At 48.5% G+C, this 121896-nt stretch overlaps 3 protein-coding genes across 9 annotated transcripts; 2 read left to right on the top strand and 1 right to left on the bottom strand.

Moving 5' to 3' along the window:
- The first annotated feature begins 44837 nt into the window (after positions 1–44837).
- On the top strand, positions 44838–52190 carry RPS14 (ribosomal protein S14). Of its 2 annotated transcripts, none has more exons than XM_030571763.1 (5): positions 44838–44943; positions 47837–47987; positions 49432–49593; positions 50779–50855; positions 52080–52190. In XM_030571763.1, exons 2-5 carry the CDS (start codon positions 47839–47841, stop codon positions 52145–52147), a joined length of 456 nt encoding a protein of 151 aa, XP_030427623.1. In that variant the 5' UTR covers positions 44838–44943; positions 47837–47838; the 3' UTR covers positions 52148–52190. The 2 variants fall into 2 exon arrangements, with proteins under 2 accessions (XP_030427623.1, XP_030427624.1); XM_030571764.1 differs by lacking the exon at positions 44838–44943 and adding an exon at positions 45329–45473.
- An 8278-nt stretch (positions 52191–60468) lies between these two features.
- Positions 60469–71391, top strand: CD74 (CD74 molecule). The gene is made up of 9 exons (XM_030571756.1): positions 60469–60776; positions 64331–64506; positions 65292–65383; positions 66288–66350; positions 66700–66795; positions 67185–67275; positions 68611–68799; positions 70041–70115; positions 70708–71391. Exons 1-9 carry the CDS (start codon positions 60691–60693, stop codon positions 70719–70721), a joined length of 882 nt encoding a protein of 293 aa, XP_030427616.1. The 5' UTR covers positions 60469–60690; the 3' UTR covers positions 70722–71391.
- Positions 71392–74240: 2849 nt separating this feature from the next.
- Positions 74241–108331, bottom strand: TCOF1 (treacle ribosome biogenesis factor 1). 6 transcript variants are annotated; one of them, XM_030571729.1, is made up of 18 exons: positions 108108–108330; positions 106565–106620; positions 100941–101068; positions 98402–98505; positions 97225–97597; positions 96260–96354; positions 95360–95626; positions 94303–94581; positions 89301–89475; positions 87096–87241; positions 85385–85597; positions 84280–84559; positions 83869–83954; positions 82658–82877; positions 79494–80054; positions 77443–77570; positions 76599–76644; positions 74241–74829 (listed from the first exon to the last, which is right to left on the bottom strand). In XM_030571729.1, the coding sequence occupies exons 1-17, from the start codon at positions 108216–108218 to the stop codon at positions 76603–76605; spliced, it is 3264 nt and encodes a 1087-aa protein (XP_030427589.1). In that variant the 5' UTR covers positions 108219–108330; the 3' UTR covers positions 74241–74829; positions 76599–76602. The 6 variants fall into 6 exon arrangements, with proteins under 6 accessions (XP_030427589.1, XP_030427592.1, XP_030427590.1 ...); XM_030571732.1 differs by having other exon boundaries at positions 76599–76638; positions 87096–87244; XM_030571730.1 differs by having other exon boundaries at positions 76599–76641; positions 87096–87244.
- Positions 108332–121896: the final 13565 nt, after the last annotated feature.

Below are 121896 nucleotides of genomic sequence, written 5' to 3' on the forward strand. Positions count from 1 at the left end.
ATAACAAAGGGGACAGAAAGTATGAAACCAAATCCTTTGTCTGGCTGCAGGACTTCCCCTCCATCTTAATCCTGATGGTGCCCAGCTTTCAGGAAGGGATTAAATATAAACCAGGGTGTGCAGGGGGTTAAAGCTGGTGAATCTCACTGGAAGTCTGCAGCAGAATCCAACCATCTGGGGAAATATTTGATGGGGGGGGAGGGGGAAGCATAATTAACCAAAGTTACACGTGGAATCAGTGAGCTCGGAAGGTTTACAAGGATGGGACTGTAAATGAAGCCAACCCAAGGATCACCATGCCGGGGGTGGGACACGAATCCATGGGTGATGGCCGCAGATGTCTAGTCCCGGTTCTTTGGGCCAGGATTTTCAAAGCCATCTAGTCGAGCTGGAGGTCCAGTTCCATTCAGTTTAGGGAACTGGGTCTCCAAATCTTACTCAACTTCGAGGGGAAATCAGCATCTGTGCCCAGTTTTCATTCCATGGCAGCCACAGAACCACAAAATCTGTGCCATACAACTCAAGAGGCCACTTTTATGCCACTGATGCTCTTCCTCTGGAGGTAACCCCTAGCTGATTCAAGTGACCCTTTCTCCTCCTGTTTCCCATACTTCCCAGCTCCACCAGTGCCATCCCTCACACCCTGCAATCTCCCATTGCAACTTGGCTCTCACTGTACGGATTCCAATCCTGCTGGCTTGAAACTGGCATACGGGAAGTGAGGTGGTGATGGCCCCACTCCCCAAGGAAGGGGAAAGTAACGGTGACGACTCCTTCCCCCTCAAGAAGCGTGTCACTGTCAGACTCACCCAAATATGTTCCTCCCACATCTCCCTCCCTCCAAAATTCCTTCATCTCTCTCCTCCAAGGCTACAGCCCTCTTCGCTCCTTCTCATAAATGCCTTTTGCCTGTGGTTTTTTTAATAAGAAAAGAATTCCTCTCAAACTTGCAAGCTGCCCTTCATGTGTCCCTTCCTCCTCCCCCCGCCAGCTATAAATATGATCTAGGAGACAGCAGGGGAGTCTTGTCTGGGCTAGCACTCAGTGGGGGAGGGTGTCCCAAGAGAACCACATATTGACTCATTTTTAAAAAGATGAAGCTGAAGGTAGATGCTGAAATATGCTGAACCCCGGAGGTGTGACTGAGATGCTGGAAGCCAAAATGAATTCGCTTTTCTGGATGCAGTAGGGCAAGTGGAAAGCATAGGATTCCTTTGTTTCATCTCTTGGGATGGTGAAGACTTTTCTGATGCTTCCATTACACAGAAACAAACAGTAACTGGATCCTGATGAAGCAGAGAAGACAGTAACATGAATGATTGAAGATCTCAGGAACTAACGATGCAGGTCAGCAACTGCAGGTATATCGCTGCTCTACAGCCAAAATGCTTCTGAAATAAATGTAGTCCAACTTTACTAATTCTGGGTCACTGAGAACGAAAATGATGCTTAAAATTGTTGATTGGCTCTAGTTTTCAAGATATGCTGTTGGGTCAGTATATACAACCCGTGACTTGGGAATGGCGGAGGATACGTGAGTTAGAAAGGGAAGGGATCTCCATTTAAACCAGAAATGACTAAAATACATCTTTGACTGGATCTATGAATAAATCTATGACTGGGTTTGGACAGTACTTGCTTTTTAGGCAAAACAATGAATGATGCAATCTGAAGCTGGTATTGCATCATACATGATAGGAATTGCATCATGTTATTCCTAGAAGTCATAGATGATGCAATCATAACGAAGCTTACATCGTTGCCCTATATCAGCAACAAATTGCCCTATATCAGCTCTAGAAATCATACAGCGTCGTGCTCACTTATTTGTCAGTGTTTGATTTTGCAAAGGGACACATTCCTGTTTAGCCAAAGTGAGCAGAGATGCCTCATACTTGTGTGAACAGTGCAGATAACTTCTGCTATGTTTGTGGTGAAGTGACTTTTGCATCACAAAAGCGCAGTATAACCACTATGGTTAAGAAAGCCTATCACCATTATTTTGGCTGCAAAATGAGATCAGGACAAGAGGTGGGCCCCACACATATGCTGCAACACTTGTGCAATAAATCTTTGCCAGTGGTTGAACAGGAAAAGGAAATCTATGCCTTTTGCAGTGCCAATGATTTGGAGAGAGCCAACAGATCAGAGCAGCAATTGTTACTTCTGCATGGTGCCTCCAGTTGGGAAAGGTGTGTCAAAGAAGAAAAAGTGGACTGTGCATTAGCCAAACATTCCATCAGCTATACGCCCAGTACCCCACGGAGAAGGACTGCCGGTTCCTGATGCACCAGAATCGTTCTCACTTGAGTCAGACGAGGAAGAGGAAGAGGATGAAACTTCTGGTCCTGAACCATCAATGTCACAGGACCCACATTTTCTCCCATCCTCCTCCTCTGAACCACACCTCATAACACAAGGTGAACTGAATGACCTTGTCAGGGATTTGGAACTACCCAAGAGTAAGGCAGAGCTGTTGGGCTCCAGACTACAGCAGTGGAATCTCCTGGCAGGCTATCAGGGCAAATGGAGCCCATCAATGCTTGCAGACTATTGCTGGACAGTGACAAGAGATGCTCCATTTAATGAATACAAGAGACAAGCTAAGAAGCGCCGAGCAGACACTGAATAGGACTAAACTATGTACATAATAGTTTTTTGCCTTTTGTTTCATAATAAATTTTAGTTATATAATCCTTTTGCTGATCTTTAAAAAGTGTTACATAAACAGGACAGGTGAAATATTATCATGTAAAGCAACCAAAAACACATGAAAAGACTTAGGTTTACAATTTAGGATTAAAACTCTACTATCTACACAATATACATAGACATAAAATGTAAAAACTTAAATATCTTAGAAACAGTAGCCAATCAGTTGTTTTAATTGTCATATTTGAATTCAGCACATCAAAATACATAATAAATATCACATTTTATCTCTAAAGCAGACGACTTCTCAAAAATTGTAGACCAGTGTATTTAGTAGAAGAGGAGGGGATGCAAGATTGAGACGTGAGAGACATGTTTCATCATGGCTACACCTTGCCTTGTCTAGGATTTAGAGATGTGATGTTAGATTGTTAGCTCGCTTGAACTAACCAACATTTTCTAAAACTGCTATCAAGGCACCTGGGCTTTGGCACACGCTAAGATGGTCGAGTTAAAAGTACACACTCTACCTTGTCTTGACAAGGGCTTTAGAAGGTTCAACACGATTTGACACCACTCCTTTCATTCCTGGTGAAGATAAAGTCTTATCTAGAGTAGGATTTAAGGAGCGGTGTTAGTAAGCGTTAGCTAACAGGCCAGTTAACATGTTGGAAAACGCCGGTGCAAACACGACAGGGTCCACTTGAACATGCACTAAACTGGTTGAGTTAAAGACTAAGGTCCCCTCTACACCTTCACTCAACTAGCTTCGCATGTGTTTCAAACATGTTAGGACTTGGTAGCTACTACGTTCCAACAACGTTAGTCTAAGCAACGCTTTGGGAGAAGAATGACAAATTTTTAAGGACAGGAGGGAGCATTGTGAATATCTAGTCTGACCTTCTGCACAACACAGGCCAGAGAGCTTCCCCACAATAATCCCTAGAGCAGATCCTTTAGAAAAACATCCAACTGCCAGTTAAAAGTTGGTGCCACCGTATCACTCAAGAGAGAACCACAGGCTCAAAACCAAAGAGGCTTAAAAACTGAAGCTAAGAAAGGACCAAGCACTTAAGAGTCCAGAGAGAAACTTCTTTATGAAAAGGATAATGGATGTGTAGGACTAATGCTCAAAAGTTCTAATCGAAGTGGCAACTGGAAACATATTCAAAGAAAGTACAAGCATCTAAGAGGAAGCACCATTACAAAGTGCAAATGCTGGGCAGATGTGTGGATGGAGTGCATGACCTCCTATCACTACATTATCTCTGTTTTTTTGCTTTGCTCGTCAAGCAAAGCCATTGACGTAAGAAGAGTTCATTTGTTTTAGTGCATGTTTGTGGAGAAATTTCAAGACGCACAACACTGCTAAGAATTATTATTGGAACAAAACCCTGAAGTCTGAAGAGTGTGAGAGTCAATAGGTAATAAAGCATCACCGTCCTCATGATTACAGACAGCTTTTCCATATCCAAAGCATTCTTCAGACAATCGGTACATCCCCACAACTTCCCTGTGCAATCAGATATCATGGCAATGAAGGACAGCATAAAAACGTAGGCTGTAGTAATGCTCAAGGAATGCAGTGGAAACTGACAGTTACAGTGGGTGAAGAGTCATCAAAAGCTTTTTTAAGAGTCAAGATGGCCCCAACAGAGGTGGATGTGTGTGGGCCTCAGGCCTTTTCTACACTTTAAAAATTAAAAATCAACCTAGCTACTTTGCTCAGGGCTGGAGAAAATTTTGCACCTGGAGTGCTGAAGTTAGTTTGACCTAGCCCTCTGTAAAAGGATTCTTCCGTCGACCTAGCTACCGCCTCTTGGAGCGATGGATTAACGACACTGACGAAAAACCCTTCCATCGATGCAGGAAACATCTACACTACGGTGGCACAGCTGTAGCATCCACACACCTCCAGTCTGCATGGAAGTCTGTCCTGCTTAACCAGCCACCCTTTAGGAAGGAGCTGCCTCTCCTTCTGCAGAGCTGCTCATGGGAAGCTCCTAGATAAGGATTTCTCTAAGTCCTGAAGTGGAAGCTTTCATGAGTGCAACCCTGGGGCACAAACCACCCTTTAGTTAGCTGCAGTGGGGGGTACTCAGACCCTGCCCTATCCAGCAGGGGGGGTCGCCAAACACTGGTATCTTTGCACAGTACTTTGAAGAGGTCCTTTATTACGCTCCAGCCCCAAAGGGAGTCACAGCAAAGCCAAGTGCTCAGTTCCTAGTCCCTCGCCCACAGGCAGACCATGACAACAAGTGTTATAGCCATAAACACAAAAGAGCTTTGACCACAGCAGGCTGCACTTCCTGTATGTTTCAAATAAGCACTTCACAATGCTCCCACTGACACTAATCCATACCAGACAACATCCTCCACAGAGAGGGCAGGTACAAGTCCCTCATCCCCCGTTGTTCAGGGCGCTCTGCTGTTTGCCAACAGCTAGGCCATCACTCTGTACGTTGTTCTTAATAAATAATTCAGCAGCACCATCCCCGATTCCATTACATACCCTGGCGGCAGCTTGGAGCAGATTGCAGCCACCTCGCATCACAACACACAGCCCCATGACAACGAGGGAAAGTAGAAGAAAGCTGGGTTTTATCTGAAAAGCAAGAACCTGGAGGTGTTTTTTTTCCCCACTGCCAGGATAAAAACCAACTCCAGGTGAGATTTCAGAGCGGAGCCTTCCACGAGGCCAGACAGAATCTGGGCCATTATCGCTAGTGCTGCAGGAAATCAATCCAGAGATTTGTCTCTGCCTCAACACTGAGCTTATAATTCTCTGACTCTTTCCTCCTCCTCATGCCTCGAGTGCGTGCACAGTAGAAAGGAGCAAGAGAAAGAGCCAGAGCGGCAGGATTTCCTGGCATTAATGGGGTGCCTGTGTGCAAACAGGGTTTCTTGTTTGTAGTGTGAAGTGGACAACTCTGGTACAGAGCCTAGACCCAGATTTTCAAAAGCAGCTAGTGAGTTTGGGCGACCGACAGGACACACCTTAAAGGAGCCTGGTTTTTAGAAAGCGTCGAGCATTTGCCCTCTGAAAACCAAGCCCCTTTAAGGCATCCCTAGTCACTTTTGAAAAGGTGTAACGTGGTTCCTAACATGGTTCTATAACCAGGTTGTCTTTGGTTCAGCTGTAGATATCTGCATCGGCCATCGACTGTCGGCACAAATTCATCTCTGCCACCACTAGAACCCAACCCTTCAGTCAGTACGGATACCATGGAAGTTTCATTTTCCTTTCAGATAATAAGTTCCTTTGATGACTTTCAACAGTTTTGGGACTGTTTCTTGAATGGTATGAGTCCAGCAGCGTGGTATGTGTGTGGAAGACTGTCTCCTTGACTGGCTCTGTATGTTACACACCTTAGTCTGTTCACCTGTGTCTTGGACATCTTGCAAGAGACTCATTCTGCAGTCCACAGGGCTGTGTCTTTAGAAGGGAGACACACTCATTTTCCAGAGCCACGAACGTGAAGGCATATGGGCTATCTACCTACAAGGGAGATGCAGATTCTCCTGCGCACACTGGGTAGCTAGCCCTCTGTCCGCAGTGTCACTACCATGTCTACCCCGGGCTGGGAACACAGCTCAAGAGCCAGGTTTGAACACATGCCCAACTCAAACCGTTCTTATCACACTGAGGTTGGTCAGCGTGGTTATGGCCAAACCCGGTTGAAATCATACTGAAAAACAAGCCGATTTGTAAAGAATGGTCCTAATACATTCAATCATGGGCCAAGACTAGTAGGCCTGGGCCTTTTCAAATGTATATCTAGGCCTACATTATGCTACGGGAGCATTCGGAAACAAAGAGTATTAAATGATGGCACATTGAAACAAACCTCTGCTAATCCAGCTGTAGGCATTTGCAGTTACCTGGATGCTAGCACACACTGTTCCATAGCGGCAGATGCAGGCACCTGAGACAGTGACCCAATGTGCATTTATGTGCATGCATCCTCACACCAAAGCCGCCCCGCTTACGGCGAGTGTCCGAGTCCCCATCCTCCTAACACTTGTCTCGTTGACGAGTACTTTATGGTGCTGCCGAACAACTGGCTAGGAAATGCTGGGATTTTCCCCACCTTCTCCTCTCACCCCCAACACACATGCCTCTACAATGAGGGGCTGGGGGAAATCACTTGATAAAGCTGGTTCTCACCTTCACTGTGTCATTCAACCATGCTCTAGCCCCCAAGTGCCGGAGGAGAGGTTCCTAAGAGGGCTGGGAGCAAGACACTGTGGCTTTGGGAATGTGGAATGCTCAGAAAAACCATTTACCTAGAGGGAGTAAACCCTAGGGCGGGTGAAGAGCTATCTAAGAAACAGAACAAGGTTGGCACCAGAACAAACGGGGCTGAATGAATGCATGCATGCAGATTGCAAACCAGGAGGAGGGTGCTAACCATCAGAGGAGTGAGGTTCTGAAGCAGACTCCCAACAAGGGCAAACAACCTGACAGTTTTAAGATGCAGCCTGAGAAGTTTATGAAGAGGATGATATGAAGGGTTGTCTGATAGCAGGGGATGAGACCTGATGACCCAGGAGGTCCCTTCCAGTCCTATATCAAGAACTCTTAAGGCCATGTCTCAGCATGCTGATGGCCCGTTCCAGCCTCTTCCCCTCCCAGCCAGCAATCTCTGGGGAAGGAAGTGAAACCAGCAAATTGGAAGTTGTCAGCTACTCCCAGATGCAGATGGGCTGTGTGACATAGCCATTTGCCACCCGTAATTGCACAATCCACACATACAGCATCGGGAGCAACTCTCAGACCACCACCAATTCCATGGCTAGTTGCTACGTACAGACAGCTCAGAAGAGAAAAAGGCACCTTCAGAACAAACAATTTGCTCCAAATGCTGACCCCACTTCTTTCCCCCAAATGATACTTAATCTGGTTTCTGCTAGGTGTTTTGCTGTCAGCCAGCCTGGGAAAGATCTCCATCACAGAGTAGAAGTTGGCACGCTCGTCCAGCACGCACAGTGAAGCAAGGCTGATGCCAGCACTGCTCAGCACCTCCCATAGTCTGCCAGAACATAACCAAGGAGAAGTCTTTAGCCTCCATAAGCCCAGAGACCACTCGATAGACAAGGCTGGGTCCAATAGAGTTGGGTCTCCAGGCTAATTCACACAGGCCTTTAAATCCCCCATGTCACATTTTAGAGAGACATTTAAATTCTCGGTGGTGGCATGCAATCCCCAAGTGACATCCTCTCCTGGGCAGTATTATAATCAGTGCACACCACAGCTAATGTTTGGAAAGCCCCGGGAAGAGGAGAAGTGCTTTACTCGGCTACAGTTACATACCCGGTGCACTCGAAGGGGAAGGAAACATTAACAGCTAATTTCTGCCCTCCTCACCAGTAAACCTACCCTCTTGGGAACACTCACCAAGGCAACCGGACTGCCTGTTCCCCAATGGTGGGGAAGGAGCGTCTTAGCCAGAGATTACTTGGACTTCTTAATTGCTGAGCAAACACTAGCTATCCCAAGTCAAAGGATAAAACAAAACTGCTAGGGTGCTTTTATGAAGGATGGGAGGACAGTGGCACTGGAAGATTTTTAGTAATGGGGGTGCTGAAACTCAGATCCCTTAACCCTGTCTGTGCTCCTCCTGCGCCCCAGCTGAGGCTGGGAGTAGGGCTGTCTCTCTAGAGGTGCGGACCCGGACTGGGGTAAAGGGGTCGAGGCCACAGCTGGGGGTGGGCGTGGGAGCAGGAGAGGAGCCCCAGGCAGGGGCCAGCAGCCAGAACCCCACATGCTGGGGCCAAGGGCGGAGACCTGGGAGTGGGGCCCTGGGCACGGGCCCCAGGCCAGTGGCCAGGGAGTGGGGTCAGTGGCTGGGACCCGAGCCCGAGGTGAGGGGTTGGGAAGCAGAGTGTGGGCGGAGGGCTGGGGCAGGGCATAGGCGCGGGAAGCACCCCCTGGTCTTATGCACAGAACCAGTGGCTGGGGGGCAAGGCTGACCCCCAGCACCCAAAACAGAGAGTGGAGCCTTGGGCGTGGGACCAACAGCCCTGTATAAAACCTGGGGGTGCTGCAGCACACCCCCCCCCCCCGCAACCCTATTTCCCACGCCTCTGCAGGAGGGTGGTTTTCTGTGCCTGGTACCCAAAAGGCATAAAAGGAACATTAATGAATGTGTTTTCTTTGTGACCATAGGACGTGGAGTCAGGACCCATGACGTGACCAAGGGCAAGTTACTTAGGCTTTGTCTACATTTAAGACAGAGCTGGGTTGGTAAAGCTCTCCAGTGTAGCCCAGGCCTCAAACTCTCCAGCCACGACCCAAAGTCACTTTGAAAGCCTTGGCCTCCACACCACAGTTTATCGGGGATATCGTCTACCTGCATCACAGGCCTGTCGTGAGCACTATTTGATTAATGTGTGTAAAGTGCATTCCGATCCCTGGAGGGAAGACACCACGGAAGTGCCAGGTACTGTCGCATGGACTCTATGAGTTAGTAAAACATCCAACAGAAGCTGCAATCCACCTACATGTTTACCATCTCCTTGGCGGCTTCTCTCTGGAAAGGGATTTCCATTGCTGTCTGCTGAAGGGTATAAGATGCTGTATTTGACCCTCGTGCACATTTGCAGGAAAAAAATTCAGAGTTTCAATATCACAGCTAGTAGGGCCCTTTTCAAGGGTAGGTGGGGTCAAGTGTCTCCTTTTCTAACAACATTGTGACCTTAACGCTCGCTGCCTGTAATGTTGTGCCCATTCCAGCTGTGAACAAATCAAGTTGCAGCTGGAGCAGAAGAAGCCAGCTAGGAATACTGACAAAATCCATGCAGAATTTATTCAAAATCTACAGTATTTCATCCACTGGGGATTTTAGCAGAAATCTCCCCTGCATTTTTCAGCCTAGCAGACTATTTCCCCTCCATTTTAATACCAGATCCTATTGGTAAGGCACATTCAGAAGTTACTAATACGATTATTCACATGAAGTGCTGCTGCTGTACCAAGTTTTACAGAAATCCCACAGATTGCACGACAAGAGCTGAAGACACATTGTGCATCTCCTGGGCCACCAACTTCAAACAAAATATTTTATTTATTTCGAATAAAGCTGGTTAATATTCTTCACACAAAATGGGATTCTCAAAAAAGGTCTGTTTTGAAATGATTTTTCCCCTCACAATTGTTAACACTTGTTTTTTCATTAAAAAGTCTTTTTTAAAGGTGTTTTCCAAAAACAGTTATCAAAATTAGTGTGTGTATACGGGGAAGGGGGAGGATGAAAAGCAGATTATGGTAAAATGTAAAATTTCTATAGCCACTTTGCTAATTTTTCAACAACAAAAAAATCAAATATTTCGCTAAACATTAAAGAAATGGGTCCCATTTCAAACATTTCACAAGGAAAACAATGCTGACATTCCAAAAGGTTTTGTGAGACTGGTTTCCATTCATCAACCAGCTCTATTGCAGAGGATTCCCCAGCCACCACAACCATCCTGCTGCTGACGTTTCAGACTGCATTGCTCAATGAAGTACAGAGGCGGGGCGGTGGCACTAGTGACTTCTGGAACACAGCCTTGTGCTACGAGCCATGTCCCACCCTGCCGGATCCATTACTGGTAGAATTTACCAGGTTCGCCATTAAGGAGATCAGAACGTCAGCATACTCAGAGGCCTGAATGGGCCAATTGCTCAAGAAACCATGGTCTGACATTGACAATATGGCCAGTTATCTTGACTGAGAAGCGAGACAGCTCTCTCAGAAGCTAGCTGCATCTGATCACCTTGACCAGCGTTACATCTCTATCTTGACTGACCCAGTGGGAGCGAACCCTTGCCCAGTTTTGAAGGGCACAGAGGCAGGGACTGACCAAAATAAACCCAAGTTTATCAAATCACGGTTAGCCAGGCAACTTGTCCTTCTTAATGGTTCTTAAGAGTGAGCTGGAATGGTGCTGCAGCCACGTTGAAACCGCACCTGCAGGTATGTCTACACTGCCATTAAAAACCTGCAGTTGGACAGTGCCAGCTGACTTGGCCTAAGGGGCTGTTTAATTGCAGTGTAGGCATTCAGGCTCAAGCTGGTGCCCGGGGCCTAGGACCCTATGAGATGGGAATGTCCCAGAGCTCGGGCTGCAGCCCGAATGGTGAAACGCCTACACCACAATTAAACAGCCCCTTAGCCTGAGCACAGGCCAGCCGCAGGTGTCTAAGTGCAGCGTTGCCATCCCCTCAAGGTCTCAGCCACCAGAGTTTGCAGGGAGGGAGAGAGAGACGGATGGACACTCACACACACCCTCCCCTGAGGTCCCTACTGAGCCGAGGAGGCAGTTCCCAAATCCCATATAGCCCTGTCTATTCTGGGCAGCTCACCCCTACGAATGAGTTAGCTAGAACAGCTGCCTAACTCATGATTAAAGCCAGTTCAAGCTCTGTAGCATTTGTCCCAGTGCAGAGGGAACTTAGTTCTCCAGAAACAACAGGGAGACCCTAAACTCACAACATTCATGGAAATTCACCTGGCAACAGACATCTCGTGCCCCTGGCAGTAGCCCAGTCGTCCCAGTGGACTGTAAAAACAACAGTGGCAGTGTAGCTTCTCCATGGCCTCACCACCGGTCAGACACACGGGACTGCAGGCAGAAAGGCTGCCCGGTTTTTCTGCTGCTTCAGAAGGGGTAGCCCTGTCGCCATCGAGGCCTCCTTTTAAGGTAGGTCCATAGACTAATGAGAGCATGCTCTCAGCCGAGCTCCTTACTGGTCTTGTTCTGCTAGCATCTTCCTTTGGAAATGCAGGTCTCTCTCCTCTCTCCTGTCGACGCCTCTTTCTCTCTCATCTTCTGACATTCACATGAAAGGAATAGCGGAGGGGGAAGCAAAGCTGCAGCCTCAGATTCCATCTATCTAAAGTGAAGCTTTCTGCATAAAGTAGGCCAGCAATGGCTTTCAAATCATTAGCCTTCTAATGCTCCCTCTCCCCTCAGCTGATCCTGCCCTTCACCTCCTCCCTGGCCAGGAGACACATTCCTTCTACTAGATGTGAGCCATGGCGGCCTTGCTTACCTCGCAGCCACTAGCTGATCCAGCAGATTATACCACAATCCCGAGTGCCCAGCATAGACTCAACAGCAGTTTCAAGGGCCTGGCTGAGCACAACCCAAACCAAGTGCCTTCTTATTCAGCAGCGGTACTGCCGTTAACAAGAGGCCCCCTGTGCACCGGCATCCATGTACCTACAGAGAAAGGGCACATGTCCACACGAACACGTGGGCCGTGAACGCCGCACACAGCCCAAAACCTTCCTGATGCAACATCAGAGGAAGGTAAAAAGATAAACTCAGATCTAGGGCTCGTGCACTTTGAATTCTAATCACATCACAGACAGTCCCTCTCGCCATTCAAATGGTCTTTCAGGGAGAGCCTTTTAACAAGAGTCTACACTGCGTTTTAGCCCTCTGAGGTTAGAATCATTATTGCAATTTCTTGTATCAATTATTCATTGGCTTGGAAAAAAAATAACATACATCATATTGATCGTTTCCATTCTAGGACTGAGGTCGGAGCTTCCATTGCTCAGGTGAAACCAGCGCGAGCAGTCTGTGCTCGAAATTTAGTCTAACACCACAGAGACTCCCAGGTGGAGACCAACTGCTTCCTCTCCCCCTTTGAAAAATGACCTCCAGTTTTACAAGGCAAACAAAACGGTGGTTTGTGCCCTGTTAAACCATAAGAATAAATAACACGTATTTCTTCTACGGCACTTCCCTTCTGTCAATCTCAAAGCACTTTACAAGGTGGTCAGAGGGGGCACCGAAGTACAGAGGGGGGGTGCTCCAGCTTTTCCAGTAACTGAGTCTCTCAAGTCCCAGTCAAGCACGCTATCCAGAGGCCACACAGCCTATTCTTTAGCTTCTTTATGACATAAGGCAGCCTGAAAAGGCTGGGTTTGTTTTTAAGGTTTTGCCTTGCTTGGACTTCACCCCTCCCCCCATCCCCGTTTCTTGGGAAGAGCAGATCTGGATTCCTGAAATCCTCCAGCAAAAAAAGACGCAGGACTCGGAAATGAGTCTTGGGAGTTGTAGCCCACAGAGCTAGCTTAGCCTTTTCTTTTACTTAGCAGTAACACAGGGAACCAACAGGTCTGTAACCTGTAAGACCCTGGCTTAAGCAAGTTAGGATAAGTAAAGGGCACCTATGACTCTTGGCATAGATAAATGGCCTGACAGTTACCCTAGATTTTGGGGAACTGAGAATAACTTGCTCAAGAGCAGGAGCTGGTACATAACACCACCAGGCATCCGCAGGAACCCTGAACTGATACTAGGCCTGGATATTTTAGGATAGAATCACTGGGAGACGTTTAACCACAAACTTGCTTTAGCACGATAATGAGCTAACAGGCAATAAAGTGTTCATCTATAGGATAAGTGCACTCCAATGTTATGAGAGTGAGGAAGTTAGATTTACACACGGAAGGCTGGGCATCTGAATGAATATTCATGATAGTACCCAGGCCCTATAATAAGCCAAGCCACCACTTAGCGGGGGCTAGATGTCCATCACTGACCCTTCAGATCTTTATTGTCATCCATCACCAACTTTTAGACATTTGGGGAACCTGGACCATCGGACTCATGTGGCATGGCTGGTCCTTTGTCTCTCACCACCAGGTCCCTGAGGAAGGGTGTGAATATATAAGCATATGAGCATATGCAAGGGATGACACCAAAGACAGTAATAATACAGTATTAGGATTATTTGTTCATGTGGTTTGGAGTTTTCATGTCTTTACTGATTGTTTTAATAAACATGGCCAAGGCAGTGTTTGCCCTCAGTGTGAATGTCTTTGCCATACACCACAGGGTTCCCTACACAATCTTCATTCTGTGGAGCCTGATTCTGGGATGAGAAGCCTATTACCTCAGCTCACTAAATTAATAGCAATTGGCAATCAATACAATTATTATTAACCATTACAAAGAATCAGGCTACAGTTCTCAGTCCTTAATTCAAGCTGCTTTTGAATCCTTAATTAAGATAGAACTTATTTCATTTCACCGACAAAAGAAACCGACAAAATAACCCTGAACTGTTATTAACTAAAATCCCTTCCTCAATTAGGTTTCACTTTCTTGGAGTCTGCTATGTCATAATCCTAGCAGTTCCCTAGTGATCCATAGAGTGTCACAGGGTGATCATGGTCTGAATTTTAAGTGCTTAAAAAAGAAAGAGGCAGGAAATTATCCTCCCCAAAAAATAAAAAAAATCCCTTTAAAATCACAAAAGTAATCTAGGCCTTTTTTATACATCATGCAGAAGGTATAAGGCATGCAAACTCCTTTCCCACCCTCTGCACAACTTCTGAAATGAGGGAGGGATGGGAAGGGAAAATAAGGGTACATCTACACTACTTGCTGGATCGGCGGACAGCGATCAATCCAGCGGGGGTCGATCTATCAATAAATCAACCCCCAAGCACTCTCCCGTCGACTCCTGTACTCCAGGGCTGCGAGAGGCGCAAGCAGAGTCGACGGGGGAGCATCAGCAGTCGACTCACCGCAATGAAGACACCGTGGTGAGTAGATCTAAGTACGTCGACTTCTGCTATGTTATTCACGTAGCTGAAGTTGTGTAACTTAGATCCACACACACACACCGCCAAGTGTAGACCAGGGCTAAGACTAAATGGCAAACTGAGTATTGGAGAGCAAACAAGGAGCATGCTAAGCAGACCCTCAGCTGATGGTCAATGAGAGGAACCCCTTCCCTGCCATACACAAAAGATCAAGCTCACAGCTGAGCCGATACTTGCCACAAATGAGTGATTTGCTTCGCCAGATCATTCTTAACAATTTGCCAAGGCCCATCTGTAAAACAGAGATGCGTGAGCTGGCTGATTTCACAAAGGGCTTATGAGGGCTTAATACATTACAGTTTGCAGTGTGCTTTGAGATCCTGGAGCGAAAGGTGCCGTTGCATTGCAAGACTTTGTCAGAAATGGCAGCAACAGTAAATGCATTAAAACCATGAAGTGATCCCTGTGTTACCTGAGTTGTAGCCACCCCTTAAGGGAGACACGGGTCAAAAAGTGCCCACTGATTACTTCTTCCTGACTGATTTTTCTTGACAACTTCCCATGATGGGGATTTTTGAAAATGCATCAAAGTGGAAGTCCCAGTTAATCATATCTAAAAATAAGGACATTTTCCCCTCTCCTGTTCTGCAGTCACCCTCCCTCCCCTTGTCAATGTATGCACCACAGCATTGCTCTACAGCCAAAATACTTCTGAAATAAATGTAGTCCAACTTTACTAATTCTGGGTCACTGAGAACAAAAATGATGCTTAAAATTGTTGATTGGCTCTAGTTTTCAAGATATGCTGTTGGGTCAGTATATACGATCCGTGACTTGGGAATGGCAGAGGGTAAGTGAGTTATAAAGGGAAGGGATCTCCATTTAAACCAGAAATGACTAAAATACATCTTTGACTGGATCTATGAATAAATCTATAACTAGGTTTGGACAGTACTTGCTTATTAGGCAAAACAATGAATGATGCAATCTGAAGCTGGTATTGCGTCATACATGATAGGAATTGCACCATGTTATTCCTAGAAGTCATGGATGATGTAATCATAACGAAGCTTACATCACTCTGCTGAACAAATTGCCCTATATCAGCTCTAGAAATCATACAGTGTCGTGCTCTCTTATTTGTCAGTGTTTGATTTTGCAAAGGGGCACATTTCTGTTTAGTCAAAGTGAGCAGAGATGCCTCGTACTTGTGTGAACAGTGCAGATAACTTCTGCTATGTTTGTGGTGAAGTGACTTTTGCATCACAAAAGCGCAGTATAACCACTGTGGTTAAGAAAGCCTATCACCTTTATTTTGGCTGCAAAATTGAAGATCAGGACAAGAGGTGGGCCCCACACATACGCTGCAACACTTGTGCAATAAATCTTCGCCAGTGGTTGAACAGGAAAAGGAAATCTATGCCTTTTGCAGTGCCAATGATTTGGAGAGAGTCAACAGATCAGAGCAGCAATTGTTACTTCTGCATGGTGCCTCCAGTTGGGAAAGGTGTGTCAAAGAAGAAAAAGTGGACTGTGCATTAGCCAAACATTCCATCAGCTATACGCCCAGTACCCCACGGAGAAGGACTGCCGGTTCCTGATGCACCAGAATCATTCTCACTTGAGTCAGACGAGGAAGAGGAGGAGGATGAAACTTCTGGTCCTGAACCATCAATGTCACAGGACCCACATTTTCTCCCATCCTCCTCCTCTGAACCACATCTCATAACACAAGGTGAACTGAATGACCTTGTCAGGGATTTGGAACTACCCAAGAGTAAGGCAGAGCTGTTGGGCTCCAGACTACAGCAGTGGAATCTCCTGGCAGGCTATCAGGGCAAATGGAGCCCATCAATGCTTGCAGACTATTGCTGGACAGTGACAAGAGATGCTCCATTTAATAAATACAAGAGACAAGCTAAGAAGCGCCGAGTAGACACTGAATAGGACTAAACTATGTACATAATAGTTTATTGCCTTTTGTTTCATAATAAATTTTAGTTCTATAACCCTTTTGCTGATTTTTAAAGTGTTACATAAACAGGACAGGTGAAATATTATCATGTAAAGCAACCATAAACACATGAAAAGACCTAGGTTTACAATTTAGGATTAAAACTCTATCTACACAATATACATAGACATAAAATGTAAAAACTTAAATATCTTAGAAACAGTAGCCAATTAGTTGTTTTAATTGTCATATTTGAATTCAGCACATCAAAATACATAATAAATAAATATCACATTTTATCTCTGAAGCAGACGACTTCTCAAAAATTGTAGACCAGTGTTATCAGTATGAGATGGATAACGGAGCAGCCGTACACTGACTTCATTAACAAGAACTGTTCTATAAGCAGATGCTATCCAAGCTAACTAATTCCTAAATGTAGGTTTTGTAAACAAGCTTTCCCAAAACCGAAGCGTAGACCAACTCAGTGTGTCCCCTGAATTCCACTGCAAACAGTTTAAAAAAACAAAAAACAAAAAAAACCCAAACATTCCCTTTCAGAGGAATGCCCCACAATTGCTGCAGCATTAAGTCAGTTGCTAGGATTTTCCCTTCCAAGTTTTCACGCACTAGCTAGAAAACGCTCTAGCACGTCCCCTATCGGTCTCATCTACTCACTTAGTCTACAAGCTCTCCGGCGCAGGGACCAGCTGCATGCTAGGTCTCTCATGATCAGACTGTGAATAATAAATAAGAAAAACCGTAACAAACACCTCTCTCCAACCCAACCGAATTTAAAAAACAACCCTGAAGGGTAAACAACAGTGAAGACCAAAAGAGATTTGCAAAACTCTCTGCTTTTTTGATAACCTACAGTGTTACTAGGAACGTGGTGATTTTTAAGCCCTTTTAAATGCAGTTTCAGGGCCCCAAGTTCAAACTCTCTGCTTAGGTCGCTGGTCATCAGCCAGGTTTCTGAGCTCAGCCACACAAGTGGCATTTCCTTTTTAAGCATGCTGCTCTCTCTAATAGTCTATCTGCCCTGAGCCACGGGAGCGTCTGTCCACCTCATTGTCATTTGAGTAGCAACAGACAGAGTATGTGCCATAGGAGGTGACCTCCAGAGAGCATCTGCTGCTTCATTCTGACCTTTCTCGGTGATAGATACATTGATAAAACCATCCTTCCCAACATTAAAGTCACATGTCCTAGTTATTCAAGCCAGCCAGTTCTTTCATCCAATGTTCTTTGTAGCACATATTCTCCCTGCGTCCCACAGCTCAGACTGGTAACAACCCAATATTCCATTAAAAACGGCCAAGGGCTCAGACAGTTTATCAAACACACCCAGTAACCCAGCAGCACTGGCCTCACTGCACTGGGACATTCGTAATCTGTAACCCCATAAACAGCAAACCTTCCTGCAGAGCTAGAAAGAAAAGGGGATTTCCAGGGGCAGGTACCTGACATGGGGAGGAGGTGCACAACGACAGAGTTTTCTCAGCTCCAGCTACTTCGACTGCACATCATTCTCCTCCAATATAACCATGGAGTTTGCATCACAGCACAGCCCCTTGGGCAAATGCTAAGGTTCGATTTTCCTCTCACTGGGTGTAAATAGGATTAACTCTGCTGAAACCAATAGACCTACACAGGTATAAGATGAATCAGCCTCTAAAAGCTTTAAAGGTGACCAAACCATATATAACATTTCACTATCATTGTTCATTGTATCCAGAATCATTGCCCCTCGCCAGGCTGGGTAATACAGGAGACATGGCTGCACAACTACACTCGTATTCTACAACCCACCTTCCAAACTAGTCTGAACACACTGGCACTTTTTGGACAAGCACCTCATTAGCCCCCAGCCATTCACTACCCGACAGGAGCTAGCCTGTGTGCCCTGCGGTAGTCCAAAAAGGTGGGTTACAGCACCTCCCCTCGAGGGTACTGACCGTTTGGACAAGGCAGCATTATAGACCACACTACACCTCCCCATACCGGTGTCAGCTGTGCGATATTGAATCTCTCATTAGCCATTTGGCCGCTACTCATATGCCATCCATCCTTCTTACACAGACCTATAGAGCACAGCTGTTATAGAAGCCCTACGTAACGCATACAGTGCCCTTGCATTTGAATATCAGATGTCACAGTCTTATATAAAAGTCGCTATACGGCAGAAAGGACCCACTTAGCCCAGGATTGTTCCAAAGAGCACAAATGTGGACCACAGGCCACCTTACCTTCCTTTTATGAAAGGCAACACCACCAAGTGAGAGGTTGAGAGGGATTCCTGCCCTTCTCACATGATAAGCATTCGGCCTTATCCGCCTCTTACTTCCGAACTCAGGGAAGCACAGATGTTCTGATATAACCTGCGTTCCTTGTTAGCATAATCTTCTTCAATTACTGTGCTAAAGACTGCTCAAGGAGCACAGTCTGCAGGGCTGGCGCTAGACAGAGAGAGGACGTGCCTGGTACCGCACCTTATAAGGTGGTTGTGAAAAAAGCAGATGGCAGTTGGGGGCATAAGTGGAAAGCCTGCAAGTCTCCCACAGAAGCATCTGAAGGAATTCAGATTCTCTCATCATGAAAGGAAAACCGCAGTTAAGAGATAGTAAACGCTGCAGGGTGGCGGGCTGCTTCATGTGTGCTAAAAGGCGGCTATTTTTCCAATGAGGTTTATAATCATCTTTGATCAGAAGAAGAGCTGCCAGTCAGGCTGCAAGTCTGCCTTGGAGATGATGGAATTTAAAGAGAAGGGAGCCCATCAACCACGCAGATTAAGTAATTCTAGAAGTAGAGATCTGCCTGTCATTGACAAAACTGGGCACACCCACAATTACACTCCAGTGACAATAAACCTCCACACAAAATGAGCAGACTGATGAAACAAGAGAGTCTTTTGTCGCTAGGCGGGACTAGGCAAGGTCAGCTTCCAAAACACTTTAGGTTCCACTGGTGGACACACCTTAAAACGTGGTACTAAGGACAGATCAGATCCCCCGGCAGAGTCATCTCGGCAAGAAGACTTGTCTCTCCATGGCTTGTTTAATTGGCACTGGGCTTCTGCACGTGAGTGCCAGGGCCACAAGGCTCAAAACTGGGTGCCTAATTAAGAGCTGACCTGCTTTTCAGAAGTCTTGAGCACCTACAATTCCCACTGATCTCAGTGGGAGCAGATGGATGCTCATCACCTCTGAAAATCAGGTCAAACACATCCACTTTAGGTCCCTACACGAGGCTGTCATGTTAGAACTTGCCAGTACTGGGCAAAGTGTTCAACCATGCATTTGGGAGACATCTCTTCGCTGCGCAGAGGAGTGGGGAAAGGGACCTAGATTTCAGTCCTCCCCTACGTAGCGGACCGCGATCCAGGTAGGGTAGTTGTTTGGGAAGCCTTTGTCCTCTCTGGGCAGTTAGGCCCTGCTGTGATCTGAAGTGGGCTCTTCTTGCAGGGAAAACATAGCAGCTTCCCTGGAGTTCACAACCTAGAGCTAACCACCACCAGTCCCATAAAGCTGGGCAGCCTGCAGTCACGTGCAGGGTGCCGGGTTGACTCATTTTCTGAGGGCTCTTGCCCATGACTTTTGCAGAGCAACATGATTCATGAGAGACACTAAGCCCCCTCCCTGCAGCCGTGCTGCGTGTGACTCACACAAACTTCCCAGCTGTCCTAGAACTCCGGATTCTCCTGATCCCCAGCATCTGGGGACAAAGAGGGAACCAGAGTGGGGGTGGGGAGGAGGGTGTCTACCATTTTAGTCGTTTCTCCTCTCTCTGTGTCGATTCACACAGTTCTCTCTCATTGGCACCATGCTCAGGAACAAAGTCCTTTAACTCCTCTGGGGCTAGAGTTCATGTGAAAAGATTTCCACAGAAAGCAGCAGTGGCAAGTCCCGCCTCTTCCCCCACCCATTTACTGGTTTCAGGGAAAGGCATGGGGCAGTGTTCACCCTGACCCACGCCCCCCCCCCTCACCCAGCACAGCCTTGAGCTGCAGTTTAACATGGCTTTTTTAATGTAACTGTGTTTGTTTTGCTGTCGAAGCAAAGCAGTTCTTCGCCCAGCAAAACCTAGCAGATGTGGCCAAAAAAAAAACCAAGTTACCTGCCAGAGATTAAGATTTACCTTTCCCTAAAGGCCACTGCTTGCTACATTGTGTCCTGGAGCTGGGTCTACTACACACTGCTAAACAAAGGGCCCAAAAACAGTTTTAAGGTCCAAAATCTGTGAAGAAACTGGAATAGAAACATGTGTTTTATAGGCTGGAAACCCTAGCGCTCCGTGGGTATCAGGCAGTCATATCTATTCCTGGCAGATCCCAAGATATAGGACTTTAATAATCTTGCTGCCCTCTCCATCACCTCAATTTAGACATAATTTTAGCAGGTACTACATAAAGGAAAGCTATAGCTAGGCTTTATATCAGCTGGAAGCGTGAAATCTCATCTTTAAAACCTCAACAGTAGCTTCCCTACTGTAACCAGTGGACCATTAGTGGGCCCTGAGGCAATGCCTGGCGGACTGAGATTGCTAGCAGGTAAGACGGTGCATGTCTCCTCCTTGTTTTAGACACAGCTAAAAATACTACTTTCCCACGGATGCAATTTCTGTAGCTGTCATGGGGACATAAAGCAACTGGATATGGGACTGGGTCTGCCACCTCAAACAGGAAGGGATGGTCTTTACTAGACAGACTAACTATGGGTCGAACATGCCATGATAAAGTTTGAGGCTTCCTGGCCCAAAGCATTAATCTTGTAAACCGTTGGACTTCTAGATTGTCAGATGCGAAAATCATATCATGATATGAAGTAGTGGGAGAGGGAGGAAGCGAGATAGTAATCAGAGGAACCAGAATCTCATGACCTGCCAAAGCTAGTAGTCTTGTGAAAAATGAGCAGAAATGCTGTACAGCTGTGGTTTTCTATCCGTGGTCCACAGACCTCCTTAGACCAGGTCTAAGGGGGTCTGTGAATTCTTGTTGTTACCACAGAATAGTGGTTTTCAACCTGGGGTCCACAGATTATGCCTACAGTTGGAGGTGTGGACCCCTTTAGAATTTGCAATTTAGGTTTCCACAAATAAAAAATGGTTGAAACCCACTGCTTTAAAGACCAGCAATGTAAGCAATAAAGACAGCATCTGCACCATTCAACAAAATCATGAGAATCCCACCCTGCAAAGCATTGTAAGGAATTCTGCAGTTTTGTCCCCCATAAAAAACAGCCAAGCAAAAACTATCTAGTCTTCATCCAATTCTCTCTGTCTGTAGGAAATATTTGAAGAAACTGACTATATAGGCCCAAGCCTACAACTAATAGCATGCAGGTGAACTAATGAGGCTCCACACAGATGCAGCAGTCTGCCCAAGTACTGTCAGTTGCAGAATTGGGCCTCAGTCTTTGTACATATCTCTGCCTCCCTTGATAGCTCCATTGATATCTTACTATTTGGGATTTATTTTAATTCAGTAAAGAGTGAAAATCCCACTCCAGGCTGAAAATGCGTCCAAACTCACAAAGCAAACAAGCTGTAACTGACACAATATTTTATAATGATGTTCTGATGACTACAGCGAGAGTTAGTTTTGATATTCAAATGCTTCTGTCCATCTAGGTACTTATATGGCCCCTACGAATGTAGATTGGGCTCCTATGCCTGGTTGCATATTTTCTAGTTTGAAGGATGCTTCTAAGTGATTTACATCATTGCACTATTAAAGTTAGGTCAAAAGCACCTACAGCACGTGACGGATACCTCTCCCTCCCCAGTTTCACATATAAAATAAACAAGCAATCCAAAGAAGTGAGTTATATGCCCACGTCTAGAAGAGAACATAACTACCAGGCCTCAGGGCACATAAAGATTAATAGAAGTCAACATTCCATTAAGACGTGCGAGGACTGTCTCCCCATTCTTCTATTGGCGCTGCACTGTTTCTGTTGTGTGGCTACCAAGTAAATAATACAAATAGCCCACTGCTTTCCAGTGCAAGGATTATCTCCCTAAATATTACAGCTGCAGATCTCAGGCTCTGCAGAACAAAGCAAGACCAGCAAAGTGAACCTTAAATTGCCCCAACGGAGTTAGATTTTCTCTAACCAACAGAATTTGAAATGTTCCATTGTCCTACGTTTATACACACCAATAACATTGCGGCAGTCCCCCCAAGATAGATAGGACAGGCCTGGTCAAGCGCTGGAGACTGTCCCAAATGAGAAATACAATTTTAAAAAAGCCATATAGAGAATGGAGGAAGTGAAAAGAGCAAGAGTTTAGGGGGAAAGAGAATAAGATCCGCTGGCTTGGAAGGAAGAGATAGTTTTTTTTTTAAATCAGTAAACATTGATTTCCCCAAGCACAGCCAAACCAATGAACAAGATACTTCCATCAATAATCATCGAAACTTGCCTATAGGCAAAGTAAGAAAAATGTTGCTTGATAACTTTGATTTAAGGATATTTACTTTGTATAGTTTGTCATGTGGTGTTGACAGTTTGTTTTAATGGGCATAAAGCTTTAACTTTCTGAATCACAATGTCTACCATCAGTAAATTGCCTGACCCCCCCATTGTCTGACACCCTTGCCGCATTAATACCCTGCAACTGTGAAAACTGAAAAAATGCCTAAAAATAAGCATGAATATTAATCGTGAAATCATTAAAAAAACAAAAATCACATTCTGCCAAGCCTAAAGATACGCGACTGCTGTTTACGGTCTTGCCTCAATATGTTCGGGGTAAGCTCTGCTGAGTGAAAACAGAAGATATTTGTTCATAACATTTAATGGGAATAAAAACATTTGAGATTACATTCCAGCCTATTTTGGAAAGCAAAGTTTTTGGGCGGTTCCTCCCCTAAAAAAATCACCACAAAGTGGTAGTTTTCATATCAAACCATGCAAAATTTAAGTGTCAAATGTTTCGATGCAAAAAAAACCAAAAAAAAACCATCTTTAGTTAAATACCTTTCTAGATGCTGAAACTTTCTGTTTTCACTCAAAAATAGCCCAATTTGTAATTAAGAGAAAGAAAAAAAGCACCCATTTCCCCAAGTCAGATAATGCAAAAGACTTCCCATTTTGAGATTTTAAAATTTCGTTACAAAATCTCTTGCTGAATCACTGCCTTGGGATGCATGTAAGTCAATGGGTGATTCTGCAAGTCTGTGTGAAGCAACTTAGGGCCCTACGGAAGACATAGCAGACCCCAACAAGGAGAGGAAATGGGAGGAAACATCTTGGCTGTGGCCTGTAGGCAGGTGGTACCATTCCAGAATCATAGAACTACAGGGTTAGAAGTGGCCGCAGGAGTCACCTAGTCTAACCTCCTGCCAAGATTCAGGATTTGTTGTGTCTAAACCATCCAAGCCAGCTGGCTACCCAAATGCAAACAATAAATAATAAAAGGAAAGGTATATGTATCAGACAGACCAGAAACTACTTACAGTGAAATTCTACCTACTCTACACTGAAGTATGATAATGTCTCAGGTTGCTGTGCCATAGACTGCACAGCGGCTTAGAGACTTCTGTAAAGCAGGGCTCTACTCTATATATGGATGCTTTTAATGAATGCCACTCATTAAGAAACGTTTGCAGTCAAGTTACTTCTTATGTCATCTCCAAAGGGAAAAGAAAAGGGGGCTGAAGGTACATGACAATGCCTGCGTCTCCCCACTTTGGGGGATGTTATAACCACCATGCAGCACACCGAATTCAATTCTTCTGTGGCATAAAGGGGCCCTCGGACTTTCTTCATTTAATTTCCTTCTTCTCCACCCTTTGCAAGGTTCACTTAGAAGCCAGAAGCTAGTTTCCTATTTAATTCATCTTGGTTATTTTATCTGGAAAACAATGATTTCCTCTCCTTCTGTTCCCCGGGCAGCTGAAATGAACAGGGATGTTGTTGTTTATATCCTTGTTTATGCACCATCCTCAGTCAAGTCAACCCAGTTCCAAGAATAGCTATTGTAGCAATCGCTACTGTGACTTATCAGTCCTGCCAAGAGACTGCTTTGTTGTTGAATGTGTTGTTTTAAAGTTCTTAGCAATGAAGTGATGTTGCAGGTTGTTTTTGCAAGTAGATATTTCGTGTGAACAACATCCCTCACAATTCTAAGCTACTATTATTAAACATTTAGTAGCATCCAGAGGTCCCAAAGTGCTAGGCACAAATACACAGTCCCTGCGGCAAGGAGATCACAACTGGATCTGCATAGGAGGGCATTTGCAGGTGTATAGAGCTTCCTGGTGTCAACCTGGTTCTGAACAGGAACAAGGGCCTTCCCCTTATGTATCAAATAGTAGGATTGAAACCCTAGTGCAAGAAATGCAGAGTTTGCAGTTTACAATCTCTGGCACAATCTCTTATGTTCATTGGAAAGATTAACAAGCCCTTCCTGCTTAATAATCAGTCGCAATAAGAGGACTGGGATCTAGGTGCATGAGAAAGGAGGTGTGGCCAACTCCTCGCAGAGTTGCTGAGAATTAAAATGGGATTTTTTTTTTTCTTTTTTCTTCTGTTAAAACCCAATCTGGTCATTTGTTGTTGGTTAAATGCTATTGGGTATTGTCATTCCAAGGTGACAGGTGGGCCTCCCCGCAGAGACTGAAGCTGCTTTGTGAAGGCTCCAACTAGAACAACGTAAAGCTGTGCACTTGTAGGCGTGGAACATTAAAGCAATCCACAGCAGCAACTGCAGATTTCCTTTAATCCTGTTATTTTTAATTAACGGAGTTTACACTTCTCCAGAGCAGGGACATTCATGTAATTTAAGATCTCACACATGTCTCCCTTTCTACATGTATGTTGCAATAGTGCTTGGATTTCTGGAGAGGCAGTCTTTATTATTTATTACAAGCATTACAACAGTGCCCAAAGATTATGGTCACCCGTAGACCATCAGGCTAATTCAAAGTCAGTGACACAGAGATCTCTGAAGTTAACATATTCACATTTATTCCTGCATAAATATTTACTGCTGGATTCTTTCCTCCCATAATTCCTAGCACAGCACATTTGAAAAAGGGAAGGGTTGAAGGATATCAGGGGAGCTTGATACAGCCGAGACACCTCTGAACTAACTGGGGCCCCTTTCATCTTGCAAAGCTGGGAAGGGGGGATGGGGAGGGGAAGAAAGCATCTCCAGGCTTCAGCCATTTCAAGATCTTATTGCTGTTTATATCACAAAGTAGCATAGAAACATCACCTGCAGAATGTGCCTTGGCCTCCTGAGCAGCTCCCCCAGCCTTCATGGTTCACATGCTTTCTACGGGCTCTGCAATTCCACATCATCTCCTTCTAGGAGTGACACAGGGAGAGCTGCCAGCAACACCTGCAAGCAGCTGAACCACTCTGGGCATCTCAGAGATCCCAGGAGCAGCTGCAGGATTTTTGGTATGCCTCCTGCTCTGAATCTCATGCTCCCCTGTTGAAAGAAGGTAACTGGATGTTAATAAATCATCTTAACAGAAGTCCTATCTTTGTACCTCTGTCCTGCCCTATCCAGATACACCCCACCCACTCACTCCATTCTTACCCTCCCTCTCCCTGTCCCCTCCTCACCATTCTCCAGAGCCAGGACAGGAAGAATCATTCTTCTTCTGCCATCTCTCCTACACATGGAGTTACTTCCGCAACCCCTTCAAGTCCCACCTAACTGAGCACTTGGCCTGTAACCCTTACTTGTGCCAGCAGCTCCACAGAAATAAACGTGACCACTCCCATGAGTAGGGGGTTTGCAGGACTGGGCCAAACAACTGAAAATCCTTCAGGCCAGGGATCGGTCATTCTATAGCTTTGTGTATGACAGCACTTTTCAGGAAATTTCCTGCCATTGCACTATCGCCCACAGGGCACTAAAGTAGACAAGACCTCTGCACCTTCACCACCATCTCATGTAGGCCTAAAGTTGGATGACCTAGTGGCAACCACACCTCCCCCACGGCCTCTCCACACTAGTGCTGCCACCAAGAGAACTGCAACAGTGCTAATGCAAGAGTGGAAGGTTTTTATGTAGCCTGTGCATGTGCAGTACACAATGCATACCTATAACATCTGCCTTTCCCCCTTAGCTCAGTCAGCTCCTTCCTTGTGTAGGGCATCCTGCAATGCTCTGTACAAAGAACACCGCGTTCACGCGTAACAACCTCGCAGCCAATCAAATGACTCCACATGTCCCAAATACTAAAGGAATTTTGTCATTTTAATTGTTACATCTGTTCAAGAAGAGAACCTCCCCCCCCACACACACTCTCTTATTCATTATGTCAACACTACACATTTTTGTTACGAAGAGGCGGAAAAGAAACACTGAAAAGTGAGTAAGAGCACTGTCCATATTCTGTATCAATAGTTTCCTATTTCTCCTCCACTCCTCTGGGCTTCGGGGCCTTCCCATATTCTGAGCAGGCAAGAACAGCAGGTCCAGGGATCAAGTCCCTAAAGACATACAAAGCAGCGCTCAGGAAACACAAGGCAATATTTGGAAGTGCACCCTTTGCTATTTTGTAACTCCTCAGGCCTAGCTACCTTCCAGGAGAGGCTGGGAGGATCAGTTCATGTCTGGAAAAGAACTTTGAAGAGGAAGTGCAAGGTAAGCACCAAGCATTATGTCAAACTGATATTTATATATTACAGTATTAGTATTTTTAAACCGTGCCCTGGCAAGGACAGGGCTCTCACACAAACAGCAGGAACGGATTCGGTGCAATCAGCCCAGATGAAATAATTTGTTCTTTTATAAAACACAAACAGATCCAGTTGAAAAGCCGGTGTTTTTCAGAAAACATTCAAAAGCAGCCATCGAAAACTCCCCGTCTAGCCTTTAAAATGTTGGGCTAAAGGCAATTTAAACACGGAGAAGGAGCAGGGGAGAAAGAGTAGAAGTTACAAAGCGGGGAGGGGTGGAGGGAACAACATGCAATTGCAACAGGACACAACACAAACACCCCCCCACCCCCGGAGGCTTCTCTATCTGCCGGGAAGGCCGGACACATGGCTCGCCCGGCGCACCGAGGACAAAAGTTTTTCCTGTTCTCTGGAATGCGGGAGGGGGAGAGAATTCCCCGCAAGTGACCCGCTCGGCGTCCCTCCGGCCTCCCATCTGTTCATAACTTACATTTCGGACACAGAGACAGACAGACACACAGACCCCCACTGCCGCCTCTGGCTCGCTGCGCCCCCGGGGCTCCCCAATCACTGCAGGGAGAGAAGGGCCGCAGGCCCCCCCATCCCCGTTTGCAGGGGGTCTGAGCCCCCCAGCCCCCGCGCCCAGCTGCTGCCCGGGCCCGTTCCCGGGGAGAGCAGCCCAACTTTAGCCCCGTGCTTCCGCGCCGGTGCAGCGGGGCCTGCAGGCGGCTCTGCGGCACGCGCCGCCCATTCATCCCCGGGAGGAGACGGCCCGGCCCGCAGCCCCGTTACCTGCCGGCCGCATGGTCCCGAGCCGAGCCGGGCGCAGCCCCCGGGGAGCGGGCTACGGGGCTGGGGGCAGGCGGCGGCTCGCCCGAGCCCCCTTCCGCGCCGCCGGCTGCATGCAGCCCGTGGGGAGCCGGGCCGGCTCCTCTCCGCTCCCGCCGGCCGGGCAGGGAGGGGGCTGAAGGCGCTTCGCAAAGGCCACGATGCCCGCTCCGCAGGGAGCCTGGCGGCTGCCCGGGCTTAACCCTGCCGGCCCCAGCCTGCAGCCGGCTCCGCTGCCTTTCCCAGCCCCTCCGCTCGGATCCGCCCCTGCCCGCCGGGGCTCGCCGCGCCGCGCCGCCCCCGAGCTCCACCCACCTCGGCCAGGGGCCCGGTCCCCGCCAGCGTCTCCCGATGGGAACAGAGGCGCCCGCAGCTCCGGGCCGGCCGGGCAGATCTCAGGCTGTGGGGCAAGGGGGAAGCACTGCCCAGCTAGGCGCAGGGAGAAACAGCCACATGGCTCTTCTGCAGGCAGGGCCCCGGCCCCGCATCCCAACGTTACTGGCTTCCAGCACAAAGGCCCTTATGGCTGCAAACTGCTCCCCGCAGGCACAGCCAGCGTCCGGGGGGGCACGGGCAGGATCAGGCCCGGAGCTGGCAGTCAGCACTGGACAAAGTGGAGGAACGGTCTAATATTCAATCCATTCAGTTACTGGCTCCAACGCGGATGGTCCGTCCAAGGGGGTCGATTTCAGCCTTGAAAGGCTGACGGACACGTCCGCAAATGCATAAATGCCTCCCATTCCTGTTGACCCTGTGCCAGGGAGCGCACAGTCATAACAGAGCAAACAGTTTGCTCCAAAAGCAAATGAGTAGGAGAGAGCTTTTTCTCTAAGTTAAAGTTACTTGGACTGTAAGCTCTTTGGGGCATGGACTGTCTTTTTCGGCTCTGCTCCCTGAATGGACCCTTCAGTCTTCACTACATGACAAATAATTATTAACAAAAAGAGTTTAGCAAAACCGAGGGGAGAAGGTAGCAATATTTTTCAATCTTTGCCCAGGCCTGCTTAGGATATTACGGATGCCCCTACGCCTCACACCAAGGCCACCTGGAACTTCATGATGACAGCATGGATACAGACCTTCCCGTTCCAAAAGCACAGGCCCCTACCCTTTGAACCAACAGAGAATCTCAGCTGTATAGGGCTTATGACACACAGCGGAGCATCAGCTGTTAGACACACCAGTGCATGTAACAGAGCTGGTAGAAAAATGGTGAACATTCAGTGCAAAGAATTTTTGAAAATGTTCAAGAAAAAAAATCAAAAATTCATAAAATTGTGACCATCTTTCCCATGCGCAGGTACCGATGTCTGTCTGTATATAGACCACATACTTGGTGATCAGACCTCTGTGATAAATTGCATTTAAACGACCTCACCTCCACTTTGCCCACTTAATCCATCTCTGCCTGGGCTGCTTCTAACATTCCAAACCTTAGCTTTAAGCAGAAAAAGGCATTTCCTTCTTTTCCCCCAAATCTTATGCCGGTCCCAGGCAATGGTGCAGGTACTATTTAGACCTGGATCTGTACAATGGTTTCAGGACTTATACTGTATGACTTGTGTCTAGAAACAAAAACTTGATATATCAATTTGGAAATCGCTATATGTAATCAGAACTCGATCAATTGCCCTGGAATTTTTGGCTGGTAAACAAACATCAGTAGCTTTTTCATGATTTTGAGTTATCATAGCACATGGCAGGCTACTATATTGTATGCCCAGGCTGGTAACGTTTAATGAGTGGTATGTCCAGGTCTCCACACACAAGTGCCAATATAAAATCTTCATGCCATGCAATGCCATCATGTATTCTACAAGTACTATGCTTTTTTTTAAAAACTATTAGAGAAATTGCATAGAGTGTTTTTTAAAAGTGTTATTGGTTTTAAGTTTGGATCTTTCCTCCTGTGAATTTAGCCTATTGACTAATAATTTTAATAACCTTTAATATACTAAAGGTTATTAAAATCGTGAGAGAATTGGCCAAATTCAGCACTGTCGTCAGCCTGTGCAGCTCCACTGACATCCCTAAAATTACATCACCTAATAACTGGGGTGAATTTGGCCCTGTGTATTTTAAATACAACCTGTGCCGTACAAATTCAGGAATTGGATGAGGAATGTCTAGTGTGCATTGCTGTGAGGGATGTCAGTGATGGTCTCTGACTGTCAAAGCAAGGGGTTAGCAACCGAGACTAGATCTTGTATTCCTAGCTTTAGTGCTACTGCCCTGGCTTCAGTTTACCCATGTATAAAATAGGCATAATACTTCGCGTACCTTACAAGGCTGTTGTAAGAATTAATTTATGTTTGTAAAGGGTTTTGAGATCTTAACTGAAAGGCACTACGCCAATGCAGAGCATGTATTAATTACTATTATTTGAATGTTGTTAGCTAACGATTCCTGGGAGTCAGAGAACATGAACTGATTGCCTGTGTCCTCCTGGTGTGGACTGCAGGTGCTGGAGAAGAATCTGCACTGGATTTCAGTGCCCACTTGACTTTAACAGCACCACAGGTACAGTCCTTTGAACTGAGGTGTTAGTCAAAGGCCCTGATTAACTGACCAGTTTATGCTGACACTGTTCTGGAGTCCGAGTTGATTTTTACCCTGCATGGTAACTCACAAACTTTTTGGACTGCATGAGAATGAAACGTGGAGTTTGGATACTCGATACATCTGCAGATCTGCAGTGGGATACAGCATGAGTGCAGGAACCCAAACCATGGACCTAAGATTCCACAGACATTCATTTCTGAACTCCCTCGCCCTGATGAGCAAGCCATTACTTTCTCTCCCTGCTCTTCAGCCCAGCAGCCCCATGCTGCAAACAGGAAATTTTTATTTATTTATTTCAATCTATAGCACATTGGGCTATGGTGGATTATCCCGAGTTATGCGATAATCTCTCAACCAAAGGGCCCCTATGATTCCCCTGGCCTGGAATGTGTTTGATGCTTTGCTTAGTGATATTTCCATCAAGTTCCTTCTCTCACAGCTGTTCCCCAGAAGCAAGCTTGATGGGGTGTCCTGAAGGGTTAGGCAAGGCTATGCTTTGGTATAATTGGCATGTCAGGCTGATGTCTCCTACAAAGAATCCTTTTATCTTTTTGCTGGGATGCATGTGTGTGTGCATGTGAGCCTCTCCTGTCAGATTTTAGAAGCCAATTAATTCTGAGGCTTCCACACAATATAACCAGGATTTTATATGAAACTGCTGGGTCATCATAGAATTCCAGCTCATATACTGTCTGACAAGCTCAAGGTGCCGTTTAGAGCCAACTGCCAGCTGTACACTGGACTTCGTCTATTTCAGTCTCTGCTCCAACCTGCAGAAAAATTCCCTTCATTCCTAGCAGGAGGAAACAGACTTGACACCGCTCACCGTTCTGTCCCTGTCCCCTTCCTTCTTCCCAGAGGCTAACAATGCTTGGGTTAATCAGCAGCACAGACTACATGAGTCTGTTTCACCACCTTGCCATGTGCAACAAGCAGGATTTCTCCCTACCAGGGATGCTGTTTTGGCTCGGGGGATGGGCTGGTGTGCAGCTTCTGTCTCTGCTGTTCTGACATGTGCTATAGCGACTGTGCAGATGCAAAGAGAGATGCAGCAGGCATCAGTGGCAGGGACTGAGAAACACAGAAGAGCACAGGCCAATGTTGTCTCCCCAAAGGAATGACCAAGAATATCACAGGTCCCTGGTGGCCCTGTGAGGGGTCACTGAGAAAGGGACAGAGCAACCTCAGATGAATGGCACAGAAAGATGGACACGGTGCAGCACAGACTGCAATAGCTTCTTGGATACACAGAAAGGCCGGGTAATAGGCAGGCCAATGGAGGGACGGAGAAGCAGTCACAGGAAACTGCAGGACAATATGGGGGAGGGAGGGCAACATTTTGTAATGTAGACCAGACCTCAGAGTGAAATTCACCCTTATGCAGAGGGCCAGCACCAGAACTATGCACCAGTTAACTCCCACTTAAGTCCTGTTTTGATGTCAGAATTGGGACATAAGTCACACATGGGTTTGATACAGGTCCTCTACATGGGATTGAATTTCAGCCTTAGAAAATCATTTTTAGGGAGAAAATACAAATAATTGCCTTCTCAAAGCTGCTTTAGGACCTCGCATGGCAAATCCCAAGCCCAAGACTGCTCATTCTGGGTCTCCAGAGCTGCCTCGCCTCTCACCACATGGCCCACAAATCTGTGCTTTATTATCCAGTCATTGTGGTTATTGCACATATTGAGTGAGAATGTCCACCACTGGGTGAAGAAGATACTGTGAGCTTTGGTGTCCCACAGCCAATAGGAACAAAACAGGCTACAGGATCTATTTGGTATTTGGCCTCTGGCACAGTTCTCTGGGATGGTTTCCCATTAAGCAACAGCAGAGGAAACAATTTCAGTCAAATCAAAACAACAAACAAACCAAAAACAAAAAAACCCAAAAAACTTAGTAGAAAGGAAACAGAACCACAAACAATTATAACTGCAAATTTACTAACAAGCTCAGAAGCAGCTATTGAAGTCAAATACTTTTCATCCTCAAAACATTTCACATCCCTCACGTTTTCTTTCTAAAGATCTTTGAATGTTTTGCCCAATCCAAAGTAACTTGAAACGATTCCAGTTTGTTTTCTGAACATGCAACTCTGAACTCTTGTAAACTGTACAAGAGGATGATTCTTTTTCCCAGCCTACAATTGTCTCTGCAAGCCCAGCAAAATATACTTATCTCAACCAAGGAAAGCTTATTGAATACCTATGTACTGGCTCATGCAAGAGCTATGGTTGGGGGATTCACACAGAAAATCATCATGCAACAAGCCAGCCATGAGTAATAAACAGCACATAACAAAACTCTGAGCACAATCTACACAGTTCACAACCTCCAGTGGTAAAGTTTTCCACTGACTAATTATGCTTGGGGGAAAGGAATTTATTAAATACTATAAATACATTCTTTTTTAGAATTGTCTAACCCATTGGAAACATAAGATTGTTTGGAAAGACATTCAGATTGATCGGTACCAGTTTTACCATTATAAATAAAATCAAGTGGTTCCCCCCCCCCTCCATTTTCAGTTGCAAATTTAAAAAGAAACCAGTTCCATTCCTGCACAATATGAGTTACAGGCTCTGATCGGGCACAGCTGTTTGAAACCAGTCTAGCAGCTTCTCTCTGTATCCTCTCCAATGTATTGATCAATACTTACATGTTCCTAGAGAGTTAGGGACAAACCATGGTCCCACTGATGTCAGTGGCAAAATTCCCATTGACTTCCCTAGGACAAGGAATTCACCCTGGAAGTATACGCCAATTTCTTAATCTTTACACCAAACTTAGGAGGAGGGTTAATCTTCCTAGAACCCTTTTTGATGCACACATTTGAAAGATCTATTTGAACTGCTTTTCTAACTGGGTGGGGGGGGAACCCTTACAAGTGAATTGAAAAGCTTTCTACCTGCTAACAACTGCATTCAGGGTACAGAGTTTCTCCTACAGAAAATCCTTAACATCACTGAGGCAAGGAGAGAAGTAGGAAAGATGTAGTGTGGGTGAAAGATACAGCTTTGACAGGCCCGGAGACCAAAGTCCTCTGATTACCTACAGGATGGGTACTGCAGAGGCAGTAGTCAGCAGAACAGGGAAAATAACTGATTTTTGATTCAATGACAGTTCCAAACCAAAAAAAAAAAAATTAAAAAAATTGGGTTGGGTTGAACCAAATCTGAAATTTGTCGAAATGTTCAGTGAATCAAAAAAAAAATCCATTTTGGGTCTGTTCCAGAGCCATGATTCAAATCCAGGTCTCTAGCAAGTGCCTTTAACACTAGGCTAAAAGTGGGGAGGTGGCAGGGATACCGGTAGTGGCAGCAGCATCTCCACCTCCTCTTCTGGCAGTTTTGTGAATGGCTAAAATAGTTTATGTCCAATTTGTGCCTCATTTCTGGTCACCAAAACAGCGCTTTTCATGGAATGAACTCTGTCTGAAATATTTCACCCAGCTCTAGCTGACAGTAGGCCCCATACGACTCCTCCATCGGTAGGGCTTCCATCGGAAAGGGAACCAAGAATGGGGAACAGCTGTAATAGGTCATCTAACAGCCATCCAGAGGCTAATGACTTTGAAGGTATGCCGACACAGCAGCTGGGAGCATGCTTCCCAGCACAGGCAGACACTCAGGATAGCATGGGGAGTGGCTTGGACTAGCCACCTGAGTACAAACCTGCTTCGACCCCAGGTATATACTCAGGTGACTAGCCCAAGCCACCACCCATGCTACCCCCAGCTATACTTTTAGCGCACTAACTCAAGTAGAGCTAGTGTATGCCTGTGTACCTGTGCCAGGAAGCCTGTGCCCAGCTGCAGTGCACATATGCCCATAGTCACTACAAACCTGGGCTGGATTCCCACTGCAGCTGATGGGGTCATTACGAGTGTGCACTGCTGACACAGCAAGGGGGAAAAAACCCAGAATCCCGAACTCGGGTTTTCAGACAGATGGATTACCAGATATGTGGTTTTAAAGGGATGCTGTCCATTTAAAGATGGGCCAAGAGGTTAAAAGACCAATAGAAACAGTTCAATTGTTTTCATTTAGTCATGAGATGAGCTTTGAATTCCATTTGCAGCGTCCCTGTGTGTGTGGGTTTCCCATCCGTTTGGGAGGCTATTGCCAAAGAGCAGCTGGGATTTTAATTAGCCATGAGGAGCTCAATCTGGAGCATTTTTTAAATGCAAAGCAACATGGGGGCTGGAACAATTTGTACAGTGGGAGTGCTGAGAACCATTGAACCAAACTGTAAACCTTGCATCTGATGGAAACCACTTCAAGCCAGGGGGGCATGGCAGCACCCCCAGCACCCTCAGCTCCAGCATCTATGAAAGCAACACAAGAGAGATTGAGGAGTAAGTCCTCACAGTTTGCAGCTAGGTGGCTCGCATGACAGTCATCTATCCTGAGCCTTTGCTACTCGGGCAACCAACGAGACACTCTAAGCACCCACACTGGCTGCTAGAAAAGCCCAGAATTGTAGCTTGTGGGGTAATTTTAGTTGCCAGGATACACCATTCCTGATGCTAGGGGGAGGGTAGGAGAGGAAGGATCCTTCCCTTTGACTGTGAAAGGAGAAAATACCCTTCCCACACAGTGCCTAGGACTTAATACATTTATCTGCAGCTATGGGACTGTTGTTGTGTGTTTTATTAGCTACTCATCTGGCAGCCCGGTGTTTTTGTTTGTTATCAAATGAGGTTTGCAGCTTCCTTGCTTCAGAGTCACATCCGTTCCAAAACCATCTGTAGGTGGGTCCAATCCCCACAGAGGACAATTCTGTGTGTGATCTTCCCTACCCACAGTTGGACACACCCAGGTTCATCTTTGCAGCCCTCTTGGGATAAATTCATCCAGGCTTGCTCACATCTCACTTCACCATTCTTGTGTTTTTGAGTTTGGACAGGCCATGTGCATTATTTCCAAGCCTGACCACCACCTGACACATGCCTGGTTGAAGTATGAACTCTGCCCATCCCCACTGCTATCACATGGTGCTTGTGGAAAACTACCATAATTACTGGAAGGTCCTGGATAATGAAGAAGCTAAGGGAATGCTGAATGGGAAAAACAGACTTAGACAAGGATCAAATGGAAACCATGGAAAACTCCATCTCTTTTCTGGGGTGTTTTCAAACCAGTGTGGTAACGACTGCAAAGCGTCAACATCCACATTAGAGAGACAAGGTAATACCTTTTATTGGACCAACTTCTATTGGTGAAAGAGGCAAGCTAACAGAGCACTTCTTCAGGTCCACATTATTATTATTTCAGTACGTAAAGGCTCCAACCAACCAAGATGGAGGCCTCCCTGTGAGGTGCTGTACAAACACACATGAAGGGATTGTCCCTGTCCTGAAGGGCGTACAATCCAAACAGACAAGGAAGACAAAAGGTTGAGGGGAAACCGAGCACAGAGAGGAGAAGTGACTTGTCCAAGCACAGGCAGCAATGGGGAATAAATGTCTCTCTTGTTTCTTCCCCCATCCTCCCACAAAATACAAACTCCACCATCAATCCCAGGGGTGCTGCTTGTATCACTGGAACCCTCAGCCAGAATTACAGCAGCCTTAATTAAAGTTCGTAGTAAGAGAATCTTATCCAATGTGAAACAGAGATCCAGGATGTAGCTGATAACTGCTCAAGGAGACAGGGAGCAATACAGGATGGCCCACGTGGGGGGAGCTAGGAGTTATCTGGGTGGAAGTGAGCAAGGGAAATGTAGTTTGCACAACATAAAAGCATTCAGAAAAGTGCACCCCATGAGCGTGTGCAATAGACGCCTAAGGGAAGCCGAGAGAGTCCCAAGGCTTGAGTAATTTAACTGCAGACCGGCAAAGCCCTGGGCAATAATCTGTAGGGCACAGCACTGCTTTGGCAAGGAAATGGAGTACGCAGAGTTGGCTGCTAGAACACACTTCTGGTACTTCCAAAACGGTCACTCGTATGTGCTTGTGCCCATTAGTGCCAAAAAGCCCTTCTGGCTTCCAAAAAGGGCCAGAAATCGCACTCCAGGGCATTCTGGCATGGTTTGAGCCCTGGGACGAGGTGACCAAAGAAGTCTTTAATTTCTGTGGTGGCGTACCTGTAAACTGTCAGAAGCGTGGAAAGGCCACGGCACACTGAAAAACCACACAGTTGCTTAGTCTTCAGACCACCATTCCAATGCCATAGCGTCACTATGTTCTTTGGCTAGGTTAGCCCCTTCCCATCCTCCCCTCCTTAGCCCCATGCTGGACTGGCCATTGTCTTTCAGCCAAGGACTGCAGATAGCACCTTGTGGAGATGATAACCTGGCAGTCAGTCGGACGGACAGGCAGATGAATTTATGACCAATGTTCCTCTGTCTCCCTCAGATAACATGGTATCTGAACACGTGGGTCTGCTGAAGCCTTAACCCATCTTTGGGCTGCAAGGACAGCTGCTTTGTTCTGATTAATTTTTTCTCAAGTGCTCCTTGTCTCCTGATACTTAGTCTCCCCACTTCCTCAAAATCAGCTATAATCCTCGGTCATCAAACTGAGTCCTGCGGAAGCAGCTCTGATGTCAGAAGCAGAGGGCTTCAATGTTAGAAAAGCAACAAGCGAATTCTTTAAAACTATGTTTTCATGGTAGTGGCGACTAATAACAAAACCACACAAAATACAGCGGCAGGATCAGCTCAATAAAGGATTTCAAATGTTTTCCTTGGGCCACCAGTGAATCTTTCAACTGCCTTGATAGACCCTGGAAGCAATCCAAACCTTAAACAGCTCTCTGGAGTAGTGCTCTCAGGCCATCAATGAGATTTCATACACCCTCTTGTGGGAACTCTGGGAATAGCCTCCATTCATACATCAAGCCATCAGTTTCTTTTCTGGCCCTATATTTTATTTTTAATCAGATATGAATATGTTCACTCAGTATATAAGGGCTGAATCCTGTTCAGTTTGCTCCTGCATGTAACCCAGTTAAAATCGGTACAGCTACCTGCATCCTTACAGCAAAGAGGGTTTGGCCCATTGTTTTCTACCAAGAGACCCAATCCTGCAAGGTTCTTCCTGAGCGCTCATTTCTCATTGAAGTCAGAGCAGATGAGGGCACTCAGCACCATTACATGCAAGAGGCACTCAGAAACTAGGCAGGATATTGCACCTGTGATTAAATCAAATTCAATCTACCTTTCCAAAGACCATCTGTGATGTTGTCTCTCATACTGTAATCAGCTAGAATGGGAAAATAGTCACTTTCTAGGTTGCCTTAATGAAAAACTTTCCTAGTGTCAGTTTTTGTTTTTCTTTTTGCAGTGGAGGAGGTTCAAATCTCCTGATGATAGATTCTTTTTAGAGTCACTATCCCAGTCCCTGTGCTATCATTCGCAGCTACAAAGTCTATGCCTTTTACATTAGTCATCTGACTGCCTCAGAGAATTATGTATATTAAAAGCTCCCATGTTAGCTCTTTATGAGAAAATGTTCTAAAGAGGAATGTATATTAAAATCTCTATGTACAACCCCCTTGTGGGAAAAATTCCCAGAGACCTCCTTATATTCCCACATAGATACATTCTTCATAAGAATGATAGAAAAGGGTTATTTAGCTATATCACAGGGGGTTAACCAGATATTAACTGCATTACAGATCTATTTAGTTTTAATAGACATCTCTCTAACAAGGTAGTGCATGCAGTTGGGACACATTAGCAGATACGATTTGTCTAGAGTTCTTTTGGGATCAGATAACGACCAAATGAAGCCAACTGATCCTAAGACCTAAACCGCAGACAAGCATTTTATAGTAGATTTTGCTAGCGTTTTGGGGTTCTTTTAAACAATTTAGGCTTAGAGCAGCCACTGACACATGCCCAGAATACAGGATGCTGGCCCTCGGTTGGCCCCGCCCCCGCTGGCGTGGCCTCACATGTGTACATGCTGCATGGTCATGCTGCATGAAAGATGCCATTTTGCAGAACATGCTGCTCTGCTCGTGCTGGCATGGTCTTGCCTGCACCATGCACTTGAGGTCATGCTGGTGGGGAGCTCAATAACATGGCATCCTCCATGTGCGATAGTGGACAAAACCACGTCTGCTTTTGCTTCAGCACTGGACAGGGGACAAACCAGAGGAAAACAGAACTGCACAGCCTAAACCTGGGTGAACGGCCTGCCTAGTTAGGCTTTGCGTTTAGGCTTTAAGGGTCTGATTCAAGTCTAACTCTAGTCGTTCCATTGACGTCAGTGCACCCGGGGTCAAGTCCTAAGCCCAACCCTAGCACCACCAACAGCTACAAGTTCCTTTGATAGCTCAGCAAACGGAGGATGGTCCAATCCTATTTTACAGGCATGTTCATGCAAACTCCGAGTTTTGCCATCAATTTCAATGAGACCAAGATCGGATCTGGAAGGAGGTTCAGTGTTAGTTTTGAATGGTGTAAGGGGTGGATGCAGAAATCTCGGAGCGCTTGATGACGTGGAGTTAAAATCCTTCCCTGAAGAATGGCAGGACTCTTCCCCTCCTTCGTGATATTATATCAGCTGTCAGGAGTGCAGGCAAGTGTCTTAGGTGAGGAGGGCTGATTGGAGACACCCAGTTGTCCGGGACTCAGGCCTTATCTACATGCAGAAGTTACACCAATTTAATTTAAACTGATTTATAACATCAATCTAGACTTGGTCTGCACTTAAAAAAGCTTTCCTGGAATAACTATGTCTGTAAGGGCTGTGATTTTCCCCCAGACAGTTATACCAGTAAAAGCACTCATGTGGACATTGTTATACTGTGACAAGATACTTTACACAGGTAGAGCTTATTTTGCTTCACAGAACCAAATAAACCATATGGGTATAAGCATTTTTACTCCAGTAGAGCTGTGTCTCCACTGCAGGAGGCATTACTGCTTTAACTATACCGGCAAAGCTGAAGCAGCAACAAAATGTTAAGTGTCGACAAAGCTTTAGGGCAAATCCACTTTACGAAGTTTGGTCAGTGCAAGTTCCGAGGTCGACTGCTGTATATTGCTCAGGCACACGCATGCTTGGCTGCTTGTGTCGGTGCTGTGCATACACACCACGAGTGGTTGTGTCAATGGAAACTGTGGTGCATCCCAGAGGTGGGTATCGCCATGTATCCCCTGCCACTGTCTGGTTCAACGCCTTGTGGGACATTTTTGTGGTGCTTTGTGGGATACCAGCAATTGGCCCAGTGATTTCTGGGAATGAAGGGTCAAGATCTCAGTATTCCACTTTCTCCATCCCATAATGTCTGTTCTATCCCATAATTTTTGTGCCACAGTCCTGCCTGTTGCTTTTCAGTCTCCACCATCTCTCTGGCAGAAGCACAGACCCTGCCGAGCTCAGCGCCGTTCTAATGTCCATTGCTAATACCAGACGCACAATTCTCCTGTATTTGCAGAACTCAACTGAGTATTACGACATCTAGGCGTGCGATGAGGAAGATGAGAAGATATCCAAGCACAATAACTGGATGTTGAGGGACACAGTGAATAAAAATGCCAGGTTGCTGCTGACATTCGGGGAGATGCTCCACATGGGCCACTTCTGGGCCCACGAAATGAGCACAGACTGGTGGGATTGCAATGCAGGTTTGGGATGACGAGCGGTGGCTGTAGAACTTTCAGATGTGAAAAGCTGCAATCTGGGCACTGTGTGCCGAGCTCACCCCAGCCCTCTGGCGCAAAAACACCAAAATGAGAACTGCCCTGTCAGTGGAGAAGAGAGTGGCCATCCCATTCACAAAGCTAAAAGGCTCTCAGGGTCTCTCATGATGGGCTGCTCCTGAAGTGATCTTATTCACAGCTCCATCATCATCTTTGGACAACTGGAGAATTATCTGTCTAGGTATCAAAGATTATTGAAGATAATTGGCCAATACATAAACAGACAAAGATATCTCCAGTTGTCCAGAGAGTCTGCTAGAATAGACGACTTTGGAGCTTCTATTAGAAAAAAGTAAACAAGTAAAAACAACCTTTCATGCATCCATCACAAGGGCATGAAAAGGGCCATAAACGCAGTTACTTGTCCTTTGCAGATCACCTTTAAATCAATAACAAGACCAACCCTGATTGACTCTTGATCCAGGGTGAATCCTTGTGTCTTGTGAAAAGGCTCTCTCAGAGAATGAAGGTGCTTCGTACCTGCCAGTTTGGTGTGACAGATTTCCCCCCGCCTCCTCCTAATCTTTGCCGCTTGAAAAATTTCATCTCAGAATCTGAGTCCAATGCAAGATGACAGTGATGATGTTAAAGTAAACATGCCTCAGAGAAATAACAGCTGGAAGGGTGCTCACTAGCAGTAGGCAAGCAATGATTTCTTATCCAACAGGACTTCCCACATTCATTTCTAAATCTATCCAGGGCTGTCGAGGTGTGACAATTTGAATGAAGTATATATCGTAAAATTAAGTGAGATTTAAAATGCCCCATTGAAATACACAGCAAAATCCTCTCTAACAGGAGAAAAAACCTGTTTAAAAAAAACAAACAAAACACCACAACCTCCCTTAAAATGAATGTCTCTTTCCAGTTGAGTGCAAAGTGGCAGGTCAGCTGTTTTCTGTTGTAAACACTTCCCACCAGTACTCCTGAAAGATAAATTAGGTGTAAAATAGTCCCTGAATTAGATTAAATCACAGTGTGTATTAAACTTATTCCAAACCTGTCCTTCAACACTTCTGCTTCTTGGCCTGATTCTTGCTTCCTGCACTTGGCACAAAAATGTAGGATGGGGGAGCAGAGGAGGTGGTTTTAAGACACTTTCCCGCTCTACATTCGGAGGATGAGCCAGGACTCTGCCTCAGGGCTGCTCCAATTTACACTTGGGCAGCTCATGGCCCCCTAGGACCCACAAGGCAACAAATAACTGGGTCCAGCTACGGCTTTTCCAGGGCTGATACTTTCAAGGCAAATTAACCATGTCCCATCAAACCAAGACCCAGTTGCCACCAGTGAGGGGGGAGCATCATCTCCCAGCTAGCAGCAGATGGCTGGAAGCAGTTTTTTTGCGTTTTTTCCCCTTTGTGGGTGATGTTGTGTAAGGGCCCATTGTTATGTTATCAAGCAACCCAGGAGGGTTCTTAGTCTATGGACTAGTGTGACGATTTAGAGAGAGACACCTTCCAAATGAGGAGATAGCATGGAGGACACAAGCTCTTCAAAGGGTTGAGAGGTCACTGCCTCCAACTGCTTAAAATCTAATTGAAAAAATTAGGCAAAGAATTGGGGGAAACGGGAAATGCAGTCTCTGGTTTTCTCTCTTTCTTATCTCAGGCAGGCTTGGTTACTGTAGTTACTCAGACTCCTGTGTGTAGTGTGCTCTATCACAGCGTGATCTTGGACCTTTGAAGGCTCAAGCCCCATCTCTGACCTGTGCCTAGGTTTCCTTTTGGGAATTGATTGGCTTGGCAGGAGGAATCCCTGAAGGAAGCCAAGTCTCAGGTGGAAGCTCAGGACGGGAGGATTGGATTATAATTCCTTTGTTACCAAACAAAATCCCGGAAGGGGAGATTGTGCATTGAATTGAAAGACAGGAGGGTAATTGTACAGAAGAGAGGAATTGAGGAAAGACAAACACTGGATACCACGGGGATAAGATGTGCACTCATACCGCCTGATACGATTGCCTTAAAGTTGTCATGACCGGTGTTGTGGATGGGGGGTGCTCTGTAACAAGTTGTGAATACTGTATGTGACCTGGTTAGTGGGATGTTTACTGTATGTGCATTTTGGTTTGGTTTAATAAGGAAGGTTTTAAGAAAAAGAAACAAGAAGTGAAACAATTGCTTGAGATAAGCCACCCCAGTAACACTTCAGGGTTGTTAAGAGATGATGCTTGAGACATTAGTTGCGAAGATTCTACCTACTGGCTCCAGCCAAGTTATAAAGCTTGTTTTGCCACAAAAGGGCAAGGCTGGCAACCAGCAGCTCAAAAGAATCTCTGGTTGGTTAAAAAGCAATGCTCGCTCTCTAAGGGGGCAGCTGCTGAGACGGTTGTGAGGTGCTGTTCAAGTTGAGACAAGCATCCGCTGTAGTGTCTGAAGAAACTAGACCCACTTGGTCCATTACCACAGGCTGGGAGGGCTTTAGGTCAGACAGATGCATGTGCAAACTGTTTTTATTATCCCTTTTCTCTACAGGGTCTACTGGTAAAATTAAACAATTTAAGTGCTGTCCAGTCACCAGAGCCACCACTGGTCACAGACTCCTGAAGGGAAGAAACTTAGGTGTCAAACTCTGTTCATAGATTCATATACTTAAGGTCAGAAGGGACCATTATGGTCATCTAGTCTGACCTCCTGCACAATGCAGGCCACAGAATCTTACTCACCCACTCCTGTAACAAACCCCTAACTTATGTCTGAGTTATTACCTGTGGGTAAGTCTGGTTACACGGAACTATAGCCCCAGGCCTGGTCCAAGAGCGAGAGAACTGCACATATCCACTCTGGATTGGTGATGGTCTCAGGAGTACTCTCTAGGGTGACCAGGCAGCAAGTGTGAAAAATCAGGACGGGATGGGGGGTAATAGGAGCCTATATAAGAAAAAGACCTAAAAAAATCAGGACTGTCCCTATAAAATTGGGACATCTGGTCACCCTACTACTCTCAGAGACCTCAGGAGGTGCTCTCAGAGACCCGAGGAGGTGCTCTCAGAGACCCCAAAAGGGGACAGAAGTGCAGCTAGCCCTGTAATTGAAACAATGTGTATCTTGTTCTAATGGGAGTACAGAAAAAATACCTTTGTTTTCTCCACCAGTCTTTGCTCTAAGTCTCTATGCTCCTTTCAGTCCTCAACCCATGCCCTAGAAGTTTTCCAAACTCTTCTGTATCACTATTGTAGCCTTTACAGTTTTGGACTCATGCTGCAAGTTACATTTTTAACTATACATTATTAGCTCTTGTGCAATGGGATTGATAGTTCCAGCTCCTCTTCATACATGCTTAGCCACTCTCTCCGTTCCCCAGTGTGGAAGCAGAATTAAAAGCAGGGTAAATGTTTTAGTCAATTTGAGGACAGAGTGAAAGTTAGCATTAACCCTAACAACACGAGAGTTATTAGAGAATCTTGCCTCACTTCTAGCTGATAAGGATGAAATGCTGATTTAAGCAGAAACCTTGCAATAAGGTAGAGTCTGGAGGGAGTTTGTATAAACAAAAAAATAACTGTTAGCCATTGATATATGTAACGGAAAGGTATAAATACTTGCCTTATATTGCTTGTAAAATGGAGACCTGCCTAGGAAGGGGGAATTCCTGTCCGTGTGCACTCTCTCCTTTGCAATTGCTTAAAAATAAAACTGTCTCTGGACTTGCTGCTAACACACACAGAGTGAGGACTGGTTTTTCTTCCATACCAACTCTCACAGAAAAGTCATATGGATTTTAATAGTGATGAAAACAATAGGCGTTCTATAGAATTGTAATAGGTTTCAGTACAAGCTAATCTAAAAATTCATAACAGGGACTAGAAATTTAGTTTATTTCTGTAAGTTTCTGAACCCTTCTATAGCAGGGATGTAATTAGCTACTCGATTCTATAGGATGGTTCCAAAAATCTATAGGGAAGTTTGCATTTTCTATTGAATTATTATCCATACTATGAACTGGAAAAGGGAGGATCTCTCTGAATATTAAATTGGGTGAGATCTCAGGGACATTCCTAAGGATTGTATAAACTCAGAGAGCAATTTCACATCAGGGGGAGAAAGGATGTGCCTCTTAGCTACATGAAGGAAACACTGAGCTTGCTCAGAACCTCTGTGTGTATGACGTATCTCCTTCTAGTGGCTAGTCTATGTAAAAAGATGTGACCCTACTCCTGCTACCAGCTGATGGACTTAGCCCTTTAACTCAAGTAGTCAAGATCCTGCTTTCAGCTCTGGGGTTCTCCTCACTGGCGACCCATGGTGAGTGGGTAGGTGGCGATACATGTATATAGCTAATGTCAGGCTAGAGCAACCACCCATCCCTTATTTTAAAGGGACCATCCCATCCCCTATTTTGGTGGTGTCCCTTCGAGGGTGACCACCCAGCCCCTATTTTAAACCGGTTAAGAACCGGTTAGGGGGAGGGATAGCTCAGTTGCTTGAGCATTTGGCCTACTAAACCCATGGTTATGAGTTCTATCCTTGAGAGGACCATTTAGGGAACTGGGGTAAAAATCTATCTGGGGATTCATCCTGCTTTGAGCAGGGAGTTGGACTAAATGATCTCCTGAGGTCCCTTCCAACTCTGATAGTCTATGATTTTAAACATGAAACGGAAGCTTGCGCTAATTGCATTGGCCGCTTGAGGGCAGCAGAGATGGACAGGCGAGAACAATACCCGCCGCCCTACAGGAAATGGCGCTCCCCGAACCCCCCCTCGCAGGCGTACTCGAGCCAGGCCCCACGCCGGAATGAGAACTCCGCCATCGCTGTGAGGGGCAAGAGCCCCTTCCAGCAGGGCGCCGCCATCTTTGTGCGGGGTAACGGTCGAGTCCCCTGGGCGCCGCCATGTTGAGGGTGGTACCGCTGGCGTCCTCAGACAGAGCTAAGTGTTATTAATCATTAAATCGCTAAACACGATAAAACGCGCCTGACTAGAAATCTCAGCGCGCGGGTTTGGATTTTATAGAGAATGGCGCCGAATGACGTGGCTGTGGGAGCTTGACACGCCCCCTCCGTCGAGGTAGCACTTCCGGGTGATGATGACCTCTGCCCCCGTGACCCCTGCCCCGTCCTTTCCGGTGTTGGGTGCCCGAGGAGACGCACAAGTAAGTGGCCGGGCCCGGGTTTGGTACCATCCACTTCCATCCTCCCTGGGTGCGGCCGCTGCGGCCTTTGCCGCCTGTAGCCAGCCTGCCCGGGCCCTTCCTCGCCGATATGGAGCCGGCGCGGCCGCCCGGCGGGTGGGGGGAGGCCGGGGGAGCGGGGCGCTAGGCCGCGGGGAAGCTGGCGGCTAGAGTGGCCGAGCCGCCCGGGGGAGCGGGGCGCTAGGCCGCGGGGAAGCCGGCAGCTAGAGTGGCCGAGCCGCCCGGGGGAGCGGGGCGCTAGGCTGGCTGGAGCTGGAGTGGCCGAGCCGCCCTGCGGTTTGCGGTTTGCCAAGGGCCCGTGGGAAGCGTTGTTTATTTCTTGTCCCGGTTATGCAACGTGTGGGCCGGGCCAGGGTCCCGAACCACGCTCAGCTCGAGGCAGCTTCCCCCGGGCTGGGGCTAGCGGGGCTGGTGGCGGGGCAGGGGAGCCCTTTCCTAGAAGGAAGAAGCTCGTAGGAGCGTCTCTACAAAGCGGGATGCGAAGAGGGAAGGTAACGGCCCGGTGTGTGGTTTGGGGCTTGTGTCGCGGGACAGGGGGAGTGGGATCCTTTCCTAGACTCTCAACAGGAAGAGGGGATGCCGAGGTTCACTGTGGATACGTGGTGGGGCACAGATGCCCTCCAGTGCTGCACACAAGTGGTTTCCAAGCACCCCAGTTACTTAAGTGTCTCTTCACACTCAGAAATCCTTCTGGCGGGAGGGGAGAGGGCCACAGTTGTTTGAAGTTTATTAGTGGGGATGCAAAGTGTGTCAGTCCCTTCATTAAACACTTGACTGGGCAAAGAGCTCTGCTGAACTGTAGGCAGGTGCACAGTACAGCACTAAACTGCAGCCCCCTTCAGTTAGTGTGATGTTCCTCAGTAGATCATTAAGCATAACCTTGAACCACTGCTGACCATGAAAATTTATGCTCCAATACATCTGTTAGTCTGTAAGGTGCTACAGGACTCTTTGTCACTTTTTGTAGTTGCAGTGGTGGTGTTTTTTTTGTTAAGGTGGGGGTGGCGATAAATCAGACATACTGTTTTTAGGCACAGATTTGTGCCAAATATATATGATAGCTAAAGCCAAATTAATCTCTGCCATAACTTCATATACTAATAGGGTTACACTGTGAATAAACTTGGTCTTTTTAATCTAATCTCTTCTATTATATGTTAGGGACAGACAATAGTTATCACTACATTCAGTTACACTTGAGGAAACCCCAGTTTATTAACTAAGATTTATACACCTCTACCTCGATGTAATGCTGTCCTTGGAAGCCAAAAAATCTTACCATTATAGGTGAAATCGTGTTATATTGAAAGTTGCTTTGCTTGACTGGAGTGCACCTCTCCCCTACCCCCCAGCACTGCTTTACCAGGTTGTATCCAAATTTGTGTTGTATCGGGTGGCGTTATGTCGAGGTAGCAGTGTACCAATTTTAGACCTAGGAGAGCTGCTCCACGAAGGATAAGTGGTTTAGTCTTAAGTTAACACATCAGGATTTTTTTAGGGTGCCTTCAAGGTTATGCTTAATGATCTACTGAGGAGCATCACACTAACTGAAGGTGGATGGAGTTTAGTGCTTTACTGTGCACATCCCAAAGTGGTCGGTTGACTGGTCACATAATGCTGGTGTTCTCTTCATTTCCAGCTGCTGAAAGTATTAAATATTATTTTTCCATGCTGTGGCTGTAGATATTTGATTGTAAATGGGAGAGGAGGTGGGTTATAAAGTTGCAAATGGGAGTAGAGGTGACCATAAGACACATTATCTGAAATGTGCTCCACACACTGAACAATTCAGGGAATCCTGTCACCGCTTCATTCTTGTATGTTTCCTTAGCCTGAATGTTGGCAGAAAAGAGAGACTTAGGTTGCCTAGGTTAGTTGAAAGTTTTCTGTTAGGACAGAGGATTTCCTGCACCCATCTACACTTGTTTTGGGTTTCAAGGAGGTATTGGAGATGCTACTGGTAAACACAGGACTGGGAGTCAGGATTCCTGAATTCTATTCCTGGCTGTGCTTCCAACTCTTAACTGTAGGCAAGTCAGAAATCTGTCTCCCTTAATTAACCAGTCTGTAAAATGAGAATAATACCATACAGATTGGAGACCCCATGGAAGTGGTTCTATTTATCTGTATTATCATAGAGCATAAAGGCTTCCACCCTGATTAAAGTCCTATTGTGCACTTTGTATATACATAGGGAGAGGCAGGGCCTGCTCCATGGAGTTTACAGTCTAGGGCAAGAGGCAATCATAGGCAGGTAACAAAGGCAGAGAGGTAAAGGGCTGTACCCCAAATTAGACAGCAGATCAGTGGCTGTAGTGGGAATGGAACCCAGTGCTTCTGATGGAGGGCTGATTATGAACATGATGATTTTAACTACACAGTTTCCATCCAGGCTCTCTCTCATGTTAAGCCTTGTGTGGGAATGCAGCAGTGGGCAATGTTTATGGAGCTGCTGTTAAAATTTCAGAGAGATTGAGTGGCAATGGCCTATAATAAAGCTAGGCTGATCTCCAGATTATTTAATATACTAAAATGTGAAAAGTGAGCCTAATGCTCTTCCAAAGGGTTAGACAAGCTGGTTTTACTGATGAATGGGTTGCACGGTCCTCTTAAGTCTCTGGAATGTCCTGTAGTCCAAACAAATAGATTATTGGTGCATCTGTATTGATTAGTAGCCAGTTCAACTGCAAAATGCCTACTGTGTTGATTTAAATACCCTTAAAAAGTAACTTCTCCTTCATAGGAGTATAAAGGACCAGAGACACATGGCTCCTGTGTAATTCCAGAGAAGGAACTCTCTTCATTGCTCCTTTTCATGACAGCATGTAACTCACGCTCTTATTTCCCCTCTCAGAAATGGCACCGCGTAAGGGTAAGGAGAAGAAGGAAGAGCAGGTCATCAGCTTGGGACCGCAGGTTGCCGAAGGGGAAAACGTGTTTGGTGTCTGCCATATCTTCGCTTCCTTCAATGACACTTTTGTCCATGTAACTGATCTCTCTGGCAAGTGAGTACTGAATGTTGGTGACGTTAATACCATACAAGGCTCTATATTACTTACCTTCCCTTGGTATCGTCCTTACACGTTTTTAAAATTTAAATTGTGCATGTGTAACAGTTATTCTGGTTCAATAACTCAAGCTGTTTTCACTCACCTTTATCCTTAAGGATAAAGTCTGTGCCCAGGATATGTGAAGAAGTATCATATCATACACTTACCTAGTTGCTATCTGAGTGACTCTTCTTGGTCTTGGCTACAGGAGAGGTTGCACTGGTTTAATTGAAATTGTTTTAAAAACATTTGTAGTTAAGCTATATTGAAATAAGCCACTCAGACCAAAATAAGGGTTTCTATACAGAGTTTTCTTCTAGTTTAAGTAGGTAAGGAATCAGCTTAAGTTAAATTGATGTAAGTTGCTCTTGAACTGAAGTATGCGGGGCTTTGCACTGTAATCTGAGCAGAATGCAGTTGAGTTTTAAAAGGAGTCAATGGGGATATGTATCCGACGCTTCTAATGCTGCTTCTTACAAAACACATGGAGTTACCATCACATAAAATGTCCAGACGTACATCTGAGTTGAAATAAGTGTTTACAGAAAGGGGAATTAGCGTTGCCTCGCTACAAAAGAGATGACCTTTAAACTGCTTGACAATATCTACCATATCAGGAGCAGGCGTTTCCATTTGCCTTCTTGGCTATTTAGTAAAGATCTTCCCAAAATATGTAATCTAGTTCAGCCACAGGACATTGGGCTTGATGCTCAAAATGTTATGGCCTGTGTTTTTCAGGAGGTCAGACTAGATGACCGTGTGATCCTTGGTGGTCTTAACATCTATTAATCTATAAACTTTGGTGCTCAGGTGACACACTACACAAGACTTGTAACAGGATTTTTAATTGAAACGTGTTGGGCCATCTTTCACCGTTTTCTATTTTTGCTCGGTGAATGAGTCCTAAGAATTAAGGCATATCTATATGAGAAAGTTGCATTGCTCTGACTTAAAGTGTGATTTTTAAACTGATATATTTAGATCTGTGTAAAGGCTGTATGGTTAGTTAAACCTCTTCAAAAGGCTGCATGGAGATGCTTATTTGGTTTAGCATAAATCAATTAGGAACATGATAAACCGTAATAAAGTACTGTTTAAACACAATAAGTGTCCACATAGGGCTTTGCCCAAGTTTAACAAATTCTGTTAGTAATTTATACATTAAAACAGTGCAATTTCTATATGTAAAAGGGCCCTGCTCCCTTCATAAATGACCTTAGAAGAAGTAAGACAGATTCATATTAATGGTTGTCACATGGCAACTTATGAACTAGTAAATCTATAAAATGAAATTATTTTGTGTTTTATATCTCCTGGTTCTGTAAGGCTTGCAGGTTATGATCAGGCGCGTTCCTGAGTATTGCTTTTGGCCACATACAAAGAGGTATTGTCTTTTCAGGGAAACCATCTGCCGAGTGACTGGTGGTATGAAGGTGAAGGCCGACAGAGACGAGTCTTCGCCCTATGCTGCTATGTTGGCAGCCCAGGATGTTGCCCAGCGGTGCAAGGAGCTGGGCATCACTGCACTTCACATCAAGCTGCGAGCTACAGGTGGAAATAGGTGTGTATGGCAGGCTCTGCTTTGACATACATAAAAGTTGTGCAGCGGTGAGGTAGTGCTTGCATCCTGTCTGTGACTGAATGCTAGGTTATGCTCATCGGGCAGCCCAAAGTGAAATCAAGTCTTGCAGTTTTCACACAATCCTACACTCTCACTTCAGTTGTAGAAGAACAGCTGTCCATATTAAAATTGTGATGGCAACAACACTGCTGTTGAGGGCAGCAGTGAGAGAACTTGCATCTCAAATGTGCTCTAGCGTTATTTTATTCCGTGCATCTTTGCAAACCTGATGCATTTTTTGTGTGCAGGTGGGGCTTGTTCTGGTAGCAGAAACAACTCCATGGTTAGAGGTGTATATTTTCAGTTGGTGAAACATGTGAAAGCCCTGGTCCACTGACTCATGGAGATAATATTCACATGACTAACATTAGTTCAATTCAGCTCTGACCTGAAGGAGCCATGCTTATAATGGGCTGTTTTAATTGATATGTTAAGAACTAGTTTGATTGGGAAAGTATGGGTCATTCTACATAGTAATGAGATCATCTAATTACAAATGGATTCACAAGATAAACACCTGGCATGGGTGGGTTACAGGAATCTGTTTTTTCCTCAAATATATCCCCACCGCTTTTTCAGCAGGCTTATGGGACTCTTGTTTCATGTTGTCAAGTATCGGGGTAGCCGTGTTAGTCTGTAGTCACAAAAACAATGAGGAGTCTGGCAGCACCTTAAAGACTAACAGATTTATTTGGGCATAAGCTTTTATGGGTAGAAAACCTCACGTCTTCAGATGCATGGAGTGAAAGTTACAGATGCAGGCATTATATGTTTCATGTTGAACTTAGAAGGGAATCCACTATTGTCTCTGTGTAATGGCAGGAAAGATCATGTTTGATATTAAACTTTGACAGCTCTTCTGCCCCCTTGTCGGGGTTCAATTACCATGTATATTCAGAATTGCATTGAAGTATATTCTGCTGACTGTTACTGTTCTTGCCGTATACATGGGTTAGACGAAAAGGGATGCATCTCATAAGAGTTCCAGCATTTTCAAATTCGGGATAAAGGATAAAATGACTTACGCTGCATGTTGTTGTTTCCTTGGGAATGGAGTGTATTCAGCTTCAGCTGTTTGGTGAACGCTTCTCTGCCCTGATCTGTTGCCTGTTTTATTATGTCCAGGACCAAGACTCCTGGACCTGGTGCCCAGTCAGCTCTCAGAGCTCTCGCTCGTTCTGGAATGAAGATTGGGCGTATTGGTAAGTGTGGTGTTCATATGAGGTATTTTAGATAAATAATGGGAAATTAGTATCTGTTCCCTGCAGGGCTCTGGAGCGGAGCCCGGAGCTGGAGCGCGGAGCAGCTCCGGACCAGTGGCGCTGCAGGTTTTTGCCTGGAGCAGAGCCAGAGCACAGCCCCAAAGCCCTGGTTCCTTGCTTTGAAACCCTGTCATCAAAAGAATTCTGTGTGGATCTCTGTTGTTATTTAATACCCTGAGTTACATGATGGCCAGGTCTGAGATTTATTCCCTGTTGATCCTACAGAACCCAAGCTTGACCATCAGACATATTGAAATCCACCTGATCACTTGTGCTTTCAGCTTGAGAGGGCTGAGTTTCCTTTAATTTGATGTGTATGTTCCTAGAGGAACTGGAGCATTTTCAGATTAAATAAAAACCCATCAGCAAGTGGCATGAGTTTTCAGTATGGGCTAAGGATTGGTAACTAAGTGCAAGTTGTATAGCAAGATAGTGATGGGCCTCTGGTTTAGAGTTACTGACTCTTAACAGTAGCTGGAAGGTCACTGGCCATGATTTACTGGGGTGAAAGTCCCAAAAGGTGCTGCTGAAAATGCCTTCTCAGTGTTCAGAGAAACCTATGGAAGGACTATGGTGTACATTGATTTCCTGTGGGAGCTTGTCTTGCAGGCAGGGGCTGCCTGTTGCTGCTATGGAAGTCACGTGACCTGCAGTCTGTAGTTTACTGTGATGTGCCATTTCAGTGTGGATTTTCCATATTCTAAATGTTACAAATGTGGAAATCTGCCACACCTGAGTCAACGCGCAAGTGAAATATTGTACCTCCTACACATCATTTCCCAGGATGCCTCCTGAGAGGAAGTAGGGGTGTTGGGGGGTTTCCTGCTCCTTGCAAGAAAGGCTTAGGTTTTGTGTGTGGCCGTTGGGAAGCAAATGTTGATTTGGCATTATAATGCCCCTTGCGCACTCAAAGCGGAGTGAGTAAATTATTTTGCCTTTTATACTAAATCCTCTTATTGTTAATGCTAGATCCTACTAAAGTCGGTCATTGTGTGAGGATACGTTATTAGCACGTGAAGCCAATGCAGTTCTTCACTGCTGAGGTCTGGGGCAGTGGATGGGTGGTGTCTGGCAGGGACTTGGATGGTTCATTTTCTATACCTTGGAAAGCTGTTTGAAGCAACCTGCTGTCATGAATGGTAATGCGTTACTTTCTTTCCACAGAGGATGTTACCCCCATCCCCTCTGACAGCACTCGCAGAAAGGGTGGTCGCCGGGGTCGTCGTCTGTAAACCGTGGCTGGCTTTTGTTTCATCATTAAATCTCTCAACGCAATTTCTGTTCTCATTTGTGTTCTCTTAACACAAGCTCTGATCAGAAGGCTAGCATTCGGTGTCATGTGTCCTTTGGTTGTCATTGGAAAGCCCGGTGGCTGTAATATCTGAATGTTTCCATGAAAACAAGAAGTCTGAATTACATACACAAATAGGTTGATCTCGGAAGATAGGTGTCCTGTTTATGTTGTAGGGCTCCTGTTCACACAGCTACACTAGGGGGGCCGTATTTTTGTATAAACTGGTAGAGTAGTTTAAAAGCACTCTAAAATGACAGCCCCAGCAGATGTTCTATGGCATGTTATACTTCCAGTTACATTTCTAGGAAAAATACTCTCTTCCTTGTAATTTTGTGCTCCCTGCTGTCATATTTACCCTTCACTAATGCTTGTCAGTATCATATGCTCTCATCTGTACTAAATGCATATCCCAGGTGTCAGCCCAGGGAGGTTTAAAAGCAGAGTGCCTACGTTCTGTGATTGTGAAGCTCCTTCCATGTTGAAAAGTGTTACCCGTCATTGGGTGACTGTTTAAAGCTTGAAGATAATCGTCCTAATATCAGACAAAGCCCCACTCCTTTGTTCTACCAGTTTCAGGGTGACGTCCAAAATGGCTTCTGATACTTTGCTAACTTCGTTGCTATATACATGTTTCAAACCAGTTGTCCTCAAAAGCTCCATGTCTTATAATGCAGGAATGCCAGTATCATGCAGCATGTTGTTCTTGCCCCTCTCCCAGTATAATAGCCTTTATTTTGAAATTTAATTTCTTTTATGCTGTCCCAAGCATGCTGCTGATTGTTGTGAAGATTCATAACGAGTGTAGACATTGCAGGGAGCTAGTGGATTCGACAGGTGGATGTGGCATTTGCCTCTTTTTTGGTCCCTAAGAGGCAGTTACAGCCTTCAGTACTGTGGAAGCCCCATTTTTCACCTCAAGCAGAAGTGGATTCAAATTTGAAGCAGCAAGGTTTTAATTCTTCCCACCACTCCTTAGCAAACCTTAACAGTAACTACATGCCCTACTCCTGATTTTTGCCACCAGCAATAGCAGACAAGTATGTTAACTTGAAGCTTCTGCTAAAATTCAGCAGTGAAATAGTTAATGTCACCATTTCAGGTATCACTAGACTTGAGAATGTCTCCATTGAAATAAAAGGGGCAGTTTGTAAGTCTGAGCTGTTTAGTTGAAAGCTTAGATTCCGATGCACTATTACGCAGCCAACTTAGAGTAACTTAAGTGGTTAAGACTCATGATATACATGAGGCCTTACATATTGGAGACGTGGACACAGAAATTTGAGTGTTGTGGTCTCCTGTGAGACCTTGGCCGTGACCTCGGCCTGCCTTTGAACCTTGAAGTTTGAGAATGAACATAGAAAGATGGAGCTACTTTCACATATGCCCTTGCCAGCTTTGGCTCTTAAAACACTAGTCTCATAAGAGGATTTGTCCTTGGCCTCTCTCCCTTCCTCAGATACTGGAGAGGACCGTTTGGCTGCAGGTAGACAGAGGTTGTGTCCAGTTCTCAGAGTGAATCCCATTTCCAGCCAGTTGGCTAGATGTGGTTCTGAGTCTGAACCAGCACGTAGCACTGCCGTGTAGCCCCTCGGGGTTCTGTCTTGGCTCCCAACTCAGTGTGTCCCTCCTTACACTGCAGGGGCTGCAATTTAAATGGTAGAGAAGAGACACTTAGGACTGAAGCCACCGCTGGGCATTATTTTTGTTAATAACCTTTGTTCAAAGCCAACTCTAGTGCTGCAGCTTGCAGACTTTTTGTCCTGACTTCTTGGAGATGCCTGCTTTGGGAATGATCTGCTGACACTGCCACTTTCTCTAGTCCAGCGTCTTTCCTGTGGACTGTTACTTTAATAGCTGATGTTATTGGAGTTCCCCTTTGCATGAAACATCCCTGGATGGGCGCTAGCAGCTCCACTGACATGGCCAAACTGTCATTTGTAGCTTTATCCGTATCACTGTTACACTGAAAGGCTTTTAGAAATAAAGGTTTTGTCCTGTTACTTCTAGAGAGTTTTATTTGTAGGCACAACGACTAGCAGCATTGGAAGTTGATAAAATCTCTGAATTCCGCTATTGAGAACCAGCCAAGGAATGAAGCTGAACGTTAATGCTGTTCCAGCCAGTGAGAAATTAGCTATGGCCTGATGTCAGAAGTTACGAGGCAGAAGGGTGCTCAGAAAGAACAGAGAAGTAGATGTGCTCAGAGGAGGTTCAGGGAGCTGGATGCCTTATATCAGAGAAAGAGAAGAAAGTATAAACCAGTTAATAATTCCAAACAGCCTATGCTTGCTGCCCTTACTGATATGAGACAGTCTGTTGCAATCTCCATTCCTATTAGGCAATGATTTTAGCCCCTTCTCAGGAAAAAACAATCCCACACATGTACGTTGGGACAGATGGATGCTTGGCTTTGGAATTTAAATACATTTGACATGCAGCTGTTCTGAAATTCGCTGTGCAATTTCCCGCTCCCGCCCCTTTCAATCAGCTCTATATTCCACTTACTTAGAAACCATTCCCAGCTGGTAAAGTACTACAGCTATTTGGGGCTAGAGGTTACCTGAAGCATCCAACTCGGATTCTGCAGTGGCCCTGTATGCCCATTAATTCTACTGCCAAAGATGTGTTGGTTTTTAAATGTAACGTTGATTTGGATACACAAGCTTTTGGAGTACATGAGTGTCTCCAATCGAGTATGGCAGTTTGTTTCTAATGAATAATTTGGTGCACATACACAGCAATAGGTTGCAGAGTTTACTCGGCAAGGTGCGTGGGAATCGTTGCCATTTGACAACGGGGGGAATGAAGATATGAGAGTGGTTAAGTCACTTACACACATTGGGTGCAGGGCCGGCTTTAGGCCAATTCCATCAATTTCCCCAAATCGGGCCCCACACCTCAGAGGGACCCGTGCCCAGTGGCAGGGCCGCCGGGGGGGCAGGAGGACAAATGGCCGAGAATGCCTTCCCAGGCTAGAGGCTCCTTTTGAATTTTTACTCACCTGGTGGCACTCTGGGTCTTTGGCAGCACTTTGGTGTCTGGTGCTTCAGTACTGCTGAAGACCCAGAGCGAGTGAAGGACCCACCACTGAAGACTAGGAGCGCTGCCCAGTGAGTACAAGTCCCACGTGTTTTTTTTTTTAGTCATCCCTGCCGGGGCTCCGTCAAAACTGTTAGGATTGGGCCTCGCACTTGCTAAAGCCGGCTCTGACTGGGTGAGCCATTTTAGCATCAATCTGAAACAACCCAGGTGTCTTGCATCAGAGTTTGTAAGGTGTGCTGCGTGGTGCAGTGTCTGGCCTCCCAAGGTTAAATGCGGTGTGTTCATAATCTTCCTTAAACAAGAGGTGGGAAAGAGATTTCAAAGGCATTCATCCCTGAGCTGAATGTACTGATTTTGAGGGTATCAGAGCGGGGGGTGTTTAGGCCTGTTGAGTTAGTTTGTGTGTCAAGCCAGTCAGCCATGGCTTAGCGACCAGTGCGCGCTTCTCGTTTTGTGCTTGAGGGTGGTGGCTCAGATGAAAACATTCACCCTTTGTGGCAGTCGTCACAAATCCAGAAAAGGGAGCTTGCTTTTTATTGATGGTAAATGGGAGTACTCCAGGGCAGCAGCGTCTTACCTGTCTTATTATTTATTACTAGGATCCCCAGTCAAGGGTCAGGCCCCTGTTGTGTTAGGTGCTGGACAGACAGGTAACAATGATAACAGTCTTTGCTCCAGAACTCTGTCTACAACTGAATAATAAGCGACCAAATGCAAGGTTCTGTCTCAGTCCTTGCTCAAGCAAAATTCCCGTTCACTTTCATGTGTCGGTCTGAGCAAAGAACTCAGGATTTGGCTTAATAATAATGAATCTTGAGAACAGAAATCAGACCTGGGCCTGGTCTGTGAAGTGTTTCCTTGTGGCCTAGGAGCACTTGTAATTGCATCTGCAATAGGAGACTGAACTTCTCGCCTCTCACGTCAGACGCTTCTCTCTCTCTCACCTCCAGATGTTGGTCCAGTCTGTTACAGGTATCTGCCTGTTACATCTCACTGGCCTCTGGTCTAAACAGCACTCATGTGCGTTGTAACATACCCACTCACTTGAGTCTATGGAAACCCCAGAGAGCAGAAGTAACGAATGAGGAAGAGGAACCGAGTTGCTGGGGAGTTCTTGTTTCTTGTAAGGAAGCTGAGCAGAAATTTGGGCTGCTCCTAACTGGCTGTCTAATTCCTGACCCTGCTGACCTGGCATTCTGTAGGCAAGGCCATCCGTGGCTCCTGGAGGGTGAGTCTTGCCTTGACGATGACACCTGCAGCTGAGAAGAAGTGAGGTGACTAAATGAACAGCCCAAGGAAGGCTCTGGAGAACGTGTTGGCTCTAACTATAGCTGCCGCAATATCCCCCTGTCTATGATCCTGTCAGATTTTACAAGTGAAGCAGCCTCAGACCTGGCTCTGTTTGGACAGGAGACCCGTGTGATGCAGCAAATTCTGTGGCAATACAATAGGTGCCTGACAAACCATCCAGCACCATGTTATGGGCCCTATGGAGTGCAGCGGTGGGTGAGACCTTTGGGATGAGGCATAAATTAGAGGTGAAGATCCCATAGCCCTGTTAACTCCATTGTCCTGCTTCCCTAAATTCTTCCCATCATTTCAGTTGAACACAGATTCCAAGTACGTCATTGGGAGGAGAAGTCATTAAAGCAGGGCCGAAGTGTGAAGAGGAAAGAATGGCTGTGTGTGAGGAAGAGGCATACAGTGCATTCCTACCCAGCACAAGGCTTCATACTGTGTCTGGGGTTTCTCCCCCAGGTCCAGCTGTCATTACTGCCCTGCTTGATTCTGCGGCAATCTGTGCTCTGCCATCGCTCCCAAGCCATCTTTCCTGTGCTTCATCACCTGCTGTCTAGTGTTGCTAGGTGCAACATAGCACCTTCGTCTGTTGGTTTCAGTCGGAGTTGAACTGAATCCTTAGCTGCTGTCTTCCAGCGTCAGGATAGCTGCGTTTCATGAGTGGGTGGAAGTGAACTTGCTATATCTCTTATCTCTAAGGTGCCATGTGCTTTAATGTTCATTCCTGCTGGCATTACACTTAAACGTAAACCTGGCATCAAGTAGAGTTTCAGGATACATGGCTTTGCCCAGGCTGAATAAACTATGAAATCCTGGGGCCCTAGCTGCCTGGTTAGATTTCTGTGTCCTTTTGTCAAAAAGCTCCTGACAGCCAGGGAGTCCAATTTTTTTTGCTGCTTCTGTTGGGGAAGTATAATGACCCTCTTCAAGCCATGTAAAGTGCTCTCTAATGGGTGCCTGATGAATGGGTTTAATAATGATGATGCGTTGAGATCCTCTGATGAAGAGTGCTGTAGAAGTGCAAAATACTATAATCAGTGTAAATTAAAAAAACTCAATGCAACATTGTGATGGAGATTTTAAATGCTCAAGAGTAACTGCTCCAACAGCAGCTGGTACTCAGTGCCCACACTGATATGGGGTATTTTCTTCATATGTCATAGGGTATGTCTACATCTACAATTTTGCAGCGCTGGTTGTTACAGCTGTATTAGTACAGCTGTCTAGGGCCAGCACTGCAGAGTGGCCACACTTACAGCAACCAGCGCTGCAAGTGGTGTTAGATGTGGCCACACTGCAGCGCTGTTGGGCGGCTTCAAGGGGGGTTCGGGGAACGCGAGAGCAAACCGCAGGGAAGGACCCCTGCTTGCACGGGGGTTCGGGGAACGCGAGAGCAAACCAGGGAAGGAGACCAGCTTCGCCGCGGTTTGCTCTCACGTTCCCCAAACCCCCCTGCAAACCGCAGGGAAGGAGACCTGCTTGCTCGGGGGTTCGGGGAACGCGAGAGCAAACCGGGGAAGGAGACCTGCTTGATTACCAGAGGCTTCCTCAGGTATGTTGGGATACCTGCTTATTCCACGGAGGTCAAGAAAAGCGCTGGTAAGTGTCTACACTTGATTACCAGCGCTGGATCCTCTACACCCGAGACAAAACGGGAGTACGGCCAGCGCTGCAAACAGGGAGTTGCAGCGCTGGTGATGCCCTGCAGATGTGTACACCTCCTAAGTTGCAGCGCTGTAACCCCCTCACCAGCGCTGCAACTTTGTGATGTAGACAAGCCCTTAAAGTAAAGAACATGCCTGAACCAACTTGCAAAACCCATTTGCCCTGAACGTTGGGGAAGTTTGGATTTTGATCCAAGCTCTGCAGAACTTGGAGCTACTTTCTAATAGGTCAGTTCGTGGGTGACCTCATCAGTTGCAAGGTAGAAATGTAATTTGGGAGTCTGTTTTGAAAGTTGCTTTAATACCAATTGCTGATGAACTCTGTGTCGAGTAAGCAGAACTCAGGCAGAGTCCATCCCCACATACATGCGCACCCGGACTGCTGCTTTCTGTGGGAGTTGTGTATGCGTATCTAAGCTCAGAGCTGGCCTTCTGCAGTAGGACTCTGCTCCTCCAGCGTTCAGCAAGCTCCCTGCTGGGATGCTTTTGTTTCTAGGACAGCATTTCAGTCCATTAGTCTCCTAATTATTTCCAGATAAGGCTGAGTTGCTCCATGTGCTTTCAGCTGGGAGAAAAAGCAAACAGGAGTGTGTAGAAAAGCATGTCAGATGCTTTCTCCATGTGTGATGTGCCCAAGTAAGGATTTCTGAGAGGATTATAAAACATGAATGTCTTAGTTTCCGTGTAGCTGAAATCTCCTAAGTAACCTTAGTGTAATGTTCTGATTTAATTTCCTAAGTTTTCTAAACCGGCTTGAACGCTGAAATGCTCCAGTTATTCTTATTTGAATGTAAAATCCCTGTATAAATGCCACTATGTTGATCTTAAGTGTTCAGTGCCTCAGATATCCTCTCATACACTAGATGTATTGCTGGATCTTGGTGTATTAAAAAGTTAATAGAAAATGCTCTTTTGCATGTGCATAAAACACAGCTTTAAATACTGATAATTTAGGCTCCAGTGCTGCAAAGACTGATTTACATGAGTAATCCTTACTCCCACGACCAGTGCTGTTAGCTGCTGGGGGACTTCTTGTGTGTCTAGTGCTTATCCCTGTGAGTAAGGATTTGCAGCATCAGGTCCTGACCAAATCAAATCTTTTCAGACAAGTCGCTTTCATTATTTCTGGCTATAGGCCAGATTTTCCAAAGCGCTCAGCACCCACCTGTTTCTGGGGCGCTCCTGGGTGCTTTGTGCACGTCCCAAAACCCAGCCACATTGTCGTGGTCTGGAAGCACAGCGCTTTGTAAAATCTCAGGCAAATTGAAGTATGAAAAAGAAGCCATTTTATGTGGTATAATTGCAAAAAGGCACTTGTACCTGCTTTACATATTTCCGCCCACCCTTGATAGACTGAAACATTAGCCAAACAGAACGTGTGCTGAGAGCAACCTGGGAGGGGTCAGCCCAAAGGCTAACTTATTACTTTTGAAATAAAAACTCTTCCCCCCTTTACATAAAAAGTAGTAACTCTTCCACTAAACCCCTAGCATGGCTTGTCCAACCCTAATTGTATGTAACTGAGCAGGATCTAAAGAGTGACTGGGTGCGTCCTTAGTGCTGACTCATTTACATTTCTCCTAATAACCTTTTGCAAGTGGTACGGTGAAAATATGTAGAAGCTAAGGGCCAGGCCCTCAGCTAGTGAAACAGCAGAACTCCACCGGAGTCAGTGGAGTGATACCAGTTTACACTGGCTGAGGATCTGACCCCAAAAGTCAGATTCTGCCCTAAGATGATTGTGCAGGACCCCAAGTATGTAGCTCAAAAGGCAAAGTCTGCCTCTAAGCCATTATGTGTGGGTGCGTTTGCGTTTAAATATTGCAGTGTTCACAATTTGTCCTGATTTGATGCAAAATCTCTTGCCTCAGAACTGATCTGAGAGAGGGAAATGTTGCCTGTTTCATCCTGAATGGCCACTTTGAACATATGCTAAACAATCTGTTCCACCTTGTATTTAGCTGGGACATTGGGAGCAGCTTTCCCAGACCCAAAGATGAGCTCTGTGTAGCTCGAAAGCTTCTCTCTCTCTCTCTCTCTCTCTCTCCTCCAGACGTTGGTCCAGTAAAAGAGTTTCCATCACCCACTTGGGGATTTATATTCTAATCAATGAGATCACTGTGCTGGTTCCATCCACACATGCAACTCCAAGATGAGGACTGTGAATTCAAAGGTTTGCCTAGAAACAAGTGATGCCTTCTGAGTAGCCAATAGGATTATTTCTAATGCCACACTTTAAATAATAGCCCTGGCTGACGGCTCTATGTGGCTGGACTGGGGGTGGGCAGGCTTTGGTGGGGTATTTCCAACTATTGATATTTTGTAGCTTTCACTTCCTAGTTTTTGTGCTTCAAGAAAGTTCAAAGGAACAGGATCTAGTTTCCTTTTTAGCATCAACTTAGAGACTGTGCTAGGTGCAGGCAGAGCCCAGAACATCGCCAGCTGCGGAGAAGTCAGCTAGAGGGAAAGAGGCACCATGGCAGACGAAGACAGACGAGGCTTGATCTCCACCCAAGAGCGACCTGCTGAGGATGTCACAGCCCCAGACTCTGGAGCACAGAGGTATTCCTCATCTGTGTTTTCAATCCACTTTTATTTGTATATCTTTGGGCAGGGGGAGCTAGAGAGGGCTCTGGAAGCAGGAGAAGGAAAGTGGGCTCAGTTAATGGAATGGAGGGGCCATTTAAATCTTGGTAGTGGAAAGCGTGAGCTGATGGAGTTTCAAGGGAAATGAGCTCTTCACTGGTTGACCTGACCAGACTCCCAAGCAGGGCTTGAATGTTGAACTTGAATTTCCCTTCTTTCTCCTGAACTCGGGTATGGGCAGTTGGTTACCTTATTTTAACATGTGGGAGAGTATGGGGCTCTTTAAAAGCCCAGCGTTCAAGCCCACCTGCCTGACAGCTTGTGATATCTGCCAAGAATCTCTCATTCTGCAGGAGGGGCTTTCCGCCAACGAGGGGTGGGTGGATGGGAAGCTGTTTGCCCTTTATTCCTTGCCCCACTCTGCACAACTCCCTCTGTAATCTTTGGCCCTATTTATGAACTAGCCCCGTGGTAACCAAAGCCCGACATGGGAATCATGCAAAATCTCTTGAGTTATTTTATACCCTTGGGTGATGGCATCTGGGCCCTGTTTGTCCCAGTTCCAACGAGCTGTTTAGATATGATCCTGCATACCAAATACGCCCTTCTCGTTTGACCAGTATGTGCCTTAGACACCCGTGTAGTGCGCCTGGCTGTGGTGCATGCATGGAAAATTGAGTCTATGGTGGCACAGCTCTGACCTGTAAATCAAGCCACAGCCAGGCGATATTTTTAAATGAGTGCCTTTATTCAACACCCTTGACTGCCCCTTTCTGGAAACTCTCCCCTGGAGAATGTGATCTTCTAGGTGCGCATGTCCCGGAGTGTGGACAATACAACTTAACTTTGTGTCCCCATCTTCTACTCAGGGTGCTAGCGATGCTGTTATTTAATGTCCAGTGTTTCTGGAATTCCCCTTGGCCTGAAGCATAGCTTGGATCAAACTTCCTGAGTAGATACAGCCTGGAGGAGGGCAGATATCCCCCACTGTCCCTAGCATTTGTACCAGTATGTAAGATCCTAGTGGAAAGGCTTTGAGAAGGAAGGGCTTTCTCCTGTGGTTTTCTCAAATTGCTGTATTTGTACAAATCAGTAACCATCCCCTTAGCACAGGGAAATGCAATATTGGGCATCAGCCAACCTTCCAACCACACCAGATCAAACAGCCACAGCCACTGAGAAATCAGATGTCTCATGACATCAGGAGTTGCCGGGCAGGATGGTTTGCAGGACGATCAGAACAGTAATAGGATGGAGGAAGGAACCTGTTTGACCAGGCCTGGATCAGCTCCAGGCTGAATTTACTTTTTATGTCGCTGTGTGTGTGTGTCTGTGCTGTAGCAGGCACAGAGACAGCGCAGACACAAAAATCCCGTGTTCTCCAACCGATGGGCCTGATCCTGCAAACCCTCACTTCTTTGAGTAGCCCTTACTCATGTGAGTAGTTCCATTGATGCCAATGGGACTGCTCCGTGAGAGAGTTTGCAGGATCTGCTCCTACAGCAAGACGGCATGTCTAGCACAAAGCTTCTTGGATTGCCTTGGGCCCATCAGCAATTTGCAAGGCTTGCCACCTTGTTAGTAAATGAGGGTCCCTCTCTGATCAATCTAGCTGCCTTTCTAAAACACCTTCCCCCTCCTTCCAATAACACCTGCGAAGAATGAAGGCTGGGTGCAAAAAAAGGTAGTCTGTGGAACTTGGATCTTCCTTCTAATAGGTCGGTTCATGGGTGACCTCATCAGTTGCAAGGTAGAAATGTAATTTGGGAATCTTTTTTGAAACCTGCTTTAATACCAATTGCTGATTGTGGAGCTAGTGGAACTTGGGCAGAGTCCATCCCCGCATACATGCACACCCGGCCTGCTGCTTTCAGTGGGCGTTGTGCATGCGTATCTAAGCACAGAGCTGGCCTTCTGCAATAGGACTCTGCTCCTCCAGCGTTCAGCAAGTTCCCTGCTGGGATGCTTTTGTTTCTAAGACAGCTTTCTAGTCCAATAGTCTCCTAATTATTTCCCTCACCTGATAATGTGGAGTTGCTCCATGTGCTTTCACCTGGGAGAAAAGGCAAATAGGAGAGTGTAGAAAAGCATGTCAGATTTTTTATAAAAGTGATATTTTTGTTAGGGTTTTTAAAAAGTGTAAAAATTGTAAGTGTGTGAAATGAACTCGCAAAAGAACTATAATCAGTAAATCTATGTGTATGGAAGACAAAAGAACAGGAAAAAGGAGAGATGAATACAATGCAAGAAGAGGTGTAGCAGTATGATTATGGTACTTTATCCATTACCTGAAAATAGGAATGGTCTTTCTATACAATCAAATAGTTCTTTATCACCCAATAATCTCTAGATTCCTTTATCCTCGTGAACAAAGCTGTTCCTGGGAAGCAGGAGGTCCACTCTTTTATGTTAATTTTTGAGTCTGATTTTCCAGAGTCTCCAAATTATATCTACATTTTCAATTAGAATGCTTGACAACTCTCCTCTCTCTCAAGCATGCCGTATGCAATAAAAGGACTGTGGGAACAACAGAAGCAGTAACATGGCCAATTTTCTCCATTTCCCCTTCCCCCAACATAATCTGGATTTTCTCATGCCAAGTTGAGGATGGATCTGATCCAGTACCCACTGGAATCAGTGGGAGTTTTAACTATTGCCTTCAGCTGGCATTGAATTGTGCCCTACCTTGAGAGAACGTGCAAAATATAGAGGCAAAAAGCATTTAACAATTGTGTACATAAACTACCCTATACTGACATGCTCGCAGAGTATACCATGTGCTGCTTCAGAACCTCTTCAACTCTTTACTCCATGTGGCCTCTTGGAAGAGTTCTCTTCACAGTCCTAGGTGTTTGAGATTATTTTCTCCAGCAACCAATCCCCTGGACTCCTACCCCAACAAACACACGCACACACACACGTACCGCCCTCCCGCCCCACCCCCACCGTTTAGAAAACTGTTTCACTTCCCCTGCGAGGTCTCGCATGGCAAGAAGAGCCCTTAGCTCTTGCATTTCCACGCAGCATGACAAGGGACGACAGTGAGATCTTTTGGCCTGTGAAATCGTCTCCCAAGGAAAGCGTTGGAAGTCCTAGTAGTCATGCTGTTTCCATCTAGTTTGGACAAAGTAGCTGATGGGTCCGATCTAACCCAAATCTCCATGGCGTTGGTGTGGGAGGGCATTGGATGAGTGACGGATGCTTTCAGATGGGCCGGAGCTTGACATAGCGGAATAGTTCAGTGCCCCAACTGAACTTGGGCTGCCCTGAGAACAATTTTTACCACTAAAGAAGATAATTACCAAAACAAAACCCTCCACTGCACATGCATGATGCACATCTCCTGGGGAGAGGATGAGAGAGAACGAACTGAAAGCTATGCTGGTTGGTGCTCCAGTGCAAGGGTGGTATAAGAACCCCTGGAGAATAGCATATTCTGCACCCAGTGCAGTGTATCCCAAGAGGCTGGTGGCTGATGTGGGCGGCTGCAGCTGGCGTTTGCTGGCCACTAGCCTCCCTCTGTCTTGCAGGAATTACTTCAGCCGTGGAGCCGTTTACTCTGCTGTCTCCATCTTGGTGGCCCTGCTGATTGCCGGCCAGGCCGTCACCGTCTACTTCGTGTATCAGCAGAGTGGCCAGATCAGCAAGCTGACCAAGACCTCCCAGAATCTGCAGCTGGAGGCCCTGACCAGGAAACTCCCCCAAAGTAAGTAATTGCCCAGCATGATTGCACTGTATAAGCACAAGCCTAGGCCAGTTGGGTGACGTGGCAGCTGTACTCTCAGTCCCAGAGCGTCCCCCGGCTCTCTTGGCTGGTGGAGATCAAGCTCCCCAGAGAGATGGAGGAAAGAGTTCTGGAGATTGCTATTAACAAGGCTCCTGGAGTCATCTAGACTCTTCTGGAGATGGTGATTCCCATGCAGTCTTATCCTACTGAGTCTTGTCATGTTTCCTTCCTCGCCCCTACCTATGGAGAGGGGGAATTAAAACTTGCATGGATGAGAGTTTGGATCAGAATGGAGGCCATCTGAGAGTTGCTTTATCCTTCCATTCATTCATGGCGTGTGGGAGGACGGAGCCTTTGTGGTGCTATTCCTGCCTATCATGCTGGAGCTCTGGGTGGAACCTGGCTGTGATACCAGTACCTACCAAGGAACCATTTATCACCTCGGCCTCCAATCCTAGGCCCTGGGAAACTGGCTGGAGTCTTGCCAGGGCTGGCTGGAGCATTGGCCACAGGGTCAGTGACTCCATGTGTTTCCCAGCCTGGATAGACAGACTCACACTAGCTCTGCTGAACCTAGCATGATAAAAATAACAGCCTGGACATTGCAGCACGGGAACAGTGCAGGACAGGCCCTGAGCTCAGGCTGAGGGTGATAAAGTCCCAGGAAGCTAAAACACAGGGACTCTTATGGTGATTCGACTCCAGCTTATGGAGACACTGAGACTTTGGGGGTCCATTCATCTCTCTCTCTCTTTCCTCTGCAGGTGCCAAGCCAACTTCCAAGCTGAGGATGGCAAAGTTCAGCATGCCCATGGTCATGAGGGAGCTGCCACTCGCCCCAAAGGTGGACATGACGGTAAGAGACATCCCCTGGATCCCTCTGCATGTAGTTTTGGATGCTGCTCTGGCAGCAGTTTCGTCGCTTGTTTGGGAACATGGTTGAGTAGTTTCTTCTAGGCCTTGTGCCACAGCTGCTATGTGGTCAGCAGTGAGAGAAGCAGAAAGTAGCCCCGGCCATCCCACCTCTGCCAGCACCTTGCAATACATTCTGTTCACCAGCAGCTTGGGCTTCTCTCCGGTGGCTGGGTCTCTTGCTGCTGGTTACTGGGTCCCAACTTCTAGGGGTCTGTTCAGTCCTTGGAACTTCTGCCAACTACAGCGACACACACAAAGTGCGGCGGAAATCCACCCGTTAGTACCTGGATGGAGAACACCATCTCCCACCTGTTGCATTCACACCAGTGATGGAGGGGTGAAAGTTGTGTGTCCCATTCCCCAGGTTCTGCCCATTCACTCCCCAGAATAAGAGGTAGTTGCCTTTCTCTTTCCCCTGAGCTTGCTTAGGGTGGAGTTTGTGTGCTGAGCCCCTCTGGGACAGTGAGTGAGAAAGGGGAGCGGTTGGAGGTGGTCAGCTTGATATTTCCCAAAGCTCAGCTGTTCTTCCGTGTGCCGTAGACAGGGCCATGCAGGGCTCGCAGGCTTTGAGAAAGGTTCCACTTCCCGGTGGGGTCCAGTATTTCCAGGAATTGGCTTGCCCTGGGGTGAAGAAGTTCTGCTGAAGGTTCTTGTGGTGCAGCGTCCACCCTCGCCAGCCTGGCTCCCTGGTAGCCAAGTGACTCCGTATCTGCCAAAAAGAACCCCCAAGACTGGCCATGTCCTGCTCATCCCGTTCCAGCTACAGGCCATCTGCTTTAAGTCTCTGACTCTTCAGCTCCTCATCCTGACCATCACAACGCCAATGCTCTCTCTTTCCTCTCTAGCCCCTGGAGAACACGGCCAAGCTTAACAGCAGCACCACGGATCAAGTCAAACACCTGCTGCTGGTAAGAGCCTCCTCTCTGTTCCTGTGGTCGCCTCTGTCACGCTCACGGGTCTGTCTGCAACAACCATGTATAGCTGGGCATTTCCACAGACCCACTTCCTTTCAGCCCTATTAGCCTATTGGTTCTTTTGGGCAAGGAGTATGGACTATTAAAGAGCCATTGGATTAGGAGCAGCCTTGCTTTTATCTCTCTCTGTCCCTTCATCTGCTGCTCTCATTCGCTTAGGCTCATGGCTCAGTGTTCCCTTGTTCCCGGAGAGCTCGGCTTGACTGTGGCAGGTGAGTTCTCTCTGGCTCCTAGGTGTCAGCCTGCTGTTAACACTGTCCTGTCCCCTTTGGTCCTCCTGTAGCAGGCAGCCCCCAGCAAGATGTTCCCTGAGTTAAAGAATACCCTGATGGAGAATCTGAACCACCTGAAGAACACCATGACAGACCGAGACTGGCAGGTCAGTGCTCTCACTCGGCCAGCTGGCTAGTGGACTGGCTGCAGCTCCATCTCCTCCTTTGCACCCAACGGTGTGAACTGGGCTGGGGCTGGAATGTGGGTATCCTGGTGGGAGAATGGCTGCATTGCATGGCAAATCACAACCTGCAGCTGGGCTGCTGTCATGGTTACATGACCACCCTTGCAGGGGAGGCTGGGGGTTCACAAGGGACCTCAGCTGTCCTGCTCCTGACTTTGTGCTGCAGACGTGAGAGCACAAAAGCAGGGAGGGCTCCAGTGTCACCCTGATCAGATGGGGGCAGGGAGGCTATGCCAGTTGTCTGGGGCATTTTTTTTTTGTTGAATGCATTTTATTACCACCACTTTCTTCCGCTTGTTGGTCTCTTGCAGTCCTTTGAATCCTGGATGTACAAGTGGCTGCTCTTTGAAATGGCCAAAACCCCACAAACTGTGCAACCTACTGAGGTCCCAGCAGATGAAGGTATCGGGGTTCTGGGTCACCAAACTCCTTTAGGGTAGGAATGGTCCACAGGTCAACCCAGGAGATCACTGGCCAAGGTTCAGAGCATCTTGGAGGGCAGTGGAAACATGTACCCTCTTGAAATGGTTCTGCTCTTTGGTAGCTAGGGATTTTTTCCTTCCCCAGAGTCCTCCTGTGTCCCTTTGAGAACCTCAGTTTTTGCCAAACTTGTAGTTTTCACTCCATCCTTGAGGCTGCAGGTTAAGGCCACTGTTGGACCACTGGGGCACTTCCAGGCCCATCAGTCTGAGGAGCTGCTGTTGAGGAATGTCAGGGAAAATCCCAGGGAACACAGGTTTGAGCTTTGCCGGAGGCAGTACGAAACCTGATACTATGGGACCGCCTTCCCAAATCTTTGAGGCAGGGTGTGTTGTGAGTTAGCTTTTAGCAGCTAGATTTCCAAAGCTGCATCCCCCGCTGGGAGCAGAGTGGGCCTTAGGCCAATTGCCACTGCCTTAAGATCACCTGGAAATAGATCGGTTGACATTCTGGCTCTTCACAAACTGATGGGGCTGGCCCACTGGCTCTTTGCCTCACAAGGGTTGCTGCTTTGAATTCTGCCCCGTTACAACAGAAGCAAAATTCATTCCACTTCCAGGCTGGGGTGACCCTAGTGGGCACACATGAAGTGTCCATAAAGAACAATTCATTTTTTATCCCAATTACTGCAGCCAAATGGGGAATCCTCATGGAAGAGGCCTAGTGCCCCAATTAACACCCCCCACCCCCGAGCAATGTGATGCATATGGGAGCATCCTACGGGGACAGACAAGAACTCATTTTTAAACAAGTCTGAAAAGCCTCATAATCACATACAACCCTGTATTGGATACAAAGGTGAAACTGAGATTTCGCTGAGATGCCTCTCACTTTCTCATCTAGCTGCTTCAGTACGGAGAGTGCCAAGCCTGGATCTCCCAGCCACTTAGTCACTCTGCAGGGGTTGGATGCATCCCCATGAGCAGACTTTGTGTTAATACTGTCTCCATTAAGCAGTGGCCGTTACCCTTTGTTATCACGAGGCTAAATGGGCTTCCTGGGAGCAATCCCCGTAAAGCCGTTGTCCCAGTGAGGTTAATATATTTTTGCACAAAGGTATTCCCTGGGGCCATGCCAATGGGCCGGCCCAGTGTGGAGAAGTTCTTTGCACAGGGTATCCTGCCGCCCTTTCAGTGCTCACGCAAGCAAGCTATCGGATTGGCTGAATAGCCTCAAGGACTTAATGTTGGTAAGACCCCAGCGGGGGCGGGGAGAATAAAACGTACTCATGGGTATTTCCTGTGCTTGTTGCTTTAGTGCAATCTCAGTGCCAGGCGGAGTCAAGTTTTAGTGGTGTCTACCCGGGTCGGTTCCGCCCCCAGTGTGACGAACATGGTGACTATCTCCCCAAGCAGTGCTATGCCAGCACGGGGTACTGTTGGTGCGTCTACAAAAATGGCACCAAGATCGAAGGCACTGAGACCCGTGAAAAGCTGGACTGCCCTGGTAGGAGCTTATTTCACGTTGGCCGGCCAGGGGAAGGGGAGAGGAGCACATGTGCATGTAGACGCTGCCTATGATCTCGTGTGTTCTAGCTCCGCTAAGCCGATGAGCACAGTAGGCGTTGTGTCAATGTGAGGCCATTGGACTGGCTGATAAATCAATCGTTCTGGGAAAGTCGAATGCAGCCCAGAGCGTTCATTGGGCAACAGGATTCAGGGCACTGCAGTGCTCCTGTATCTGAACTGGGTCCTGATCCTGCGAACTCCTGAGCATGTTCAATTGTCATGGAAGTCAATGGAGCTGTTTTTTTAGAGATGCCGAGCACCCACAACTCCAAAGGAAACCAAGGAGAATTGTGAATACTCAGCAACCGGCCCTGTGGGAGTTGAGGGTGTTCAGCATCAACCAGCAGGTGCTCAGCGCCTGGCAAGATCAGACCCCACGTCATCAATGGGAAGAACCCAGATAATACAATAGGAAATGCAGCCTATTAGGAGCAAATATAAGGTGGAGGATCGTAGACCTGGACAAACGATAAAGGGTGAGATTGCACTGCCTATGTCTGCCCAGAGTTGGCTGAAGAAAGGGAACTATCTCCTTTGCTGAGTTCTCACTACCCCATATCCTGAGAGATCATTGATTCCCTGCTACTGGGTGCCCTTATGTTGCTACCATCTTTTCTGAATGGAGCACTCTGAAAATGTATGAACTGAAGCTTCCGCCCTTGTTGGCTTAGTCAAATGGAGATAGCTGTCACCGTCCCAGCCTGGCCTGGCCAGCACCCATCTCATGTGTGTGGAGGTCCCAGAGAACCAGAGCAGTAGGACTATCTCAGCTGTGTCCAGACTCCAGTCTGGGCCCACACACGGCCAGTGCCCCACAGAACCTTCCCTGAAGAAATGAAGGGTCTTTGCTCTCAGAGATGGGGGAAGAGATCCAATAATCCCCGAGCTCCCCATTTTCATCCCACTGCTGGGCGTTGCTGCTGAAGGTGGCGACCCCAAATAGGGCTGTTAGCCTGACACACACAGAGAGAAGTGAGGTGTCTAAAACTCCTTGGTGAATTAGACACTCAGGAAAATCAGAGCCTACACATCAGGGTGGTGTGCAGGTTCTGATGAATCCAGCATGTAATAATGATCCAGGCTAGCACAAAGCATCCTAGGTGTTTTGGTAGCCGAGATGGACGTGCCTGTCTCAGGTGTGCTATAAAATGCCGAATCTCTTGCTGTGTCTTGCTGCAGTTACTCCGAATGGTTTGGAAACCGAAGAACTGATGTACTCGGGTGTGGATCTGCTGAAGTTGGATTCTGGGAAAGGTGAGCATCTGAGCCAGCCTAGGGTTGGGGGCTATGACTCGGCGAGGGGATGGGGAGAGTTGGCTGGAAGGTGACAGTGATTAGACTCCTAAGCCCAGTGGCCAGGTGAATGATGCCGTGTGGCACAGAGATGATCAGGAGTAAGCAAGGGAGATGAGGAAAGGACTGATTGATCTGGGCTGGGGGATAGATGAGAAGTATGAATATCCCAGAAGCGGGGAGGCAAAGGCTTTCGCAGACCTGGGCCATCTAGTCAGTGGAATCAAAAGCAGCAAGGAAAAATGCCGTTTGGATTTTCGTTTTCTTGCCGCAGGGTGGGGGCTTTAAGGCTGGCACCCATGGCTGCATGGCCAGGTGTATAGACTCTGGCTAGGAGTGAAATCTGGTCTTCACGTGTCACGTCACTTCACATGACTCGTGTCAGTCCAGCTGGAGAGGTGCTTTGTATTGGCCTTACCCTGATGGTGATTGGAGCAGAACAAAGAAATGACTGGATTGTTGCTTCACGGAAACCCAGCCGGATGCAGTGAGTCTCTCTTCCTGGGTTCAGATCTATCTAATTTCCTCCCTCTTTTCTCCCTCTCCCTCCTAGAAACCACCAAGTAGAAGAGGACGCAGAGGCCTGGCACCTTCTGTCTCCACCTCTAGTTTGCAGAGTTACCGCTCACATTCTTGCTCTATTTCACTCATGCTTTTAAATTGCTTTCCTGAATTGTAGCAGCAGCCATTGAGTGCCCCAGTTCAGGCATTGAGTAATAGTGATCGTCTTAGCAGGCGATCCAAATGGGTAGATTACAGATCCTTGTCCGCCAAACCCAGTGCCTCGCCCTGTACCAAGAGGTGCTGTAGCAAGCCAGCAAAATATTAGGACTTTTAGCGGAGAAAGGATGCAGTGCCCCCCTGAACTGCAATCCAAGGCAGGTGAAGGATAAAGCTCTTAGTGCTTTCTTGGCTAATCAGAGCACATTAGCAGCTGCATGTATAACCACAGGTGTCTGAATAGCGAGGGGGCGTGTGCAGTACCACTGCTCCTCTAACATCAGCACTGTCCAATGGGAAGAAGGGATCCAGGTCCAAAACATGGCCAATTTCAATTCAATTATCTCAGTGCATTGTTAATTAGATACTCTGGACATGATCCTTCCCTCCATTACAGCGGTGAAACTCCATTGATTTCAGCTGAGTTATTTCTGGTTTACACAAGTGTATGTGAGGAGAATCAGGCCATCTGTTCGCTTATGCATGGCTCTGAGGGTCTGGATGAGTTCTCAAACCATGGTCTTGGAATGGCCAACCACCCGTGCAGGCTTGTCTGGTTGTTCCAAGAAAAAGAACCGAGTGTTTGTGTGTGCAGCGGGGTGTCCATATGGTTCTGACTGCCACAGCAGTACATGATAATGCTGGGATGTCTCTCTTCAGTGCAACCTCCAAATTCACTGAACCTGCCAGCAGCTCCTAAACATGTATTCAATGCTAAGTAGCACGGGGTCTTCTCTCCCCCTTCCTAAAGGACCAAGCTGGGGTAGGCAGTATCCCACCCTCTGAAGCACATGCTGTTCCAGGTGCAGGAGCATTCAGCCACTGAAATACCCTGATTGCTTGAGCAGTGCTTTGCGCTTCATCACCACGTTAGAAAGCTTAGTTTGAGAACCTGGCTAGCAGTGGGTTCTGAAGCGCTTCCGGGTCCATGGGTGGTGGGGAAAATCTAATCAAGAAGGTTTGAGATTGCTCAAGGCTAAAGAATGGGCCAGTGGCTTTTCCTCACACTGAACAGACATTAAATGCAGCAGCAGTGAACTCTGATCTTCTTAATCAAATTAAGTGGGCTGCAGAGGGACATTAGCATACTAGAGGAAAGCAGGCTTCCTTTACTTTTTAAACAGGTAAACAAGTTTATCTGGCTGTATTTCCCCATTCCCCGCTTAACCCTGGCGGTTGGTAGGCTCTTTGTTGAACAGGTAACGTAATAGCTAATCTTGGAACTAGAAGTGTGTGTTTTGAATGTATTTGATTGTTACAGCATAACCAAACTCACAAGGCTGATGATTTCAAATAAACTTTTAATAACAGCCGCCACTAAAAAACTGCCTGGAAGCTATTTAACAAGCATTTCTCGGTCAGGTCAGGGTCTTGTAAGTGTATCTGTTCCACTGCCTATGTGGACTTGCCTGGGTATGTATCTACCTCCTGTTCTCCACTGCCTGGTCCTAGTGATGCTCACTTTCCAGAGGACAGAGCTGCATTTATCATATGATAGATGTTTTGCATAGGTAGCAGCTGGTGGGTGCTTTCTCTGAAGTGGGGGTTGGAACGTCTCCCATCCCTCCGGCACCAGCCAGCACAACTTATCTCCCCATCTGGCCCAGATGTGTGGAGAACCTTTTCCACTGGTCCAACTCAGTGCTCACATCATGTCTCCAAAGCTATGGCCACAGACTTCCTGCCTGGGCCTGTCACTCCTTTTTCCTTTTGCTTTTAAAGGCATGTGGGCTGCATTTTGCAGCTGGAGTCAATTAATTTTAAATACATGGTCCTGTGATTGATTGTTTTCACTCCACTTGGTAACATGAGGCAGGGGTGGTGAAGGCTGGTAAGAGGTGAGCAGGAGTTTGTGGAGTGGTGCTACTGCAGCGGGAAGAACTCTGGGGGCAAAGGGCTGCTGAAGGCCATGACTCCTATTCCAAAGGACGTGTCTGACCTCTGCCTCTGAGCTTGGCCTGTTCCCCCATCAGCACAAAGGGTCTTGTTTCATACTGGAGATTGAGGAACAGCAGTGCCTCTTTCTCTCTCCTCACTGAGGTAAAATACCAAGGGCAGGCAGCTCTTCGTACCCCATCACAGGGCCTGCCTGCTTGCCAGGGCTCAGCTGTACCCACCTCATGTTATCAGTACCTGGAACCCCTGGGGTCTGCATGGCTGACACAGCTCTGCCCTTCCAAGGCAGGCAAATGATGTTATTGACCAACTGCTCCCTGCTCTCCTTCTTGTGCTGGTTATGTCTTTGAGGCAGAGTTTGGGGTCTGCTGAAGGAACCTGAGAAAGCAGGTGCATGGTGAAGTATGGTTTTATCTGGTGGTAGGCTCCCCAGGAGCACCATTAGCTTTGGAGGAGCTCAGCCAAGCCAACAGGGGAGAGGAATTCTAGAGAATCTCTTGCCCCAGGCTCTGATGCCCATAGGGGCTGGGACCAGCAATCCACTTTATGATTTGCAAGTTCATCCATGCAACTTACTGTGTGAGCAGAGGCTGCTGGGTGCCTGACCCAGAACCTCACTCCTTACCTAGGGGCCCACCTCCAGCTGTGAAGAGGAGGATGGTCTCTGCCACCCCTGGCCCCGAAGTGGAGGCTGCCAATTAGCACCTCCTGGGGTGGTGGGTTCCATGATGTGAATCTGGACCAAGGTAACAAACAGACCCATTTTGCACTGCTCCCACCCACACCCAGCCATCAGAGAGCAGCAGCTTGTGGTCGCTGCCCATGGGTCTGCCTTTGACCCTTTCACCTCCAGCTCCCATCAAGTCACTCTGGACCCCCCCACCCCTGGGCTGCAGGTCAAGGGCTTCTGCAATGCCTCGGCAGCAGGAGGGTCTCTAAACAACCATTCCTACCAGCCTAACAGGGCAGGCTGCAGCTCACTCATTTTCTCTACCCATCACCCCTGAGGTCTTGTCCTTGCCACAAAAGAGGTGTGTTCTTAACTCCCATTAACTAACTCAAGCGAACAGCCCAGAGAAGACAAGGCAGTTTATAATCTTCAGACACATTAGCAGGGTGAATTAAAGCTGGGGGGTGAGGGAGGGAAAGAGTCTTGTCTTTACCTGGACATGCTAGCTTTCACATGCTGGCATTGTAACGTGCGGTAAGAAAGCACCACTTTGTCATAGCAAAGACAAGGTCTCACTGTCATTCAGCCAGGCCCAAGGATCTGACCTGCAGCTACTTTCCATTACCCCCACCTTAGAGGCCAGACCACAGGGGCTTCACCTACTTTAAACTTCCAGTAAAGCAATCCTCAACTCCTATTTAACGAGCAGCCGTATCGACCTGTATGTTAGGAAAGGCTTAAATGCACTTGTTCACTTTAAAGGTGTTGCCCTTCCTGGAGCCCAGTCAGGGACACACTTCCACTCAAAATCAATTTTATTGCTGTGTTCCATCAAAAATCCAAGAACCCAACAGTGCCTTGTATGTACCGCTGCTTGAATACAGCTTCTGACAGGACCAGGAGGTAATACCAAGAGAACCTGGTTTTAAAGTTATATTATAAAGTGAACCCCAAAGCTGTTAAGTAGGTAGCAAAAAGACAGACACCACGATCACAGAAAGATTGGAAGTTTCTCTTAAAAAATATAGCTCTGGAGAGAGATTGCTGCATATCACATCTAAGAGGGGAAATGGCGCACAGGAGGAGCTGGCTTCTTATTCCCTCTGCCCATGGGGCTGCTCTGATTGCCTCCTTTCGTTTGGTTACAGTGCAATGGCTGTGGGCTTCTGGGGGAACAATATACACTTATGTCCAGTCCCAGCCAGGCAGTGGCTGAGGCAGCAAAGTACAATGCTTGGCTCTAAAAGTCACAGTTAAAAGAAGAAGTTATAAATTAAGATTTAGAAGTTTAAAGTATTTTCTTTTCTTTAAAAAAAATAGAAGAGTTTTAATTCACTTTCTTCCACCCCTACGTCATTCATTCGTTGTCGGCCGTCCGAGGGAGGTGCTCTATAGGGGAAGAAAAGATTTAGTTATTTCTTCTCTAAGTCCATCCCACAGAGATGGAAAGGCCTATTATCAGGCCACAAGGTGACCAGCGAACTCCCCTAATCAAGGACCCCCCTTTATAGAGGGGCAGTGCAATCTGCTCTTACATCTCTCCCGACCTTGGCTTCTTTTTAAAAGGCTTATTAATTCTACAAACAGTCAGGACAAATGAGCTTCCCTTGGGCCTGTATCCAAAAGCTAAAATGGTCCTTGGCTTGGAATTTTGGATGCTGGATTCTCGCTCCTAAGTCTTGGTGCCCTTGTGCTAGGGAAGAGAGCTCCACATGCATTTGGGTCCCCAAGGTGGCAGCAGGAGGTTTGAGTGGGAGCCTTGCACCTCCATCCCCCCAGCACTGGCATTCATGTGGCACCCGGGGAATCAGCCAGCCAGTTGAGCAGGAAGTAAAGGCTCATGGAGAAACATCAGTAACTAAATATGAGAGAGAGACAAATTCCCCCATGACCAGTAGCACCTTCACTTCTATTGTCTAAGTTCAAACTTCCCTCAAGCTTTGAGGGGAGCTGGGGGCAAGTCCTAGGCAAGTAACGCCAGCGACGCCGAAGTCTCTGACCACAGACAGAAGGTGCCAGTGGCACGTGAAGCTGGTGCAGCGAGGAAGCCAGAAAGCTTACTACAGCCCTGCCAATGCTCGGGTGAGATGCAATTCTGGCTGGCACTGGAGCCAGCCCAGTGCTGATGAGAGAAGTGCCAGCCTGCTAAATCTGAGCCCTTGGATTGGCTGGCTGTTCCATGTGCCTGCCTCCTGGGGCAGAATAACCCAATCAGAGCTGTTCAATCTGGAGCCATTCTCATGGGGGAGGAGGGGCGCAGGGGCTAAACTGCCCAGCAGCTCAGGGTGACTCTGCCCTCTCCTCTCCTGGGAGCAATGGGGACAGGCAGGCCCCTGTGCTTCTCCCCTACCCTAGGGGGGAGAAGAGAAAGATCAACAAACAGAGGAGACCCAGAAAACATGCACTGTATTGTTTAAAAAAAAATAAATAAAACCACCCCCACCCTGTGATTTCTGGCGGCTTGAGGCTGGCACTGATGTGACCAGAGAGGTGCAGTTTCTGCACGGCCTCTCTCTGGTGACAATTAAGAACCGGCTGGAAGGTTCTGGGGCCAGCGGTTAGGCTCCGGGGCTGGCGCACAGCCAGGGAAGACTTGCTTATACTTCCTGGCACTACCGCGGCCCTTAGGGACCAAAACCGCCAGGGTTCGGGGAATTCTGGATCCCGTGCTGGGAGCAGAGGCCCTGATGCAACTCCTGCACAGACAGATCTTCAGTGAACTGACAGGGGTATCGCGAGCTGTCCTGTCACCATTGCTTAACTCTGTGGATCCAGCTGTTCTCAGAGCCATGCTCTGTGATGACCCATTCCTGGTGAGCCCCGTGAAAACCGAACGTGTATATGTACATCAGGAGAAAAAGGTCCCATCTCACTCTCCTACCACTGAAAGCTTGGGCAGGACTTCAAGGGGGAAAGACTGAGCCCTGCGTGGTGCTTTTTCCACACAACTTCTTCCTATGCACAGGCCTGGGTCCGCTCTCCCAGACAGACAGGTGTGCAAACCCCCGCCAGCATGGAGGACGCTTGTTAAAGGCTAGGTTTTAAAAGAGGCAGAGTTGGGTGCCACAGAACCACTCCTCACCACCAAAGAATATAGAAATAGGCCCAGGCTTTGGAGTTCAAAGAGCTAATGACACATCGCCCCATGGCCCACGTACCTTCTCACAAGGATCCCTCGAGCTCAGAAGCTTTCTTCTTCTTCTTCTAGGAAAAAAAATCAATCTGTAAAACCCCCATATGAACTGGGCCCAGCAGAGCCAATTCTGCAGCCCGTGACAGTAGTTGGAGGCTTCCTTGCTAACTCCATAGAAATTGACACTTCCTCCCCACAGAGAGTTTCACTGGGTGGCTTAGATCAGCTTTGCAGTTGTCCAGCAGCTCTGCTCCCATGGCTACTCCTCTCTCCTGCCTCCCCGCACCCCCCCCCCTTTTTAGCTGAGAGATTCCTTTCTTTCCACAAAGTGACTGCAGAGCCTGCTGGGAAGCGCAGCCAGGGATTCCCCACTGCACCCCCCTAGCGTGATCTCTTTGCTGGGGAGAGGTGCGAGCCCCCGGGAGCAAAGCTTTCTATCTGCAGGAGCAGGGCAGCATGGAGCGCTCCCTCCACGCAGGGCAGGGACTCAGGCAGGAGTGAGTGGGTCATTGCTAATGCACAGTCAACACTAAGCATTAGCATTAGCACAGCAAGGGAAAATCCCATTCCCTCCAGCCGCTGCCCCTCTCAGCACCCACCCGCCCCCACACAGGTCAGAGTGGGGAGTCTGAAACAAAGACCAGGTCAGTCCATCCCTCTCCAGCACCACTGATGCAGCCACGCCTTGAAGGAGCCAGCTGTAGGGTGCAGCTCTGTGCAACGGGGCGCTGCCACAGAGGTGCTGGAGAAGGGAGCCGCAGATGCTGATCGTTTTGTGCTCTGGGTACCTGCCCACTAGGGACAGGCCAGAAGCCAGCCCTCTCCCACGCAGCTCTGGGGGGCAGAAGCAGATGTACACACCCACCTACCTTCTTTTTCTTTTTTTGGGGGGTGGAAGCAGACCCGTCCGTGCTTGGCTCCACTCCAGCTGCAGCCTTCTTGCTTTTCTTCTTCTTGTCTTTCACAGTCTTCTTCTCATCTTTCACAGTCTTCTTCTCTGGGAGAGACAAAAGGACCAGGGTGCATGTGAAAGGGGACAGGATCAGGGCTTCCCTGGGGGGGGGGGGGGTCAGATACCACTGAGAGGCGGGGGGGGGGGGGGAGGGGACAGGGAGGTTGTGTCTCTGCCTCACCCACTGAGCCTTTGGCTGGGCCTGTGCTAGCAGCTGCCCCAGCCTTGCCCTGCATTGCTCCATCAGGATAGCAGTGAATTCACAGCCCTGCCGCTCAGGGCCCACCAGCGCCCAAGGGACATTTCAAGAGGGAAGCTGCCGTGCCTTTGAGAGCATGCCTCGTTCTACCCCACGCTGCACTGGGCACATGCAGATGATGCAGGTGTCTCTCGGCCTGGAGACAGATGGGGGCAGTAGCAGCTAGGGCCTGGGCTAACTTTTCAGCCCACTCACATGGACAGGGCACAACTATGTGGTGACATGGTCCAAGGCACATTTCCACCACAGCTGATACTGCAAAGCCAATTGGGGGTTCTCCGAGATGGGGCATGTGTGTGTTGCGGGGGCAGGCTGGGAGATCACTGGCACTGAATACACATACAATTAAGAAACAGAAGAGCAACCTGTTAATTTTTGCAGAGCTGGAGCGTCCCTTCACCAGCCCACAAAAACCCACCCAGGACAGCCTGTCTATCCACCCCATGCTGTGCTGCCAGGCCCCTCTCCCAGATGAGAAGTTGGATTTTTGCACGATAGAAACCCCAGCAGATAGTGTTTGATCCTCCTCTCCCTCTTCTGTCCTTTATTCCTGCCTCTCCCTCTGGGAGCTAGCACCTCTAATCTGCAGGCCTGCGTTCCGCCAGCCGCCGGAATCTGCAATGCACTGGCGTGGAAGGCAAAGCCCGAGCAGGGGCTACCTGCAGGGCAGGAACTGCTCTTTTAATTGGAAGTGACAAACAGCAGCCCAGCTCCATTCTCTCTCTCTCGCCCCTCGGGCAGCGTTAATGGCACTGGGACATCTTCAGCGATCACTGTGGCTCACTGCCACGCTGGGACGTACAGTAACAATACGCAGCCAGGCAGGGGCCCCTGTGAAGAGCGGGAGCTGCAGGCTGGAGCTATGCAGACGACAGCTCAATGCAGAGCCTTTCAACAGAGCGAAAGGGTTTGTCATGGGGCTGCCGTTTCTGAGCAGCGCCAAGAACACCCAGCTCATAAGCACTTCTGCCGCGCCCAGAGTGTTTTAAACTCAGGGAGCTGGCGCTGATCACAACCCCAACCTCCAGCCTGCCTGGCTAGGAACTCCAGCCTCCCTGTTTTCGAACATGCCCGTGTGGCCTCTGTCAAGCACCAGCTGGGAGCTGGCACTGCCAGCCAGCTTGGCTTCAGCCCTTTAGGGCTGGGCAGGCTGCAGGGTTTCGCCGGTGTCTCTGGAACAGCTCTGTAAAGCTTGTAACTGGCGGCAGCTTGCCCCGTCCTTGTCTCACAGCATGCGCTAAGCCTGCCAACTGGGTCTTGCCTTTATGCACAGTAGGGAAGGGAGGGGGCCCAGAGCGATGGGTGGGGCATAAAAACATTTCTGGAGAAGGGGCCGAAACAAACTCCTCCCTCCAAGCATCGCTGCGACGGACTAGCAATGGCGGCAGGACAGCTCTGCAGACAGACACATGCCCGATATGCCAGCCAGGTAGCTGTGCAGGCCACAGTCGGGGGCAGAGCTCATCACTGCCCGCAGCAGAGAGTCATCCTCTGACCCGGGTTAACATTCATTCAGTCGCTTGCTTAACTAGTTCAGCTCAACCCTGGACTGGCTTTGGGGGGCAGCGTCTGAGCCCCAAGCGAACCCATAGGAACTAGACTCTGGGGTGTCATTTAGGGATCCAGCAGCAGAGACCAGCAGGCACTAGCCTGTCTAGAGAGGTGCGGTGACAGTCGAACCGGGCGAGGGACAGCACCAGGGCTCTTACTTTTACTGGCTTTCTTCTTCTTCTCCTTGCTGCCCGCTGCTCTCTCCCCTTTGCTTTTCTTCTTTTTGGGAGTCTCGAGGCCACTTTTCAGCTTCTTCGGCTTGGGCTCCGCGGGGCTGGCATCCCCTGCTGCCAGCTTCCTTTTCACGGAGGATTTCTGCTTCTTGTTCTCTTTGTCCCCAAGCTTTGGTGCTTTCGTTGCTTTCAGAGCCTTGGCTGATGCTGCGGGGGTATTCTTCACTGCCTTCTGCTCCTTCTTCCCTCCCTCCAGCTCCCCTGGCGCTTGCCCGCCCGGAGCCTTGGCAGCAGTGGTAACCCTGTCTTCGCTGTCGCTCGCGGAGCTCTCCCTCTCCGACTGAGCGATGGACAGCAGAGCATACGGCGACGGCGTCCCTGGAGAGCCCTTAGGACCACCAGCATTCTGAGTCACCACCAGGGCTTTCTTTGCCCGTGAGGCTTTGAGACTGGCGCCTCTTTCGCCCGCTTTCCCTGCTGCAGTCTCTTGGCTAGAGGCCACTTTTGTGGTGACCGCTACCTCCCCAGAAGAGGACGACTTGCTCTCTGTAGACACAATTGAAATAAGAAGATTTAGAGAAGAGATTTGGTTACAACCCAACCAGCTCCAGGGAGATGCCTTCAGTCCCAGACCCCAGACAGTGTAATGTGCAGGTACTCGTGTCATAGAGAAATAGTCACTAATCTCCCCAGAAACATAATGGTGTATTGTTACAGGGCTCTATGATGGGGGGGTGGGGTGGGGAGTGCATTAACTCAGAGTACAGAAGCCAGGCTTGGGCTACAAATTAAGAGTCCAAAGGGCTCATAAGAATGTAAGACTGGCCGAACCGGGTCAGACCAGATGCTTCAGAGGGAATGAACAGAACAGGGCATTCTAGCCCCAACGTGTGCCCTAAAAACCCCCCAAACCAAAACCAAACAAATTTGGGAATCTGAAGTCTCTACTGGCCCAGACTAAGAGCACTGGCTGGATCTGCAGGTGTAGACACAGCTGTATGTGACCAGCTTGCACTATGATTGTATCAAGACAATGCCGTTACGTCCTTCCATTTTGAGAGCACTGTGAGAGTAGATTCTAGATCAGTGGTCCCTTGCAGACGCCTAGTCCGACCTCCTGAACATCACAGGCCACAACACAGCTCTGTAGGGAGGATATGGATGAAACCCAACAGATCTTTCAGTCTTGGGTTTCTACTGTTCACTTACAACCACTGAATGGCAGTGGGAAGAAAGATTTTTGACGATACAAAAATGATGAGGGGCATGGAATGGCTGCCCTGTGAGGAGAGATTAATAAGACTGGGGCTTTTCAGCTTGGAAAAAGAGATGACTAAGAAGGAATATGGTTGAGGTCTATAAAATCATGACTGCTCTGGAGAAAGTAGATAAGGAAGTGTTGTTTACTCCTTCTCGTAACACATGAACTAGGGGTCACCCAATGAAATTAATAGGCGGCAGGTTGAAAACAAACAAAAGGAAGTATTTTTTCACACAGTGCACAGTCAGTCTGCGGAACTCTGCCAGAGGATGTTGAAGGCCAAGACTAAAACCAGGTTAAAAAAAATAATTAGATAAGTTCATGGAAGATAGGTCCATCAATGGTTATTAGCCAGGATCGGCAGGGATGGTGTCCCCAGCCTCTGTTTGCCAGAAGGTGAGAATGGGCGACAGGGGATGGATCACTTAGAATGAACAGAACAGGTCATCATCCTCTGGGGCACCTGGCACTGGCCACTGTCGGAAGCCAGGATACTGGGCTAGATGGACCTTTGGTCTGACCCAGTATGGCCGTTCTGATGTTCATACCTTCTGTTTCAATCATCCATCCAAATAGCTGTTCCCTTATGCTTCCCTTTGGCTTGCCCTTCCCCAAACAAACATTTCTGAATGACACGCAACAGGGACAGCTCCATGGAAGATGTAACAGGCCGGTATTTTGTTGGTAGCATTTGATAAAGTGATTCTTAAATCAGCTTTTATCAAGCATTGACACATTTTCCAATCAAAAATGGTTCCCAGGAGAAGTACAGCATATATCTGAAGACAGAAACACCTCCCATGTTATCAGGTTTGCGAGCTCTCATTGCTAGCTGGTCTTTGACTTCAGAAATAAGTTTGGCAACTATCACTAGAAATGTTAGTTAAATTTCGGGATTCAGAATAGCCATGCACATGGGAACACCTTACAAGCTGTATAACTGAGCAGTTGTATGCTTCTCAAGCATCCAACCGCCCCCTCCCGAAAGGATACAGAAGCCTAGAACAGCTTGCAATGTTTCTGGAGGTGTCCAGCAGGGGGCAGCAGCAGACTGTCACAGTAAAGGACAATGTGGTCTTGCGATTCGCACTCTTCACCTGGACTCAGATTTCCGAGATGGAGAAGACCTATTATAGGTCATTTACTCCAGCCCCTGCCAATGTGGATTTGTCCCCCCAGCATATATTCTCCAAGCTCATCTAAAAGTCCCGGCTGATGGGGTTTCCACCACTTACCTTGGGAGATTAGTCCATGGTCTAAGAAGCCCTGATACAGTGCATGTTTTGGAACCAGTTCTAAAGCTGGTCAGCTCTGTGAGCTAGATCACAGCCTAGGACACGGGTCTTAAATACGTGGCCTGTGGGCTTATTTCCTGCAGCCACCAAGCTCCCCTCCCCTGCAGCCCCCCACCCCCTCAGCACGCCACATCCCCGCTCTTCTGTCTACCTCCAGGTGCTTCCCGCCACCAAACAGCTGTTTGGCGGTGCTTGGCGCTTTCCAGTTGGGAGGGAGAGGAGCAGGGAGCCACGCGCTCAGGGGAGGAGGCGGAGAAGAGGCGGGACAGGGGCAGGGATTTGGGGAAGGGGTTGGAATGGGGGTGGGGAGGGGGCAGGGCCTCATGGAAGGCGTGGAGTGGGGATGGGGGCTTTTGTACCTTTATATAGAATCCTAGAATCTCAGGGTTGGAAGGGACCTCAGGAGGTGTCTTGTCCACTCCCCTGCTCAAAGCAGGACCAATCTCCAGACAGACTTTTGCCCCCAGATCCCTAAATGTCCCCCCTCAAGGACTGATGAAAAGGTGTCAGTGATGCTGCCCTTGGGCCAACATACTAGTCCTCATGTGGCCCTCGTGGTGCTTTGAGTTTGAGATCCCTGGCCTAGGACTAACCTGCCGTCTGTTTGGCTGACGTCTTCTCAGCATCTGTATCGGAGTCGCTGCTGTCACTCTCCGAGACGTCAGGCAGGGCTGCTTTCCCGGGTTTGGTGAGGGTGCTGGCAGCAGCTGCTGCTTTTCTACGCCCTGGTTTGGGTGAGGTCAGGGAAGCAGGTGTTTGCACTTGGGGTGCTGCTGGAGCTTTAGAAAGACCTAGATAACCTATTAGAAGGGACTGAAGAGCACACACACGCTGAGTGAGACACACAGTCGCCAGGGCTGAACTCTCTTGCCTCCACCCAGGACATTTTAACTGCCACTCCCAGCTGCCCCTTGAGTAGCCCTCCAGGGTGGCAGGCTCCCCTCAGGGACCCTTCGTGATTTGGGGCCACTGGGAAGTGGAGAGACAGAAGCCAAGTGCACCTACCAACACAAGACACAGGGAGACCAGGGGTTTGTAGGGAGCCCACAGATCCTTTGGCTCTACCCCTCTGCTCCATTATTAACCCCTCTGCTGTACCACGCACCGGGCCATGGAAGTGGGTACAGGAGCGTGCCAGGGGGCACCCCAGTGCTGGGCAGCCAGGCGGCGGGGAGTGGCACAGCTCAGGCAGCACACAGAATGAAACGCAAACGGGGGGTTATTTATATGGCTGCTTGAAGAGTTTATGATCGTAGTCCACTGTATATTTGCTCCTTTGTTCTCTCCCTGTTTAAGCCAGCCTAGGGGAGGTTTTTGACTATCGGTGCATTCCTATGCTTGCATGCAAAGCTGATGCATTACAGATGTACTGCGCTCCCTAGAGATTACTAAGAAAGGGGGTTTACTGGCTTAGACCTGCGTTCAGTTACAAAGAAAAGTTGCTGCTATGAGTCTGGCTAGTTTCCCATCTTTGGCTATTTCAGTGCTGCAGGGCACCAGGTTCCCCGTATGTGCCTTTTGATTCGACAGCCACGTCAGCACAGCACCAGGCCAGGGCAGAGCAGCAGCAGCGCTGCGATTTGTCCGTCAGCTTGCAGGAGTGTTCCAAACACCTGAGTTCAAAGCCTTCTCCCCCTCTGCCCCGGGGCCCTGCCCAGCAGGCCGAGCGGGTGCAACTGTAGGACTCAAGGGCAGCAGCAGCCGCCGTTTACCCCAATACTGCATCTGGCCCAGCGTCTGCTCCATTTTACAGAGCAGAGGAGAAAGGCGACAGCCCTGGCCTGCAGGGTACAGGACCCCTCACCTGCGAAAGCTGCTGCTCTTCCTCGTTGGACTCCGAGGAGGTGCTGTCGGCCTCCTTTGTCGCTCCCTGTTTCTGGGGTGCCCCTGCTGGAGAAGCAAAGTGTCCAGTGAAGTCCTCCTGTTGGTACAGCACAGCACGCACCTGAACAGGGAGCACCCCAGACTTCTCTCTGGGCACCCCTCCCCGATGTAGGCTGTTGTGAGGCTCCCCAGAGACACGCACTCCAGAGCGGCTGCTCCTCCACAAGGAGCCTGCCCCTGCTGCTTGTCACTCACAGCCTCGTGTGTCAGCGAAACCCACCCCACCAGCTAAGCCGGGCCCAGTGCACAGCGAACCCTTGTTCTCTGTGCTGCTCGCCGGGCCGGCAACCCCCAACCACTACTGGAAGTTCCCCAGAGCAGCATCTCTTACCAGGCCTCGGGGACTGCTTGGCCGTGTCCTCCTCCTCGCTGTCGGAGGAACTGCTGCTGTCTGGGCTCTCCTGCCCTTTGCCAGGTGCTGGGGGCACAGCCTGGCTCTTGGTGGCTCTGCCTGCAGCACGAAGTCCTGCTTTTCCCACGGCTGCGACGGGACCTTTGCCCTTGGCAGAAGGGCTCAGCAACACAGGGGCATTTGCTTGCGCACCCTCCCCTGCAGGAGCGACGGCTTTACCTGAGGCAGCCCAGTGCTTCAAGCAGGATGGAGGACGAGGCTGAGGGGAGGGAGAAGGAAACAAGGAACATTTTAGACAAACTAGGGGTGGGGGATTCAGACCTTCCCTGAGCGCAGCCAGCGTACCCTGAAGGCAGGGAGCTCTCATGGTGAAGGCCTAGATGATCTTGAGGTGGGAAGGGGTGTCTTTCCCACGCAGCCCATGGGCAAGTCACTTCACCTCCCTGACTCAGTCTCCCCATGGGCACACTGAGGGAAATGCCACCTGCCTCATCAGGGGTGCTGAGGAAGCTACAATACCCAAGGCAGTTTGTAAAAGGAGTTAGGATCCTCAAATCGAATGTGCGACCAAACTGCAGAGTCCTCAGTATCAGAGGGAGGAGAATGCCCTTAGGAACACAGCTTGTGCCCGCTACTCCTCAGTCTGTGGCAGAGGCGAGCAGCTCAAATCAAAGACAGACGGAGAGGGCTAGAGCTGGTCTGGTCACTCCAGATCTTTAGTGTAAAGCGGTGCAGGGGAAGCTATGAGAAAGCACTGACGCGAGCCCTGAGCCATTATCTGGGAGGCAGCCAGCAAGATAGGCCTGCGGCGAACGGCTGACAGCTGAAAAGGAAGTTTTCAGCACGGAGCTCTTACCACGAAGGAGCCAGTCTGAGAGTGAGACCTGCAGCCTCCTCAGGCAAGGCAACAGGAATTTTCTTTTTCCCCCTTGCATTATGGTAACTGTGCTCAAAGTGGCTGTTAAAATCGCGCTGCAAACCCCAGCCAGCCTCTGGAAGACACTCCGCCAGTTCCGGCCTACAAGCTCCAGCAGCTGCTAGATCTCCTTGCAGCACCGCATCTCACCCTGCACTTCTCCCTTACCTGTCTTGCAGGCTTCTCTTCCTCCTTGCTCTCTGAGGAACGTGAGCTCAAGCTCTCGGATGCTTGGCCAACTGCGGTAGCAGCTGCCTTCGCAGGGCTGCTGGCCGCTCTGTTGGCAGCTTTCCCAGTGGGCAGCACGGGCCTGGCCGTGCTGGCTGCTGTGCCCAGAGGCTTTGCGGCTGGAGAAGGTTTTGGTTTCACCTGGGCCGGTTGCTAGGCCAAACAAGAAAGGAGGAAAGTCAAGACAGGATGGCGACTTTTAAAGAAATACAGCAACAGAGGTGAGGAGCCTGGAAGTCCAGGGAACTAAGCCCCATTCTGCAGGAGGACAATGCATAGCCAAGTAAGCCTCTGTGCTCAGATCTCAGGCTGATGGCGACACACTGAGATAGAGAACAGGACACCAGCCCCCTGGAAATGTGCTCTCCCACTCTTTTCATACACCCCACGCGGTTTATGACGACGGTTAGCAAGAAGCCATAGCATTTCATCACAGCCCAGGCATATCACCTCCCCAAATGGGAGGGCAGGGGATGACGGGACAGTCCTGGAAGGAGCACCATGCTCCAGGTAGGTAGATCATTGGCAGAAGCAAGTAAACACAAAGTGAGGAGGGCAGGGGAAGCAATCAGTCCCCTGGTGTCAGTTACAAGCCAGTTTACGCATGTGGCCTCCCCCACCTGGCAGACACCCAAGCTTTGATGTGCTGGACTCTGTGGGATCTCTCATGTCTCTCGCATGTGACATCTGGTGCAAGATGCCATCCAGGGGGCTGTGGATCCAAGGAGCCTTTAAACATTTTCAGCTGTGATTTGAGAGGTCAAAGTCACAGTGATTGCTTTTACATACCTCTAAAATATCAACCCTCTTACTAAACGAGGCCTTGTGCCAGCTGGGGAGCACACAGCTTCCTAACCATCCACAGCACAGGGGCAATCCCTTTCTATCCCTGACTCCCAACAACAGTGCCAAGGAGGCCGGCGCTTCGCATGGCACAGACACTTCTGGGAACAGGACTGGGAGCACCTAGCCGGCCAGCAGGCAGCAATGATTCCAAGCACCCGGGAGCTGAGCTGGAGCTGAAAGCCTGTTGGACACATCTGGAGCATTGTGCAGGTCAGGAGGCGCTGCCTGGAGCGGAGGACCATGCACTGGCCCACTGGAAGTTAGCAGCCTCAGTGGCTTTTCTCTTATTTATGACAGCTTCTCCAGTGGCATATGGGCCACCCTGTAGCACTGAACACCTGGAGTACAGAGCATTCTGGTCAGTACATCCCTGCCAGGCCAGGGAGAAAGGGGGGTATGCTGGTGCTACAGGACTTGGGAACCCCTCCTGGGCTTGGAGAATTCTCCACTGGGGGGGCCCGGGGATCCAGCTGATTTATTCTGCAGAAGCTGCACAAAGAGGCCCAGATGTGGACAGGAATCAACCTGTGTGATTATCGCTGTCACAAGGCAGCCAGTCCCTCACTGCTTCTAACCTCCGAACCCTAGCCAGCCCCCATTGGTTGGAAAGGTCCCTGTGCCGGCTGGCTGGGATCACCAGCCCTGACGGACGCTCCCCAGAGCCTGGCTTTCCTGAAGAGCAAGCGCTCCAGACAGAGAGAGTTTCGCTAGTCACCATTCCTCGAAACCCCAGCTCTCAAAGAGGCCAGCTCGGCAAAGCTTCCTCCCTATCGCCCAACAGCCGTGCGGTCTGTTTGCTAGTTACCTGCACGGGTACCTGATCCTCCTCAGAGTCCGACTCCTCACTGGACTCCTCGCTGCTATCTGCTGCCCCTGGTGCTTTTGGAAGAGATGCTGGAAGGGCCTGGGCCTTCTTGACACTAGTCAGCTGTGCTGCAGCAGGGGTCTTCACTGCTGAAAGAGGTCGGAGAGAAACCAAGGGTAAGACTGCAGGCTGTTTATAGGAAGACGATAGCTGGAGAGCTGAGGAAGGCTGCTGATGCTTCAGTGTTCTGGATTTAGACTGGGAGAGAAAACCCTGCTGAAAGGGGAGAGCTGCTAGAAGACAATGATTTCCTAACACCTCCTTCTCCACAAGATTTCTCTTGCTACCCCTAGGCCCCAGCTTTCAATTCGGAATGAGTGAAGGGGCCCAACAGGACGTGGTGCGAGGGGTGGCAGAGGGATGGAATAATCGGGAATGCCACGAACATGCCAGAATAACGGAGCTCTGGAGCTGGAGAACCCGTCCCTCCCGCCTTTGTGCAAACAGACAGCCACCACCAGAAGCCGGCAGGAATCAGTAGTGGAAAATGTTAGCAACTGACAGCTGAGCAAATGCCCTGTGCAAAGCCTGCTGGAGGTTTCTGTTCACTTCCTAGGGGGCTGCTGTCTTCCACTTCACATAGACCCTCCCACCCCTGCAGTTGGGGAGCACGTCAGCCCTTCCAACAGCCAGTCACACTCTGGCTACTCATAAAGCTGACTGGGTGGGTTTCTGCCCGTTTCCTGGCAGCAGTTACACCAACAAGCAAGAGAGACCAGCCGGCCTATTGCCTGGTGTTTCCGCTAGCTCCAGAACACAAACCCATGGGGTGTCGGAGGTCTGGACAGCAGTGTATAGCAGATCTCAGCACTCAACCCCACGTTTACAGCTAACAAAAGTTCTCCCCACCTCCCGTGTGCACAGGCTGAGTTCTGTTTTACCAGCTCCCTGCAACAAAGGATTTGACATTAGCTCAAGCTCTCCCTGCAGGAAGGTCCTGCAATAACCATCTACAGTGCAAGACTCCTTTGTAATGAAGTCATTCCCTCCAGCATCCTCCTGTATCCAGGCATCAGCTCCAGAGATGCCAGGAATAACTTCTGGTTGCTCACATCACAAAACCCAGCCAGAGACACGAACCAGCCTGGAGCACACGTTATCTGCTAAGGCAACGCCTCTGTGCTGCAAACAGGGACATCGCTGTGCAAAGACCACAATTACCTGGTGAGAGCAAAAGCACTGAAGGCTCATGTCCATGGAAGAGAGGAGACAGGTCAACTGAAAACAGCAAGAGCCAACCTGGACAGTCATCAGTCCCCTCCATTTGCTGGGTTCCCATGGGTTGTCCCTGTGCTGCCCCAGCATGCCACTGGCCATAAGCCAAGTTTCCTTTGCTGGTCTAATGACAAGGGCCCTGCATGTTCTCGGGGCACTCAGACCTTGTGCTCTCTGGGCCTTGTAGCTGCAGAGATGCCTGAATACTCTGGAGACGGGTTGGCAGCAGGGAAGCAGGAGCAGACACATATTCAGCATGGGGGGCTCCACTGTATCTTCAGTGATCTCCCTCTATCCCCACTTCAGACATAACCACGTCCTCATGAGACTCCAGGTTGTAGCCACCCCCGGCCCACTCCAGGACAGCTGCCAGGACTCCCCTTCCTATCCCTTCATCAACCAGAGAGGTCACGGAGTGGTGCCAGACTTCCTCGCCCACTCTAGGGAGAAGTGTAGGGATGGCAAACCCCCCGCAGACCACACAGGAGAGGAGAAGAGGGCTTCATTCATTACTAGTAATCTCTTATAGAGCCTTCCATCCACGGATCTCAAAGTGCCTATTAATTATTATGCCAAGGCTCCTCCGTCTGCACACGCTGGGGAGTACATCTCAGTTAGCAACTGACCCATGCTGGAAGGAATAGAAAACAGAACAAAAATAACCCTGCCCCAAAACCCAACTCTTGTGCCAGTTTGGAAGGACACTCTAGAAAGAGACAGAAGGGAACTGCGCTGACAGCTCTTGCCGACATCAGCTTCAGAGCAACTGGCAGAGTCTGCATCCCTTGGCAGTTCAGAGCATGCCTGGTGATGGTTCTTAGGGGGGAGCCCCGTCTAGGACACATCAACTGCTCAAGCAGAGAAGAGAAGCAAACCCCATGAGTACAGAGGAGAGAGGCCCTGAATACCAAGGGAAGGCTAGAATCTTACCAGCGTTAGGAGGTTGTTTCTGGGCTGCCTCGTCCTCCTCACTGTCTGACGACGTGCTGCTCTCGCTCTCCGAGTCCTTGCCCTTCAAGGCATTTGCAGCTGCTTTCCTGGGGCTCCTAGCTTTACCTGCTGGGCTGGGCTTGATGCCAGGGGAAGGCTGAGAAGTTGGCACTCTCTTAAAAAAAAAGAAAAAAGTCAATGATTTTTATGGTCAACAGGTTCAGTGCCCAAGCCAGGGTTCGTGTCTTGCACCCCACATGCTGCCGTCATCATTTAAAATGCTCCTTTTATCCCCAAAGAACGTCACAAGTTCGGAGATGGATCATTTCTGAAACCAATGAAATGTGGCTCCCTCTCTTGGGTGGGAGGCAGTAGCTGTTCGCAGCAGATAGAAACACCACCCAGCAGTTCAGGCAAGAAGGGAGGAAATATACCGTATTCAACCGGAATGGCCTGGGGAAAACTTGGCAGGGGGAAAGGCCATATTTCAGTAGAAACTGACCAGGCCACCAGGGTTTATGCCTCTACTCTCTCAAAAAGGACCAAGGGATCTTTAATGACCAGGGGTTCAGCACCTCATTATCATGTCTCACCTGAGAACGGTACTTCCAGAAGCACAGCACGCCCTATCATTAGGGCAAAACAACGGTTCAGTTTGACTTGGAAGGGAGAAGGCCACCTAAGGAAACCACACTACTCCTGCCTGCGGGGGCTAGCTGTCCCTTGAGGCTGCTCCACTGAATACTGACTGTCTGACCTAGGTGGCTTGTGACGTTTGGAGGGATCTGAGCACAAGGTGAAACAACTGCCAGATTCCACCATCCCAGCGGCTGCCTCCTAGACACAGCATTAGAGCAGCATTTAAGGGAGACAGCGTTGCACCGTTCCTAGGAATCGCTTTGTCCACAACAGGAGCGATTCGTTTGTCCATGTGCCTAAATAATCGGCTGTGAAACCCGAACATGGTGCTTGGGTTGAACAGCAGCTGGCAGCGTTTTGATTTTTGTGACTCAAAGCAGTGTGCGAGCCGCCTCTCAATGTCTCGCACAGCTGAGGAGTTGATGCAAGGAGGTACCACTTATTTTGGCACTTGAAAATTTCATTCCAGCCAGGTTTGATCTTCTGGCCCCCTCATGGCGCAGAGAGAGCTTCCATGCTCCTCTCACCCTTTGGCTGCTTGCAGAGGGTGTGCTAAAGAGAGGAAGTCCCAGAGACTTCCCCACTCTTTGGGGTTCTTCGGGGGCAGACACACTCTGCACCCACTCAGGCATCCAAACACAGCCTGATCTTCACATGCTGGGCTGAACGCTCAAGCACCAGTTCGCTCTGGCCAAGCAAGAGCATAACTGGGCCAACCAACGGTCCACCTGGCCCAGGATCTCATCTTCCCACAGTGGCCAGTGCCAGATGCTTCAGAGGGAATGAACAGAACAGGGCACTTGCTGAGTGATCCATCCTGAGGTCCAGTCACAGCTCCTGGCAGTTAGACGTTCGGGGATACTCCGTTTGCCAGGCACAGTGGGAGCAGAGTATCACCCAGCCTGCCCGTGGCTGTGACCCATTTTGGGGGCGGTGTCCCATGGCCTGGAAGCTGTTCCCAGAACTCTTCTCAGGGAAGACGGAGCGTGACACTAGCTCTACCATGAATGGTCCAGTCCCCAGCAGCATTCAGTCCCTTTACCCCTGTGCCGGACTTGATACTCAGGCTCCCCCTGCCCAATACCAGTGCAGAACTAGAACATCACAGCTGCTCTGACAGCCTGTAGGGGTGGCTGCTCCATGCCAGTGGCCAGGAGCCCCAGGTTTGCAGCTTTGTGAGATGGAAGACTGTGTCACACCTGGCTTTCTGGCACGGCCCCGCAGAGCGCTGCCCCTGGGGCAGCGTTTATTACATTTAAACCAGCTGCTGAACAGACGTCAGTATCGGAGTGTTTACCCATTACAGAAGGGGCTCTCCAAACAAGCCAGGCATCTCCAGGCTCTGCACAGAGACACAGAAACCTCCACAAGGACGAGAGAGGAAAACAAACTGGAGTCTCTGTTTTGTTTTGGTTAACATGAGTCACTATCTCCAAGAGAGGGGCCAGCTTCTAGATGGCAAATCGAGAGCATTATCAGAAACAGATGCAGAGATTTAAATGAATCACCCACTTGGGAGCACACCAGACTCCGCCTCATCAGAGACCAGCACTTGCGGGATATTGGATCTAGCCTAAGTCACTTGCCTCCAACTTCCTAGTGACAGGACAGACTCTTGCTCATGTTCAGAGAGCGAGCTTCCCATGCATAACAGGAGGAGGTACTAGGGAACAGCTCAAGGACCTGGAAGACAATCAGATAGCAGCATTCGGACACTATGTAAGAACATTTCCCTAAAAAGGCAGCAGGTATCATTTCTACAGGGCTGCCACATCCTAGTGAATGAGCCCAGGCAGAGATTCACCCTATACCATGGCTGAACTACACTGGCTGTAAAACGGCCCCAGGTGAGCCGTGCAGAACACAATCCAGGCCAGTGCGTTTTATGGACTCAGGAGACTGGAAGAAGCCAGAAGTAAAGGGGTGGAAAGGTTGTGGAGCAGTCTGCCATGCTAGAGATGCTGGTACCTGAGAGAAATTCATGAGATGGTGGAAGTGTAACTACAGATTGACCTTCCTGTTCTCTCCTCCCTCACTTCCTTTCTCTCTCTCTCTGCTGCCCTGCAAATAGCTCCCGGCCCAGTGGTGGCAGCATGCTGGAGTTGAATCACCCGCCTCCCCCAGGCGCTTTAGCTTATTTGCATAATGCAGGGAGTCAGAAAGTGAGCATGCTCCCCAGAAGCTGTATCAGTCACACACACCAACTCTAGTCTCCCGGCGTACACAGGAAGCACTCCCAGCATACCAACAACGAGCTCAGTAACTGGGGATGCGTCACAATATAAAAGAATAAAGACTTCCGCTCCAAGATATGAGCTCAGGACGCAGTCACGCTTCATCTCCCCTAAGGGTCTAGTGGGCTATCACCTCAGCACTGAGTCCAGATCAAAGCTCACAGCCAGGTTTTCCGTCACGTCCATGAATACTCTATGCGTCCATTTCTGGGCGCTGGCAGGAGACATAGACTTGCTGCACATCTAAAGTGAGGCACAGGAACACCAGTGGGCCCGTATGAAATTTTTGGCCTTATTGCACAGGTGGGTTTGGAAAGTTTGAAAAAGCCTGAAGTTTCTTCAAGGTCAATCTTGTTTGCTTCCCCATTGCAGGCGGGGGGAACACAACACCTTTGCAAACAAATTTCTTTGACTAAATAATCCTAAATCTTCAGTGGTAAACATACTAATTAAGCAGTTCGATGTAGGCATGATGTTCATTTTAATTGTGCTAATCCGCCCCCGCAGCGAAAGATGAAGCGGCTTGCAATTCTCTGTACCTGTCTGGATCTTGCTTAGAAATGATCGGAAGCTGCAGGATACCACAAGTTAGTGGTTAAACATATGCCCAAGTACTTCATGTTCTCCATCTGCCCAGAGACGTTCCACTGGGAGAGCCGGATTGTGGACACAAATGGGCAGAATGGCTAAAGGCCAACCTTCATTCCAAGTCCCTGGGTGCTGGCGTCATGAAAGCCAGCCCATTTTGGTTACAGCCTCTCTCGGCAGCAGCAACTGGTACGTGGGAATCCCAAATTTGCAAATCCTTTAATAGCCCTTCATCAAGAGAGAGCGCTTCTTCTGCCTCAGGTAGGGTATTCTTTTCAACTGAAGACAGTGTGGGGAAAATGCGTTCTTCACCTTTTACTATTGCTAGAAGGGCTTGCACAAATTCTTCATGCAGCATAAAATCTCCCCTTCCCCCGCAATACCCCTCATTCTCAACCAGCGTTAAGATTTGAATCGCAGTGTAGAAATGCTGAGAGAGACAGACTGGGATAGCACCAACCACGCAGAGATGTTCCCCAAGCCAGCAGACCAGGACAATCCAGTGTAAAAGCCAACATGCAGAGCTCATCGGACTCTGACTTGTCTACACCAAATGGGCAGAGAGAGAGAGAGGAGAGAGGAGAGAACTCTTGCAGATGCGGGGGGGGACTAGGCCACAATCTTGCACGCACTGTCAGACTGCGCCTTGCAGGCTGCCATCTTCAGGAAGACTAGCAAGCACTTGGGGCCACCACTGATAAGGATGCGCCCTACCAGTAATGACTCCCCAGGGCCATCGTCGTGGCCAGATTAATCATGAACAACCGAGAGGTGAAAATCCACACCGTGTGGATTTCTGCCTTGCAAAACACTCAGCCTGATCCCGATCCCACTGGAAGCAATGGGAGTTTTGCCATCAGCTTTAATGGGAACTGGTTCCGGCCTATGCAAGCATGAGCAGGCTCCCTGGGCACACGTGAAGCAAGCCCAGGGTGCTTTTGGCCCCATATGTATCCAGTCTGGGACCTATGTCACGAGTTCCAGTCGAAAGGAAGCAAGAGGGGAGGGCTCCGTCCAGCTAAAATTCCTATGACAGAGCAGAGTCAGCGTTTGGATGCAGGCAAATAACCTGTTTCACCCTGGAGTTCTCCATGTACAGTTTCTGCTGGTTTGGCTCCTCAGACTGCTGAAGAATGGGAGACGTTTTAAGCCAAGTGATACTACGCTACGGGCGCCCCACGCCTTGGCTTGTATTTTACTATAGTGTTTTGCAATGACTTGTGTTTGATCTTATTGGCAGCAGCCAGTTCTCTGGCAAAGCAAAACACAAGTTCTACAAAGGAGCCAGAGAATTCAGTAACTATGAACTAGTCACTCAGAAACGGCTGGTCTTTAAATGATGTATTAAAGCAGGGGCCCATCAAATCAGAAAACAATTCATAGTAATTCTACAAAGCAAAGATGAAGGGACACCTTGCAGAGGTCAGAGATTTCATACATCAGAAAGATTTAGCATCCTAAGCATAGCAGTATGAACAGCCAGCCACTAACACGACCATCACCAGCATCTCGGAACCCAACTAGAGGCAAGAATTACAAACCTTCTGGCTTATCGGCACTGGGGGTGCTTCGTCCTCGCTGCTCGATGAGTCACTGCTCTCTGAGCTCTCTTCTTGCTTTACACTCCCAGCAGCCTTTGCAGTGGTTCTGGTCGTTTGAAGCCCCACACTGGGCTGGCTGGGCACAGCTGGTTTTGAGGGCTGCTTCTGTGGAGCTGGGGTCGAGGCTTTTGCCAGAGCTGCCCTGGTGGATGGAGGAGTGGCTGGTGCACTTTTCACTAGCGTCGCCATGGCCTGGGGAGCTTTTGCAGATGGGTTGGTCTAGAGCCAAGAGACAAGAACAGAATAAACACAACAGGAATCCATGACTTGGGGTGGGGAAATGCGTCTTCCCAGGATAAAATTTAAGGGATCAAGATGTTGGTCTAGAAAGAAAGAGACTGCAAGATGTGCCAAGGCTGAAAATGCTAAGAGAGGATGGGTGACCAGCGTGGCGAGCCAGGCACCCTTCATCAGTCCTCCTGGCCATTGGAAGACATCTCCTAGGGTGAGAGAGCAGTAACTGAAATTCCTTAATAGTCTGCTGTGTAACTGGTCACAGCTGCACAAACAGTGGGGGGGAGAAAAGGCTGCCCACTGCACGAGAACATGAACGGCTCCGTTCCTCATGCACCACAGCACAGGAACCAATGGTGAAAAGGACCAAACCTCCCCTACCCAGGCACAAAAGCAGCAGCAATCAGGTGATGCTAGAGTTTGCCGATGTTAGATATTGCAGATCCAACACTCAGCTGTGAATCCATGGATCAGATCTAGAACTCGGGAGGGTTTTGAGTAGAATTTTCCTTTCTTGGATGGAGAACACCGCCAGTGTTGGATTTTAGTTAAAAGCACTCATGCATCTTTTGCCTGTTGAAATCAACACACTTAATTTTCAACTGGTCACTTAAAGTTTACAGTGGAAACATTAACTGGGACCATTCCCTACCCTGTTGCAAGTGCGACCTTGCAGTGCACTGTGCTTTTTACGAGGTTCCCATTCGTAGCATCCCCAGGCCTCAGGACAGGTGGGAGGGACAATAGGCTCAAACTGACCTACCTGTACCGCTGACGTGGCTTCCTCATCATCACTGTCCGATGAACTGCTGCTCTCAGAAGTGTCCTTTGCCTTTGCACTCCCAGCAGCCTTTGCAGGAGCTGTCACCTTTGCAGTTCCTGGTTTGCTCTGGGTTGGTGTATCTGCAGTTGGTTTCCATGGAGCTGGGCTGGACACTTTCCCTGGGGTCCTCTTGGTGGGCGCTGGAGTGGCTGGCGCGCTTTTCACTGGTGTTGCATTGACCTGTGCTGCTTTCGCAGCTGGTTTTGTCTGGAGTTGAGAGAAGAGACTGACTGAGGAGGGATATCAAACATCTGTGCAGGAGTAGGGGTGGGAGGAAGCCGAAGGGAAGTCAGGGGTCGAGGTTAGCTCAGAGCACAAGCCTTGATCAGGGGGTGGGATTAGCTACAAACAAGGCTCTCCTGCTCTGCAGCAAGCTGGACCATAAGTCCGTGCAAGGCCCTTGGGTCGGGCAACAACTGGCGATTCTGCAGCAGGTTAGTTTACGCTGGAGATGGCGGTGTGGGAACTTTCATTTAATCAGCACAACAGGCTGTTATTCATTTTACACTCTCTGGGTTCTCAGTATCCCACTCGTCTGCATGGAGCGCATCCTACAGTCAGAGCGGCTCAGGGTTCGGTCCTCCCTCTGCTCTAACCCTCCAGTGAGGGAGCGGGACCCAGACTTTGGGGCCGACAGAGGCTGGGAGGTGCTGTTGGGTGGGGTGGAGTCTGTTTCCTCAGTGCCCTGGCTTCAGAGAAAACTGTTCATAGTCCCTGCCCCACTATCAGTCTGGGGAAGGGCCTTAACAACGCTTGGCCCTGGGAGGGTACAGGATATGTATGAGTGGTGGTGGTGGGGAATGCTTAAAGCACTCAATGGACCCTCTTGGAGGCAGATACCTGGAGCGCCGGGGTTTTTAATTTCTCTTCAGAGGAAGTCTCATCGCTCGAGTCCTCACTGCTACTCTCTGCCTTTCCCACCTTTTGCTTTAGTGCTGAAACACCAGAGAGGAGACATCACTCACACCGCGCTCTCTTGTCGAGTCCATGCAGACAGCTACGCTCATGCAACTTTTAGGTTACGGGAACCAGTTAGAAGGCACAGGGGAGAGGCGACAGTCATGTCGCGTGGGGGCAGGGCCCAGCGATACCGCTAAAATCTCAGAGGCACCTACTGAGCATGTCAACAAAATTTTCAAGTCACATATTTAATATTAACCCCCTCACACTCCCTTAGGAGGCCCTCCCTCAAGGAGGACCAGTCATCCCGAGTCTCTGCTCCTGGAGCAAGTGCAGTGTGGACACTTACACACACACCCTCATTGCAGGATCAGGTCTCAAACTTGGAGCATTTCTTTTCTGGGCAATTTCCCCCTCAAAACATCAACAACAATTCACTTCTGGCATGAGCCCAAACATGGAAAGTTTGAGTGACTTCTTCAGAGCGCTCAGAATAAAGCAGCGTTCTGGTATCATCCAGTGGCCCTGACCCATCAGCACTCCATCGTACTGGACACTGAACAAGACCCTTAACTGTAGCATTTGCTACCCCAGACTTTAGATCCCATGCATTTCTCTGTATCGCAGAGCCAAGCAATGTGTCCCTTAACGCAACCTGCGCTGGTGTGACTGGCAGTGCTTGTGTTGCTCCCTCTTCTGTCAGGTTTCTTTAGTCTCTACAGGGAGCAGTTTTGCTTTGGTGGTTATCTGCCAGGAGAGCTGGAGCCATGAGGCCTGCGGCAATACTAGGGAAGTAATTCAGAACTGATACACTGTAAAGCCAGAACGGAGATGCACGTCTCACGACCAGCACAACGGCTGTGCAATGCCTTAGGAAATGCATCCCAAGCCCATGGGCTTCTCACCTGACTTGGGAGGTGGGAGCTTTGCTGCTGGCACCTTCTCCCCTTCCTCACTCTCTGATGAATCGCTGCTTTCAGAGCTCTCTGCTGCCTTTGCAGTAACTGCTGCTGCTGCTTTGCTTTGTCCTACTTTGGCCTGAATTGCTGCAGCAGGTCCTGGCTTACCAGCACCAGCTTTCTTCTGGCCTGCTTTGCCCAGAGCTGAAGAAGTAGCCGATGTACCAGGTGTGACCTTATTTGAGATGGCTTTACTCTTTGCTGCTCTGGTCTGAGCTACACCACCAGCCCCAGGCTCACCTAAAGTGGCACTGGCTTTGTTTTGGGCAGCGTGCTGCAGAGAGTTAGCAGCTTTGCTACCCGCTGCAGCAGTTCTCACCTGGAGGAAACAACAAAAGAAGTCAGTTCCAAGACATCCTTTTGTCCTCTTCATGGAATTGTGATGCTCTGAACTAGATTTGAGGACCCACCACCCAGAAAATGCTGAAATGCATCGAGTCATTAACGTTCTCTGACATGAAGGTTGTCTTTGCATTTAAACAGAGGCACTTGGAGACACGTTCATCTTCATCCACAGAGCACCACCAGGGAGCTCAAGGGACTTGCACCAGCAATGTAGCTGGCCTTCAGAGTGCACTTCTCCGGCACACCAGCAACTCGAGCAGAGTTTTGCTGGGGTCACTGCCCCAATCAGGCAGAAGAGGTTTGAAGGAGGCTTTTGTTTTTTTTCCCTGAAGTGAGCACCTAATTAACTGGTGCATGGAGTAAAGAGGGAGTTCAGAGCTCCTTTAACCTCCCTCGCCCTCATTAGTGCCACATCTAAACAACACTTGAGTCGCTTAACTCCTCAAAGTGAATGAAAAGCACTTTCCATGCGAACAGGTTCAACCTCCATGGTCAATTTCCTTTTACGAAGCCATATGCACAACTCCCTCAGGCAGCAGAAGAGGGTTGTCAGTACAACCATACTGGCAAACCCTCCCAGAGCTGAAGCATACTTCAGTATAGCTTATACAGGCTCCCCAGATGAAATAAACTGGAGCACCAAAAGCTCTTTTTTGCTGTTCTAACTAGGGTTTGTGACGAACACCCTCCCCCGCGCATTTCTAGAACTTTCTAACGCAGCCCTGGCCACAGGCCACTAGCAGCCTTGGGGGATGGCACGGAGAAAAGGTCACCTTACCTCCTTTACTTCCTTTCCAGCCGCTGCCTCCTCTTCTGAAGAGGAGTCTTCATCCCCGCTGCTCTCTGCCTGCACCGTGGAGTTAGTCACAACAGGGGTGCCAGCTGCCACACACAAGGGAAAGCCACAATATGCAGAGACTCAAAACATAAGACTAGCTTCCCACCAACTGGAGATGAAGGTAGCACTAGCTACAGACCCCTGGTTATGCAGAAGCTGGTTCTGCACATTACCACAGCGTCAGAGGAAAGGTTCAGAAAAGGACAACAATAATGATTAGGGGTATGGAACGGCTTCCGTATGAGGAGAGATTAATAAGACTGGGGCTCTTCAGCTTGGAAAAAAGAGACGGCTAAGGGGAGATATAATTGAGGTCTATAAAATCATGACTGGTGTAGAGAAAGTAGATAAGGAAGCATTGTTTACTACTTCTCATAATACAAGAACTAGGGGTCACCAAATGAAATTAGTAGGCAGCAGGTTTAACACAAATAAAAGGAAGTTCTTCTTCACACAGTGCACAGTCAACCTACGGAACTCCTTGCCAGAGGATGTTGTGAAGGCCAAGACTATAACAGGGTTCAAAAAAGATCTAGATAAGTTCATGGAGGATAGGTCCATCAATGGCTATTAGTCAGAATGGGCAGGGATGGTGTCCCTAGCCTCTCAGACTCATAGACTTTAAGGTCAGAAGGGACCACTATGATCCTCCAGTTTGACCTCCTGTACAACGCAGGCCACAGAATCTCACCCACCCACCCACCCCTGCAACGAACCCCTGACCTATGTCTGAGCTAATGAAGTTTCAACTTGTGGTTAAAAGACTTCAAGGTGCAGAGAATCCTCCAGCAAGTGACCTGTGCCCCACGCTGTAGGGGAAGGCAAAAATCCCCCAGGGCCTCTGCCAATCTGCCCTGGAGGAAAATTCCTTCCTGACCCCAAATATGGCAATCAGCTAAACCCTGAGCATGTGGGAAAGACTCACCAGCCAGACACCCAGGAAAGAATTCTCTGTAGTAACTCAGATCACATCCCATCACAGGCCATTGGGCATATTTATCACTAATAGTCAAAGATCAATTAATTGCCAAAATTAGACTATCCTCTGTTTGCCAGGAGCTTGGAATGAGCAACAGGGAATGGATCACTTGATGATTCCCTGTTCTGTTCATTCCCTCTGGGGCACCTGGCACTGGCCACTGCCAGAAGACAGGATACTGGGCTAGATGGACCCTTGGTCTGACCCAGTAGGGCCATTCTTATGGTCTCTTCCCCTGCCTCTCACCCCTCCTTTCTATGAGTTGAGAGAAATCCCCAGATGTGTGTGGCGGCAATAGAGCAGAGGTGGAATCACATTATGGACACAGCAGGAATTGCTGTGTATTAATCTACGGATATCAAGACGTAATGATGGTATTATCAGAGAGGCCTTGTGTGGACTAGGAAAAATCTGCTCTCCCTTCACCCACATCAAGTTAGCTTAACTTGACTGAAACAACACTGAACATCAATGCAGACACAATTTAACTGACTCAGCAGGTTGAGCTCGAAGGGCTCTCCTGTAAGATTTACCTCAGTGAGTTTCGATGGATTTTCCTTGGCTAGTTTTAGAAGGCAGTAATTAGAGTGAGCTTGGTAGCTCGATCTAACATCCCACCTTTAAACACTAGGCTAGAGAAACAGCCTGCTGGAGAAGCAGTGGGAGAGTTCTCCTCCTCCACCGGAGATAAGCAAACCCCGTGAGTATGGAGGAGAAAGGCCCTGAATCCCAAGGGAAGACTAAGACCCCCTAGCTGAAATCACACGGGTAAGCTTTAAACACACACCACATTCCCCCCCTGGGCTGACGTATGGCAAGTCCTCCTGAGAGTCTGCTGCTTGTGCATGCAGCCAATCCTGAGTTCTCTGTCAGTCTGCCCCGACTCCTTGCCGGTGAAAGGGGCTTGAATGGGAAACCACTGCTCCTCCCAGCAGCTGCATTCAACTGCACAGATAGGGAAACTGAGCACAGAGGCAAAAATGACTTGCTCGGGGTCACCCAGCAGCATGGGCGGTAGATATAATAGGCCAGGGGAGGCTCATGCAGGTTCCTGCGCAGGTTGGGTCTGGGGAGGGGAGGCACTGCATGGCTTCGGCCATCCCAGGGCTCCTCCAGGTGGGCCTCGGGGCTTCAGCTGGCCCAGGCCTCCTATGGCTGGAGGGGAGAGGGCTCTCCGGGCAGGGGGCTTGTGGCACCAGCTGCCGGGAGTGAGGGGGTAGGGGGTCTCAGGGCTCCAGTCATGGGCAGAACAGGGGGTCAGCCTCCCCAGAGGGGGGCTCCACCCACGCCCAGCAGGCCAGTGGAAGAGCTGGGAATAGAACCTAGGTCTCCTGAGTCCTCATCTGTGGCTCTAACCACTAGACCACACCGTTTCGAGCTCCACTATAACAGTGAGCCACATATTATTAAGCTATCGGTGCATCAGCCACACCTGTTGCCTACTAGCCCTCTCTGTGGTCCGCGCCACATAGGCTGTTCTTGGCAGTGAAAGGCTCTTACCTGTCACAGCTTTCGTCTCCTCTTCCGAACTTTCAGAGCTGCTCTTGGGATCAGGCACCCTGATCTTCTTTGCTGCACTGCCTCCCCCAGAGTTGCTTGCCTTTCGTTTCTTGGTGTTTGAGGGAGTTCTGTAGGTGGTGTTAAAAAGGGAAACACCATTAAATAGCAGAAATACTTATCAATTCATCCAGCCTCATTCCTCCAGGGTCAGAATAGGAACTGTCACTGCTCTGCAGTTACCTCAGATGGCTGACTCTGGAATGACTTATGGTGATCTGAGGAGAATTCCCCATAATCCTTCTTAGCCAAACCCTGGATGTGACACTTTACAGGAAGGTGAAGAGGAGAAATGGCTAGAAATGAATTCCATCGGTACAGGGCAAGGGCCGGTAGCCAGAGTCAGGAAATTTAGCCTCAAGTATTTGGAAAAATGCTGTTCTTGCTGACAGTCAAATGATTAATAATAAACTCTTATCTAGCACTTTTCCTCCACAGATCTCAAGGTGCTTTACGGAGGAGATCAGTATCATTACCCCTATTTTGCCAATGGGGAAACCGAGGCACAGAGCAAGCAAGCTGCTTGCCCAAGGTCACCCAGCAGGCCAATGGCAGAGCCAGGAATAAAACCTCGAACTCCTGAGCCCCAGTCCAGTGCTCTATTCAATGTCTGGTCAGTCTCACGTTACAACTGCAGCAATGACTAGACTTGTTTTACATGGCTTGGTCCTACTGGACAAGCTCCCCTGGATATATGGAGGCTAATGGATTGTGATGCAAAACTGACCCATGATCTAGAGGCTACACACCCATTCAAACTTGGATGGTCACACCTAAAGGACACAAAATTACAATATGAACTGGATTTATGGGTGAAAATCATGGACTCACAGGACTGGATGACCTCCTGAGGTCTCTTCTAGTCCAGACCCCTGTGTTCATGGCAGGACTAAGTATTATCCAGCAGTTCTCAAGCCTTGGACCAATTAACACACAGCTGTGGCCCAGCTGTATGTTTAAAAAAAACAAAAAACAAAAAAAAGGATTCAGTTTGTCACTCTGGTCCAGCAGGGGACAGGGCTGGTTGAGGGGGAGACGGCCCCACGGAGCCCAGCTGGAGCACTCCTGCCAGCAGGGGAGGCGAAGCAGGCCCCTGTGGCAATGGAAGAGCTCAGCAGTCCAATGCAGGGGGCCTGGCTGGGCAAGTGGGTCTTGAGGGAGCCTGGCCTGGGCAGGCCCCACTCCTGTGATTGCCTGGTGGACAGTCATCTCCCAGCAGGGCAGTGAGTACAGAATAGTGAGTACTGAGGGGTGTGTGGGGGGAAAAAGAGGTGGGGGGGATCTGGGCAGTGAGGGGGTAGGGAGTGCTGGGCAGTAGAGAGGTTTGGGGGGGGTGCTGGGCAGCATAAGTGCAAGAACTAGGGACATGGGGGGTGCTGCAGCACCCCCAGGTTTTATGCGGGTCCCCACTCCTGGCCCGACACGGGTCCCGGCTGCTGGCCCTGTGCCCAGGATGCTGCTCCTGGCCCCGCTCTGAGTCTCTGTGTGGTGGTGGTGGGCACTGGACAGGGGAGCGCTGGGCATAGGGAGTCAGTGTGACATGGGCCTGCCCCCGAGGGGAAGGGACACACTGACAGTGCAGGCCAGTGTGTGTCTGGCACAGTGGTTCTCAACATGCAGACCACAATAGTAAATAGGTTGAGAACCACTGATCTAGAACATCCTGGACAGGTGTTTGTCCAACCTGCTCTTAAAAGTCTCCAGTGGTGGAGATTCCGCAACCTCCCTAGGCAATTTATTCCAGTGCTTAGCCATCCTGACAGTTGGGAAGTTTTCCCTCATGTTCAACCTAAACCACCCTTGCTGCAATTTAAGCCCGTTCCTTCTTGTCCTATCCTGAGAGGTTAAGAAGAACAATTTTTCTCCCTCCTCCTTGTAACAAACTTTTATGTACTTTAAAACTGTTACCATGTCCCCTTCTCAGCCCTCTCGTCTCCAGACTAAACAAACCTAATTTTTTCAATCTTCCCTCACAGGTCATGTTTTCTAGACCTTTAATCATTTTTGCTGCTCATCTCTAGACTTTCTCCAATCTGTCCACATCTTTCCTGAAATGTGGTGCCCAGAACTGGACACAATACTCCAGCTGAGGCTTAATCAGCACAGAGTAGAATGGAAGAATTACTTCTCCTGTCTTGCAAAAAAAAAAAAGCAGACATCATTCCAGGATGTATCAGCAGGAGTGTTGTAGGCAACAGTGTTACACTGTTGACTCGGATTTAGCTTGTGAACCACAGTGACCCCCAGATCCCTTTCCACAGTACTCCTTCCTACACAGTCATTTCCCATTTTGTATGTGTGCAACTGATTGTTCCCTCCTAAGTGGAGTAGTTGGCATCTGTCCTTATTGAATTTCATCCCATTTACTTCAGACCATTTCTCCAGATAATTTTGAATTTTAATCCTATCTTCCAAAGCACTTGCAACCCCTCCCAGCTTGGTATTGTCTGCAAAGCGTACTCTGTATGCCATTATCTAAATCATTGATGAAGATATTGAATAGAACCGGACCCAGAACTGATCCCTGTGGGACCCTACTCATTATGCCCTTCCAGCTTGACCGTGAACCACAAATAACTACTCTCTGGAAATGGTTTTCGAACTAGTTTTAATTCCACCTCATAGTAGCTTCATGTAGGTTGTATTTCCCTAGTTTAAAAAAAAAAAAAGAGAAAGTAACATGAGACAAAAATCAAAAGCTTTACTAAAGTCAAGTTATACCACATCTACCGCTTTCCCCCATCCACAACATTTGTTACCCTGTCAAAGAAAGCTATCAAGTTGGTTTGACACAATTTGTTCTTGACAAATCCATGCTGTTACTTATCTTATAGGTGTTTGTAAATTGACAGACACAGCTACTGCTACCCTGCACAAGGCAAAATGTGTAACAGATTGGGTCTTCTCTTCCAATCCAATCCTATATAACCATTCTATGTATCAATTCCCTTCATACCCCATCTATGTAAGACTAGAAGAGACTATTAGATCATGTAGTCTGACCTCCTGGATAGCCCAGGCTATTACATTTCACCCAGTTACCCCTGTATTGAGCCCAGGAACTTTAAAGACTTACTTTTTTAAATGAAGACAGTGCTGCCTAGGCCAGGTTTACATTCTAAACTACTGACAGCATAGCAAGGTTGGGTAGGGGTGCGACACTGCTGTGATTTTCCTATGCAGGCAAAACCTCTAGCACAGACTCATTGATACCAGCATTAAAATGTATTTGCCGGTCTAGTTTAAGTTGCTCACCAATCTGGCATAAGCGATGCCAGCAACAAAAGGTGGTTTTGCCAGTATAAATTGTGTCTTCACTAGGAGCGTTTTGCCAGGATAGCTATACTGGCACACCTTATTCTATTATACATAAAAGCCAACAGTTAGCCTAAGGCTTTAGGCCGATTTGCCCGATTCCCTGGAATCGGGCCCCACGTCGACACCTAAGAGAACCCCGTGCCGGCATCTTTTTAATTTTTGCTCACCCGGCGGCACTCCAGGGGGTCTTCAGCGGCATTTCAGTGGTGGGTCCTTAAGTGCCACCGAAGATCTGGAGCCCCGCTGGGTGAGTACAAATCAGGCCCCGCACTTGCTAAAGCTGGCCCTGGTTAGCCTGATCATCTTATTAAAAATATAGGATAAGCTGCTCAGAAGGCCACTGAAAATCTAATTTCTTCCAAATTCAGTGACAATTGACAATACTGAAAAATGCTGTGAGAATCAGTTGATTGTATAGGACTTTGAGGATGTACCATGCTATGAACACTCAGCATCCTTATTATACAGTGATTCTAAGGTAAAACCCAAAGAGTTTTATTTAGATGTCATTCTGCCTGACAGTCCCTCTGTTAACTTTCACGGCCAGGCACAGGCTCACCTGGCATTTCTATCTAATTGAATGATTGAACTACTCTGTGTTCTAATACTACAAGGTGCAAATTCAGTCCCAGGGGGAGAATATTTTTTACCACTTAAATGAAGCCTCTCTGGCTGATTAAGGGGCATATTAAAAGGCTCCAAAGAAAGTCCCATCTCATTCTTCTTAGCCAGATGTGTAACGGTTGCAGAGCAATGGATGAAAAGGAGTGTGCTTAGAGGCTATTAAGATGGGTCAAAAAGGGGAGGAGTTTCATCTTCAAGGCCAAAAATCAAGAGAGATAAAGTTGTTCCAAGAATAATAACTTCTCCATAGAATCTCAGGGTTGGAAGGGACCTCAGGAGGTCATCTAGTCCAACCCCCTGCTCAAAGCAGGACCAATCCCCAGACAGATTTTTACCCCACTTCCCTAGATGGCCCCCATAAGGACTGAACTCACAACCCTGGGTTTAACAGGCCAATGCTCAAACCACTGAGCTATCCTTCCCCCTCAGAGATGTTAAGGTGCTTTTAGTGAGCATGGCATCGGATAGATAAACACGATAGATCCCTGCCCCTACTACTTTAGACTTTAGTCTAGACATAACAGAAAAGAAAGACGACAAACAATGTGTGTGTTTGGGGTCACATGAGTGGGGATGGTATTATAGGGTAACATTACATGTGCATTTTTTAAAATCTAAAATAAATGTATGTAATATAGTGGTGGTTGTAGGAGTATCTAGAATAATTTGCATTGCACCATTATATATCAAGACATTAAGGTCACAGCACAGAGAATAAAATCTCAGTTGCACTGTTGCATCAATTAGGTTTCTTGAATCGAGTTGTAGAGTTTCTAATGATCACATAGGCCCATAAACATGAAAGAAGGGAGATCAAAGAGATACACTGCAAAGGTGAGGAGCGGGCCAAGGATGTCAGGATACATTGTATTTCACTGTGTGATGCTTTAGATACAATGAAACCTATAAACTATTCTCAGGGGTTATTAGTACAATTTGGTTCAATCTTTAATAACTCTCTGTACTAGGGCATTTCTCCTGCAAATGATTCAGTGCAGACTGACTCTTGTAGGATTGCAGCCTAGCTAATGGATTTTTCTGATCCCTTTGACAGCTGTCATAAGCTCGATTTCATCCCGTGAAGCATCACCCTTCCATGGGTTAAAATACAGCAAACAGCACATGGAGAACCTGTGGTTACTGAATACATTTCGTTCTTTATTAACATGAAGGCCCCAATGCTGCAAACATGCCCACAAGTAAGTTACTCACACAACTGGTCCCTAATGAAATCCTACTGAAGTCAATGGGGTTAGTCCACAGGAAAGGGGGAAATGAAAAATCACTAGGAAAACATCTTAACTGGTGAAATATATTCCCCCTCCCCATATACCTCAAAAAAGTCACAAGCGAGAATAGCACCCAGCTTTCTAACGTAAAAAAGGTCAGGCCTGCCACTGGGCTGAGAAATTTCAGCCCAAACAGGGGTGCTGTTTGGTTTCTCAGCGCAACAGATACTTTCCTCCTAGGAAAACGATCATCTTGACACTCGTGGGAATATTTCCAAATTGCCCCATTCCAATTAATCGGACATACCAATGTAATCAAACCGGGTTATTTCTATAAGGAGAGCGAGAAATGACCTGCCTTCCACTTCATACCCATTGCCTCTCAGACAGACTTACTTTTGCCAGTGGGTGAAGATGTCTTCAAGAGAGGTCAACTGTGGAGGAAACTGCTTCTGTAGGAGGAGAAGAAAGGAGAGAACAGGCACCGTATTTACCCCACGAAAGCACACAGATTATGGAGTCCAAAGGATGAGTCCATGGGGCATGACAGACATGAACCGGTATGTTTCACCCAGGCCCCTCCAGACTAGCCTCATGTGCTAGTGCTGCTGGGTTACCTGCCCACGGGCTCAGGGGAGCCGTGCCTGGCCCCACGCGGGGGTGCTGCGGGGTTACACCTGCCCGCGGGCTCAGGGGAGCTGTGCCCTGGCCCTGCGTGGGGATGCTGCGGGGTTACACCTGCCCACGGGCTCAGGGGAGAGCCAGGCCCTGGCCTCACGCAGGGGAGCTGCAGGATTACCTGCCCGCGGGCTCAGGGGAGCCGTGCCTGGCCCCACGCAGGGGTGCTGTGGGGTTACCTGCCCGTGGGCTCAGGGGAACCGTGCCTGGCCCCACGCGGGGGTGCTGCGGGGTTACACCTGCCCGCGGGCTCAGGGGAGCTGTGCCTGGCCCCCGCAGGGGTGCTGCGGGGTTACACCTGCCCGCGGGCTCAGGGGAGCCGTGCCTGGCCCCACGCGGGGGTGCTGCGGGGTTACCTGCCCGCGGGCTCAGGGGAGCCGTGCCCCGGCCCCGCGTGGGGGTGCTGTGGGATTACCTGCCTGCGGGCTCAGGGGAGCCGTGCCTGGCCCCACGCGGGGGTGTTGCGGGGTTACCTGCCCGCGGGCTCAGGGGAGCCGTGCCTGGCCCCACGCGGGGGTGCTGCGGGGGTGCTGCGGGGTTACACCTGCCCACGGGCTCAGGGGAGCCGTGCCTGGCCCCCGCAGGGGTGCTGCGGGGTTACACCTGCCCACGGGCTCAGGGGAGCTGTGCCCCGGCCCTGCGTGGGGGTGCTGCGGGGTTACACCTGCCCGCGGGCTCAGGGGAGCCGTGCCTGGCCCCACGCGGGGGTGCTGCGGGCTCACCTGCCCGCGGGCTCAGGGGAGCCGTGCCCCGGCCCCGCGTGGGGGTGCTGCGGGGTTACTGCAGGGTTACCTGCCCGCGGGCTCAGGGGAGCCGTGCCCCGGCCCCGCGTGGGGGTGCTGCGGGGTTACACCTGCCCGCAGGCTCAGGGGAGCCGTGCCTGGCCCCACGCGGGGGTGCTGCAGGGTTACCTGCCCGCGGGCTCAGGGGAGCTGTGCCCCGGCCCTGCGTGGGGGTGCTGCGGAGTTACCTGGCCGCGGGCGCAGGGGGGCTAGGGCTGGGCCCGGCCCCGAGTGGGGGTGCTGCGGGGTTTCCTGCCCGCAGGCTCAGGGGAGCCGTGCCCCGGCCCCGCGTGGGGGTGCTGCGGGGTTACCTGGGCGCGGGCGCAGGGGGGCCGGGGCTGGCCCCGCGTGGGGGTGCCGCGGGGTTACCTGCCCGCGGGTGCAGGGGGGGCCAAGGCTGGCCCCGCGTGGGGGTGCTGCGGGGTTACACCTGCCCACGGGCTCAGGGGAGCCGTGCCCCGGCCCCGCGCGGGGGTTACCTGGCCGAGCTGCAGCTGCAGCTCCCGCGCTGCCTTGGCGTAGCCAGCGCGGAGCAGGTGCTGGTGAATGAGGACCAGCAGCTCCCTCTGGCCCGGGCCGGCCGCTGCCATGCTGCTCCCGCACAGCCTCCGCCCTGACTAGCGCCGCGGGGGCGATGCCCGGGCGGCCTGGCGGCTCGTGCAGCGGGGCTACAGCGGGGACGCAGGGAACCACATGCCCCGGGGCCCTCCTGCGCCGCGAGTACCCTCTGACCGCCGCCACCACGCGCCGGGCTTCCTCTTCCCCACGCGCGGCCCGGGGGCTGCTGGGAAGTGTAGTCCGCCCGCCCACCCGTGTCGCTGCAGGGCTGCGGCTCTGCCTGGGGGCGGGGCTCGGGACAGTGCAAGGCCTGGTGGGGGCCGCGAGCAGGGCCAGGGATGCTCTCGTGGGGGGGGGGGCAGACAGAAAGCTAAAGCCCGCCTGCCAGGGGGTGCAGCAGAGCCCCACCACCCAGGGCTGAAGGCAAAGCCTGAGCAATGCAGCTCTGCAGGGGCCCCCCTCTGGTGTGGGGCCCCCAGCCAATTGCCCTGCTTGCTACCCACTAATGCCGGCCCTGGCTGTTATAAACTGAAAAACAGTTGTGGCACAGGTGGGCTGCAGAGACTTTATAGCATGTCGAGGAGGGGTGCTCAGACCGGGCAAGGGGGGTGCTTTTAACCAGAGGTGGTTGGTTTGCCTACACGTGGGGCCGGCCCCTCCCAGGTAGCTGGCTGTGATTGTGGTGAAACACATACACTGCAATGGACTCCTTCCTCGGCACAGGGATCCTTTCAAACCTGACTCTCTCTCCCCGGCCCAGTGAATGCAGCAGGGCGGGTATGTGGGGGAATGGTGCTTTGCTGAGGAGGGAAAGGAGTTTTCCAGTCTGTTGAGGGTTTCTCAGTTGAGTGGGAGACAATGAGGAAGGGCAGGGGAGGCACTGAAAAAAATCACTGTTTCAGGGCATTTATAGACTCATAGACTCTAGGACTGGAACAGACCTCGAGAGGTCATCGAGTCCAGTCCCCTGCCCTCATGGCAGGACCAAATACTGTCTAGACCATCCCTAATAGACATTTATCTAACCTACTCTTAAATATCTCCAGAGATGGAGATTCCACAACTTCCCTAGGTAATCTATTCCAGTGTTTAACTACCCTGACAGGAACTTTTTCCTAATGTCCAACCTAAATCTCCCTTGCTGCAGTTTAAGCCCATTGCTTCTTGTTCTATCATTGGAGGCTAAGGTGAACAAGTTTTCTCCTTCCACCCTTTTAAATACCTGAAAACTGCTATCATGTCCCCTCTCAGTCTTCTCTTTTCCAAACTAAACAAACCCAATTCCTCCAGCCTTCCTTCATAGGTCATGTTCTCAAGACCTCTAATCATTCTTGTTGCTCTTCTCTGGACCCTCTCCAATTTCTCCACATCTTTCTTGAAATGCGGTGCCCAGAACTGGACACAATACTTCAGTTGAGGCCTAACCAGCGCAGAGTAAAGCGGAAGAATGACTTCTCGTGTCTTGCTCACAACACACCTGTTAATGCATCCCAGAATCACGTTTGGTTTTTTTGCAACAGTATCACACTGTTGACTCATATTAAGCTTGTGGTCCACTATGACCCCTAGATCTCTTTCTGCCATACTCCTTCCTAGACAGTCTCTTCCCATTCTGTATGTGTGAAACTGATTGCTCCTTCCTAAGTGGAGCATTTGCATTTATCTTTATTGAACTTCATCCTGTTTACCTCAGACCATTTCTCCAATTTGTCCAGATCATTTTGAATTTTGACCCTGTCCTCCAAAGCAGTTGCAATCCCTCCCAGTTTGATATCGTCCGCAAACTTAATAAGCGTACTTTCTATGCCAACATCTAAATCATTGATGAAGATATTGAACAGAGCCGGTCCCAAAACAGACCCCTGCGGAACCCCACTTGTTATACTTTTCCAGCAGGATTGGGAGCCATTAATAACTACTCTCTGAGTACGGTTATCCAGCCAGTTATGCACCCACCTTATAGTAGCCCCATCTAAATTGTACTTTCCTAGTTTATCTATAAGAATATCATGCGAGACCGTATCAAATGCCTTACTAAAGTCTAGGTATATCACATCCACCGCTTCTCCCTTATCCACAAGGCTCGTTATCCTATCAAAGAATTCTATCAGATTAGTTTGACACGATTTGTTCTTTACAAATCCATGCTGGCTATTCCCTATCACCTTACCACCTTCCAAGTGTTTGCAAATGATTTCTTTAATTACTTGCTCCATTATCTTCCCTCGCACAGAAGTTAAACTAACTGGTCTGTAGTTTCCTGGGTTGTTTTTATTTCCCTTTTTATAGATGGGCACTATATTTGCCCTTTTTCAGTCTTCTGGAATCTCCTCCATCTCCCATGATTTCCCAAAGATAATAGCTAGAGTCTCAGATACCTCCTCTATTAACTCCTTGAGTATTCTAGGATGCATTTCATCAGGCCCTGGTGACTTGCAGGCATCTAACTTTTCTAAGTGATTTTTTACTTGTTCTTTTTTTATTTTATCTTTTAAACCTACCTTCTTCCCATAAGCATTCACTATATTAGACATTCCTTCAGACTTCTCAGTGAAGACTGAAACAAAGAAGTCATTAAGCATCTCTGCCATTTCCAAGTCTCCCGTTACTGTTTCCCCCTCCTCACTGAGCAGTGGGCCTACCCTGTCCTTTGTCTTCCTCTTGCTTCTAATGTATTGATAAAAAGTCTTCTTGTTTCCCTTTATTCCCATAGCTAGTTTGAGCTCATTTTGTGCCTTTGCCTTTCTAATCTTGCCTCTGCATTCCTGTGTTATTTGCCTATATTTGTCCTTTGTAATCTGACCTAGTTTCCATTTTTTATATGACGCCTTTTTATTTTGTAGGTCACGCAAGATCTCATGGTTAAGCCAAGGTGGTCTTTTGCCACAGTTTCTATCTTTCCTAACCATCGGAATAGCTTGCTTTTGGACCCTTAATAGTGTCCCTTTGAAAAACTGCCAACTCTCCTCAGTTGTTTTTCCCCACAGTCTTGATTCCCATGGGACCTTACCTATCAGCTCCCTGAGCTTACCAAAATCTGCCTTCCTGAAATCCATTGTCTCTATTTTGCCGTACTCCCTTCTACCCTTCCTTAGAATTGCAAACTCTATGATTTCATGATCACGTTCACCCAAGCTTCCTTCTACTTTCAAATTCTCCATTTGTTTGATGGATGATGATAATCATTGATAACCATTTACATTTATGTTGTGCCTCCTAGCACAAAGAATTCCAAAACACTTGCAAACTACAAGCCTAACATAATGCCCATTGTTGTCAGTGGAAATGACTTAAGTGGTTCATTCCTTAGATACCTAGAACACCATCGGATGCAGCCACTTCTGGGGTGGAGGGTATCAGACAGGGACGTTTGAAAGATTTAAATAGAGACTATAAATAGGGGCATTTATACATCTTCTAAGCTAACAGAAGAACATGAACTGAGAGATCTTGAGGGAGAGTGTTGACAAATGATAGCTACTTTCCTAAACAATTTGTGAAAATAAGGTTATTTTCCCCTAAATAGGGACAGATAATGTATGCAGAAAATTTGGCCACTGACATGAGTTCAACTCTTTTATGGAAAGTGCCACAGGACAGTTAACAGAGCAGGCAGAATCTCCATTTTAAACAGCTCTTCAGCAGTACTGCCTACTCCATGCAGTACAAAAAACCATGAGTCAGGCTCCAAAATCATGAGAGTCCCTTAAAATCATAAGATTTTTTAAATTATAAAAGTTTTGGAATTCTTTTTACTTGCCTTTTGGCTTCTAAGGTGTTTGTGGGTCAGATCTGCACACTTTTCTTTGCGAACATGTGGGCTAGAAACACTTTTAAACAAAAGTGAAAGCTGGATTCTGACATCATCCTGTGACTCCAGGAACTTTGACAGAAACACCAAATTTCATGAGGCCTAAAACACATGTACAGCTGCATGGAACTTGGTGCAACAACATCAGAATAGTCCTGATCTGACAGCCACTTTGACTGCTTTCGTGCTGAGTGGGCAACCGGCTGTTTTGGGGAACTTACATTTGTGCTTCCATCATTTTTTCTTAAAAACCAATCCTGGGACACAAAGTAGCAAAGAGTGAGTGGGACGGGGTGGGCAGCACAGTAACCACAAAAACACCCAACAAACCCCCTCCTCCACGGTGCTGCTACCTTCCAGGAAAAAGCTGGCTACGTTCACTATGGCAGAGGTGTGGGTTTATTTTTGGAAGGTTTAATAATGTTCAAAGTGCCTCTATCACTCTTATTCAAATACAAAACCTTTATTTGTATTTATGGAAGAGATTAAATATAACATTGGCTGAGCTCCCACTGGCTTTGAAGCTAAATCTCTGCAACCATCATCATCATCATCATCATCTAAGGTAATAAAGCCACTGGCCAGGTGGCAGCCTTACAGTTACAGTTGTTTCAGTGAGTGACTCATTGATGGATCATTGACCAGCGATATGAATACACACCGTGCATTTTGGTGAACCCCTGACTGAGCTGCTGAGCTGAACAAATTTAATTGAGGTAGAATTCAACAGGGCAGCCCAGAGGATTCAGGGGGCCTGGGGCAAAGCAATTTTGGGGGCCCCTTCCATAAAAAAAGTTGCAAAACTATAGAATATTATATTTTCATGGGGGCCCCTGCGGGGCCTGGGGCAAATTGCCCCATTTGCCCACCCCTCCAGGCAGCCCTGGAATTCAAACAGTCCTTTGTTAGGTTTTAAATGACTCGTAATGCTGTATATTGCTTCATTGTCAGACAGCAAGAGATTGAAGACCTGATTCTTCTTTCACTTGCTCTGGGGCAAATCAGGAGTCACTTCATGAAAGTCAGTTCAGTGTACAAACAGCATGAGATCAGAATTGGACCCAGAGATCGTGGGTACCAGGTTTGTATAATTTTTGGTGGTGCCCAGAATGGGTTGCAGAGCCATCCCGTTCATAGGCTGGACTGGGGCAACCGCCCCGGGCACCGTGCTTTGTGGGACCCCGCGCTTCAGGGGGAATCAGGGTCCAGGCAGAGCCGTCCCATCCATAGGATGGACTGGGGCAACCACCCTGGGTCCTGTGCTTTGGGAGGCCTCCCGCTAAAGGGGAACACAGGGTCCAGAGCAGCCTGGGGGATTAGTGGAGGGCCTGGAGCCAGCAGCAGTGAGCAGCCTGGCCCCAGTCCACCCCTGCTCCGCCCTCTCCCAGCCCCCATTCCACCCCTTCCCCCAAGCGCCCACCCTGCCTTTTTTCGGCTTCCACCCCCTCCCAGTGGAGCGGGACAGGCTGAGGCTGGGTCGCTCGCTGATGCCGGAACCAGCCCCCCCCACTTACTCCCCAGGCCACCCTGGACCCTGCATCCCCCTGAAGTGCGGGGGTCCCCCAAAGCATGGTAAGCGCAAACAGTATTGGTGGTGCACAGGCACCATGGACCTATATAACTCGCTGCCTATGCCAGAGACTTACATGGGGGACACAGTCTTGTAGATATAATTAGACACAGATTTTGACCTGCTTTGACATGGTCCCTTCTGCAAGGTTGTTTCACCTCCAGGAGTCTTTCCATTTGCTTTGCTTTCGTGCCCCACAAAGCTAACATTGCAACTGCTGGGAAATTGTGTTTAGAAAACTGAGTGGGGCTGAGCATGAATTATATAGTGCCCATATCTCTGACAAGAGATTGCATTAGGAGTTTCTCTTGGGCTGTTGAGGGCTCTATCCGCTGGCACCCCCTTCAAAAAGTTTCAGTTTGTTGGAAAGATTCATTTAAAAACAGAACCCAAAGGCAGAGCTTGCCCCACTAGTCCAGAAGTTAATGATCTGTCTGTCACACAGGAGACTATATTCCTTAGCACTTTCCAGCTTCAAAACTCTTTACAAACTGTCATTCTCATCACTGCTCTGGGAGGTAGGTGAGTAAACTATTACTACAGAGGGGAAAACAGAAACAGGAGGGTTAAGGCCCAGATCCTCAAAGGGAGTTAGTGACTAGCTTAGATCATGGAGAGAGCTAGGTCTAGAGATTCAAAAAACTCATAATCAGGATTTCAAATGCTCAGCACCTGCAGATGGCCAGATTTTCAGATGAGTTTCGCTTCCACTTCAGTGCCTAGTGATATTTTCCAAAGCACCACAGGGATTTAGGCACACAAGTGCCATTCAAAGTTAATGGGAGTTGTGCTCCTAAATCCCACAGGTGCTTTTGAAAATCTGCCCCCTTGTGGCTAGAGCTGTGATTCGCATGCTGGAATCACAGCTTATACAGTTCCAACCCCTAGAAAGACTACTCATTTCTCGAGGCCTGGATTTGACTTGTGCGCTCTCTCTGGCTCTCTCTCTCCGTTTAACATGATTGAGATGTCCCATGCAGGTTAAAGCTGTGTTAGACGGCCATGTTGTAGCCTAGGCTGCCTCTAGCCTGAATAGTAATGGAGCTTTTCAAGCAGGTTAACTCGCTTGAGCTAGGATGACGGAAAAACATGCCCCTTTTGGCCCTTTGAGTCTGCATGGGTAGGAGGGCTGCTGTCCCCTCCAGTTGTTTGAGGAATGAGGTTGAAGGGCTCCAAAGAGGAGGCTAATTCCTGCTGGCCACCGCCTTACTCACACCCGCTGTCCCACTGACTGCAGAGGCACTGTTTGCAGGAGTAAGGAGGGTTTGGCTTTGAGTCTCCTTTACCTCAGCCGGAAGAAAAGTGGCTGAGGTACAGTAAATCCTAACAGCAGCAAAATGGAAAGGGGGGAGAATAAGTTGGCCTGGAGGCTGAGGGACAGATGGAAAGACGGCCATAAAGACACCCAGAAGGGACTGCTGGCAAGGCAGGACAAACACTGTGCATTCAAACATTGAGTGCATCCTTATAAAACTGGCTTTAAAATGAGAACTAACTGCCCATGATTCACGCCAAGCGAGTGACACTTTGCAGGTCCGCTGTGGTTCAGGCAGGGTCACTTGAGTCCAAAGCCTCACATGCTTGAGTCATGAATAGCCCCTCAGAAACCGCTGTGCAAAGGCCTATTACAGCAACGCCATCCCATTTAAACGAGGGCATCTGAAGAATTTTGTCATTGCCCAACAATTACAGGCAGGGAAGGTATATTTGAGTCGTTTAGTAAACATGGCAAATAATAAATAGGGCGATTCAGCAAAGCAAATAGCTGCACAATTATAAATAGGAAAATCTGCCTCAACCCAAACCCCAGTGAGGGTCAAAAACCCATCAACAACATGCAGTTATTAGAAGGTGAATTTTTTCTTGCATTTTTTGACAGGAGTTGAAACTAGTTTGCCCACTCCTTATTTTTAAGAAGGTAAAATGTCCCTGGTGGATTAAGAAAACTAGCCTTTTAGGTATGTGATTTCCATGCCAGGACAGTGATTCATGAAAGGATTGCAGGAAGCTGTTTAAAATCCAGACAGGGGATAAAGCCGTAGTAGTTTCGTAGCCAGCTCGGTACGCTAATGTCCAAACAGTCCTGTTCATGTTCACAGCTCCGGAAGCTGAGTGCTTTGCTCATTGTGTAAAATTCCCTCACACCTACTCCATTATGAATGACTCCACTTGTGTCCGGCCCAAGGCGCTGCTCAGCAGAACAAGCAGGGTTCAGGAGAACAGGAGCAGACTGGAAAGCACTTTTGTGCAATATGGAAACTGGCATTCCTTAGTCCCCATGCCCTATGGGGACACTTTTCTTCCATCCGTTACATGGACATTGCGCGAGGGTCGTTTGGGATTTTTATTTGTCCAGGTGCAGATTTTTAATAGCAATTTATGGCAGTGAGGCATGCATCTTAGCCAGGGTCTGAGCCATGAGATTCAGACTGGCCTTGCAACCCCCCTTCCTCACCCCACACCGCTCAAATTTAGGGGCATTTGGATCCGGGGGGGATGGTTCTGTCCATTGTGAAGATGAGAGCTGCAAAATCAGGGTCTGCTTCTGCTGCACAGAGAGATCTTAGGATCCTTATTAGGGTCTGCCGGAGTGGCATGAAGGGGAGTTAGCCTGGGCTGAGGCTCTGGCCCCATGTTTTCTAGTGGGTCTTATAAAGTGTCAAGTGCATCTGTCAGCACTGAATGACAATAATTAATTTCAACCCTCCTGTCCCAAAGTACCCTAACAACTCGGTGTCAGGGGAGAATTTTGTCCCCTGTGAGCAGGCATCTACTGCACTTATCTTCTTCATGAGAAATCAGAATTTGGCCCTAACAGCAGTTGCCAGTTTTGGTTGGACATATTCCTGCAGGTTTCAGCACATGACATAATCTTTAATTAAAGATTTAATTGAAGATTAATCTTCAATTGCTGGAGACTCCAGGACAATCCTGGAGGACTGGCAACTCTAGTGCCCCGCAACACTACACAACGGGTTGAGACCAAAGACAAAGTGTAGCCTTGTTCAGTTGAAGCTGCCAGGGGTACCTTGGTAGGGAGCAGGTAATTTGCATGACCCAGTTCAGACAGGATTAATACTCCTCCTATTACCAAAATGACTAGGGGAGCTTTAATGCCCAGACGTGGTTAGGACCTCCTCTGAAAGGTGATCTCCCCAGCAGGGGCCCGTGCGCCGTGCTGAGGCATTGGTCTAGTACTCACTTGAGATGGAAGAGTGCCACAGAGTGAACCCTCAACACTGCTCCCTGAAAGCACCTGTTGCAGGTGTTCCTTGGAGGCCTGCTGCCCAAGTGCTGAGCCAGCCCCTCCCTGCTTAGCTTGGGAGAGTTGGCGAGATTGCAGCACTAGGGGGCATGACCGCAAACACATGAATAGGTAACGGTGACTTTTTAGCCCTGCAATGGGGCTTGAGGCCAAGCACAGCAAAGCCCAGAAGCTGATGCTCTACTTTAAAGGGACGAGCAGTCCTGTCGGAATGAGTCACAGGCCTGAAGTTCAACACAAGATTAATGGCTTTGCTGGATTGGGGCCTTGGTCTCCGGTGCCGACCCGGCAATGGGTGGAGAAGGATATTGCTCTTTGGTCCTGTCCATGATGTTCCATTTAGGTCTTTCTCCCCATTTCTGGCCTTTCTTTCCATCACCCCACAATGAAACAGCTTCTAGGAACTTAGGTTATCGCCGAGCTGGTAGCAAGCAGGGTCTTTCTGCACAGACCCTGCACTCCCAGGAGACCGCCTTGGACTGCATGTTTAAAGCACTGGGGACTATCTTGAGTATAAACAACGCCAAAGCAGGGAAACCCCAAATCCACACTGATGCATTTGATAAGCAAGAGGCTAGTGCTGCTGGAAAGCGCTGCCCACTCTGATAACCAGCCTTGGGGGGTGGGGAGAGATGGAACCTACCAAACAGTCTTAGGGAACATTCCTCTGCCCACCTACAGGACACAGAACAGGCAGGAGCTGTGCGAACTTTGTCCCTGGCTGTCCCTCAGTCCTAATCTTAAAGGGCTGCCTCTAGGAGGGACTGTGGGCCTGCCAAGTCTGACACTTCACCTAGCAGCCTGCCCCATCTGAAACATTTCCCCCATCCACAAATACACCCCTCCTCTGCACCACCACATGCTCCAACCAGCCTGACCCACCCCCCGCCTTCCCCAGCACTGTGCTGCTTCTTCCAGTGCTGCGGGGCACTGTGCAGATTAGGCATCTTGTGCTGCATTCACCTTCCTCCCCTGATCAGCAGGCAGGCCTCCACCTGCACGAGCGGAGCATACAGCACTACACCTATAGGTGGCGATGGCCAAAGAGCAGAAGTTGGGCAAGACCAGAGGAGTTGGAAAGGGGACAGCCAGAATGTGGCGAGGGAAGCAGAAGGGAAAAGAAAAGAGGACGAGAAAACAGGTGGGGAAAGCCAAGAGGGAGAGAGAATCAAATTGGGGGAGGAAGGTGCCATAGGAAGAGAAAAAGAAACAGAGAGAAGAGGGGAAGAGACACCAGGGACAGAGCATGGGGGAGAGGAGATGTTGTTCTGCTCCGGAAGAAGAGAAAGACACTCTTATTTCAAAGAGGAAAGGAGAAGCTGAGAAGGACAAGATTTGAATGTGTACAAAGAGGCCAACAGAGATGGAGGAGGAGTTAGTTGGTGGAGAAGCAAAGGGACTGGAGAAATGCACTTTGTTTACACCCCTCCATTGGAGAGTATTCCCCTGGCAGGCGTCCCGTAGCTCCATATGTTGGGGAGAGGGGAACGGCCGAGTGCTGTTGCTGTGGGGGTTTGAGTCACCGCGGAGAAGATCTGTATTTTTAGAGAACGTGCCTTGATGCGTGGTCAGTGGAGCAACGGGGAAATGTTTCGGTTTGTAATTCTAAAATGCATCGTTTTCCAAACCCGTATTTCTCGGGAATCCTTTTTGCCTTTGTCTGTAAATGTGCAGCAGATGGGAGGAAATGACACTTCAGATGCCAGAGCATCGTGATGAAATGCAATGGGATACTAATAACAGGGAGTGAACCATTTCATCTTTTTGGTCACAGAGGGCTACAGTACAGCCCAGCCTTATCTGGGCATTCATTTACATGCCTGCTGTTTTGCAGGTATAATTAAGGTCATTTCTCTGTCTAAATAGCTGATTTGCTGGTGCAAATCGGTACTCAGAGGTTCAAGTAACACTGAATGATTCTGCATACAACTGGGGAGTCAAAATGGAGCCCACAAGAGGTAATTGGTGGCAAAACCAGGGACCAGCTTTTAAACATCTGTTCCATAATGCCTGGGTGTGCGTGTGTGCTATGTATTAAATTCAATTCCAGTCTCACATTGATATGATTTCCTTACTAGGTGCAAAGTTTGGTTCTGACAAGCAACCAGATTTCTATCAAATGATTCCAGCACTGCGCAAATCTTCCTGCAGTCTCCAGCTGAACTTTGCCAGCTCCAGAGAGCATAGAGCTGCCACCACGCCTGCTCATTCTTTGGCCTCTCTGTTGAGATTGCCCTTTGGTGCCAAGTATGCTGGTGGTTTTTGTGATGTGGGCACCTGTCCACTGGGGACTGCCTGAGTCCCTCAGGTCATTTCACGTAAGCCACCGGACAGCCGTCAAACAGCATTGGCTCAGTCACTATCGACCCATAGCCAGATTAGAAACAGAAATAAAAAACGCCATATCCTGTTACTAAAACCATGAGCCATCCAGTCCCATTAGCTACATACTAATTAATTGTGGAAAAAAATCCCCTCTAGCCTTGCAGAGTATAAAGCACTCTTTTAATTTAGTTGGCTGGGAGAGCGGATTGGAAAACTAAAACTAACAGAAGACGTGACATTAAAATTCAGCTGCCATAGGCCTGTTTTTAATAATCTATATTAGAAACATATCTCCACACATACATAGATGTCTGCACGTCTTGCTCGTGTCAGTTACTCAGTGCAGGCAACAAAAGGTTAGCAGCATTAAGCCATTTAATTTTTCATTATTTTAAGATCTAATGTATGTTGAGCCTCTGTTGTTGCCAGCTCACGGGCTATTATTATTAATTACCCTAAGCCCCCCACTGCTTTCACCAGTGCCGTAGCTCAGGGCTAGCTTTGTAAGTATATCCTCATTAAACAGCTTGGCAGCGTTGCCGACGAACGTAGGCCAACACCAATAGTTCCAACAGCACTTTTGTGTTTGTACAGATTTCCGCAGCTCGGGGTTGATGGAAGTGAGAAGGGCTGCAAAGGGGAACGGTGTTCATCTTCAAGAAGTGCATTTCCTGTAGCGCTTACTTGGCTGATTTAAGTTCGGTCAAACGCTGCGTGGCAGGAAGAGGTGCGGGCAGGAACAGAGTGAAAACACATACCTCCAGGCCCGTCGGGGAGTGGGAGAGAGTGAGTCTGGGGCAGGTGCTTTGTAGAGGTCATTAATGCAGCATCTGCATCTTTCTGATGCCCACCAGATGTTTAGGGTTCCTGCCCTCACATCTGCCATGGCTGTGCTGTATCGTAGGGCGAGGGGCTCACCATGCTCTGAAATGTGGCCCAGTCCATCTCTAGAGGCTTTTCAGAACATGCTTGGTCTAGATTCTGATTTCTGTTGCACCGATGCAAATCCAGAGGAGCTGCACTGAAGTCAATGGACCAGTGGAGCTCCTCCAGAATTGTATTGGTGCAACAGAGATCAAAAACTGGGCCTCCCTTCCAAAGGAGTTTGTTAGAATGAGCATGGCCGGCTCTGTACATTTCCATTTCATCCTGCTCCTTCTCTCCTCTTTCCACTGGACGTGTGTTTACTCTGCTTTGGGGCATCCTGGGAGGGATCTTTATAAAGACAGTGATTCGTTAATGATGATTATTGCTTAAAGGGAAACTGCGGGCAGAGATTGAGGGAGAGAATTTGGACGCATTCACACTTTGGAGAATCCAGATACGGCACATTTAATGCAAGGTTGTTTTACTGTTGACTTGGGTGGGAACAGGACTGGGCTCAGACTAGGCCTTGTCTTGGTCCCTTGGCATTTCATTACTTCTCTCCCGTGCCCGAGGCAAAGCCAGGGAATGTGAAGTCAGCCAGTGGTTTGGAGATGCTTGTCCCTGCTTGGATCCCCAGCTATGGCTTATGGCTGTTCCACTGGCGTGACCGTAGTGAGGTCAGACCTGGTCTGACACGGCTGGTGACCAAAGCCCCTAGCTACAGAACAGGGGCAGAATGGGCTTTGCTCCCATTGCCCAGCCATATGCCTCATCTCTAACCTGCAGGAACGACCTGTAGGTTGGAGAGGGCTGTTCATCCTCCACATGGCTGACTCCCCAGAGGCCGTCCGTGAGGCTGATGGCAAGTGTTTGGTTTCTTTTTTTGTGGCGTGAATGTTTATCCACTAGAGACTGGGCTGTGATCACCGGCTCATTTCACACAGGCTACCCCATCCCGGTGACTTCCACATCCTGTCACCAGCTCTTCCGGGCCAGCCAGTTCCCCCGGCATGGTTTGATCCTGGATTCCCTTCAGCCAAGTGGGTTTTGTGCGACCTGAAATTCATTTTTATCACACAGCCAACACTCTTATCCTTAATGTTACAGGAGGGGTATTGTTAGACAGACAGACAGTCTGAGTTAGCCATCCTCTAAAGCTCCGGCTGGGAGAAGCTGGCCCGGGCCAACCCTCACTCTGGTTTCATTTGGAGGCAATTTTTTAAACCTCCCCTGGCATCCTCAAGTGACAGGTTGACAATCCTACTGCAGGGATGCTGGGTCATTATCAGGGCCACAGGCTGCTCCTGGTGCCCTGCATGGTTTGGTGCCAGTCCCTCTTTATCACAGTACATGAGGCCACCGCTGAATGGATGGACCTACTGTTTCATAACAGAACTCATTGCACATGGTCCTTTCTTATTCCTTCGTCTAGTCACTGCTGTCCCTGGCTGGCTGGACGTTGCTGCAGGAGGGTGGTGGGATCCAAAAACAAGGCAAAGAGGTTAGGTAGCTGCTTTGCAGATTCACCATTTGCTAGGCAGTGTTTCTTTACCATCTCCCTACATTCAGGTGTGATACAGACACCTGCTACGGTAACCAGATCCAACCACATTCTTAGGCCCTGCTGAAACCTTACAGGTTCAGGCTTCAGACAGGAGCAAGGCATACAAAGGGGTCTCCTTAGAGTGGCAGCAAGATCCAGACTGTCTCTACTGCCCTGGCACTTCTAGCTCCCTCCCCACTAGTTGGAGCTAACGGGGAAACATAGGGTTAACTTTTAAAGGAGAGGAATGTTACATGCGTCCAGTCTTGCTGCTGAGACAGCCCAGGACAGGGGGATAAGCTTGCTTATCTATGTGGGACATTAATAAA

This window comes from Gopherus evgoodei, chromosome 8 (assembly GCF_007399415.2).
Source record: "Gopherus evgoodei ecotype Sinaloan lineage chromosome 8, rGopEvg1_v1.p, whole genome shotgun sequence".
Taxonomy (NCBI): domain Eukaryota; kingdom Metazoa; phylum Chordata; order Testudines; family Testudinidae; genus Gopherus; species Gopherus evgoodei.

Bases quoted from the DNA above. Each gene is read 5' to 3' on its own strand.
- CD74 (XM_030571756.1), top strand. From the start codon at position 60,691: ATGGCAGACGAAGACAGACGAGGCTTGATCTCCACCCAAGAGCGACCT. The intron at 65,384-66,287 runs GTAAGAGACATC...TTTCCTCTCTAG, and splicing joins CCCCAAAGGTGGACATGACG to CCCCTGGAGAACACGGCCAA. The intron at 66,351-66,699 runs GTAAGAGCCTCC...GTCCTCCTGTAG, and splicing joins AAGTCAAACACCTGCTGCTG to CAGGCAGCCCCCAGCAAGAT.
- RPS14 (XM_030571763.1), top strand. From the start codon at position 47,839: ATGGCACCGCGTAAGGGTAAGGAGAAGAAGGAAGAGCAGGTCATCAGC. The intron at 47,988-49,431 runs GTGAGTACTGAA...TTGTCTTTTCAG, and splicing joins GTAACTGATCTCTCTGGCAA to GGAAACCATCTGCCGAGTGA. The intron at 50,856-52,079 runs GTAAGTGTGGTG...TTCTTTCCACAG, and splicing joins AATGAAGATTGGGCGTATTG to AGGATGTTACCCCCATCCCC.
- TCOF1 (XM_030571728.1), bottom strand. From the start codon at position 108,218: ATGGCAGCGGCCGGCCCGGGCCAGAGGGAGCTGCTGGTCCTCATTCAC. The intron at 95,627-96,259 runs GTATCTGCCTCC...TCTCAACTCCAG, and splicing joins TAAAAACCCCGGCGCTCCAG to ACAAAACCAGCTGCGAAAGC. The intron at 80,055-82,657 runs GTTAGTCCTAGG...TTGTGTCTACAG, and splicing joins GTCAGCCAAACAGACGGCAG to AGAGCAAGTCGTCCTCTTCT.